The 125594-nt window shown below is 39.0% G+C and overlaps 1 protein-coding gene across 1 annotated transcript; it reads left to right on the top strand.

The window, feature by feature from the left end:
- The first annotated feature begins 26585 nt into the window (after positions 1 to 26585).
- On the top strand, positions 26586 to 67503 carry NAF1 (nuclear assembly factor 1 ribonucleoprotein). The gene is made up of 8 exons (XM_072773811.1): positions 26586 to 26900; positions 31069 to 31243; positions 47490 to 47583; positions 50852 to 50934; positions 56602 to 56762; positions 59798 to 59849; positions 62684 to 62786; positions 66636 to 67503. Exons 1-8 carry the CDS (start codon positions 26650 to 26652, stop codon positions 67097 to 67099), a joined length of 1383 nt encoding a protein of 460 aa, XP_072629912.1. The 5' UTR covers positions 26586 to 26649; the 3' UTR covers positions 67100 to 67503.
- Positions 67504 to 125594: the final 58091 nt, after the last annotated feature.

Raw genomic sequence — 125594 nt, 5'->3', positions numbered from 1 at the left:
TTTTCAGAACTATTAATATTTTAAATATATTCCAAGTATCATTTTCTAAGCAATATTGTCATTCAGAGTATAAATGCCATAAACAGATTTTCTTAGGAAAAACATCTGTTACTACAATGCCACGCAACTTTTATATTTCATGCATTCAGAAAGAAAATCCTATGTTTCTGAGGGTTCGAGAATGATCTTATAAATGTAATCACAAATCAAACAAAACCTGTGAAATATCCAAAAGTCTATCAAATAACATTTTAAATATCCAAAAGAGTTTAGACATCTTGAAAAATGTGGTTAGGATTCTTTAATCCTAGAAGGGAAAACTGTACATATCTAAAGAGTTAAAGAGATCCAAAATTCTGTGAAGCTTTAGCCTGGAAGACACTTTAAGACTTCTGTGAGTAAAAGAGAAATCAGCTAAGGTAAGCTGTGACCGATCTCTACATGAATTTTGCACCCAGTGACCCAGTGATCAAAAATGGAGGCTCAGATGACAATGAGACCAAAGTTCCTGAATATCTGTAGACCCAAATCTCTTGTCCTACTCACATCTCCGATATTAAGTAATTCAGTTCTCTGGCAATTCGATTTAAAATTGCTTCACCCCCTGTGTCACCTTTCCCCCCACCAACTTTCTTAGTGTGATGAAATACAAGACATAAAGTTTGCTACCTTAATCAGTTCTGAGTGTAGAGTTCCCTGGCATTAAGTACATTCATATTGTTGTGGAACCATCATTGCATCCATCTCTAGAACTCTTTTCATCTTTCCAGACTGAAATATACTCACTAAACAGTAGCTCCACTTTTCTCCCTCCTCCCAGACTCTGATGACCCCCATTCTACTTTCTGTCTCCATGATTTTGATTAAGTACCTCATTTAAGTGGAATCAAACAATGTGGGGTGTGTGTGTGTGACTAGTTTATTTCATTTAGCAAAATGTCCTCCAGCTTTACCCATATTATAGCATGTGTCAGAATTGCCTTCCTTTTTTAAGGCTGAGTAGTATTTCATTATGAATATATATCACATGCTACTTATCCATTCATCTGTCTGTGGACACTTGGGTTCCTTCCATGTCTTGCCTATGGTGAATAATGCTGCTATGAACATGGCCATGCAACTATCTCTTTAGGACCCCGCTTTCAATTCTTTTGAATACATACCTAGAAGTAGAATTGTTGCATGATACGGCAATTTTTAAAAATCTTTTGAAAAAACACCATACTATTTTCACAGAGGCTGTACCTTTTTACATTCCCATCCAAAAGTGCACAAAGGTTTCAATTTCTTCACATTTTCAATGATACTTGTTATTTTGTTGGTTTTTTTATGGCAATATTGTCATAAGTGCTGTTTCACTTCTTAACACACTATAAATCATAAGATAAATTTATATTATTTATTATTTTTCCTCTCCCTTAAGAAGTTAATCCTCATGAGTGCAGACTTGCTTTTTCTTGCCTTTTTACTGTGATATACTCAGTGCCTAGAGCAGAGCCTGCGACATGATAGGTGCGAAGGAAATAACTATGAATGAATGAATGAATGAATGAATGAGTTGGATTAGATTTTATTTTCTTATAGATATGCAATCTGTTAACCGTGGGAATATGATGGATTAAGAATTTAAAGATTCAGGAGAAACAGAATCCTGTAATTAATATTTTTATGTTTGGAAGTAAAGTAAACATTAAAGCTTTACATATTAACAGTTTTCACAAGAATTTGGGTATTAGCATGAAAGTCTTGTTACTTCAATTATATGTTTTATATATTGCATATTTCTTTCAAATAAATAAATAAATCTTTTGTAAAAAACCCGGTTGTTAAAATTTGCTAGTCTTAGAAGCAAATAACAAGATTAAGACATGAACTTAAATGCTTAAGAAAGTATCAGGGTTTTTAAATTGTAAGTTTAATAGATTGATTGCACACAAGGTAAATTTCTGAAGTTTTTTTTCTACATGTAAAACTGTCAGAGAGGATACCAAAATAACTCATGTCAACAATGCCAAATATAGTGCTTTTAATGATACTTTTTAAGCAAAAACTGTAAGTGTTTACATTAAACGCTGTATGTTCAGGGAATATTTAATTAGATGATTTCTTTTTTGGGATAGAACCACCATCTGTTGTAATAAAAAGAAAACTGTAATTCTTTCCATTTCTCTGGTCTGGTTCAACAGTTCATCGTATTGCTACTGGATATAATAAAACAAGAAAAACTGCTTTAAAAGAAAGTCTACTGAATTTAAATAAACAGAAACCATCAGCTACTCTAAATGTCATTAGTAAAGATGTACATTATTCAATTATCCATTATTATTTTATTACTTTTAAGAGAGTTTGGAACAGCAGATAGAGTGCAATAAATAAAACATACTGGTAAAGAAATAATACTGTGTGGATTAATGAATATCTTGATCATATTGAAGGAAGATGGTTGGAAGTCATCAAATGCTTCCCAAATTCCTATTTTTTTCCAATGTAGTCATATTTAGTGCATCCTTGCACTTTCCCATATTTATAGTACAGGGAGGTAATAACTGCAATAACTCGTCACAATTTCAGAGATAAATAAATTATTATGAAGCTATTATATACGTAATTTGGCATATTTTTAAGAAACACAAACCTTTGGAAACTATTTTAAGCCCTGAGGCAAATAATTACCTGAACCACAGTCAACCAAGTTCTTTTGTAACCTGTTACTGCATTACTTGTATTCTTAATATTGTTCTTTTTTCTATTTTCCTCCAATTAAAATTTTTCCTGAATTTCAGAGGTAATTTCTTGCCCTACATGATATTGATGAGAACATAGAACGCTGTGCCCAGTTTGGCATTTCTTATTTTCAGGAGAATACAGAAAATTTAGAGGATGCCTTCTGTTTTCATTCATTCATTCACTCATATGTTTGTTCCAGGAAGCATGAAAGGTACTAGATAAGGTGGGGAGAGATTCTGTATAGGAGTTTAAAATCTACTTAAGGCAACTTTGGGAAGCTTTTGATTCCACCCGTCCACCCTTGGTGACCTCCAAAATATGTAAAATCATTAAGGCTTTGTAATCATGAAATGGAACAAATTAGCTATAGAGTTTTCCAGAGAAAATTGTCACCTACAGAGCTTGCTTAACCACAGAATTTCCAGAGGGCTGAATTTAACCCACAGGCTGGTTTGTAGTTCCTATATGCTGTAAAATTTTGTTGTCTTAGCCAGAACTGGTGTTTAACAAGGAAAACTACAAAAGGAAGCTTTGTGCATACTACATTGACTAGGTGTTTCTGGTGAAACTTTAAAGAGTATATTATAAAAGCTAGCTGACTTATATCTAATATTCTGCTTAAGAAATGAACACATATACCATTCCTGGACCAGACTTTATTTGAAACTTTGTTATGGAACTGAAATTTCAGATCACCAAGATACAGAGGCAAAATAAATGTTCTTATTCTCTATGGTCCTATTGAGAAAAAAAAAAAAAAAAAAAGTATTTTCAGTCTGTCTCATCTTAACTGAGAACTAGAAGTTCTGGACAAAAATAAAGTAAAACAAAATAAAATCTATTTGAAGGCACAGGAAAGCTGCCAAATAGCAAAGATTTGTGAAAGCAAGATCCCAGAGAGAATGAAGTTCAGAGAAGTCCAAGAGCTTCTCAAATAACTGCTGAGTCTACAAAAAACTGAGCAGAGGTTTTGACAGACTCATAAAGTTCCAGTAAGAAAAAAACTGTGTTTGAAGGACTATAAGAAAAGAGAAAGACTAGTAAATGGTATAGGTTTTATGGTGGGATCTTCAAAGGCTAGGAATCAAGAGTAAACCAGAAATAAGGCTCAAATTAGAATAATTTCAATTTCTGATTAGATCAAGGTGACCTGAAATTTCTAACCCCTTAGCAAAAAAAAAAAAAAAAAAAAGTAAATTTTCTCTGTGGGAAAATATCAAGAAGAGATTAAAGTATCAGGGCACCTGGGTGGCTCAGTGATTGAGTGTCTGCCTTTGGCTCAGGTGGTGATCCCAGGGTCCTGGGATCCCAGGGGTCCTGTATCAGGCTCCCTGCATGGAGCCTGCTTCTCCCTCTGCCTATGTTTCTGCCTCTCTCTGTGTGTCTCTCACAAATAAATAGACAAAATATTTTTAAAAAAGAGAGAGATTGAAGTATCTATAATTTTTCATAAATAATATCTAACATTAAACAAAAAATCTCTAGATATAACAGAATGAAAAGAGAATAAATAAATTAGAATATAAGTCAAGAAAAAAATATTCAAACTCAAGTATGAAAGACAAAAAAGAAAACACATTTTAAAAAAGTACAAGAAACATGTGACATAGTAAAATGGTCTATCACATATAAAATTGGAGTCCCAGACAGGGAGGAAAGAGACAATGGGATAATAGCAATATTTGAAAAAATAATGCCTACAGTTTTTTCAAAATGGTTCTCACAAGGAAGAGCTGAGAAAAATCTCTTTGTGGCTCTGAAAGGGGAAGGAAAGACTATTCATTGTGAAAAACATTCAGAGTATTCTCTATAACAAGAGCTACTCTCTAAAGGAAAATATTTTTTTATTTTTAAAGATTTTATTTATTTGAAAGAGAGAGAGAGCACGCACATGCACAATCAGGGGGAGGGGCAGAGGGAGAAGCAGACTCCCTGCTGAGCAGGGATTTCCCTTTGCAGGGCTCAGTCCCAGGATCCCAGGATCCTGTTCTGAGTCCAAGGCAGATGCTTCACCCACTGAGCGACCCAGGTGCCCTTAAAGGAAAATCTTTAACAGAGCCTTTTCCTGAGTGGAAGAGCATTTCACTTCATCCCCTTTAGCCTTTCTGTCTCATATAAAAGGGGAAACACTGGAAAGGTAATAGTCTAAGGACTTAGGTCCACTAAAAACACTGTGATTTAGTCATAAGATTATAGGTTGCTTCCCCTCCCCCACAGTTTACTACATGCCAACAGTGCTCCACTATAGCAACAGTGGACTACAGCTGAAAGGTAGAGACTCTCTCTAAGGAGGAGTCCTTAAGGAAGCCTAAAGTCAACAGGGGAGGAAAAAAAAGAGGACATTTGAAGAATTGGAAGCTTCTAGTACTTACAGCTATGGAGATATTAAACACAACAATTCCTTTTTAGCTTTTGCCAAATGTGTGTGTTGCGAGATGAAAACAATGATAGTCTAATTAAATCTTATGAAAGTGGGCAAAAATGTTCAAAACTATCAAGGAGACTCTGAAATATGCTTTCACTTCTGATATCATTCATTATTTAATTGGCCCTAACTGTATAAGGTACATTGTTTATATTATGGTTTTGCAATGGCTCTTTATGTGTAGCACAGTAATTAAAATCAAGTGTCAATATAATTGTAATTGGCTGTAGAAATATAATGAAAAAAATGTGAATGGTGACTGGATATTTGATACCATTAAGGAATTTTTATTAGTTTTTCCTTGTCAATATTGTTGTGATTTATTTTAACAATGCATATCATCAAGAAATATGTATCGAAACATTTACAGATGAATTGTATAATATTTGGAATTTGTTTCAAAATAATCTAAGGTAGTAGTCATTGAGTGTATACATATACCAAGATTTCCATGAACCGATAATGATTGAAATGAAGAATATGGAGGGGTTCATTTTAGTATTAATGCTATTTTTGTATTAAAAATGTCCTTATTTAAAAGGTAAAAAAAAAAAAAACTTAATTTGGAACTTCTCCTTTAATTCGTCATATCACATAATATTGACACAATACTTTCAAATAATAAAGCATACTCAATAGCATTGCGCTGTTATTATTGAAACGGATATGTTTTTGGTAAAAGTAAAACTTTTTGTGCCATTAGTTTAAAAGTTTGCATTGCTTTTAAATTTGAATTATTTAATAGCATACTTTATTTTATCTAAGTTTTGTTTAAAATTCATCATTTTTTTTAAAGATTTTTTTAAATTTATTTTTCATAGAGACACACAGAGAGAGAGAGAGAGAGAGAGAGAGAGGCAGAGACACAGGCAGAGGGAGAAGCAGGCTCCATGCAGGGAGCCCTATGCTGGAGGCACGCTACAAGAAGACATGCCAACAGGCTAAGGAAACAGCAAAAATTATTATACTTGCAGACAGGAGGCACAGTGGGCCATGCAGACCACGTGGGAAAGCCACCGAGGTGTTCAGGAGGCAGAAGCAGGAGTGATGGGAGCCCTACGCGGGATTTAATCCCAGTTTTCCAGGATCAGGCCCCGGTCTCCAGGATCACGTCCGGACCGTAGGCGGCGCTAAACCGCTGCACCACTGGGGCTGCCCTAAAATTCATCATTTTCTAATTTCTATTTTAATGCACTCAATATTTAATGTAGTGTATGCATATGGTTTGTTTTGTAAGGAAATGCACATGCATATTTTGTGAGTGTATACTCCCAAACCATTTTCTGATGATGTGCTGTATTGTAAATATTTATAATTTTCTGTATATTAAAAAATTCAAAAAAAATTTTTCTGTATATTATGATGTTTTAACATCTTAAAAACAAAACAAAACAAAATCCTATTTGCCTGGCTGGGGAGAGTGCCCCTCCAGGAGCTAGCCAATTCTTAGAAAGAGCAAAGAACCCAGCCAGAAGCATGTCTTTGATATGGAAACCAACCAATCCAAAACCTTCTCTATCTGGTTCTTATACTGTGCAGGCAATATACTTTCCTACCTTAATCATCCCATGGCCAGGTTCCAGGCAACTAGGGACCCCTACTGTAGGCCCGAACCTGCCAAAAATATTCAAATTAACTAATTCTAAATTGCGCACACTGTCTTCCTTGCCTTCCCCATGGAAACCCCAATAAAGACTGGCCTAAACCTTCCCATCACTCCTGCTTCTGCCTCCTGAACACCTCGGTGGCTTTCCCACGTGGTCTGCATGGCCCGCTGTGCCTCCTGCCTGCAAGTATAATAATTTTTGCTGTTTCCTTAGCCTGTCGGCATGTCTTCTTGTAGCGTGCCTCAAGAACACCTCATAAAAAAGTACAAAACTGGTGCACATACAGATAAAACGTTTGAAGATCACTACCCTAGGAGTCATCACATTCAAGCATGATATAAGACTTTCTTTGAAATATTATACTATGGTTTTAAACTCACGACCGCCCAAAGAAGCTGACTACATTGTTGATTTACGTTGCTTGCCACAAACAAAGAATCTTTAAATTAGTACTTCATAGGTTGGAGAAGAATAGATAGAGATAGTAGGGTCATTGCTCTTACTATTGCAAGACGCAGAAGTGCTGAAAAGTGAGTTAATCACTCCTTGAGAAATATTGAAATGTTCTTGCCTGTCTCCATCAGCGCACCAAAGTTTCTTTGACAAAAAGATTCAGGGTCTTTTAGGCAAAAGCATCCCATCTTCACCCCATCATTCAAATTCACTTTTCCCATGGTATACGCAGTAAATAACCTAATGATAGCCATCGTTATTTAATTCAGAGAATTGAGCAAGAATGATTTTGACTTTTTAAAAATTTGGAATCTAGAGGAAAATAAAGTATTTCCTATAAGAATCTTTGTCAATCATTAGTAAACCTCAACAAAGCGGTATGAAAACAATTTTCTCTGATCTCACAAACAGACAAACCACAAAATAATCTGTTTGTATTGCTTCTTTCCCAAATTGGAAATGATGACATCTGCAACATTCTAACCGGCTGGTTCATGAAACAATTCAACTACTGACTGACCTCGGTTTAACTTTCACATTACTTTATGAAATTCTTGGAAGAGTAAAATCAATTTCAGTAACTTCAAGATTGAATTACAGGTAACAAACAGAAATGTTCAACATTGGCCTGTAAATTGAAATTCAGAAAAGGAGGAATGTAAGCCCTGGCTTCAGACAGAAGAGAAAATTTTTAAAAAATGAAATATAAGGAATTCATCCAGTGTGTTATCTTTATATCCACCCTAGGTTACAGCAGTTCCAAAAATACAGTTTTTCTTATTTTTTAAAATTTCAGCTTTATTTAGGTATAATTGGCAAATAAAATTGACTCAAGCTTATTGATGCCATCTTCTTGTCTTGTACCCCCATGCCTGCTATTTCTGCCTGACTTGATTTAGATCCTGTCCTTTGTTAACCAACAAAAATTCAACTGAATAAATTTGAAGATCTAATTGGCTTTATTCAATGATTCAAGAATCAAGCAGCATCCCCTCTAGCAAGTAGAAAGGAGTTACATAAAGCTGTACAAGATATAAGACTGTTACAGGTGGAAGGGGGAATGAGGAAGGAAAGAAGAGATTGCTTGTCATCCTTTTGGGGATGAAAATAGTCTATGTGGCAGATTACATTATTAGTACCGACCAGAATATTCCAGACTGACCAGTTAAGACTACAGTCCTGGAGAAAGCTGAAATTGCAATTAAGCTAGGTATTTAGTCAAGATTTGGTGGTAAGGGCTTAGAATGAGTGACTCTATTTTAGGCCAGTTTTTTCTTTTTAACAACCCCCCCCCCCCACCAGACTCTCAGTTTAACCGAGAGATGTGATCAAAATCTGAGGCATTAGCACCACCCTCAGCTATTACTTGAAGCTTTTGTTGGTTCTTTTTATGCTAACCATAGGTCATTATATTTTTGCTTAATCCGTGTAAAGTTCATAGTTCACAGAAGGTTCACAATCTTTAAGTCAATCATTCTTTTCTTTCCTTTTCTGATATTCCAGTCTTAAAGAGATCATTTGCTTTCTGGTTAGTGGCTGCAAACATGCCTTTTTTTTTTTTTTTTTTTTTTTTAGTATAAATAAGAGGTCCTGGGGGACAGGGAGGGCCCCGAGGGGCTTCCATAATTTAACACTCTTCAAAAGCACAAACAACAGCAGGGGCAGGGTGGGGGCCAGGGCAGGGGTGGGGCACCCCCACCCTGCCCACAGGATGAGGAGCACATTGCAGAGCTTGTGGGTGGGCAGCTTCTCCCCCAGGAGTGACCAGTCACATGCTGGGGACAGGGAGGAGGCGAACACTGATGTTTCAGAGGAAGGGTCATTGTACTTGGCAGTGGGTGGGGACAAGGCTGAGGCCACACGGGCCACTACATCCCCCCAAGTGTCTGGGCCAGTCTGGGGGGGCCCTCTGACCCCCATATTTGTGCAGGGCAAGGGACTGGAGCAGTCCATCCATCATGGTTAGTCTTGTTAATACATTGATCCGTGAGGTCAGCTTTTGAGAGGATACAACACACCAGAGACATTATGATTATTCTAAGCGGGATAATTCCCAATTATTTGAAGCGTACTCCAGGCCATGGTCCCCAAGACCCAAACCAATAAAAATCAAGTAAGTCAAAGAAAGACCTGTTGGAGGAGTTATCCTTTTAAGCCAAGACGCTTGGTCAGTGATATATGTAACTGAGTTTCGACTTCCCCGGAAGTATTAATCCAGATGTAGCAGGTGGAGTTGCCCACAGCACAGACACTTCTTTGCTCAGCTAAAAGATATCCAAGGGATATTCTGTTGTCAAGAACAACATTGGAAGCAGAATCAGGCCTATAAATACAGAGAGCAAACTAATAATTGCCAGTGGTGAGGGGGTGGGGTAACGAGTAAAATAGGTGAAGGGGAATGGGTGGTAAAAGCTTCCAGTTATGGAATGAAAAGTTATGGGAATAAAAGGTATAGTATAGGGAATATAGTCAGTGCCATTGTAATAGCATTATATGGCGATAGACGATAGCTACATTTGTGATGAGCATAGCATATCATATAGGGTTGTTGAATTCTAAAGTTGTACGCTTGAAACTAGAGTAACATTGTGCGTTAACTACACCCAAATAAAAATAAGATAAAATAAAATGTTAACATCTGCTTTAAAAAAACAGACAACAAACAAACTTTGGCCAGAGAATCTATTTGTTAGGCAGCTATCACCTTAGCAGTGGATCCCACAATACTTTTAAGAGTTAAGGAGAGGTTTCTTTCTCCCTTTTTAAAAAATATTTTATTTATTTGTTTGAGAGAGAGAGCAAGAGTGGTGAGGAGGAGCAGAGGGATAGGTAGGGTAAAGCAGACTCCCTGCTCAACAGGGAGCCCATATGGAGCTGGATCCCAGGACTCTAGGATCATGACCTGAGCTGAAGGCAGACGCTTAACCTACTGAGCCACCCAGGCACCCAAGAAGAGGTTTTTAATCATAAGGTCATTTACATTTATTTCTAAACAGGGAAGTAGAATCCTGCTCAAGGAAGTGAATCCTGAATCATGAATGCCTCCTGGTAATTCTTATCTGGATTTGTCTCAAGACTGGAGGTGATAGCCATGTAGGCCAATAAAAATTTCAAGGGTCTGTAGACCACACAAGCAGTTTCATTGTGGTTACCCTTGCCTGTGCCCTTTTTTTGCACAGAGCCTGGGGGCAAAGTTCCCCAACTTTGGGGTTGTTAAATGGACCAGGGACATCTCTGGCACCATGGACAGATCAGTATTTTTTAATGACAGTTCAGCAGTCTGAAAGATTATCCCCCTCAACAATAGCCTGGGAATTGTAGATTCCATTATCTACATTATCTTTCCAGGCCAGTGTAAAGGAAAGAAAGAGAAGAAGAAAGGGTTTCATGTTTAGTTGAATTTTGAAGTCTTGAACCAATGTCTTGGGAGGAAGCAGTCTCTACTCAGGTGGGTGACTTCTCTTCCTTGTCAATTTGGGCTGTAAATTGTGTAACGTTTGAGTTCCTAAAGTTTGGCTGTCATCTGGGTAGTAAGGAGGACCTGATATAGTCCTTTCCAGGGAGAATCAAGGGTGGTCCTGCTCTTAGTGATTCCAAATCAGAAGGGTGAGAGAAAATTGGAAATGTTAGTTTGGAGACTCATAACCAAGTATTTGAGGAAACTAGAAGTATTCAGGATCCAGTCCAATTTACAGATATACAGTAAATCACCAAAGACAATTAATAGGACTAGAATTTAATATCAAAAAAGGTTCAAACTTAATTTTTCTGTCTACAACTGCCCCCATTTTTTACCAAAGATGGTAACAGCACAACTAATTTGTTTGCATACAATTTGGCCTAATTATTTATTTGAGTGCAGCAAGAATACTGATTAACCACATAAGTTCTTCTAAAGACTGCTTTGCTGAAAACTAAAAAGCAAGGTACCAGGTCAATTTTTCCATGAGGCTTTATTGGCTTCATATAAAATCAACCTAGGGGCACTGGGGTGGCTCAGTCTATTAAGCGTCCAACTCTGGGTTTCAGCTCAGATCATGATCTCATGGGTCGTGGAAAATTTATCAGGGTCCCTTTCCATGAGTCTTCTTGAAGATGAAGCAATTGGTTGGAACGCTTCAAAAGCATCAAGGTAAAACAATAACTCTGTAAATGACAAAGACTTAAAAATAACTGTGGTTAAAAATCTGGTGAGAATTCATTGTAATGCAATTGACAAATTTGGTTATTTCTTTGACACATGACATGTCAAGATGACCACTAGAATTACAAGTGATAACATGCCAGGACATATTTGTTTCATACAATTTCTGCAATATTTAAGTAAATAACATGTATCCACACAAATATAATTAAAGAGGGTTTAGCACCACTTATTTGACAATGCTTCTCGTGTCATTTAAGATACCAAATAAATCTGATTAGTGTAATACTTGGTTTTTTATAAAGATAGAGAACAAATCTTTTGAGGTGTTCCAAGGACCCTTTGGAAAATCCCTAAAGTTGTTTGAGGTCAAAAAGACTTTAGAAGTGATTTGGGGGAGGCACGCCAGGGTGGCCCAGTGGTTGAGCATCTGCCTTCCGTTCAGGGTGTGATTCTGGAGTCTCAGGATCGAGTCCCACGTCGGGTTCCCTGTGGGGAATCTGCTTCTCCCTTGGCCGGTGTCTCTGCCTCTCTCTCTGTATCTCCCATGAATAAGAAAATAAAATCTTTTTTTTTTTTTTTAAAGTGATCTGGGGGAAGTTTGTAGAAAATAGGCAAATGTTTTAAAACACTTGGTCAAATAGGATTATAGATCATTGTGAGACAATATTTAGTTATCCATTTAATCATAGTGGCAATTCACAGGCAGGGACACCTAGGTGATTCAGTCAGTTAAGCATCTGCCTTTGGCTCAGGTAATGATCTCAGGGTCCTGGGAATGAGCCCTACGTGGAACCCCATGCAGAGCCGCACATCAGGCTCCCTACTCGATGAGGAGTCTGCTTCTCCCTCTGCCTCTCCCCCTACTCCCCTTCATGCCCACTGTCTCTCTCTCTGTCAAGTAAATAAACTTTTTAAAAAAATAAAATAAAAAATAAACACTTCACAGGCAAATACAGAAAATTGAAAACTTATAAAAAACAAAACAACCTTAGCTCTTTTAATAGAGAAGACTCTCAGCTTGGTTAAATAATCTAAGATTTGTAAAAAATAAAAAATAAATAAATAAAAATAAATAAATAAATAATCTAAGATTTGATAAAGACAGAGGAAATTATTTGGATAATACACAAAATCTTTCTTTGTTAAGCAGATTACTTAAATGGTAAAGAAAACTTTTGATAATCTCTTATCAAAGGCAGACCAATAGTCCAAGAAAACTTTGTCCTTTTAGAACAGAGGGAAAACCAAATTCTAATTTGTGTCAGCTTACTTTTGATATTAAAATTTATTTAACTTAATGAAATTCATTCCAGTCTTAGCCAGCCCTGACCACACTCATAATATCCCTTTTCGAAGATTCCAGTTCCCTAAACCTTCTACAACCTTTTTCTCTCAACATAAATTGCATTTCCATTTCTCATACCTTTTTTTTTCCCCAAAAAACATGCACCCTATTTTTCTTGGATATGGAGATGTTTCTAAAGATTATTACTTTTTAGTGGCTTTAGTTATATATTAGAATCTTTAACCTAAAATCCTTGGTTTCTAGTGACACTAAAGAGGTAAACAATTATGAACTGTTTTTTTTTTTTTTTTTTGCATTAGCATTCTGTAGCTTGGCTAATTCATAAATATTTTTATGATTTCCAGAAACCTTTTTTTATGTAAAATTTTTTAGTTTGGCACATTTTGATTAATGGCCCAAATATCTTTAGTTTCTCTGTAAAAGGAAGCTTATGTTTAGTAATTAATGTTCTAATGTTTTATCTTATTCGGAAATTATCTAGATGTTAAATGTCATCTATCATTTAATTTATCTTAGCAAAACTTAAAGGTTTCAGTTTATCAAAAATATTTGGGGAGTTCATCTAAAACATTTTTGTCATACTCACATCCATTTAATGTACTGCTTCTTAACAATGGTGTTTAGATCACGTACTGTCAAGAGCACGCTATGAAGGCACACACATGAGTTGTCTCTCTCTACAATGTCAGCTTTATTCAGTCATAGAGCAAAATGAAATTACATTTATAAAGCAGGTTCAGGATTCCAAACTCACTGACATCTCACCGTGTGATTAGACTTGGCTTCTTACGCGGCACACAGAGCAGGACACAAGACAAACCACACGACAAATAAGATAACAGAAAAGTATGGAAGTGAAGGAACCAAACGTGAAGTCAGCCTGTGGGTGCACAGTTGAGGTAAGGCCTCGGCCTGGTCCAGGTCGGCCCTTGGCACCGTTTACTATGTTCAAGCCCTGAAGGATCTCGCTTCTGTTCAGAGATCAGTTGGGCAGAGCCTTCAGCAGCAGTTGCCTTTCTTAAGGGGTCAGACGTAGAGGGGTCAGGTCGAGAGAGTCTGACGGTTTGCTGCCAAAATCCTCCTCTTTTTAAAGGGATTTAATCAGTTTGGGGCCCTCAGAGACCTCCTCTGGTCCCTCGTTATCCCCTCTGGGATGTCAGCTGATGCTGGTCCTGGTGCTCTATCCCCACCGCAGTACCTTCACTGCTTGACACAGGCTCCTGCTTGACAGCAGGGACTGCGTTACGCTCTTTACACTACAAAGTCTTTATGAGACATTAGACAAGGCCAACCATCATCTCAACCTATTCTTTTTTTTTTTTCTTTCTGACAAAATTTGTAACATATCTTCTTGAACTTACTGGACTAGCAAACCTACATTGAAGTTGTAGGTCTGCATTATGTTTAATGCTGGTAGCTTCGAAGACATGCTTATTTTATTTCAATCAAGCTTAAACTAGCTTTTATTTTGCTCAAGATTATTCCAGATCATGTGAACATGAGAAATAGTTGGATTCAGTTTTACTGTTTGTTTTTTTTTAAGATTTTATTTATTCATGAAAGACAGAGAGAGAGAGAGAGAGAGAGAGACAGGCAGAGGGAGAAGCAGGCTTCCCATAGGGAGCCCAATGTGGGACTCGATCCCGGATCCTGGGATCACACCCTGAGCCGAAGGCAGATGCTCAACCGCTGAGCCACCCAGGCATCCCAGCTTTTACTGTTTTTGAAGATTTTTATGAATACTTAATTTATATGAGGGTTTGATTTTCTTTAGACTAATTAAATAGAGGAGAGCCTGGGTGGCTCAGTGGGCTGAGTGTCCAACTCTTTGTTTTGGCTCAGGTCATGATCTCATGGGTTGGAGACTGAGCTGAGTATCTTCATCACAGAGTCGGCTGGAGGTTCTCTCCCTCTACAACCCCCCCCCCCCATTCACACTCTTTCTCTCTCTCTCAACTAAATAAATAAATCTTTAAGAAATACATATAAACTAATTAAATAGAGCTCTTTTATAAATTAATTTTGGCAATACCATTCAGAGGTAGGAAATACCACACATCTACAACACACACACGATACATACGAACATACATACATACCCAGAGACCTTAACCGCTTCCATACACTTAAGATTTCCCATTTGTCCAAATTCCAAGTGACTTTTCCCTTTTTTTTTTCTCTCTCTCTCTTTTTTTTTTGATAAGAATTATATCCCTGGAGTTTGTATTTTAGCATTTACATCTTAAAGGCATCAGGGAGAATAAGTCTTTTAAAATAACTAGGGCAAGTTTGGAGAATGATTTAAAAAAAAGAAAGAAACAAAAGATAAATTCCAAACTGCCTCTAGAGTTGCATGTCTAGTGTTATAAAGATCTGTAAGGTGAAGGCGATTGCTCTCATTTCCTCAAGGAATGGGGTTGCAACTTAAATGACCTCATAAGTTGATCCATCTACAAATCTTTTTACAAGGGCTTTAGAAAGTTTTTTTTTTTTTTTTTTTTCTCTGAGTATCTACTTTTATTTTAGCTTGGAAGGAAGGCCTCAAAAAGAAATTTTTCTATCAGGCTCTGTAATTTGACCAATTTTCTGAACACAGAGCTACTTTGTAGTTTTTAGCCAGAACAAATAATAAACATTTCTGACAGTATTGAAGAGGTGTTCTCAAAAAGGGTGCAGAAGATATTTTATTTTCCTCTTTCTACGGGGTACGCAGCAGAGATCCAGGAGAGGTGACTCGGTAAGGACTCTTACCCTTAATCCGCTTCTGCCAGTTTTCCTAGGATCCCATCTGTAGCTCCAGTATTTACCAGAATTTGGCAAGGTTTTTCATTATTTTTAGTTTTAGTTTTCCTTTTGCTGAGAGAATAACGCAGCAACTTATCAGAAAATCCCTGAGTCAGGTCAACTTTAGAAAGGACCCATATAGGGGCCCAGCTTTAAGGATATATTTGAAGGCATTGAGTTGATGTTGAAAAATCTGCATAGGTCTTTGGAGTACAATCTTTTTCCTAGTGTTCTAGCTAACCACAACTGAGATCTGGATCCCGGGCCAAAATTTTAACGATGGACCTCTAGGAGACTGTGATGTGAGGGGTGGAGGGGCAGATGTTATTTTATTTTAGGAGTCTGGCCTGGCACTGTTGTAGCTGTAAAGCTGATAATTTGACAGACTTTTGTTGATGATTTTGTGTCTTTAACTTTTCCTTAGTCTTTTGCGATGAATTTTTTTTTTTTTTTTGCAATGAATTTCTTAATTGGACTATTTTGGAATCTTGAAGTCTTTGGAAGCATCTATATATCAACAAAAATAGGTATCCCATTCCATTTGTTTGATATGGGAGCTCTTACTTTTAAGTGTACTTCTTAAGTAAACAATCTTATCTAATAGCAACATTCCCCATAATGGCCATTGTAATTCTAGATGGTCTTTAGTCTAAATTTTTATAGCTTCCAGGAACACGGTACTTAGACCTAAAAAAGCAGGTGTGCTAGAAGGTGGTGTGCTTAACTTGTTGAATTTTGATAATACTATTATTGTTGTTGTTATTTTAGCTAAGACTTTGGATGTCTCAAGCCAAACTATTACCTAAGAGGATATGCCATGTCATTGAGATTGTGTGGTGTTTCACAGTGCACCTCATCCCACACAAATCATCTTGAGGTTGGTGGGTGGCCCCTATCCATCTAACCCATTCTGTGTCCAACTAATCCCCACATGGGAGTCTGAGTTAGCTGGCAAGCATTCTAAGACAGGCTTTAAATATTCAACTTTTGCCTGCCGATTTTTGTGGCTTTTTTCCTCCCAAGATTCCCATTAGCAACTAGCCTTTATCTACACAAAACAAGGCAAACAAACTAATTAGACTAGCAGAAACCAAGAGATGTTACCATTTCCTGGCCAAGAGAATAGCCTGTGTATACCAACAGTAAATCCCAGCATGGATTAAACTAGCAGACTTCAGTAAATGGAGACTACGGACTAGAACTGGAAAAGGGATCCAAACAATTGGGGGATTTTGGACTGAACCAAGGGCTAGAGACTCAGGGTCCAGATGGAACCATCTGACCCCTCAAGTTGTCTGCTAAGCACTGAAGTGGAAAACCAATTAGACCAGGAGCTCAATGTAAGACAGTGGAGCTCAGAACCAAGTGGACTTGCCCATGGCCCTCAAATATAGCAAGGAAGATGTGAACTCAAATGGGTTCACAGAGTACTATGCCTATGTTTTTCATTGTCCCTGAATGCCAAATGAAGTTTGCTTCAGCTCCACCTGCCATCACCAAATCCATTAAATAACAAAAATTCAACCAAGTAGATTTGAAGATCTAACTGGCTTTATTTAATGATTCATAGATCATGCATCATCACATCTAGCAAGCAGAGCTCTGAGGAGCTGTACAAGATGGAAAGCTGTTATAGGCAGAGGGAGAAGGAATAAGGAGAAGGCAATTTCATTCACCTTCCTTTAGGGAATGGAAAGGGTTTATGTGGCAGATTATCTCATTAGCGCTGACCAGAAAATCCTGGACTAACCGATTAAGACTACATTTCTGGAGAAGGTTAAAAGTAAAATTATGTTAGATATTAAGCTTTGGTTTGGTGACATGGGCTTAACACAAGTGATGCCATTTTGGGCCTGTTATTTCTTTTTAACACCTTGAGCCAAATTGGTGGCAGCCCTGCTCACAGCAATGTGTCCCTGGGTTCTGAGTTATTTGAAGTTAAGTAGTGATTCTGAAGCAATATTAGCCCAAGTGGTTTTGAGCTGTGTTGGTGGAATAAAGACACAACATTTGAAAGGGTCAAAAGTGTAAATAGGTATATAATAATGAATGCTAAGTCTGATGAGATATGGCTACAAAAAATTATATAGAGTTCACCAGAAGAATAAAGAGTTAAATGAAGATTTAGAGTATAGGTTGAGTTTGAGTATACTCAACAGTGTACTCAACTATATTGAACTGTTTGAGCAGTTCAATGTGTCTCACACACCACTCCCTTTTTAGGAAAGCTTCTTTAAGGCTTATTTCTTATTTTTGTTTTTAATTATACTGATACATAGTTAGAGTTTTAATTTTTTTTAATAATCTCAGAATAGTTATAAGAATAATACAAAGAACTCGCATTGACTCTTCATCCAGCCTACCTAAAATAACATCACTATAATGGCACAATTCAAAATTGTGTCTTCTGATGTAAATTGCTGACAGAAACACAGCGTTGCCTTTGTGATATCCTTGCAAAATAAATATATCACATGAACCAAATAATGAGAAGACATCAGAGAAACCCTAGTTACAGGACATTCTTCAAAATAACTGCCCTGTTCTTTAAATAAACCGTTGATTATTGTGTACAATTGATAATTGTGTTTACACATTAAATGTCCTTTTTATAGGAAATATGTACGAAAATATTTAAGGGTAAAGAGGCATCAGAGCTGCCACTAACTTTCAAATGGGCTGTAATCTTAGAGACACATGCACAAACAGACACATATGTATATACATGAGGTGAAACTGATAATATATAGTGAGATGTTAACAATCTGAGACCCCTTTCAACCCGAAGCCCTGAACTTGCTGTGGAAATTGGCTTGCCAGGAGTGGTACAATCACTCCCTCTTCTCCTCTACCTTCTCCACCATAAAGAAGTGCCTGGTTTGGAGTGTGCTTGAGGCTAGGGGCTCTAGCTACGGCCCATAATCTAGCCATGGACCAAAGCTGACTGTCAGGACTGGTTTGAGACAAAGGAATAAGGCCATATGGAAATGGAAGGCATAATAAAGAATGAAGAAAAATGAAATTAATATACAAAGTGAGGAGTTTTATGCAAGAAAGTGATGAGATTAATAACACTGGTTCTCTGGTATGGGCCAAGAACTTGGTTATTCACTTCGAGGTAGTTTTGTGACTCTCTTTGAATTCCCTTCCACTCTCAGCAAAGCATGTTTTTTTCTGGGAGATTTTGAGGGGTGTTTGACCTTGGCTATACAAGAGTACGGTACAGTGTGGGGGAGCTCTTCTACACTTGGAAAGGCAAATGGTTAGGAAAGTCTGGGGCTAAGACTATATATCTGGTAGTTTGAACACAACAGACTCAGGCAATATAATCCCCCCCAAAAAAAACCAAAAAACAAAAAAACAAAAAAACCTTTACTTCTTCCACTATCCCATTAAATCTGCCCAATGAGAGCAATCCTTCTGTTTGGGTGAAAACTCAATCCCTCGGACTTTTCTGATCACTGTGCTGCAAGAGAAAGTCCTATGGTCTTTCAACATGGCAAACAGAAATAACAATGTCTTTTACATAATAATCAAAATTCTAAATTTGATTTCAACATCAAATCTTCACACTTCCCTCGAGCTGAAGCCTTTTTTGAGCTGATTGCTGACAGTAGGAAGGGGGACATGGTGTTCCTTTTCTCTTTTATCCTGTCATACTATTTCGCCCCTTTCCAGCTTGTTGTCATTATGTTTTGGTCCTTCCTGTGTTGACGGGAAATGGCAGAGAGAAGAGGGAAGGTGGATGGAGCATGGGGGTGGGAATCACAATAATCCATCAACAGTCTCCTTCAAAACCACTTGATAAAATTCTTTGTCCATCCTTCTACTTTTTCATATTTCTATTGTGAATAAGGAAAATTTAAGGTTGTTACAAATGAGTGTAGGCTGGTTCCTTTGAAATCCTGCCTTCAAGGAAGTCTAGCACTTGCTTGAATGCAGCACCACCTATATTCTGCTGCTTTATTCAAAAGTTCCAATTTAATATCCTGTTAGAACTGTGCCGTGGAGTATTGGTATCTTAGTTTGGACTGCTAAAAAGAAGTATTGTGGATTTATTAACAACAAAAAAATTCCTTTCTCACAGTTCTGGAGGCTTGAAGTGAGATCGGGGTGCCAGCATGCTCAGGTTCTAATGAGAGCTCCCTTCCTGTTTGCAGGATGCCCACTGCTTTTTTTTTTTTTTTTTTTTTTTTTTTTTGAAATCTCACGTGGCTAGAAAAGCAAAAGAATTCTTGCAGGTCTTTAATCCAGCTCGTGGGGGCTCTGACCTTATGACCTAATCACCTCCCAAAGTCTCCACCTCCTAATACTATCACATCAGGGATTAGGTTTCAACATAAGAATTTTGGGGGCACACAAACCTTTAGTCTATAGCAGCAGAAGGTTGACATGATTTCTGTCTCCAAGGAAAGAGGTAATCCTAGAATCACATCTAAAGGATTTGTTTCCCTGGAGACATTCTTCAAGGGCCTGATTTATATGGTCCATCTGGTTGTGCTGGTAGCAGTGAGCAATGGGAATGTATGTTTGTCTCAAGAGAGCTTTGAAGAGTATGAAAGACTGGCATCAACTGGCATTCTTAGATGCAGTGTGGTTTGGAGGACTTGAAAATAATAGCCATAAAAACAGGGTCAGCAGATGATCTAAAGCAATCAGCAGATGATCATTTTTAAGAGTCAAGAATAAGGTAAAAACAGGGGTGCCTGGGTGGCTCAGTTGGTTACGCATCTGCCTTTGGCTCAGGTCATGATCTCAGGGTCCTAGGATTGAGCGCCACACTGGGCTCCCCGCTCAGCAGGGAGTCTGCTTCTCCCTCTCCCTCTGCTGCTTCCCCTGCTTGTGTTCTCTCTCTCTCTGTCAAACAAATAAAATCTTTTTTAAAAAAGAACAAGATAAAAACAGAAGGGGAGGCAAACCATAATAGACTGTATAGTTAAGAGGAACAAACTGAGGGTTGCTGCAGGGGAGGTTGGTAGGGGGATACACTAAATGGGTGATGGGTATTAAAGAGTACACTGGTGATGAGCACTGGGTGTTACATGTGAGTGATGAATCACTAAATTCTACTCCTGAAATAAAACAAAACAAGTATATATGAATATATATATATATATATATATATATATATGAGAGAGAGTCTCTCCAAGGCAGTCTAAAATAAAGCCTATGGTTCCAAATCTCAAGGGCTCTCAAGCATTAGAAGATAAAATTCTGTATATTTTGACATCTCTGAGAGTAATATATTAAATGTAAAAATCACAAAATTTCCAGCCCAACATTTCCCTGTCTCCATGCTTTGCTTAAAATAGTCTCTGACAACACTGTCTTCATTCCCATCACCTCTTGGGTAGCTGATTTAAAAGTTTATATGTTCATGCCATATTTAGGAGCTTGCATTTATCTTAAAACAATGGTGAATTATTGAAAGATTTTAAACCAGAAAAATTATATGATCATACTTGCCTTTTAGACATCTTATTCTGGCAAGATTGTAGAGGATAGGTTAGAGACATGTGAGACTAACCAGTTCATCAACAGTTATGAGAAAATGGAGAAAAAGCCAACAGTAAAACTAAAAAAAATGAAAGTGGAAAGGGTATAAGAATGGTATCACAAAAAAAAAAAAAAAAAGAATGGTGTCACAAATGCCACAAGTGGAGGCAGTGATAAACAGTGCTTCTAATCAGTATATGACATATATTAGAAAGTGTTATTTCTCTTTTCTTAAGCTTTTATTTATTTATTCATGAGAGACACACACACACACACAGAGAGGCAGAGACACAGGCAGAGGGAGAAGCAGGCTCCTCATGGGGACCCTGATGCGGGACCCGATCCCAGGACCCTGGGATCACGCCTTGAGCCGAAGGCAGATGCTCAACCACTGAGCCACCCAGGTGCCCTAGAAAATCTTATTTCTATTTAACAAGGGCATTACACACTCCTAACTGTACACGTATCTATTCATGTCTTTTTAAACATAGGAGCACATGGGGGCACCTTGGTGGCTTGGTCAGTTAAGCGTCTACCTTGGGCTCAGGTCATGATCCCAGGGTCTTGGGATCCAGCAGGGAGCCTGCGTCTCCCACTTCCCCTGGCCTCCACTCATGCTTACTCTGTCTCTCTGGTGCTCTCTCTCAAATAAATAAATAAAATCTAAAATAAGAAAAAGAAAACCCATAGAAATTCCTGAATTAAAAAAAAAACTTGAAAATGAAAAGCAAGGACCATATGATATCATAATTCGAGAGAAGGTCTTGGGTTTCAATTTTTGGTGCTTATGTTTTTTCATTTGCCACTCAATCTTTTCTTCAAATGAAATCTTACCTGAAACCCAACACGCATATGTGATCTGGAATGCTTATCTTCCCATTCCCTAACTCTCACATTGACTCCTGGTGCATTCTGAAGGGTCTGTTGATCTCTGTTCTTGTGACCATTCATCATTTAAAACTGAAATGTTATATTGTGAGTTCCATAAGCTGTAGGGAGCTTTTTTGTTTTGTTTACCACTGTATTCCCAATACCCAGTGCAGCACCTGGCACAAAGTTGGTGTCTAGTGAATATTTATTGAACGAATGAGTGAATAAATATTAGACAGAGAAAATTAAGTGACTTGGATGAAATTACCCAGAAAATTGATGAGGGTGGGACTTCATACATGGGGAGTGACTGGGTAGATATCGGTGGCATTATCAGAATAGGAGATAAAATAGAAGAAATATAGGAAAAAGGATGTTGAGTTCAGTTTTAGATATTAGACTTTGAGGCGCTTCAGGGGCATCCAGGTAGAGGCATCCACAGACAACAACAAACTGCTCAGCTTCTTTCTTTCTTTCTTTCTTTCTTTCTTTCTTTCGGAGGTGGGGGGTTACACAGAGGGAAGAGGAGAAAGAGAATCCTAAGCAGGCTTCATGCCCAATGTGGCCATGGGGCTTGATCTCAGGAACCTGGGATCATGACCTGAGCCCAAATCAAGAGTTGGGTGCTTAATGGACTGAGCCGTCCAGGCGCCCCTGCTCTCAGTCTATTTAGCTTAGACTCAATGGTCTAGCACTTCAGCTCTTCTTGTAAAAGGCTTTCATTTTGCTTGTAAGCTCGACATTTGTCCAGGGATGTTTCCCGCCCTCACATAGCCACCAAGGCCGAGTTTCCTAAACTGTATTGTGCACGAAAATCACATGTGGAATCTAGTTAAAATGCAGATTCTGACTCAGAAGGTGGAGTCTGAGCTTTGGCAGTCTTTAACAAGCTTCCATGTAATGTCAAAGCTGCTTATCTACATTTTTGAGAAGCAAGACCCTGCAAATCAGCGAAAATGGCAGTGAGCTGGTTATCAGTTTTTTTGTTTTTGTGACATTCCACAATCTTTATAATAAGTAGAGATGGGTAGACTTGCAAAGTTTTGTTTGTCAAATGAATTTCTTCTCCTAAGCTTTGTTTTGGCTCTTCAAAGAATATGTTTAGGTGTTTTACAAGTTCACTTCGAAATATAATACGGCTTTTATTTCATAAATTAATTCAAGACAAACTTTCTTAATTTTAATGGCGATCCCATAAACCACTTATTCTTTCTAGGAGTTTTTTTTAGCTTTTAGCTTCAGGCTAAAGATTTTAGGCTAAGTTTAGCAGCTGTTGGAAGTAATGCAGCTAGAGAAGTAGGCTCTGTCAAGACATTTTGAAACATCAAGAGCTTAGAAAAAGTACCAATTGCAAAATAGTAACATGGGCTACATCTCCCAAGAGGTACAGCTATTCTTATCCTGAAACATGGAGACCATCCCACTGCAAAAACAAAAGGAGATTTTTATTCGCAACCAGTAGCCTGGTTTCTTAGATATCATTAGATTCATTTAAATTGAATGAATGACGTAGGTATCATCTGTACTTTTATCTAAGTCATTTCTCTTTTACTGTGAAGGTTTCATAAAATTTCATTATTTGTTTTCATTCTTCCATTCCAAAAGTCCTTTTAGGATATATTATGGTTCTGGACACTGAGAGACAGCTGTGAGTTAGACAAAGACCTCGAGGTCATCAGACTTGGTTTTGTAGGAAAACAGACAATCACGAAGTAAATAAATGTGATAGGTTTGGCGCAGCCGTTTAGCGCCTGCCTTTGGCCCAGGGCGCGATCCTGGAGACCCGGGATCGAATCCCACGTCGGGCTCCCGGTGCATGGAGCCTGCTTCTCCCTCTGCCTATGTCTCTGCCTCTCTCTCTCTCTCTCTCTGTGTGACTATCATAAATAAATGAAAAAAAAATAAATAAAAATAAAAGAGCAATGAACCGGAGTGATTAGGTATCAGGTGGTATTCTTAGACTGGATGACCCGGAAAGCCCTACTTAGGGAGTAATGTCTGAGCAGAGAGAGGAGTAAAATGAGGGCATGAACCATATTAATACGAAGAGAAATAAGAAGAGCAGAGTGAAAATGCCATATATTAAAGAATCAGCTTGGTGTGTGGAAGGGAGATTAAGACCAGTGAGATGAGGGACACAAGGGAGCGGAAAGCAGGAGATGGAAACAAGAGAGAGAGCAGCAGCCAGATCAAGTGGGGCTGGGAGTCTGGATTTTATTCTAGGGTGACTGCAAATATTTAGGGTCTTAAACCGAACATTGCATATGGTTTCTCTGTCTTCAGCATTGCCATTCGTACATTCCCCCACTTCAATACGTGCTTCTACTAGAATACATTTCCGAATGAATACCTGGGTATTTTAATTGTTCCCAAACCTATGTTTCTGTTGTAATCTTTCTCTTGGATTCCAGTCTGATACTTTCAAATGCCTACTGGTATTTTCAATGAACTCTCCAATTTTCCCCTCAAACTCAACACCACAAACTCATCATCTCATTCCAACGTCTCCACGTTTATTGGCCATACCAACTTCTCTCTAGTTTCCTAGGTCAGAAAGGATTCTTCTGACGTTGGGGATTTCCTTTACTCTATTACACTGACTCTAACCCTGGTTCGGCCTTTTCATCACTTAATTCCTGGAAGCACACAACAGATTTTTACCTGGCTGGAGAGACATTCTTTTTCTTTTCTTTCTTTTTTTCTTTTTTAATATTCTATGTCTTTATTTTCATGGGAGTTTAGCAGGCAGGGTCCATATTTTTTGGTCAGTTCTTCTTTCTGTCCTATCACATATATAGGAACGGTTCATTCATTTTTGTTTTTTAATTGGAGTTCAATTTGCCAACATATAGCGTAACACCCAGTGCTCATCCCGCCAAGTGCCCCCCTCAGTGTCCCTCACCCCAACCCCCCTGCCCACCTCCCCTTCCATTACCCCCTGTTGGTTTCCCAGAGTTAGGAGTCTCTCATGGTCTGTGTCCCTCACTGATATTTTCACTCATTTTCTCTCCTTTGCCCTTTATTCCCTTTCACTAATTTTTATATTCCCCAAATGAATGAGACCATATGATGTTTGTCCTTGGAGAGACATTCTGACTTGAATTTCTTCTTTCTTCACATTCATACTGCATAGCTCTCCAAGACCATTGCTGCTGAAGTTCATCATTTTGTTCATAAGTGTATTCCTTATTCTTTTTATTAATAATTTCTCACACTGTGTATGAAACATGCCATCTTCTTGTAGCAAACCTTAACTGGTGCTCATATGAACTAAGGGAGATAATATTTTTATCTCCATTTTATAGGTAAGGAAAAGGAGTGTTAGGTATGTTAGGCCATCTGCGGAAAATTACAAGGACACCAACAGGGAGACGGTAGGGCTTCGATTTGAACACAGGCCTATTCAGCTAGGAACACGGAGCTTTAGTTAATGATTGCATAAATAAATAAAAATCTTTTTTTTGAAAGATTTATTCATGAGAGAGACACAGAAAGAGAGAGGCAGAGACACAGGCAGAGGGAGAAGCAGGCTCCATGCAGGGAGCCTGACATGGGACTAGATCCCCGGGTCTCCGGGATCACACCCTGGGCTGAAAGCGGCGCTAAACCACTGAGCCACCTGGGCTGCCCTAAATAAATAAAAATCTTAAAAATAAATAAATAAATAAATAAATAAATAAATAAATAAATAAATAAATTCCTGCCTCTCTTTGGAGGCTTTCCAGGATGCAGGCCTGCATGTCTTACCGAACTTGCAGGCTGTATTCCACATTTCAAATTTCTTTTTTATTTATTTATCTTATTCATGAAAGACACAGAGAGAGAGAGAGAGAGAGACAGAGAGACAGAGGCAGAGACCCAGGCAGAGGGAGAAGCAGGCCCCACGCAGGGAGCCCCATGCGGGACTGGATCCCGGGACCCCGGGGTCACGCCCTGGGCTGAAGGCCGATGCTCTACCGCTGAGCCCCCCGGGGGTGAGGACCCCGTCACAGGTGTCTCTAGGTGTGTGCTGTGCATGACCTTTCTCCTGCAGCCGTGAGCTCCCTGCGATGCCATGCGTCACTCGGGGCTCCAGGAAGGGGGGCTGCTGGGGTGCGCGAGGCCTTCTCCCCGGGGGGGGGGGGGTGCTGGGGCCTTGGGCACGGCCCTTGGCGCACCGCGTGCCTCGTGAAAAGTAAGGACCCGGGGATCCCCGGGGGGCCCAGCGGTTCGGCGCCGCCTGCAGCCCAGGGCGCGATCCTGGGGAGGGGATCCAGTCCCACGTGGAGGGAAGGGGAGGGCAGGGCAGGGCAGGGCCCTTCTAGCTGTCCTGGCTGGAGGGGCGGGCGCACCGGCCTGAAGTCCTCAAGGGAGGCCCCGGGGTGCCGACCTCTGCCTGCAACGAGAACGGGTCACGTCCTTGACCCCGGGTCACGTCCCGGCTGAGCCTCCCGGACCCCGGGTCCCGCCCCCCGCGGGCAGCAGTAGCCCCGCTGGGTTCACGTGCCTGCCGCCCGGGGAGCCACCTTCACCGGCCCTGCGTGGGGCACCCGCAGCGTCTGCTGGAGCTCCCCGGGTCCGCGGGCCGCCCCCCGCCCCCCCCCCCCGCCCCCCGAGCTCCGGGGAGGATCCGCGCACACGCCGTGGGGGAGTCGGGGCCGCAGCGGCAGCTCCGAGGGCGCGGCGGACCCGGCGGCCTTAGGACCGCGCGGCGCCCGGCGCCCCGAGGCCCCGCCCTCCCCCCGCGAGCGCGTGCGCGGCCGCCCGGTAGCCCCGCCCCCCGGAAGTGCCGCGGGCGGGCGGCGGGGCCCGCGTGTGGCTGTCGGGGACGGCGGCGGAGCCCCGCGCGGGAGCCATGGAGGTGGTGGAGGCCGCCGCGCAGCTGGAAACGCTCAAGTTCAACGGCGCCGGCCTGGCGGACGGCCCGGCCCTGCAGTCGGACGCGGCGGCGGCGGGCGCTCGGCGGGAGGCGGACGCTCAGCCCGCCGCCGCGCAGCCGCCTCGCTCGGCCCCGAGGCCGGAGCCGGGAGCGGGACGGAGCTGCGTCACCGGCCCGGGCGCCGCGCTGGGGGCCTCGGGGTCGGACTCGGACTCGGACTCGGACAGGTAGGGGCGCGGGGGGCGGGGGAGCCTGGGGCGGGACCGGGGACCCGGGGGGGGGGGCTGGGGAGGTCGGGGCCGTGGGGGCGGGGAGGGCGGGAGGGAGCCGGCGGCCGAGCGCGCACGTGCGGGACCCCTGCGCCCCGCCCCGCCTGACCCCTGCGCCCCGCGCTGCCGTCGGCCTCTGCCGTCTTCAGCTTGGTCCTGGAGGATCCAACGTAGCATCGCAAAAAAAAAACAACAAAAAACAAAAAACAAAAACAAAACAAAACAAAAAAAAACCCCACCCCCCCAAACCCAAACAAACCCTGAGGATATTGGATTATTTCGACAACCACTCAGTATGGCGTGGCGTGGCCCTTTACGGTCCTAAACTTTGGAATTTTGTGTTAGATCTTTTTTTTTCTTTTTTTAATATTTATTTATTTATGATAGAGAGAGAGGCAGAGACACAGGCGGAGGGAGAAGCAGGCTCCATGCAGGGAGCCCGACGTGGGACTCGATCCCGTGCTCCAGGATCACTCCCTGGGCCAAAGGCAGGTGCCAAACCGCTGAGCCACCCGGGGATCCCCCAGATCATCTTTTTATTTAAAAAAAAAAAACAAAAAACAAAGGTCTAGAGCGTGGCCTTGGTGTTTGAACCAGTGAACTGGGGACCAGTTAGAGGATTCCGCACGCTTGTTCCCGCTTTGGCTAGAGGCGGTGAGGCTGGGGACGCCGCCTCCGCCTTGAGGTCTGGGGGAGGACCTGCCTGTAGGGTGTCCCTGGGTCACACGGACGGTGCCGCCCGGGATCCGAGTGTGTCACGTGGGCCGCTGAGCGGACGGACAGGTGTGCCCCTGCCCTCCATCCCAGGAGAAGGACGGAGGACGGAGGACGGAACTCCGAGCGTTGGTGTCGGAATGAGAGGCGGCGGGAACCACAAGGCCGACACCCGGAGAGGTCAAGGGAGAGCCCGGCTCTGGGGCCCCGGTAGCCCTGCGTCCCGGAGGATGCAGAGGAAGGGCGCGCCCCGGTTACCAGGGTGGTAAGCCTTGCTCTGTAGAGCCGGGCTGAGCTGGGTTCAAGGGTGAAAGCAGGGCCGCCTGCAGCCCAGGGCCTGACCCTGGAGACCCCGGATCGAGGCCCGCGTCGGGCTCCCTGCATGGAGCCTGCTTCTCCCTCGGCCTGGGTCTCTGCCTCTCTGTGTCTCTCATGAACGAATAAATAAAATCTTAAAAAAAAAAAAAAAAAGTGAAAGCAGAGAAGCATGAGTGGGACGGGGATTGGTGTGGAAAGAGTCGGAAAGACATTGCGTGAGTTCAAGATGTGACCGTGGGTCTCTGGGTCAAGTGTCTGGAAGTCGTCCTAACAGATGGGGCGGTGGGCTAGACAAGGAGGCATCAACCGGGTGGAGGTGCCGGTGGTTGGTAAGATGGGGAGTAACCCATCTGGGACGGGGGCTGGAGACCAGCAGAGTTTAACTTGGAAGGTGAAGTCGAGGTCTGTTGTGCAGCTGATGGGACATTGAAGCAGCGGGTAATGACCTGAGAGTTCAGAGGCCAGCTCTGGACTGGAGACGTAAATGGAGACCTCAGTTTATGGAGAGGATTTGCTTTTTTTTTTTTTTTTTTATTATAGATATTTTCAGATTTATTAAAGGTAGAGAGTAGTATAATGAACGTACATGTACTCATCACCACACTTACACGGTTTCCAGTATTTTGTTAATGTTGTATCTAGTATTTCTAAACATTTTTTTTTTAACCTCAGATTTTTAGAGCAAATATCAAACACTATGTCACCTTGTCCACGTCCTTTACTATACGTTTCTGACTGATAAAGTACTTGTCCTGTAACCACCATGTCGTGATCAAACAGGAAGAGTTAACCTTAATTCCTTAATACCACCTAATAGTATTCATATTTCTCTAGTTGTCTTTTGACAGTTGGTCTATTTGAATTGAAATTCAAACAAGATTCTCAGGGCATTTGGATGTGATGTCCGTTTAGTCTCTTTTAAGTGAAGGTCATGTTTAAAGCCACGAAGACGGGGATCCCTGGGTGGCTCAGCAGTTGAGCGTCTGCCTTCAGCCCAGGGCCTGATCCTGGAGTCCCAGGATTGAGCCCCAGGATCGAGTCCCACGGCGGGCTCCCTGCATGGAGCCTGCTTCTCCCTCTGCCTGTGTCTCTGCCTCTCTCTGTATCTCATGAATAAATAAAATCTTTTAAAAATAAAAAAAATAAATAAAGCCATGAAGACACAGGAAGGCACCTGAGGGTGGAATCCCACGGCAGCTTAGTGAATGCCAAAATGTGGAAGTTTTTTGAGGAAGTAAGTGGGAATCCTGTCAGATGTTGCTCAAAAGTTCAGGTGACAGATGTCTACTAGACGGAACACCTTGGATGTTGTCGATGACCTTGTAAAGGAGTGGTGACGGAAGCCACTTTGGGGTAAAGACGGAATGGGACGTGAGGGAAGAGATAGCACATGTTAATGACACTCAAGAAACTAAGGGGAAAATGAGGCCATAGCTGGAGGAATTGAACAAGTACTACAGGGTTTTGCTATGCTGATGAGAATGATCTGGGGTAGAATATAGTAGTAGCAGGAAAAAGTTCGCTTGTGAATGGGCTGCCCATTGCCCCTGTAACAAGGAAAGACTGTAGGTGCCAGAACTAATGCCTTTGTTTCAAAAACTTGATAACCCATCCGAGAAGACGTGTTTTTCATGTTTGCTGGAGAGTATGAGACAGGCTGTGCTCTAGGCATTGTTTAAAAAATTGCTGTGAGAGGAGATGGATTGTGGAGGTTAACTAGGAACCTGACTGTAAAGGGCTCTGAGATGGCCTTTGTCTTGTACACAATATAGGTTTATGAAGAAACTACTAAAGCTTTTCTCTATGTCTGATGTTTTCTTAATGAAAAATGGAAAGAATGGTACAAACAGAGCCATCAGCTTGATTTAATCCTTATTAACATTTCAGAACTTAGTTTCACACATGTATGCTATTACGACCTTCTAAAGTCGTTAAGTGTTTCAGCATGCATCTCTAGGGGACATTCTTTTACACAATCACAGTTGTTACACAACAGAATGGATAATTCCTACATATATAATGTCTAGCCATAGTTTTTTTTTTTTTTTTCCTTTTAAGCAAGTATGTGAACTGATTAAGATGGAAGGTCATGAGAGGGTGAAGATAATAGTAGGAGGAAGGGTTGATTTTTGTGGGAAGACTGATGTCAGTGATACTACAGGAAAATAGGTGAGAAATGAGGGGAATCCCTCTCTCCCCTTACCAAACAAGGTCATAGTAACAGTGGAAATGGGATTGAGAAATTGAATGAGAACGATGTTTGCCTTCTGAAGGTAGGATTTTATCATTGGCTGTGAGATGGCGTTCATAAGTGCCAGATGGCTTAAAATGATTCCAAGGTTTCTGCCTATAGTGACTGAATTGAAGACTAAACAATGAAAATAAGAGGTTCCAGGAGAGGAGCAGGTTCTGTAAGGAGAATGTTTTTTTTTTTTTTTTTTAAACTTGTTGCTAGAATGAAGTAAGTCTACGTTACTCATACAGAGGTAGCCAGTATGTAGCTAGGGATTAGGGGTGAAGCTTAGAGTTACCAGTATCAAGGCTGACGATTTAGGAGTTATCTATACATGAGTGATCATTGAAATCATTTGAGTGGATGACAGTACCCATGCGAAGAGGACAGAGAAGAGAAAATGAGCTTGAACTTTTAAAAACAGCACATAAAATGGGCTAAGGGAGTTTGTAGAGTAGAGTTGACATGGTTGAAAGCTTTCAGGAGTTTCCAAGTTGTATGAAGATTGAAAGCATTTTATTGGCTATTAAGTGATCTGGTCATTGATAACTAATAAAGGGTACCTTGTCCAGAGCTCTCTTTTGTCAGTTATTTATCACATGCTTGATTATATTAAGACAAATGTGTGATGTGTGAGTCTATAGTAATAATAGGATTTAGGTCACAGCAGGGATTTTGAAAATGTTATCAGTGGATTGAAGACTACTTTCCAAATACCATAGCCAATCTCGAAATGCTAGGTTTTGAATTATATCAGCACCAGTAACTGTGTAGTAGATATTTCCTAGTTGAAAAATTGTAATTTAATACCATTAAAATTATACTTTACGACTAGGTTTTTTTACTTTTTCTTCCCTACAGTGACACAGATTCAGATAGTTCAAGCTCCTCCTCTTCCTCTTCCTCCTCATCTTCCTCATCGTCTTCCTCTTGTATATCACTTCCTCCACTGGTGTCAGATGGAGAAGATGATTTACAAACTGAGAAGGAAAACAAGAATTTTCCTCTTAAAACAAAAGATGAGTTACTCCTTAATGTAAGTACTTAGATTTGTTATTAAACCTAATTTGAATGTTAAAAATACGTTATGATACTAATACTGATCTCATTTGGCCTATATCCAGCTCTGTAAATTTGAAGACTTCTCAACCTCTTACTGGGCATATACATTTGCTGTGCCTTTTTTTTTTTTTTTTTTTTTTTTTTTAAATAAAAGAGAAGATTGATCTGTTTGCTAAGGTTTTTTCTAAATCTAATGTTTGATTATTGTTCTTGATGGGCATCAACTTCAGTTTGCTATTTTTTGTTTTTTTATCTTTCCTACAAAGATTTCTTATATATATTTACCACTTTTGTTTTTTTGTTTTTGTCCACAAGTCAGAAAATTTTGCTCAGTAATAATTGAAATCTTTTTAATTGATTGCATTTAAGAGATGTAGAAAGTGAAATTAGATGGGTTGAGTTTCTTAGACTCCTCTTAGCTTGAAGTTTTGGGAGCATTTTTGTTACAGATGGAGGAAACTTACTTATGATAGGTTGGTATTTATTGGCACTTGACAGGTTTGGTTTGTACAGTTGATCCTTACATGGTTCTTTCCTCTTCTTTCCACCCTAGAAGGATGAAGGATAGTAGTTTGGTTGAAACCTCATGATCCAAAAGGAATGTCTCCTCAGAATTTCAAAATATAGGCTGTATTGCCACATTATTTATTCTCCCTACACCCACATGTACTTCAGGTACTACCGATGCTTTTTCAAAATTTAATGATCACTAATTACAATTATTATGTAATACTTAAATCTACGAAACAGTTTAATGCAGGGTTTGAAAACAGTTTGAGTCTCAAGGTAATTTTCTTTTCATGCCAATATTTTTCTTTTTCTCTACTTGTAATAAGAAATTTCCTACCTCACTCATGCTTTATGTATTGAAAACCCCTTGATTTTTATACAGTTTCATCGGTGGTTCTTGTTTTCATACTACAGACATTGCTATCCCTTCGTGGTCTTTTTACGCAAAGGCTCTCCCAACTTACAACTATTTTCTGAAAGCATTAGGAGACTTCTTTGGTCTTTCTCTTGTACCTTAATCACCTCTCTACTTAAGTTTTCTTAGAGTATAAAAATCAACAAATAAAGGACCCACAGTACTTGTTATATGTGTCATTTTCTTATGTCTCTTACTTGACCTGGAATTTTTACCTTGTGAATCTCTTGAAATTTAATTCAAAATCTTAGTCTATATATTTAAGTATTTTTCTTGGTTACAGTGCTCATATTTTCATTAGAAAACTAAAAACTAAAAAAGTTCCTCACACAGAGGCCAGGAACCACCTTCTGGAGGGCTGAAGGTGGTTCATATCTGCTCTTTTTAGCTCCCAGTGTCCAATAGGATGCTTGACAGATAGTGGGTTGTCAGTCAGCAGTAATGTATGATTATAGAATGAGTGAGGAAACGACAGGCATCTTACATTCATTCATTCTTAAACTGTTACAGCACACCATTCATATACAGGTGCTGTAAGCAAGACCCTCCAGTTCTGTTCTCATAGTGCCTGGTGGAAAGAGACAGTAAATAAAGCAGAGACAAATATAATTTTGGAAGTGCTGTTCAATTGTGAGAGTGTATGTTTGGCTCATAATCAGAAAATTAAATTTTTGCTGGAAAGGTATGTTAGCTTTTGAAAGTTGAACAGTGAGCCAATCTGTTCCTTTTTTGTGCCAGTTCCGAGGGATCTTTGGGAAGGATGGAAGAAGCAATTATAGTCTTTATTTTTCAACTTTGGATTCTTGAGTAGCTGTTCACTTTATTTTATATTGACATGATTAGGAAGTCAACTTACTGGAAGTTCCTAGTCCTTTAGACCACTGCTACTGGAGTTAGGTAGAGGAATGAGTTCCCTGGATTGCCACAGATCTTTGACTTAGGGCATATATGAGGACTCCTTCAGGACTTCAACTCTGAAGTTCACGGGAGGAGAATGACTTGGCCCTGCAGACCAAGAATGGTATGGCCGTGTATACTCAATGTCTTTAGGACTCTGCTGCTTTCTCCACGGGGCTGGCAGTTTGGTCATTGATGATAGTCCTATATGAAAGTCTTGGGGGATATGTGTACCGGTTTACCTGGGGCCTGGTACACAGCCCTGAACTCATCATTGAGGCTAGTGGGATTGTATTTAGGTTGCTTGGGCATGAGTCACATAATCACTCCTGTTTGCGTGGGAGGATATGTAGGAAAGTGAATGCTTTAGAGAACACACATGGGCAGGTGTGAGGGTGGGAACACGTAAAAGCCCGTTGACAGGAAGGGAGTCCAAATGTGTGTGTATTTTGAGGAAGGAGAGGGTTGGGTGGGTGGTACCAGCCCCTTGCAAACCACAAGGAATTGGTTCTCTGTCGCAGGAAAGAAGTCATCTTCTCTCCACTTCAGAAAGGGACGCTGTTCAGTCAGTAATAGTCATCCCATTTAGAGAGTAAAAGGGAAATACTTGGAAGAGTTTATCACATAAGAGTTTCCAACATGTGACTTGTGTTGGACTCTTGTGGTTGTCCAACCAAAAAAGACTCAACTTACCTCAAGAGAAGGGGGATGCATTGTAAACTGACTTGGATGGGGAAGCCAATGGGAACTAAGGCAGCTGTTGAGGAGGAGATAGCCAGGCTCTTTCTTTTACAAGTCTTTGGATATTCTCATAGTTATCTTGAGTGTCTTTTTCTTGCTTTACTGACTGATTTCTGTTTACCTATAGATTAATCTTTTTAGGGATCCCTGGGTGGCGCAGCGGTTTGGCACCTGCCTTTGGCCCAGGGCGCGATCCTGGAAACCCGGGATCGAATCCCACGTCGGGCTCCTGGTGCATGGAGCCTGCTTCTCCCTCTGCCTGTGTCTCTGCCCCCCCCCCTCTCTCTCTCTCTCTGTGACTATCATAAATAAATTAAAAAATTAAAAAAAAAGATTAATCTTTTTAAATTCTAGTTTGCATGTAGATTGCTGTGACCCTGGCTTCTACTTCGATTTTCCCCTTGAACCAACCAATTAATGCCAGATTTCTTTGCCGACTTTTGAGACAATCCTATTGGATTTGTTTTTTTTGTGTGTGTGTTTTGTTCCTTTCCTTTCCTTTCCTTTCCTTTCCTTTCCTTTCCTTTCCTTTCCTTTCCTTTCCTTTCCTTTCCTTTCCCTTCCCTTCCCTTCCCTTCCCTTCCCTTCCCTTCCCTTCCCTTCCCTTCCCTTCCCTTCCCTCCCTTTCCCTTCCCTCCCTTTCCCTTTCCCTTTCCCTTTCCCTTTCCCTTTCCCTTTCCCTTTCCCTTTCCCTTTCCCTTTCCCTTTCCCTTTCCCTTTCCCTTTCCCTTTCCCTTTCCCTTTCCCTTTCCCTTTCCCTTTCCCTTCCTTTCCTTTCCTTTCCGACAATCCACTTTTCCTGGGAACTGTCCCTTGTTAAAACCAGCTCTAGCCAATGTCAAATATACCATTTTGTTCGGGTCATACTGGTATACCCTCTTAGCAGGGATTGTGCATGGAGGTTTGATCTATGTATTTTATTTAGTTTCCTAATGAAATGCTGAAGAAAATTAAGGAAACATTGTAACCATGTTGGACTTGCTAAGAGGTATACATAAATTAAAATGGGCCAAACAGTTTTATCAATTTCAGAGTTTGTGCTGGATCTTTAGAAGATCTCTAGAATAGACCTGCCCAATTTAACCCAATTTTATGTTCATCTCTTTATAAAATGTCTCATATTCTAGGTTGTTTCCTATTGCCATTCAGGCATGCTGACCTTAATTTTTACCTCCAGTTAGTCTGTCAAGCAGGAATGTCACCTCCGTGGATCTAGCTTTTTAAATCTTTTCCATCCTTGGCAAGTTAGATCCTGGTGATCTAACTACTAACTATCGCCGATCTTTAATTGTAAGTATATAGGAGCCACAGTGAAATAATCTCAAGATTGTTCTTTTAGAATTAAACCTTAGAGAGTTGTAACAGTCCCTTGGGATGACAAGATATGGTTGTATCTTGATTTTAAAGAAAGGGAATGGTTAGGTACAGAGGCATAGAAAAGGAAAGTAGTCTTAGTTGGCTCTTTTTATAATGTCATAGTTATGTAATATATGCTGTTAAATTTAACCAAGTGGAATTATTCTTTTGATCATAAACTCCTCTTTAATGCTGAGAAGATTTATATAACACCTATACAGTAAATAGCAGCGTACCTATTACAGCTTTGAAACTGTTTTAAACCACATAGGGTTTATTCAGTGTTTCAGTAAACTGGAAAATTAGGTCCTTTTCAAAAAATTTTCTCAGCAATTGATGTCCTGAACTCTTTATTTAAATAAATCACGTGTAATTAAAATCAAAAAAACATTTATGGGATTGTGACATTTCAGAACCTTAATCAGAAATGAATTTTATGGGACACCTGGGTGGGTCAGTGGGTTGAGTGTCTGCCTTTGGCTCTGGTCATGATTCCAGGGTCTTGGGGTGGAGCCTGCGTCAAGCTCCCTGGGGCTCTCTGCTCAGCGGGGAGGCTGCTTCTCCCACTCCTCTGCCCCTCACCCCCCCCTCATATGTGCGCATGCACCTGCGTGCTCTCTCAAATAAATACAAATCTTAAAAAAAAGAAATTAAGTTTTTAAATTAATGCCTATTATTTTCTTTTCTGAAAACTTGGAAGGCTTTACATAACATTTCAAAGTTATGGTTACCGTGCTTATGGTGATAAAAAACTGACAATACTGCAGTAGGCATATTAATGCATATTTATACACATAATATAGCATTTCTTGGAACCTTCATAGTTTGGAGATTGCCTATGTTATATTGTAAAACGAAGGCATTTTGTAGTTAGGTTGAGTACATAGATTTTCTTTCTGATTTTGGCAGCGCAGACAGATACCCTTAAACATCCTTACAGGATATAGAAGTATCTGGGCCACCTCAGGTGGTCAGAAGTTACAGCAGATTATTTCTTAATTTTTGATCTCATCATCCATGTATTTGCAGTGTACCATAGTCTTCACTTAATAATGATTGAGTTGAGTATGTTGTTTTTAAGGGCTAGCTTACTTTGTAAGCTTTGCCCTAAATACAGGCCTCTTTCAACTTAGCATTTTATGACTCTAAATGTATTTGAAGTTATTATGTATCATAGAATACTGATAAAACTTAACATTCTTTTCCAAATGTCTGATATTTAAGAAATGGCTCATATACTTGAGGTGTTTTTAAATTAATGCTTGGTGCTTTTTAAAAATAGTGCTCAGATTTTTAAAAAAATTTAAATTTTGTGCTTCATTATACAAAATTATTTTAGTAGAGCTTATAGCAAACAGAAATGATCCCTTAAGCTAAAAGAATATTTTCAGATATTCTTATGAAGATAGTGTTTTATTCGGTAAAGTAACCATGTATGTTCTGTGTATATATGTATTTATGGCTATTATATAAAAGTATTCCATTTTATTAGATTTCCCTATTCCTCAGTAGATTTTAATAAGTTCTGATTGCTTTAGAGGATAAAGACAAATGTCTGTTAAAAGGGAATCTAGCTAGAGAGTGAGCATACATACTTTTGCTAAAAGCAAAGTGACACCAGAAAGTTAATGATTGAATGCGGGATGAATGGTACTGGACATACAAAGTAGTAGGATTGAGTGGAAGAGGAGATAACTGGCAGTGCAGGGGTCAAGGAAGTCATCCTGAATTGTAAGACAGATCAGATGGGTATGGAAAGGTGACAGGTGAAGAGAATTTGAACTATCTCACTCATTAGATAGAGTCTGTGGCATGGCACTTGTATTCCAGTGTTGCTTACATAGTAGGGGCTCAGGGAGTGTTTCCTTGTTCATTGATTTATTATCCATATGCCTAATGTTGTTAATTAATGGGCATTTCTTTCATTTTGAAATTTGGGACTAAAAGTTGATGACATTACAGTTATTTGGCAGTGCTTATATCTTCGTGATATATAAAGTCAATGCCTTAGATTTGATGAAACATGGACTCCTCAGTTAACATAAAAAAAGATATTGCTTAGGGACACCTGGGTAGCTCAGCGGTTAAGCATCTGCCTTAACTTGGTGGCTCAGGGCATGGTTCTGGAGACCCGGGATCAAATCCCACATCAGGCTCCCTGCATGGAGCCTGCTTCTCCCTCTGCCTGTGTCTCTGCCTCTATCTCTGTGTCTCTCTCATGAATAAATAAATAAATCTTTTTTTTTTTTTTTTTTTTATAAATAGTGCTTAGAGTTATATTGTTGAAGGTTGTTTCTTATTTAGATAGATTATATTTTTATGTGAGTCAGCTTTTGAAGATAATTTTTTTTTTAAGATTTTATTTATTTATTCATGAAAGACACAGGGAGAGAGAGAGAGTCAGAGACACGGGCAGAGGGGGAAGCAGGCTCCACTCAGGGAGCCCGACGCGGGACCCAATCCGGGGTCTCCAGGATCACACCCTGGGCTGAAGGCGGCACTAAACCGCTGAGCCACCCAGGCTGTCCTGAAGATAATCTTAGAAACTTTGTTTCTGGCAGTAATTTTAGAGAAAAACAGGGTAAGAACATTGTATTCATTTTAAAAGAAAAATACAAAGACACTGCAAAGAAGTGTTGAAAAGGTCAACCAGGAAATTAAGGAAGAATTAAAAAGATTCATGGAAACTAATGAGAATGAAGATACAACCATTCAAAATCTTTGGGATACAGCAAAAGCAGTCCTGAGGGGGAAATACATCGCAATACAAGCATCCCTCCAAAAACTGGAAAGAACTCAAATATAAAAGCTAACCTTAACAGCTAAAGGAGCTAGAGAAAAAACAGCAAATAGATCCTACACCCAGCAGAAGAAGAGAGTTAATGAAGATTCGAGCAGAACTCAATGAAATCGAGACCAAAGAACTGTGGAACAGAACAACAAAACCAGGAGTTGGTTCTTTGAAAGAATTAATAAGATAGATAAACCATTAGCCAGCCTTATTAAAAAGAAGAGAGAGAAGACTCAAATTAATAAAATCATGAAAAAAAAATAAAATCATGAATGAGAAAGGAGAGATCACTACCAACACCAAGGAAATACAAACGATTTAAAAAACCCATTATGAACAGCTATATGCCAATAAATTAGGCAATCTAGAAGAAATGGACTCATTTCTGGAAAGCCACAAACTACCAAAATTGGAACTGGAAGAAATAGAAAACCTGAACAGGCCAATAACCAGGGAGGAAATTGAAGCCTCCTGGTTCAAAAACCTCCCAAGACACAAAAGTCCAGGGCCAGATGGCTTCCCTGGGGAATTCTATCAAACGTTTAAAGAAACCATACCTATTCTACTAAAGCTGTTCGGAATGATAGAAAGAGATGGAGTCCTTCCAAACTTGTTCTATGAAGCCAGCATCACCTTAATTCCAAAACCAGAGAAAGACTCCACAAAAAAGGAGAATTATAGACCAATATCCCTGATGAACATGGATGCAAAAATTCTCAACAAGATACTAGCCAATAGGATACAACAATACATTAAGAAGATTATTCACCATGACCAAGTAGGATTTATCCCCAGGTTTCTTTTTTTTTTTTTAGGTTTCATTTTTTTAGGTGAAAATATTTAGGGAAGCCCGGGTGGCTCAGTGGTTTAGCGCCTGCCTTCAGCCCAGGGTGTGATCTGAGTCCCAAGATCAAGTCCCACGTCAGACTCCCTGCATAGAGCCTGCTTCTCCCTCTGCCTGTGTCTCTGCCTCTCTCTCTCTGTCTCTTTCTCTCTCTGTCTCATGAATAAATAAAACCTTTAAAAAAAGAAGAAAAAATTAGTGGGCTAGTCTGAATCTTAAGTTTAGTATACTCGATAGGGTAATTAATGAGGGCAATTAATGTGTATTGAGCTCTATGGAACATTATAAAAGGACTTTTGTAAAGTTGAAATATTGGACTAAACGTTATATGTGGTCTTAGCTACCACACAGTGTACAGATCTAATCCATTCTTTTTTCCAATATGTTTTACCAGCTATAGGGGAAAAAAAAAAAAAAAAAAAGTTTTCAATCATGGCTCTCAGTACTCCAGGGATTGGATCCTACTTTCCAACCATATCTGAAAAGTGAAGGCTCACCTAATAGCATCAGGTAATTGGCTGCCACATGCATGTCCTCTATTTTTGGGTAATATAAGGAAAGTGGTCAGATAATTTTATTCCACTTTCCGCACTTTTAAGAAAAGTCTCCCCAGTCTAGCCAATTGAATTAGTTGTCATTTGGAATCTTTAATTCTTTTTCCCATTACTGCCTGCTGCCCTTTTTCTAGATTTATAAGTAAAAACCCCAATCAAGGTTCTTCAGATAATTTTGCCTCAGAAAATTATAAATTACTGACTTTTTTTTCCTTACTGATTTTTTTTCTTGCCCAATAGTAAATCTTAAGAGCTGGAAAATGCAAGGTCATTGTAATGCACAAATGTCACCATTTCAGAGGGCCATTTTTGACCCATTAGCTCCTTCCATTTTTGCACTGGACGTCTCACATCCATTTTTTAACTAACGTGTCTACAGTTTGTTTTAATAGGTTACATTTGAATGTTTTGCTTAACTGAACAACCTTGTAGGCCATACAGATGTTCAGAAATCAGAATATAATAATATTCTTGTAACATAAACAATAATTGCTCTTTCATGGATATTTCAGAAGTGTGGGTAGGACCATGCATTTCTTTAATGCCATAGTTATGGGAACCTTTTATCCAGAATTACAGTAATTGTGTTTGAGGCTGGAATATAATTTGTATCTAAATGTGCTGTCTCTTTGATTACATGCAGTTAAACATTTTTTTAAATTGTATTATTGGCCATTTGCATGAAATATTCAGAACTTTGCTCAGTTTTCCCACTGTTCAGAGAGAAGAAAACTGATTCCCAGAAAGAAAGTGATTTGCCCAAGATAGTGGGAGAGCAGATTCACAACTAGTAACAGGTAGATTTCGGTGTGCTGTGTTTTTAGTACTTGTGTAGACCTGCGTAAAAAGCAACATTAGAATTTGATCATTTGAGCTACCTGGTTATTTGGTTTCTGAATAATGTAGGATATTTTGTCTTGGTGATAGATGATTGTATCATAATGTAAGCTTTCTTAAATTGCATGTGCTTGGACCATATTATCTTTTAATAGAGCCTTTGACTTGGAACTGTGTATTTAGTATGTTGAATTTTAGTAGTTCATTTACCAAATGGCACTATGTATCTGGGGATTTTAATTTCCTTTTTTTTTAATATTATATTTATTTATTCATGAGAGACACACAGAGAGAAGAGGCAGAGACACAGGCAGAGGGAGAAGCAGGCTCCATGCAAGGAGCCTGATGCAGGACTTGATCCCGGGTCTCCAGGATCACACCCTGGGCTGAAGGCGGCGCTAAACCGCTGAGCCACTAGGGCTGCCCGGGATTTTAATTTCCATGTGGCTTTTTCTTTTGCTAATAATGTGAATGAAGTCTTTTTCTTTGTTTCCTTGCCTATTTTTTGTTCTTACAAATAACATTTGTTTTGAGTCCTTATACATAATATTAACTTTATTTAAGTGATAGCATGGATATTTATCTCTAGTTGTAGATATTGTACACTTAAGACAGGTTTTAGTTTTTTTTTAATTTAGGGAAATGACAGTGGTAAAAATAGAGATTTATCACAGATCTTCATTTCCCAGGCAAAGTATTCAGGTTATCATTAAGACTACATAGCAATATGTTGTATGTTGTTAAAATGTGGCCTAAAGTTGTATCTGTATTAATGGCCAAAAATAGAGTGGTGCTATTAATCCCTAGGTGTATGTTTTGTAATGGTGGGCTTTTTGGGTGTATGACAATGTAAAGCAGTGCTGTTCAGTAGAGCTTCCTGCAGTGGTGGAGATGTTCTATGTCCATGCTGTGTTAATACTTTAACAGTTGCGCATTTGAAATGTGGCTAGTCCAACCAAATATTGAGTTTTAAATTTTATTTAATTTTAATTAAATTTAAATAACCAAATGTAGTTAGTGTCTGGTATAAGCAGAATAACAAGAGCCTTTCTTACCCACTTATCCATCTTTCCATGAGGGTTGTAGGGTAATCCAGGCTCATACTTTAATCTTCTTACCTGAAGTAAACAGCCTTCTTTTATTTTCAGTATACCTAGCTTTTACTTAAATGGTGGAGAAGGTCTTTCTATCCCAAGTTTCCCTCATCACCTCTACCTTTGTTTTTTTAGTTTTTTTTTTTTTTTTTTTTTTTTAAGATTTTACTTACTTATTCATGAGAGACGCAGGGAGAGAGGCAGAGACATAGGCAGAGGCAGAAGCAGGCTCCCTAAAGGGAGCCCGATTGGGGACTTGGGGACCCCGGGATCACGCCTTGAGCTGAAGACAGACGCTCAGCCACTGAGCCACCCAGGCGTCCCTGGTTTTTTAGTTTTATCACTATGCCTTTTACTTTTAATTCTTCATATCCTGTGTGTCCTATCAAGAGTGGTAGTGTCTGTCCAATGTGTGTTCTGGCTACTGTTTTTTTTTTTTTTTTTTCTTTATTGGAATTTGTGTGTTTTTCCTCTTTTCTGTGATACAAACACATTCTTCCCCTACTCATGGAAAAGTAAAGTGATGGATTTTTATTTCTTAAAAGGATATTATGCAACTGAGCAGATTTATTCATTATCTTACTGGGAACAGCTGCTGAACAGCTGCTATGTTAACAGGGAGCCAGATTTTAATCTAATGATTGTAATACTGTTTGCTGCTACAAACCGAGGTATCTATGGATCAGTTCTGGACAGTGAAGCTTCCTTAGAAACCTGCCTTTTTAATTTTCATTCCTTGGGGATTCTGTTGAATTCTGGGAATTATGTTTTCATTATCTGATTTTGCTCTGATTGAAAAAGACTGATTTCTTTTGAGAGTTTTGTTTAACTTAGACTGATGAGATCTAAGTCATTTCATTTAGTAAGTTTATGCTAAGCACCTACTGTATGCTGGTCATTGTCTTGGGTGTTACAGCAATGAACAAGGCTGGCCAAGTTCTGCTTATTGTTGGATTTATTACCTTGAAATGGCTTTAAGCAAGACAACACATAGGGTGTTAGACAGTAATGTGTTTACAAAAAAGAAAATTAACAGGATAATTTAATAAAGAGTAACTAGGCATGGTGGAGGTACAGTATTTCAGATTCCATGGTTAGGGCCGAGAAAGTAACATTTGACATACAGATATCAAGACAAGATCATGTACTGCCCATTCGGACACGTTAGTCCCAGGAACTTTCCTTTCGAACCTTCTAAAGTTCTGCCTCTTGAAGCCTGACAAAAATCTTTATGGAAAGCATGCTTGTTTAAAAGGAACAAATACACATACTCTTTGATCCAATTCCCCAAATATCTGCCATTTTCAAAGCAACTATATTGCTTGGCTTGACTGGACTTTCAAAGGTAAACTCGGTAATAGGCCTTTGGTCTGGAGTTGTACTAGGCTGATTTCATTTATTATAGGTTTTATGTGTAATATTTAGTTCTTTATATACCTTTTATGTTCTGCAGAGTATTTGGGATAGAGATTTCATGCACATCACTTTTTCAGGTAGGTCTGTTAACTATCAAGAGGCAATTTAATGCCTTCATTGGTCTTTTTTTAGTAATATTAGGAATCTAATTGTATATACATTCCTATGTCATAAGATAGTGGGATCACTGAATTGGAATGAAAGGTATGGTGGTGATCACAGATAACAGTATTTCTCTGTTTTTTTTTTCTCTAAGTTTGGTTCTATATGAGACAGATCCTTCCCATTTGTAGGCAATTTCATCCTGTTAATACATGGGTAAGAAACAGGATAACAGGAAGTAAGGAATCCTGGCAGACTCTGCCTTTGGCCACAGGAGTGGATCCCTGCCTCACAACAAATATTCTTTGTATATCTTCACCTGTCTTCCTCATTGCTAGATGTGTCTCATAGACATCCTTAGAGAACATCGAGATTTCATCAGACCCTGGAGCTGACCTGCTCTTCTCAACTTAGAGTAAATTTTGTTTTATAATGATCTCAAAAGATGATGAAAAGGAATTAAAGTTCAGCAGTCTGGTTTTAAAAACACACAAATAAGAACACAGTAGGAATAGATGGTCACTTTTTGTTCACATTTTTATAATTTTTTTTATTTATTTATGATAGTCACACAGGGAGAGAGAGAGGCAGAGACATAGGCAGAGGGAGAAGCAGGCTCCATGCACCGGGAGCCCGACGTGGGATTCGATCCCGGGTCTCCAGGATCGCGCCCTGGGCCAAAGGCAGGCGCCAAACCGCTGCGCCACCCAGGGATCCCTGTTCACATTTTTAAAAAGAAATTTCAGTCAAGATGCATTGTTATGCTCAACATTTGAAACATTCCTAATAAATAGTCATACATCATGTCCACTATCATTACACTTTCTTGATGCCTGATATTCTGGACATACCAATCAATATTTGAAAAATGAAAAATATGATGTAATAATTGAAAATGAGGAGGAGGACTTACTTTTTTTGGAAATACACAAGAAAGTCATTAGACAAAAATTTCAGCATGATGCTTTCTTATGTTCAAATGATACTCTATAAAGGATACATTTATAATGGCAATAAAAGCTATTAAATAAATATACAATAGCAAATAAGGTATAAGATGGGTTCAGATAAACCTATGGACTATTTAGGACTTGAGACAATCTAATTAAATGTGATTTTAATCAATACTATATGATATGACAAAATGGTTCTAAAGTTTGCTTAGTGAAATAAGCATGAGAATAGTTAGAAGAATTCCAAGGGGAAAAATATGGATGGAATGGATAGAGGACCTAGCCTTATTCCCAAATATTAAAGCATACAATGAAAGGTACAGTTGTTGAAATAGTTTATTACTGACACTGAAATAGATTAGTAGAACTGAATGGAGATTTCAGTAAAAAACCCAAATATATGAATACATTTAGTATGTATTAACATTTATTTTTCATATTAGTAGGGAAAAAGATGGATTATTCTATAATATATGGTAATAATTGGCTAGTAATATGGGTAAAGATAAAGCCAATCTGTGCCTTGCCTTTTTACAAGGATAAAATTACAAATGGACCAAATATACAAATATTAAAATTGAAATTGGAGAAGCAATGAAAATAGTGAATTTAAAAATGATTTTGGTATAGGGAAAGTCTCTCTGTGACATAAGTCTCAAAAGCCAATATATATAGATATATAGATATAGATGTATTTGACTATATAAAAATTAAAATGCTAAAGTTCATTAAGCAACTTAAATGCTAAAAACCATTCTGGGAGAAAAGGGAGTGGATGTTTTCATATTTGGTGAAGGGCAAATGTTCTTTAACCCAAAGTTCTCTTATAAGTTAATAAAAAAAGAACCTTCTGAAAGAAAAATGTGTAAAATATACAAACAATTCATAAACACAATTAGAAAGCCAGGAAACATGCAAGAATGCACAGTCTTTCTTTTTTTTTTTTTTTTCAGTCTTTCTGATTAATGAAGAAATTAAAATAAAAGCAAGATGCTGTTTTATATTGTCAACCTGTCACCCTAGCAGAGATTGAAAGTTTGCGTCTCAGTGATGGCAAGAGTGTGAGAAAATCTCTCATTGTTTGTGGAATTGTTAATTGACAACCTTTTTGAAAAGAAAGTTGGCAGTATCTGTCAAAACTATAAAGGCATTTGTACCTTTGGGTCTAGCATTTCGACTTATGGGGATTTATCACAGGAGTGACTTGAAGATGCATGTAAGGGATAGTTCACTGTATCATTGTGTGTAATGATAAAAGTTAAAAAGAGGCAGATGTTTTATCAGGTGATGTGTTAAGTTATAGTCTACAGAGATACACTGTAAGAATGTCTAAAAAATCAGATGTTTGGGCAGCCCCGGTGACTCAGCGGTTTAGCGCCGCCTTCAGCCCAGGGCCCGATCCTGGAGACCTGGGATTGAGTCCCACATGGAGTCCCACATGGAGTCCCACATCAGGCTCCTGCAGGGAGCCTGCTTCTCCCTCTGCCTGTGTCTCTGCCTCTCTCTCTCTCTCTCTCTCTCTCTCGTCTCTAATAAATACATTTTTAAAAAATCTAAAAAAAAATTAAATGTTTATGTTTTGGTGTAGAAAGATGTACAAAATATAGAAAAGATAGCTTGCAGTATAATGTGGATATAAGTAAAACATTTTACAATTAGAAATAAAGTTTATATCTGCATGGTAAATGTATTTGAAAGGTACTGTTAACAGAGCTCTATGGAGAGGAATTGGAAGGTTGAAAGTAGTAAAATAGGGAATTTTTGCTTTTTACTCTGAGTCCCTCTGTACTACTAATTTTTTCCTTTTTTAAAAAACAGGAGCATGTATTTTATATTTTAAAGTTAGAAGAAATCAACAGTATCAGAGTTATAATCTGTATGAAATCATAATATATTGCATGGCCTTTATTCCTCTTAATAGAAAATACAAAACAAGAACTTTTAATTCTGTGGCCAAATAGCATTTATTTATTTGAAAATAACATTATTTTGTGTTCTAAGCATTAATGACATACCTACCCTCCTCCTCCGTTCAGAGGTTTTCCGAAAATATCTAACAGCACTTCCTCTTTGAAGATTTCCTTATCCTTTGTTCTACCTACATGATCCTGACTTTATTTTAGTGGGCTTTATTGCAGTCCAGAAGTAGGGAAAGTTTTTGTTCTAGATTTAACTGTAATTTGCTTAGTCAGTGGGGCAGATTTCAGATTTCATCACTATACTTCGGCATTAGAAAATGCCATTCTCTACTTATTAGGGGTGCCACCCCTAGAAGCAGAAGTCAGTGTGATTTGCTCTCCACGTCTGCTATCTCCCAGCATCGTAGTTCTCCATTCTCGTTTTCAACTGGGTGTGGGATTTCTTTAGCTGAAAACTTCTTAACAAGGCTATTCCATGTCACATGTTCTTTCCCAGTTCTAACAACTGTACTCCCTTCTCTATTTTAATACACACATGGACCAATTTCAAACCATGGTCTTGCCAAGAAAAGACTATCCATATTTAATATGCAAAAATGACAGGTGGTTGTCCTCTCCCTAAAAGTACTCAGAAAAAATTCTGACGCATAAAACACAATCATTTCCTCCAGCACCATTCAGACTAACCATGTAGAAGTTAAGTCTTCTGAATGGAGTTTGTTGAGACCTTCAGTGTGGTTGTTCATGAGTAATTCTCAATCAGAAAATAGCATCTCCCAGAAGCGAATTATACTTTAACTCTGGTTATTTGATTTGTTAAAAACGTTGAATCCTTGAAGAGGAAAATGATTACCCATGATATAGTCCTCTGTAATACACTGTACTGTTTAGGGTTTTCCCATATTTTTCAGCATTTCTTCAAGTTACCTTTTCCTTCCAAACCAACTCCGAACATGCCAGTAATAGGATCTTTACACTTTCAAGCCTTCTAAAAGTTAGTTGTGGTCTTTTGGCAAAGGTCAAAAATAGAAAATTCTGTTTATTTCGCTTAAAGCCTAAGGTCAGTTTTATTCTTAGACTTCTCTTCAACTTCATCTCTACTTCAGCATCTAGTTTCTATAGCAACTGAGATTACTATAGTAGCTGGGTCAGAAAAGAATTTTTAAATGTAAAGATATTTAGTTTTTTACATAGAGAAAGAAGATACTAGGCAACATTTCACAGCTTTTCGAGGGAGCCTGTGTTCTGTTTCCCAAGAATTCTAGATTTTTTTCCTGAAGAGGCCAGACACTCTTTTTCAAACAGTCCCAGGAAAGATTGCTGTTGCTGTTTTCAACTACTTAATCTCTGTCAAAGTAACCAAATTAAGACAGCTAAGAGAGAGAACTCTTCTTCTGTGGAGAAATTGTAGTGGTCAGTAGAATTATTTCTCTGGGAATCACTATGTGAAATGTCCTTTTTTTTTTTTTTTAACATTGGATTCCTTAACAATAATAGCTTGTTTTGTTTTGTTTTTTGTCTCACTCAAGTATGATTGAAAAAATGTAGGTATTTTGTCCATGTTCTTAGTCTAGCTGGATTAAGGTATAGATGCTGTTGCGTCACTCATGTGGGGAGATACTGGAGGTGGAAGAAATACTGTCAGACACTAAAAACGATAACATCAGAGATGGAATAAGTGCTTAAGAGACCCCATCTTCAGGAATGTTTATAGTGCTTTAAATGGAAATGATGTCCCATTTTTTTTAGTCGTTGAAGCTGGAGGAAAATTAATGCTTTTTTATATTATAGGAACTACCTTCTGTTGAAGAACTCACTATTATTCTGCCTGAAGATATTGAATTAAAGCCTTTTGGGATGGTTTCAAGTATTATTGAGCAATTAGGTATGTAAATAATTTTACAAATAAAATTCTTTATATCCAAGTTTGTACTCATCAAATCAAAGGCTTATGACAAGTGCATTTTCTGTGACATATGTAATAATACTTCATTTTATAGTAATTAAGTTTGAATAAATTCCGTTTTATATATGTAACTCACAAATGCATTGTCTTTAAAAAATATAAAGTCTGCTTTTACTGACATTTCTCCAGAATTTTCTTTTATTTGGAGTATTTGTTTTTTATTGCTGTTAAGTTTCTTCAAACTTAGTGGCTTTAAACAACACAAATTTATGGTGTTATAGTTCTGTAGGCCAGAAGTCTGATGTGGGTCCCACTGGGCTAAAATCAAGGGGTCCATCAGGGCTGAGTTCCTTTCTAAAGGCTCTAGAAAGGAACTCATTTTCTCCTTTTCTGCTTTATTTTTTTTTTTTTTTTTTTTTTTAATTGGTGTTCAATGTACTAACATACAGAATAACACCCAGTGCCCGTCACCCATTCACTCCCACCCCCCGCCCTCCTCCCCTTCTACCACCCCTAGTTCGTTTCCCAGAGTTAGCAGTCTTTACGTTCTGTCTCCCTTTCTGATATTTCCCACACATTTCTTCCCCCTTCCCTTATTTTCCCTTTCACTATTATTTATATTCCCCAAATGAATGAGAACATTGTCCTTTTCTGCTTTAGAGGCTGCCTGTATTCCTTGGCTCATGGCCCCCTTCTTGCATCTTCAAAGTCAGTAATATACCTTCTCCCACCCTTCTCCCTTCATCACATCTCTCCCTGACCAAAGCCTGGAAAGATTATTTACTTTTAAGGACTCCTTAGGAGGGTTGTAATCTGGGATAATCTCCCCATCTCAAGGTCCTTATTCTTAATCATATCTGCAAAATGCCCCCCCCCCCTTTTAATGTAAGATAACATATTTATACGTTCAGGGTTTAGAGTTTTGGGTGTTTTGGGCAAGGGGGACATTGTTCTACCTACTGTCCTTGATTTTTATTTTAGAAACATGTAAATTAGAAAGTTCTGTCATTTAATGTCATGAAATATAAAGCTATTGGTTAGAAAAGAACTAGATATTATAGATTTCTTTTAGCCGCAGGATGTGAGGTAAGTATACTAAAGCCCTTGAAGTTAATGTAGTTACCATTAGCTCTCATACCAAGATCCATCTGAAAGTAGAACTCAGAGTTGACAAAGTCAAAGGATATTTGAACTGGATAAAAGACCTAGATTGTCCACCAGCCCCCTTAGTTTACAGGACTTAAGGGACCCAGAAAAGCCTAACTCATTTGCCCTTATGCTCAGTTGTATAATGGGTCAGTGGTAGTCCAGAAATTGACTTATGACCTTTTTCTAACATTGTCCATTCCAATATTTTAAAAGGTTTGTAATTACGTAATTTTGTACTTCTGCAATTCATTAATCAAAATTTTGATTAAAGTGAAACTTTCTTTTAATAAAAATCATGATTATTAAAACTAATTCTTGAGTCATTACATTTACTGGTTTTTGAGTTATCTTATGGCATTTAATAATATGCATAAGTAAGTCAAATAAGTAATAACTTGATTACATAGTGAGTTGAGCATTTATTAGACTTGATGCATATAGAAAAAGGTTGTAATGTTTCTCAAGAAAAAAATATGAAATATATGATGTGCAAGGAATAATGCTTTTTAAAGATACTGGTTTCACTAGCATGCCCTAATAGACTAACAAAATTCTCAAGCTGTTGGGAATAAAGATTGACTCAAAATCAGCACATGCTACCCTGTTTTGAGAGCGGAAAATATTGAACGTGATTTGGAGCAAATTACAAAAGAGAAAATATAATAAGTTTTAGTACATGAAGCAAAAAATATGTGAATTCAGATAAGAGCCTAAGGAGAAAAAGACAGGATTTGGCTTTGTACTCTGCAGTTATTCTACAATGCTGGCTTGTTTTTCTTTCTCTCCCTTTATTTACTTTGGAAAATGCAAGAGGCTATTTAGATCTTATCCACCTGGGTAGAAGTAGAGAGATTTCAGGAAATTAAGGATCTTATACTGGTACATATTTTGGCTATTGATAGCCTTGGAGATTTTTATCAGCGTACGGTACAAACTTTAGGTTTATTTGTACCCAACTACCTGCAACTGCCACCTAGAAGGAAACACGGTCAGAAGTCATGTTGTTAAAGGAAGAGGATTGGAACTAGGGATCCAGGTTACTCTAGGTTCTGGGGATGCCTTCGTCTGAAATTGGCCATGTGATAATATTAAACCCTTAAATCCTGTTTTTTTGTTTTATCTTTCTATGAAATGAGGGTATTGGATTAGGTGATCTTTTATTTTCATGTAATTTGATTCTTGGGGAGGGGATTAAGGTGGAGAAATGATTGAAAATGCTGTGAGTGCTCACTGTCACCATCAGTCCTTACTCATCATCTATTCAAGAAACAGACCTAATGCAAAAACTGTTGATCTGTGCTCTTTTACTCCATATATGTTTAGAACTTAGAAGCACTGTTATAAATAATTGAATACAGTTGGAATTTTGTAAATGAATTTTAATAACCTGAACGTATTTCATTTCTCAAGTGGACATGCCATTATCTGTATAATGTGGCAAAGTATGCTTACATGTTGCTCTAATTTTCTAAGAGCCTATTGTTTGCTTTTTTTCTCTTTGCTCTGGTAGCTTGGTTGTTTAACATTTGTGGCACTTACAGGAATTGGAGATTATGATAGACTAGTGGGATAATGCTTTTGCTTTTTGAGAAGGAGAATGATAAAAATTACTGTGAGTTCCATTATTCTGCATCTGTTCAGAGGAAGATGCTTTTGGGAAGTCTTTAGCTTTTTCATTGATCAGTGAGTACTCAGTGCTTTGTAGAAAGAATTTCTAGAGTGAGAAAGAAGACTAATTTTTCCTAAAACAGGAGTTTTGTGACTAAATGTGATTATACTTTGAGTAAAAATTGCTTGGGAAAATGTACATAACTTGTTTTATTGACTTCTTAGTGGATGATACCAATTTTCTGTGAGAATTTTTACTTTAGTTTTTTTTTTCTTAGAATTGTAGCTTTTTGTTTTAAATTAAAATATGTAGAATCTATTTCCGTGTGCCACTTGATAATAGACTGTTCTTTTAAGAGTAGTTATGAGGTATATTAGCTCACCTTAAATTTCATTTTGTTGAAGTTAAAGGCTAAATTAAATTCTCACTTAAATTTTACATTATCTTGTGATTAAATCTTGAAATAATCTCCTTTGTTTCATTTTTCAGTAATAATTGAATCTATGACTAACTTACCTCCAGTTAATGAGGAGACTGTAATTTTTAAAAGTGATCGGCAGGCAGCAGGAAAGGTTTGTAAAAAAAATTCAAATCTTACAATTATTTCTGTTTCTTTGTTGATTGGTTTTTCTGACTTTATCTGTCTTAAAAAGAATTTGTTAATTTTAGTAGATGAGCAGTATAGAGCTCTGAGTTTTATTTTTTTATTTTTATTTTTTGAGTTTTATTTTATTCTTGATTTTTTTCAATACTTCATGCCATTTTTTCCTGTTTGTCAGGTACTCTGTGAGGTGGTGGGTCTGCATATTGAATACCTCCAGGTACCCAAAGTTGAGTGCAGGAAACTTTCTACAGTAAGAGTTCTTACTGTAAGAGTTCTTAACTCTTTTGGTTTGTGAGTCCCTTTGAGTGGTGGCTCTTAAAACTTTTTAAACTTTGGCTTCCTCAGGTAGAATATTAAGAGTGGAAAGAAGAAACAGGGGAAAAAGATTTCAGCAATAGCTACAGTGTCTCTGTAAGCACATTCTAGGGAATTATGAGTCTGTGTACTTTAGCACTTGCCATAAAGTCAAATCCCTTATAACATTTTTCAAATGGAACACTCTGCATGTCCATCTTTAATATGGGAGACTATACATTTTACCCAGTAAATAGGCAATGCTGAGAGTCAGCAGAGAATGTAAAATCTCTAAGATCAAGAATATAAATACTAACCAAGTGTTCCTTTTTTTGGGTAGACGGGTAGTTTATTCACCTCAGCATTCTCCACTCTAGAAAGTACAGTGCTTTGTAAATTATAAATGCTAAGTAAATGTGTACTGTGTTGAAAACAAATAAAAATAAGAAAACAAGAAACCAGCTGTTATCTTTGGGGAAGTCCCTTTTGGGGTTTAGTTTTTTCCCAGATAATCTACCAACAGTTGGCTTCCTTTTTGTTCTAGGAGATACAATTAATTTACACCTGATCAGAAAAAAACATATCTTTTTAATTATATTATTGGGTCATTTATATATTTTCCGTTTTATCTGCTATTTCCTACTGTCCCATTCACACATATTAGAAAGAGATCAGGTTTTTATCAGGGTCCTGCCTACCTTGTACTACCTACGTATGTTTGGTTTTGTTTTTTTTTTTGTTTTTTTTTTGTTTTTTTTAGATCAACAAGCTAATTAAAGAGAAATGAGTGATTTAGGATTGCAAAGCAATCAGTGACAGAATTAGTTGGAGCCCAGAGCTGATACATCTTGGCAATTCTTGAGAAAGTTGGTGAGAGGAAAAAAAGACTTTAATGCCTAAAGGATGATGCTGTACTTTTTTCCCTTTCAAATACCAGGGCTCAGTCCTTTTGTTTCAAGTATCGGTTCTGCTGGTGCCTGTGTTAAGTGGTTAGAGATTCACTGGGGGCTTAACCTCAGAGAAGGTGGAGAGAGAAAAGGAATAGTAAACGAGTCAGTGACTGCCTTGAGTAGCTCTCCATGCCCATCGGTATGTGTACTTCTTTAGGAGAAACCAGTATTCTGCTGTGGTACAAAGACCAAGCATTTCTCACTGTCCTCCAGGAAGTAGTAGAAGAAGAGAAGGGAAAAGAGGGAATGGAAACTTCTTTCTTGATTTTCTGGATGAGTTGAAACTGATTATTTCCATGATTCCTTTTATTTATGATTTTCATGACAGTTGCCTTTTTCTTTAAGTAGCTAGCTTAGACGATTTTAATTTCAAAGTACCTAACACTTTGCTAATTAAAAACCTCTGAATTCACATTTCTTATATCTTGATCAGATACATTTGAATTTTTAGTTCTATAATTGTGGCTAATGTTAATATTCAGCTCTTTTGTCATTTGACATTGAAACTAGTCAGATAAAAATGTAACATTTATGCCTCTAACTTTAGTTATGTGACATAAGTCTAGAGAAAAAATTAAATCAATTTCTCCATTTTACATAGAGAGCTTTGTATATTCAAGAAGTGACAAGCCTTTAAAAAATGTTTGCTTATAAATCTAAATGCCTTGATGTGATTCCCCCAAAATAATGGTATAGGCTGGGGTGGGTAGAGTTGGGATTATTAGTTGAACCAGTGACCAGAAAATGAAATTGAATCTGTTTTAGATCTTATCTGTATACTAAATTAGTTTTATCTTCAATGTCAAACCTTTGCACATCCTTTTCTTTTCCCTCTACTCTTGAACATAAAGAGACACAGTGATAAATATTCTGTATGTCTTAATTCATTGATGCTTAAGCAAGTGGAATTTTCCGCATTTACTCAAAAATCATAAAATCTTAAAAGGGAATAAAATGGAGTTTCCCACCTAGTCTGTCTGCCTGATGCATTTTCCTTCCACCTTCCTCCCCCTTCCCCACTGATCTAAGGGAGGTGTCCTTGGATTTGTGTTCTACCCTTTGCCCTTTAATCCTAGGAATGATTAGTTACTCTTGGTAAATGATGAATGAAGTTTTATTTTTAATATTTAGGTCTTTATCAGGGGATTAAAAATTGACCAACCTGTGCAATTTATTATCCCTGTACAAGATGAATTACTTATTTGTTTTGCCTTTACTTTTCATTATTTGTTAGAGTTGGGAAGGAATTTTTACTGATTTTTTTAAAAGAATATATTACAATCTTGATTGGTAGTATGTGCTGAATTTATGAAAGTCTCTGTATTATTTTGATACAGTGTTTATTTTTCCTCCCTCAGCAACTTATGAAGTAGTAGTAACACAGTGATTAGTGTAAAGCGATTGATAAGAGAGAATTCTGGATGGCTGTGGGGGCTCATTTCCCCCTTTTCCCTTTTGGTACCTTAGCCAGAAGCTGGCCCAGCTGGAACCAGCTAAGGCCTTTGGCAGGTGGCATTCTTAGAAGGCTGTTCTCAGAGCAGCAGTATGCAGATCTCGGCTCTCCATTTGCAGTTTTCCAGCATTATCCCTGGGCCTGTTTGATCTGTTTCCTTTTACCTGTAGAAATGAGGATTACCTGATCCCTCTTAGGCTAAGCAAGAAATATGTAACGTGTGTGTGGCGAGGGGAGTGTGCAGCTTCTCTCTCTCGGAGTGCTTTGTGCAGGTGTAGCCCTCTGACTGTGGCAGGCCCCCAGCCACTACAAGTTGTGCCATGCAGCTTACGGAACATCTAAGCCTGGACTATGCTGTGGCATGAGAATTTGGGGGAATGAATTTACTGCTCTTCTTGTCAGGTTTTTTTTCCTAACAGTCCTTATGCTACATCTGTATGACATGGTAGTGGTATGGTAAGTATAAAACATAAGTTGGATTAAGTATTCATGATAATTTCTATGGAATATATACTTTTATTTAAAGTGTAAGGAAAGCTTCTCGCCTACCTTAAAGTAAATATCTTAGAGACATTATAATCCTAAGTTTTGTTTCTCACACTGCTGTCCTCAGCCACTCCTTCCTTTCCGTTTATCTGTTGTCAGGTAGTTTGGAACTTGCAGGATCCTCAGAGGCAGGCCTGAAGAGTGAGCTGGGATGCAGGGTTTGAGGAAACTAGGAGATGAAAGGGGCTGGCCTGAGCCCTACTTTGAGGTTGCTCTTTAGAGTTTATTTAACTCTCAGGTATTAGCCAGTCTAAAATCTATACTTCGTAATTGATAGTAGTTTAGAATATTGTTAAACCTTTTTTTCCTATATCTCTGGATTAGCTAAATTGCTTATGTCAACTCGGTCAAGTATTCCATGGCTCTTGGAGGTAGGAGCATAAATACCTCACCATTTTGATGTAAGCTACGTATGCATTCTTTAAAGTAGCTTCCTGTTACCTGGTGTTATTCTACTTAAAACCTTATAATGATTTTATCATAGGTATGGCTCATAAACACTTGAGATCTTAAGAATAGTTAACTAAGTACACTTTGATTTTATTCAAGCATTTTGTATGTCACTTAGCTTTTTTGTTCAAACCAGTCCCTGTGTAAACCTGAAGCTGTACAGGCATTTCTTTAGTGAAATCATTTCTCAGGAAATGGAATTCTTTTGTCCATGAAACCAATCCGAGGGAAAAACAGCTTTATGTATCAGGTTGCAAACAATGACTATTATAATACCTTTATGGGAAATTTTTCTAAACATATTTCCTATCCTCGTCCAAACTTGAAGAATCAGATCTGTCTATATTTATCAAAGGAGTTCAAAAAAAAAGAAAGGTTTTTAACACTTTTTAATAAATGACAAGACAGTCTATTACTGTATGTAATGTGAGCCAGTAAGAGTTGTGCTGCAGTATTTCCCTCTGTCCTTTGCTGTTCTGGTTGGAAGAGGTCTACTCTTTGTATCTAAATCCTTTCAAAGTAAATTTGCTATTTTCTTTAAAATTAAAAAAGAAGTTACATTTTTAATGCTATTAGTGTTACTTCAGAATATGTTGGCATTTTAATTGTATTGAATACCTCTAGTTATTTGGGGGTATTCATGTCTTCAGAATATTGGTACCCTGATGGGTGAGCTGTTTTATTGCCTCCCTGAAAATTGGTAAACTGTCAAATGGTATAAAAAATAAAATGAGAATATTTACTCTCAAAAATGAAGATCTGAGAACGTACTAAAACAGTGCTTTTGGTTTAAAACTTTCAGTGCAGTTGGTTTAAAGTGGTCCACGCGATTTGGAAAGTTATGTAGTAATTTATATCCAGTTTTAATAATCATACTCTTGGCTCCAATAATTCTGCCCCCTTACAAATGAATTTTTGAAAAACCTAAAGTACAGAAATTTACATTTAGAAGGATGTTCTTCATGGCACCATTTATCATGTTATACAAATTGTAAGCTCCCTAAGTGTCCTGTTAAGACTAGTTAAATCATGCCAGATCTATAAAGGAGTGTAATATAGCTACCGAAATTACACTGCAAATAATATTTATAATGTGGAAAAACTTAATGCAACTTTCGGTTTTAAAAGCGGACAGTATACAAAACTGCAGTGTGATCTCAAAAGAAAAAAATTATTAGTAGAAAAAGGACTAGAAAAGTTGACACTGACATTGGTGATGGTCTAGTTTCTATGACATACACCTATTATCAGAAACATTTTTTTTTTAAATTTGGGTATTTTGAGAACATTTTGAAAACAAGAGATTTCCTTTAATTATTCATAAAACATTTTCAGAAATAAAATACGTTTACACTAAAAGCAGTTCCTTTACATAAAAGTTAAAGGCTGTATAAGCTTCTTTGGTTTTGGAGAAATAAGCAACTTCAAGTTCAAATCTACTTTTTCTAGGTTTTGAATTAGAAACAGTTGTAGTTTAATTTTATCAAAATGTTAACCACTGTATGGAAACAGCAGAAATGATTGAATACCCATTAAAGCAGAAGCTTGCTTTTGAATTGTGTTATAAGATTCCAAGTGACAACATTTTATTTCTCACATTATAATTCTTTTCTTCATACTTGACAACTTAAATGAGGAATAATAAAAAAAAATTCATTATTTGTATCTAGTTGGTATACCACCAAGATGATTTGAATTTAGCAAGGAACAAACTTGTTAACTTGTTTTAAATTCATAAGGAAGGAAATCTGGAATGAGTTGGTATAATCAAGACATGAGGACTTTGTGAGTAGGCAAAAGTAACTTAAATATAAATACAGTTTTATTGCTATGACATGTCAAAATTACCTTGTAACAATTATTGGTTTTAAGAAATAATACTAATTTTTTGAGTTATTATTTTACATATTAAGGAGGTCTTTACGTTTCTTCTATTTTATAGATATTTGAGATATTTGGACCTGTTGCACATCCATTTTATGTGTTACGGTTTAATTCTTCAGAGCACATTGAGAGTAAAGGTATTAAAATAAAGGACACTATGTATTTTGCTCCATCAATGAAAGACTTCACCCAATACATATTCACAGAAAAACTTAAACAGTAAGTATATTACTGATAATGCTAGTTGTTGTCTGCTTATCTAATATTTATATTTTAGGAATAAATTTCAGTGAAGGTAGTTTCTTGTTAAATATCTGTGTTCCAAAGCGTTCATTCATTTTCCTAATAACCTCTCTGAAAGCAACAATCTGTTAGATTTTACACGTAGAGATGATTTATATCTTTTACCCAAAATGAAATAATCAACTACTAAGACTACATATGGGCCATATAAAGTTTCTGATTCTAGTTCATATTTTTTTCCATTACATACTTTTTTTTTTAATAGACATGCTACTTCAGCATTAGTATTACCACTTAAATAGAATTCTTTTCCATTTTAAATAAAACTATTCCTTAGAACATTATAGGCTTACCTATTTAATAAGACTTCATAATTCTCCAGAAAAAAAGAAAATGAGTAAATTTCAGGTGGCTTTTTTTTTTAAATATTTATTTATTCATGAGAGACACACAGAGAGAGGCAGAGAGAGAAGCAGGCTCCATGTGGGGAGCCTGATACGGGACTCAATCCTGGGACTCCAGGATCACTCCCTGGGGCGAAGGCAAGGGCTAAACCACTGAGCCACCCAGGGATCCCCTCAGGTTGCTTATCAATTGTAGATTTACAGAAGAGACAGCAAAAATGTGTCCCTAAAAAATTGTGTATTAGGTTGATAAACAGGGTTGATTTAACCAACAAACTACTGCTTTCCCTTTTGTGGATGCTAAATGATGCCTTTGGCATGTGGGTAGTAACATTCCTCCATGTTTACGCAACTCATTAATTGTGCATTTTCCATGTGTTATTTGTGTTGCCAAGTGTTAGCTGTAGAGCTGCTTATATAACAGTTGAACTTGTTATTATAATCATATAATTTATTTATAGTAAATGAGTAATATTTAGTTCAAGTAGAATAATTTTTTCAGGAAAGAAAAAACAGTTAAATGTTTTGGAAAGATGTAATGAGTATGAGCCACTAAAAATATTGTAAAATTAGGAGTGGAAGAAACACTGCAAAGGATTGGGGGTGGGGTGGGGATCTTAAATCCAAAAAGACTTTGTACTCAGTTTGGCACACAAGTCCCTTTTAGGTCTAAGCTCTCTTTGATGGGAAACTTGAAGTGTAGTTGAAGCGTTAGGAATGTGGTTTTTGCAGAACATAGAAGGGAACTTGAGTCCGTGAGTGGCCTTAGTGCTGCCTCAGTACTAGTCCCTGTTGCATGGCGTAAAGCCTCTAAAGCACATATTAAATCCAGTCTCTGAATGTCATTTATCATAATTCATCAAACCCATGTTTAAGAATCCACATACTCCTGAGGAACATTTTGCCTAAGTCGTTCTTTGTGTCGGTAAGGTTGATTTTTCCAAACAGCTGCTGAAAAGAAAGGTGGCTTATATAGAAAAGTCACGTTTTATCATCATGCCTTAGACAGCGTTTCCTTCTGCTTTTGACATTGATGTTGCTCTGGATGTCCCTTTTTTAGGCGTTTAACAAGTAAAATATTTTAGCTTTAAAAAGATAAACCTAAAAAAGCTTCTCTGAAGATATTTATTAAATAGATGTTAAACAAAAGAAGTCTTCTTGATTTGCAAGAATAAGAATTTTTTCCTAGACAGAAACAATAAACTGAAGAATTGGGAAATTAGGTCCACCTGGCAGACTCCCCACCCGACAAGATGATCAAGTTTACATCTGCATGGGAACTCGGGGAGGACCTTGCCTTTGAGGTAGAGAAGTTTTCCTCCTCTCTAGTTCAGCCACCCCAGTAAGCCTGTGTTAACTCTAGCTTCCCATGCACTTACTCTCTTGTTAAAAGTGCTTTTTGAGATGTGGCTTGATCTCTTCTTTAGTAGGTTTTGATTTTCTCTGGTAAATGCACTGATGGGGAACTTCCTCTTTTTACGTCCTTAAACCCCACCCCTGCTAAGGACACCATAGGCCAGAGGGTGGCACGTCTATGCACAAGGGAGTCCTGGGGCTATGTTACATGCACAGGCGTGAACTGATAATTAGTGAGTAAAAGCTTTTTCTTTTTAAGTGGTAGAAAAATCTTTGGTAATGCCTCATATGGTGTCAGAGTTCTGGATCAGACTTAATGATTTTCATATTTTGCCAGCCCACTGACATCTGTACACTGATTTTTATGGATTGTGGATTAGTGTATTAATGATTTTAATGAATTAGTTCCCGAGAATCTCATTTTTGAGATCTGTATTAAAGCAGAGAGGACAACGTCTAATATTTTGTAATATTTTAATTAATTGAATAAGAGGTATTGTCAAACTTATAAAATCAAAACGATTAAAGAGATCAAGATGAGCTTCAGAAATCCTAGTCATACTTGATAATACATGTACTTTTGTTGGTCATAGAGTATAAAACTTCCCACTAAAAGTAGTTAGTGCATGTGATTTTACTGCCCTCCAGACTCTTCAAAATTCTTTCTCATTAGCAAATGAGATAGCTGTTATTCCGCCCACTCTGCTCGGAGAACTACTGTTGGACTAAGCTCCGGTTACCCATGGAATATTGTTGATATCCCGCAGGCAAGTAGAGGAAGAAGAATTTCATGTTGTTACCTCTACCCTTAAATCTACAAAATCTTAAGGGAATGTCTCATGGTCATCTTGTACCCTTAGCACCTGGAACAGTGGCTGACGTATAATCAGTGTAGAATAAGCATTTGTTGGAGTGAGCTTTATACAGTCGAAGTCGTAGCACCTGGAGATACTTATGAACTGCAGAGCCCCTTTTCCTCTGCACACCATCGCCTCGGCTTCTCCTTCTGATTTCCCCCGGTGCTGATACTTATATGTGTCCAGATCTTGTGTTTTTCTTAGGAGCTTCCCACATCTTCTGAAACAAGGTGAAGAACATTATACGTGGTCCTTTATTTTTTGCTCTTACTTCCATGTGTATTACAAAATTAAAGGTTGAGCTCACGTCTTCTACTTCATTATTTTCTGTACTATTAAGTTATAAACACAGACTGTTCCGTACTTATTTTCTTCTCACTGTTTTCTCTTTTAGGGATAGGGGATCAGATGCATCATGGAAGAATGATCAAGAACCACCACCGGAAGTAAGTAAAAGTCTCTACACAGTATTTTAGGAAATAAAGCAGGACTTAATTTTTTTTTTTTAAGATGTTATTTATTTATTCATGAGGGACACAGAGAAAGAGGCAGAGACACAGGCAGAGGGAGAAGCAGGCTCCATGCAGGGAGCCCAATGTGGGACTCGATCCCAGGACAGGACTATGCCCTGAGCCAAAGGCAGACGTTCAACCGCTGAATCACCCAGTAGTCCCTTAATTTTTATTTTTAAGATTATTTATTTATTTTTTTTGAGAAAGAGCATGTGCCCAGAGGGGAGGGCCAGAGGGAAAGGGAGAAGCAGGCTCCCCACTGAGCAGGGAGCTGGGTACGGGGCTCCATCCCAGGATCCTGAGATGATGACCTGAGCTGAAGGCAAACACCAAACTGACTGATCCACTCAGGCACCCCAGGATTTAATTTTTTAAATTCATCTTGACCTTAGGGAGGTCCTTAATGCTACCTGGCAGTCATACTGCCATCTGTGGGAGCCTGTATTCTCCCCCTTTCCCAGTGACTGTTTTATACCCCTCACTAAGAGTTTTTGATTGATCATTTTAGGGGAAAAAATATTTTCAGTAATATTTCAGTTTATCATTTTCTTGTTTTTCCTTGTTCCTGTTTTTTTTTTTTTTTCCTCCTACTGGTAAAGGCAGGATTGTGATTATTTTTAAAAGTTTTATTCTATACTTAGGATATTAACCATATGGGACATGAATACATTTAATGGTGCTTAGAATAAGCTACCTTTCTTTTGGAGGTACAAAATCCTTAGAATGTACCCACTTCTTCTTTTTTTTTATAACGATAGTCCTAAAAAGAGAATTCTTGATTTTCTTTCTTGATTCCATGTCAGTGTTGGTTTTATGTCCCAAATAGCTTGATACACAGTTTTTCTAGAGATGTGGAATAGTCCAGAATAATCTGTAGGATTATTTAACTTTACATGGAGATGTTTAATTAAGCATATATTCTTTTTTTTTTGTTATTAAAATACAGAAAATGCAGCAATGAGTATATCTTTTGAAAATAGTATGAATTCATACAATTTAAAAGAAAAATATAATTACTATAAGTGAGAGTTTTTAAACATACTCAGTAATTCTGATTCCTGATGAATCAGTTTCTTAGTATTGATTGATGATATTTCTTAGTATTCTAAATCCTTCTTGGATTTCTAGAGTTAACTTTGTTCATTTTAAGTGTTCTTAGGCAGTTCTGAAGATTCATGTTAATTTCTAATTTTGCTGGGGCATGTCATGAATCATGTGATGGTAACTTAGAGGGTTACTTAACCAGTGAGTGGTCCTAGTTTAGTATCCACGTTGCCGTGGGATTATGCTTTTCAATTTATGTTATGTACAGCTGTGATTTCTGTTAAGGCTCTGAATCAGGCTCACTTACCATTGTTCATTATGTTCAGGTCATCTTACTCCTGAAGTGATATGTTTTTAAAATATTTGAGAAAATTCACCAAAGTCTTACACCATGTATCTTGTGAAATGAAAACATCCCTATTGTTTTAGTACTAAGCTTTGCAGTTGCAAATTATGGTAATGTTAATTGTTTGTAAAAATCCACGTGATTAGGTTAATTTCAAAATGAAATCCCGGCATGCTTCATGGTGTGTTTTGTTTTTGTATTGTTTTTTGTAGTTGACTGAATGCCCCTTATTTCTGTAGTAAGGGAAAACTCTCAAGATTTTAAATTTTAGTTTATCATGGTGAAATTTTGTAGTATATAATTATTGCCTGACGTTACTCATTGATTATGTATAAGGCATATGCCTTTTTCATTTTGGTATTCATTTCTAGTACATGAATATGTAATTTGTAGTTGAATAAATGTGTTTGAGTGCAAATTTAAATTAATATGTCTACAAGAAATAAGTGAATTTTTTTCTGACTTTACGAGGTGATAGCAAAATATTGCCAAACCAGTCTCTAAAATGAACCAATGCCAATTAAAATCCTTTAATATTTCCATCCTGCTCTTAGAACGTGCCTGATGACTTTCTTCTCCGATTCATCATCCCTGACTTTGCTATATAAGAAGCTTTTGCTTTGCCTTTCAGAACCAATTTCATGCCCCTTTTATACCATGCCTTTGCACATATTCTTGCTCCTTGAAATTTTCCTTTCCTTTATTTTTACTGCTAATTCATCATTCAAGATTTATCTCAAGTTTATCTTCTAAAGATATAAAGATGAAAATAATATCTAAGCCTTTCTCTGCAGTCCAATCTAAATAGCATCCATGGTGATTTTTTTCTTCCTTTACTTTGCTTTATTATTTATAGCTCTTACTATACTTGACGTTATATTATTAAAAGAATTAATACCTATAAAGTGTCTGGCATATAATGGGTACGTATAAGTTTTTGAATGAGTGAAAGATAAAACACTCTTCTATTTTATATTAGATCTAATAATTTGTTATTTGCCTATTCGCAACTATTCCTTTCCTTTACTGATAGCTGATGCTATGATGAATCTTGACCCTTAAGCTTAATTAAAGTCAGTCTTCTAGCTAGGGAAGGTTGTTAAAGATTGGCATTTTAAAGTTACTACCTATCTGGGCACAAAAAGAATTACCTGATACTTTTTAGGGGAAAAAAAAAGCCATGAATACTCTGGCATGTATTAATTCAGAGTCCCATGTGTAGTTAACTCAGATATTACTAAAAAATATTATGTATCAAAAAAAGTAATATTCTTTCAGGGTCAATGTTAAATAATAGGCTTATTCTTCTCACTTCCAAGAATGTACCAATGAATTGGTAAATCCATGTGACATAATTTATATATTTTTCTTCTGCAAGGCCTTAGATTTCAGTGATGATGAAAAGGAAAAAGAAGCCAAGCAGAGGAAAAAATCTCAGATTCAAGGCCGGAAAAAATTCAAGTCTGAATCTAATGAATCAAGTGAGTAAATACAATATATAGTAATTTTTTATCTTCATATACATTTATATAAGTCGATAACTAATAAAATTGAAGTAAACATCTAGGATCTCTTTTTACCTCCTGGCATCCACCTAACATTAGAGGCATTGCACACTGCAAGATGTGGCGGACGAGAATATGAGGAATAGCAACGTTTGTTTTTCAAGATAAGGATATAAAAATGGCTTCTGGGGTAAAACTAATAAGCCTTGTTAGTCATTTGTGCATATAGGAACTTTTTTCTTAAGAAACCTCTTTGCTTCCATGTTTAGAATTCAATGATACGGTATACTTAATACCTAAATCAAAGTATTTTATAACCTGCATTTCCTTTTATTATACTTTCCTATTTTTCCTTTTTTAAAACTAAACTTTTTGTAGAGTCACATGCAGTTGTAAGAACTAATTGAGATTTTCTTGCAGGTCCATTACCCAATTTCCAGAAATGGTAACATCTTGTAAAACTGTGCATTACAATACACAATCAGGATATTGACATTCAGACAATCAAGATCCAGAATATTTTCACCACAGAAAAAGATTCCTCATGTTCCTTTTTATAGTCACTCTCACTTCCCTCCCTCCCACCTCCTTAACTCTTGGCAATTACTAATCTGTTCTCAATTTCTGTAATATATTTTGTCATCTCAAGAATGATTACGTAAATAGAGCCATACAGTATGTTGTTACCTTTAGGGATTGGCTTTTGATGCTGAGCATAATTTCCCGGAAATTCATCCAGATTGTTTTATGTTTCAAGTTTGTTTCTTTTCATTTAGGAGTGTAGTTTCCCATGGTAAGTTGTTTACCAGTCATGCATTGAAGGACATCTGGGTCATTAACATTTTTTGATTATAGGAATAAAGTTTTTTATGTATTTGTGTACAGGTTTTTGTGTGAACACAACTTTTCATTTCTCTGGGATAAATGTCTACGAGTAATTGCTGGATTATACAGTAGTTAGATTCCCATCACTTAGTGTATGAGTGACTCAGTTTCTCTGTATTCTCCCCAACATTTGGTTTTGCCACTATTTTTTATTTTAGTCATTCTAATAGGTGTGTAATGAATGATATCTAATTGTAATTTTTTTAAAGTTTTTTTATTTATTTATTCATAAGAGATACAGAGGCAAAGACATGGGCAGAGGGAGAAGCAGGCTCCTGCAGGAAGCCCAATGTAGGACTCAGTCCCGGGATCATGACCTGCCTGAGCCACAGGCAGACACTCAAGCACTGAGCCACCCAGGCGTCCCTCTAATTGTGATTTTAACTTGCATTTTCCTAACGACTAAGGATTTTGAACATCTTTCCATGTCCTTATTTGCCATCTGTTTATTTTTCTTCAGTGGTATATTTGTTCATGCCTCTTGCCCATTTTCTAATTGTATTTCTGCTCTTTTTGCTCTTGAGTTATTAGAGTTTGTACATAATTTGTTACAGCCTGTAGCTTGTATTTTTATCCTCTCAAGAGAGCCATTTGCAGAAAAAAAGTTTTTAAACTCGATGAAGCCCAATTTATTGTTTTCCTTTTGTGGAGTCTGAGAATTTCTTGTCTAGACCTACATTCTAAAATTTTTCTTCTTTTTTTTCCTAAAAATTTTGAGTTGTTTTAGCTACTCTAGTTTCTTTGCTTTTCCATATGCATTTTATAGTAATAATCTCTATATTGGCAGCAAGTCTTGCTGAGATTTTGTTTTTTTTTAATTGCTGGGATTTTAATGGGAATTGTGTTAAATGAGAAAAACAGTTACCTCTTTACTGGTTTGGAAAGAATTGATATATTAACTCTTTTGAATCTTCCATTGCATAATAATGGTATACATCTCTACTAATTTAAATCTTTGGTTTTTTTTTCCAGCAACATGATGTTTAGAATACGAATCCTGTACTTTTTGTTGTTAGTATATACTTAAGTATTTCATTTTCAAATTGTTGTAAATGGTTTTGCATTTTTAATTCCTGTGTCCAAGTGTTTGTTGCCAGAATATAGAAATAAAAATTAATGTTTATTATGTTTAATTTCTATCTTGTGACCTTGCTGAACTCAATAGTTTTTCTACTTAGCCAATAACATCAATTGCAAGTAGAGATGGTATTCTTTTTTGTTGTTGTTCAAACTGTATTGTATTTTTTTTTTTTTTTTTTTTTTTGGTCTCCCTTTTTACTTTTACTAGCTCTAGCCCCTGGCACTATGTTGAATAAATGTTCTTTGTTCTTGATTACAGGAGGGAAACATTGTTCTTCATCATTAGGTATAATTTAGGTATAGGGTTTTTGTAGTTGTTCTTTATCCTGTTAAGGAAATTTCAGTCTATTCCTATTTCGGGGGGCTTTTAAGAAATTATGGCTGAGCATTAAATTTTGACAGTCTTTTTTCTTTTCTTTTTTAATAATTCATTTTTTATTGGTGTTCAATTTGCCAACATACAGAATAACACTCAGTGCTCATCCTGTCAAGTGCCCTCCTCAGTGCCCGTCACCCATTCACCCCCACCCCCCCGCCCTCCTCCCCTTCCACCACCCCTAGTTCATTTCCCAGAGTTAGGAGTCTTTATGTTCTGTCTCCCTTTCTGATATTTCATACCCATTTTTTTTTTCTGTACTGATAAGATGACATGATTTTTTTTGTCAGCCTGTTAATGAGGGAGATTACACTGTTTTTAGAATATTGAACCAGCCTTTGCATCCCTGGAATAAACCAGAAGTGGTCATAGGGTACAATTCTTTTTATGTATACTGTTGAATTCTCTTTTCTCTGTCTTTCTCTGATGATTTTCTCTGTTCTGAAACCTAATGTTTTACCGGATATTAATGTAGCTATCCCTTTCTTTTAATGTTTGCATGTTGTATCTTTTGCTATCCTTTTACTTTCTACCTGACTTTATCCTTTGAAATGAGCTTTTTGTCGACATACAGTTGTAGTGTGTTTTTTAATCCACTCTGCCAGTCATTCCCTGTTTTAATGGATATATTTAGACCATTCACATTTAATGTAATTATTGATATGTCAGGGCTTAAGTCTATCTTTTTCTGTTTGTTCTCTCTGGTTTTCATTTCTCTGCCTACTCGTGGGTACTGTAACATATTTTAGAATTCCATTTTGATTTGTCTATAGTGTTTTTGAATGTATCTCTTTGTATAATTTTTTCAGTGGTTGTTCTGGGTAGTATATGTACGTTACTTATCAAAATCTACTGATGTCATTGTTTTGCCAGTTTGTGGGCAGTGTAGAAACCTTACGTCTTAGAAACCTTACCTCTTTATGTTTCTTTCTCTAATTTCTAGTATAAATTGCTTTAAATAGTTCATATATACAATTAGAATCACTGTTACCTATTATAATATTTGCTTCAACCATCAAACGTAATTTAGAAAAATCAAATGACGTTTGATTATATTTACTCAAATTTTTGCTGTGTTTCAAATTTATTCTCTTGTTTCTTTAGAGAACTTGTAGTTCTATCAGTGTAGGTCTGTGGGAGATAAATTACTAGTTTTTCTTCATTGTAGAATGTCTTTAGTTTCCCTTTTTTCCTGAGGATATTTTTATTTAGTTTAGAAGTCTAGATTGAGTTTTCTTTCAGCACTTGAAAATGTTGTGCCACTACTTCTGTCTTTCGTCGTCTTTGATGAGACATCTGTGGTCCTTCCTGATCCTCTGGCCTTTTATAGTCATTTAAAATTGGTATTTGAAGCCTTATGCTCTCTTGGCTACCATAAGGTAATATTGGAAGTTAAAGAAAAGACATTGAAATTTTAGGCAGTGTTTTTTGATGTATTAAAACTAATTTTAATTTTGTTCTTATGCTTTTTTCCTCACTCAAAGGTGAAAATTTTTCAGAAGTACATCAGAATTGGAATGTTCATACTTCTGTTACAGAGCATTCAAAAGGATATCGTAACAGAGAATTCACACGAGGATTTTCCCGGGGTAGATATCCTCGACCTTGCCATGGCACACCTCCATCGCCACGGTTTTATAACTCAGAGCATATGGTGTTTCAGGAGCCTTCAGGATTTCTACCTCAGAGACAAGATAATCCTATCATGCCACAGTATCCCTTTCCTCCTCCAGTGTTTGATGTGCACAATTTTTCACTCCCTCCTCCTCTACCACCACTTCCTCCACCTCCACCACCTGCATCTGTAAACCTGGGTTGGGCTGCACCTAACATGGCACCTCATCCATTAATTCCCTTACCATACTCCATACCCCCACCCCCTCCACCACTGCCTCCACCCCCCTCTTCTGGAGATAACAGTTCTTCTCATTTTGGATCCTACTACTAGGTGAAAGTATGCTAATTTCTGGAGAAATCTGGACTTTTTATATGGAAGGGATTTTTTTTTAAAGAAAGTAATTATGGAACTAGATTTTTAACATTGTAAAATACTAAATGATCCTTCAGTTGTAAGTTGATATATATTTGTAACCTTTGTGAAATTGTATCCTTATGAAAATACCACTTTTGTGGAAGAGAGAATCCAACTATGTAATATTTAATTAAAACAATCCATGTTTACCCTATCCCTGCTCAATTAAACAGTGTATATAGGTCTAATAATAGCTCTGGAGCAACTTTTATCATGAGTCAAATATATTAAACACATTGATGTCTTCTTGGTATATCTGAAAACAAGAGGTAGAAGTCCTGTTGAGAGTCTTTAAAATAAACTATTTTTACAAATGTAAACTTGAAAAGTGGTTTTGATTATTAGTGAAATTTACCAGTAAATTCAAATATCCTATTTTTAAAAAATATTTATTTATTTTAGGGAAAATAAGAGTGAGTGAATGAGGTAGGGGAGGGGTGGGGAGGAAGAGGAAGTCCCACCCACACTGCACTGAGTGCACAGTCTGACACAGGGCTTGATCCCATGACCCTCAGGTCACAACCCAAGCTAAAACCAAGAGTCAGACATCTAACTGACTGTGCCACCAAGGTGCCCCCCTCCTTTTTTTTTTTAATAAATGAAGGGTACAGAGAAGAAAAGTCTTCAATATTGGTAGAAATTCTGGCTATAATTAAAGTTAACAGTGATTATGCATAAGCAAGCTTTTCATTATGCAGGTTCTAAAACTTAGTCATTGTTCAGCAGACTTTACTATTTAATTAAAGGGACATAGGAATTATTCATAATAAAATGTTATTTATTCACAATAAAGTGTATGTAACCCCATATTAGGACACTGTGTTTTCTATATCTATTTTCCAGATTCTCACATGCCTGGCACAGATTAGGTGCTTAATAAGTATTTATTGAATGACTGACTCAATTTAGAGCTTTTAATTACCACTAAATGTTATTTGACATCATGAAGTGTAAATGCAAAGAAAATAATGGAATTTTAGAAACAAGAGGCCTTAGACGTAGTTTAAATGAGTCCTCATTTAACAAATAATGAGGAACCTAAGGGTTCCAAGTTACATAATTAAGATTATTTAGTGGGATGACAAGGAGTTGAACCTAGTTTTCTTGATTCTCACATCAGCACTTTATGCCAAACTGTTGCTTCCCCATCTTTTATTCCTTGACATTTTTAGAAAATAATATTTGTAAGTACATCATTGGGGTAATCTGGAGATCATTCATCACAGCCCCATGGACTCTGCTTGCACCCAGAGGCCCTTCACGTCCCTGTAGGCTGGGGAGACTGCAAGATTCCTGGGGCCCAACTGAGAAGTTTTTGCTTGGGTATACATTGACTTTACCATATGTTTGTACTTTATTCTTTCTTGAAATGAGTTTGTAGCTTCTCTTTAGGAGTTAACCTTCATAGATTATGGCAGTCTTTTTTTTCTGGTTGATAGAGTATTCTTAAAATTGAGATTATATCTAGAAGCACCAAAAATTTTTTTTCTGTAAGAACAGAAAGATGTTAAAATTCAATTACAGTATATCAATAAGCCATTATAATTACCATGGCACTTAAAAAGCCTCTGAACCTCAGTACCTCAAGTATTGTTATCTGACTGTAGGTTTTTATTATCGGAAAAAACATAAGACTGAATGATGCCATTTGGTATCTGCCTTCAATTAAGTTGCTGCCTTAAACATTTCTATTCAATTTGCTTCCTCCTCATACATGATTGAGGGATTTTGAAACTTCAGGGTGCCCAGAAATCACCCACAGTGATCACCTAAGGTTTGGAAAGCTTTCTAAAAATGCACATTCTTGGACTTTATCCCCAGATTCCAATTCAGTAGATCTAAGATGAGACCTGGGAAACCTTTTTTTTGTCTTCTACTTTTCAAATGTTCTTTATTTTTTAAATTTTCTTAAGTTTTTAATTTCACTTCCAGGATAGGTAACATGTGGTGTTATATTCGTTCCAGGTGTACAATACAGTGATTCAACAATTCTCTACATGACTCAGTGCTCCTCATGATAAGTGTACTCTTTAATCCCCTGTCTTTAATATTCCCCCACCCATCTCCCCTCCGGTAATGATCAGTTTGTTCTCTGCAGTTAAGAGTCTGTTTCTTGGTCTCTCTTTCCCTTTGTTTTGTTTCTTAAATTCCATATATGAATGGAATCATGATCACTTGTCTCGCTCTAAATTATTTCACTTAGCATCACACTCTCTAGATCTAACCACTCTCTAGATCTAGATCTAATGGTTGCAAAATTAAAATGATTGCCTAAGCTAATATGTATGATTTATTAAGATGAATGATGAAGAACTCTCCTTCCTTGCCACCCCCCCCCCCCGCCAGAAAAGATAGTGAAGCTCGTGATAACTGGATGACTTGTCTACTTAATAGAAATAGGTTTTGAAAGAACTGGGTTGAGACTGTCTAGAGGAGACCTGGAATAGAACGTATAGTTTCAGGAACTACAGAAGAACATCTCTCAAAAGCTATGTAGTTAAGTTGTAAAGTTAAATACTAAAATGTACACATCTCTTCTGTGCAGCTAAATGATTACTAGATCTGATTGTCAATACTAATTGGAAGTAGGGGAGATGAATAAGCAATGGCCGGGGGTGGGGGGCTGTGTGCCTAGGTCTCCATTGTTTTGGGTCAATGAGGAATATAGAATGCTTTCTCTTCTTTTTCCTTCTTCCCACCTACATTCTGATGTATTCTTCCCTGCCCTCCACTTCGGCTACTGTTTGTGCTACATTATTTTGTTGCTGGCTTAGAGTTGGTGAACACTAAGTACATTAAAAAATTCATAACATTTGATGAATAAGGAATGAGTAGAACCTAAGTTCTAGTCTACTATAATTTTAAACTAATAAATAGAAGTGCTGTTTTAAATCCCCAGGTGCTGAAAATCTTTGTATTTTTGAAGGACAAGACTTCATGATTTAGGGAGACACAATCTCAGACATAATGCACTTTTTTTTTTTTTTTTTTTTTGAAAGAGCACAAGCGGTGCAGGAGGGGCAAAGGGAGAGAAAATCTTTTTTTTTTTTCCTAAAATATTTTAGAGAGAGGGCAGCCCAGGTGGCTCAGCAGTTCAGCGCCACCTTTGGCCCAGGGCCTGATCCTGGAGACCCCGGGATCGAGTCCCACGTCGGGCTCCCTGCATGGAGCCTGCTTCTCCCTCTGCCTGGGTCTCTGCCTCTCTCTGTGTCTCTAATGAGTAAATAAATAAAATCTTAAAAAAATAAAATAAAATAAAATATTTTATTTATTTATTTTTTTTTTTAAATAAAATATTTTAGAGAGCAAAGCAAGCATGGTGGGGGTGGGCAGACGGAGATAGAAAATCTCAAGCAGACTCCACTGAGTGCGGAGCTCAAGGCAGGGCTGGATCTGGCAACTCTCAGACCATGACCTGAGCCAATACCAAGACTCTGTTGTTTAACCAGCTGAACCATGCAGGCGCGCCTATATAATGAATCATTTTTATATGTTCTTTTTGGACAATAATGTTAGTGTTTGCCTTCAAGTGTATAAAATTTACATCTCAAATCTTAACTGGTTCCAGAGCTTTCTACTAGTACCTTATACAGTGTCCCATCACTGAGATTTTTTGTTGTTGCAGAAAAAGGCAATCCTGCCTCCCCTCTGGGTGACACAAGTCAGGGAGGTCAACCACTGGAAGAGCAATAATTCCTTATTTGTATAGTTCTCACCCATTCCCCGTCTCTTTCGCTAAGGTACCTGAAGTGGCTTGAGAAAATTTTTTGCTTAGGCTGCTACCTTCACATGTTCAGGGTATTCAGAATTTTTGAAAATAGTCATGTACTCCTATAATTAAGTGTTAGGGAAAATAAATCAGTCTATTGTTAAGTAGTAGATCCTTTTAAGAAAAATTTACAAATTTAAATTATTTTTATAGAATGTATGTTCACATTGTATATTCATAAAATCTTTGTTCTGGCGTTGCGTATTTGGAACCAATGATAATTTGGTACCAGTATAACTAAAAAGAAGATATTTTTAATAGAATGCAAGCTGGAAAAAAATTATGAGAATTCATTGCCAGGTAATGTTGCAGCCACACTATTTATGATTTAATACCTTTTATACTATTTATAATTTAATGCATTTAGAGTAAAAAAAAAAAAAAAACCCGCACATTTGTATCTTTCTCTGCAGATAAATTGCCAGAATTCCAAAAGCCTTTCTCTACTTCTCACTCTGAGACCTAGTCTGATCCTAGATTTATGTGGCAATTATGTTCCAGAAAACCAAGGAAACAATTACTGTAGTGTGCCTGAAATTAAACTTGAGAAATATCTTCTTAATATCTTCTATCAGACCAAAGTACTTGTTTTGAGCTGCTTGCAGCAATGAAACTGCATCTCATTTTTGACTGTGTGGGCTTTGTACCTAAGTTGTTATTTTTGGTGTATTAGACATGTACAGTTACTTAGTGCCCTGGAAACAAGGGACGGATTTGTACATCAAACTAAAATAATGAAAATAACCAGTGAAGAAATTCTTCTGCACATTCAATAAAAACATATATGTACTTACATGTATATATGTACATATACACGTGTGTATACACACACACATTTGAAGGCTAGCACAAAAAGCCTGATTATTATGCATATTTTAATACTTTTTGTTTCTACTTATAAGGTTGATAAAATGGGAATAAATATTCCGTTGGGTTTTTTTGGTAGTTGCATTACACCATCCCCAAACAGAACAAACTAACCTTACATGGTAAAAGCTTTTTATTTATATTGAGGATATATGGGCTAAACATTGTTTCCAATAAGAGATATGACCCAAATAGTGATGAAATACAGCAAATACAAATGAATGGAATCTATTAGGATAGAATCCCTGTTAAAATGTGATAAATAGATGATGGTGGTCTGTGGTGTTTGGATGATAAAGATGGACTTCCCAAATGTTCTCAGTATCAGTAGCTACTACACTGCAGAACCTGTTATTGCAGCTTTTTAAACTGTTTATTGTGTGCTCCCATGACATACAGGAGTGCTGGGAAAACATTTGCTCTCTCCCCCATCTCATCACTCTTGCAAATGTCTGTTTGTCTAGGCGTCATGCAGTGTTTCATCTTAAGCAGGATTTGAGACTGTCAGGCTCGTTTATGTAAGCTGTGTTAGTAGCTGATTCATTCAAAGCAAATAATTAATTTTCTTTGGTGTTAGTTTGGTTTCTGACCAAGTATAATTGCTAGTATATTTGTTGGCAACAACATACGCTCAAATGAATTGTTTGGCAAGATTATGAGCAGAAAGATATTTAAGGGCAGAAGAGAAACGAGGCTTTAACTTTATTAACACATTCAAATACAGTTAGTTTGAACCATATGAAATTCCCTACATAGTAGACATTTCAAATGGTTCAATGTCATATATGGACTATAAAATATATAATTTCTCATATTTATTTTTCTTCATAGAACATTTCTCTATGTCTTTACTTTCCAGAACACATTTTGGGAAATACTTGTCATGGATGACAACTGGCAGAAATCAAGGTGGTGCACATTTCTCAGAGATAGCTCTGGTCTTGCTAAGAAGACAATCTATGAGAAGGTCATGGGGCCCAGAAGAACTGTTAAAATATTTTATATTAGATTAGGAAAATACTGTTCTTTAGTATAGACTTCATGGTTCTTAACCTGGAGTTTGTCCCCCGGTCTTCTAGAATCCACTAAAAACCTGTGAGATGTACATTTTTCTAGGAGAGAGGATCCTTGACTTTCATCTTGTTTTTAAAGTAGTATCTGAAGAGAAAGAGAATGGAGAGTCTTTCAAAAGGTTTTCTCCTTTTGGAGCAGCATAAATGTTTCTCAGATTCGATGACACACACGTGTCATTTAATTAATGAGTGTTGTGGATCCCCAAGAACATATCCAAGGACCACAGTTTAGGAAACATTGAGTTATGAAACTAAATCTCATGCTATGCAAATCTCCTTTCAGTTTCTTACAGAATTTTTATACCTGCAAGAATATGTCTGTGGATCTCAACTTAATTCTCTTAGGTGATGTTGGGTTTCAAATGGCTGTATAGGAAAAACTTCGAAATGATCATAGCCAGAAATAGAGGAAACATTTAACAGTCTTAGATGTCTGGAAAATGTCTAGCTTCTATGTCTCTGCGCAATGGGGGGATTTCTTTATAATTTAGACTAGACAGGAAACCACTCTGACACTACTAGAAGGGGGTAGTATCTTCAGTTGGACGAATTTAGTAGTGTCTCCATTTTACAGGGCTCGTTCTAGCCATATTGTGATCAGAGGTGAAATTTGACCAAATTGACAAAGTCTAAGGACACTTCTACAAATACTGTAAATGTCCATACATAAGAACGACTGAAAAGGGAAGGACCCAAATGGAACACAAAAAATGGTCCAGAAAAATTTCTGGAGAGAGAAATGGAGACTAAGCCAAGATGAGGCCATCCAGGCATAATCAATTTCGACATCTCTCCATTTCCTCCGGACAGAGGATGTGGAAGATGAACTATCTCTTATAGTTGTATCATTTATGTTTGTAAAAAAAAAAAAAAAAATTATGTTTGTTACAGAAAAGGAAAATGTATAGATTGCTCATTGAAATGCAAGTTCGGTCATGCTAGTTGATAGACTTTTTTAGTTTTCGTAAATTTTTAGTCAAAATAGTACATCGAGATACTTTTACATATAACTCTCTGACCTAAGTGGGCATTTAGAGACGGTTCCCATTGTGGTCAAGCAGCATTATCCCTTTCAAAATGTTCATCTAAAAAGTTTCATTTTTGTGAACGCAACATGAAATATAGGCTTATTTCTCATAGAGTGTTTACATCGTCATAATATGCATGACCTTTTATTATAACTGATTGTACTGATCTCCCATATGGAGGGTAATTTCCTTGAGGACCAGCGCGATGTGATCACATCCGTCTGTACTCTGAACACGCAAAAGGTATTCAAGAGACAGGAATTGCAGCCTTGTTGCCAGATGCTTCTTGTTGATTCATAACCTGTGGGATTCTTCTTTGTGTTTCTAGAATACAGTGGTTTATGTGTGTTCATTCCAGTTGAATGCCACAGCATTAGTGATGATTCTTTTCATTTAATAACTTGAAAGTATTTCTTAGGATATCGAAAATCTATTTTGGCAAAGATTTTCACATCGGATGGGCCTCAAAAATGGCTCAGAAAGGTCAGTAGAAAATGGATTTACTTGTTTTCGGAACTGGTTCTTATAATACCCTATCAACACTAATGTGGAAATTGGAGCATTTTGACAAGCAAAATTAATGATCTTTTTTCTCGAGATACTAATGCTTAAAATTCATTCTTTAGATGATATCAAAATATGGCTCAAATTCTTTATTAAGAATGATAAGTTTGGGCAGCCCCGGTGGCTCAGTGGTTTAGCGCCGCCTGCAGCCCAGGGCGTGATCCTGGAGACCTGGGATTAGGTCCCATGTCAGGCTCCCTGCCTGGAGCCTGCTTCTCCCTCTGCCTCTGTCTCTGTGTGTGTGTGTGTGTCTCATGAATAAATAAATACAATTTTTTAAAAAATGATAAGTTTACTGTAGGGTTTTTGGGCTGATCTCTATTTTGGTCATCCAAGAAGGTTGTATACACATGCTGCTCTATCCAGGAAGATACCTTTCAGAGAGCTAACCTTATAGATAGGAAAGAATAATGAATGATATGCGTATGCATATATAATAAAGTTTCCAGAGAATTTAAAAATAAAGATTGAGAAGGCTAGTATTCTGGCAGTGATTTGCTTTCCCTTCCAAGTTTACTTTGTAAAATGGCTTCAGGATGAGAAAGCCACTTGAGATCATGCACTAGGTTCATTTGTAAATATGAAAGAAATCTGTGACTCTCTTGTAACAACTGATAGGGAAGTACATATAATTTGCCGTTAATATTTCTTTGGGTTAACCACCCAAGTGAAATTGGGGTTACAGAGCTATTGAGCTTTCAACTGCTCATTTATTTAATAGACATTTGTTTGGTGCTTACTATTTTTTTTTTTTTTTTTTTTTTTTTGGTGCTTACTATTGATCGTCCATTTGATGCTGGGTCACAACCCTTAGAGTGCAATTGTAGGAAATACACAAAGAAGGGTGCCAGGTGCTATCACACAAGTATATGTTTGTACAGAGTATGGTGGGAACATAGAGGTGAGAGAGGTCAATTGCACCTTGGGTAGGAAGGGGAAAGGGAGAAAATAGGAAACAATTTACAGAGGACATGATTCTGGAGCTGATTCTTAGAATATAAGGGATAAACCTGAGAAAAACTATGGAACTGTGAAACAGGTCAACATGTTTAGCATCCAGGCAGGCAGATAGGTATGACGGATGCAGAGGAATGGCTGGAATGGAGGAAACGAATCCCAGAAGCTGGGAAAGAACTAAAGGCCAGATGACTGAGAGCTTTGGGGGCCTTAACACTTAAGGGAGAGCCCTCACCCCATAGTTTCACCCTGGGTTAGTAACACTTTTTTTTTGTTCCCCCATAACTTGGAAATACCACTAACTGGGAGAACAAGTTGCAGGGATAAAATGGAAGGAGGCAGATCGGGAAATTATTGATGAAAGCAGTGTGGGAGAGTGATGATGAAGACTTGCTAGTGGTTGAAATAGGGATGTGATTTTGGATGATAGAAATATCAGTAATGTGAATCGATAGGACTTGGAATGGGGTTGAGAAGGGAAGTCCTCTGTAACAACTCTCAGGCTCCGGTTGGAGTGACTATGGTCAGTCTTTGAGAAAAGGGATATATTTTGCATGGTTTATATCTATTAATCTTTTTGTGAGATAGGAAATACTATTATAATTTTGTAAAGAAGGAAAAGGAGGCCTTGTAGAAAGCAAGGACTTTATCCAGTTTCTTACAGGTAGAAATAATGAAACCATATTGAACACACTGTCTGATGCTGGGATCTGAGCTTGTAACCACCATTCAAGGCTGCCTCATAAGGTAATGATAAACTGCAAGATTTTCAAAAGTTAAAATTAGAGGAACAGAAAAAAGAATGGTTACAACAAAACCAAGAAGATAAGACTATTAAATTTATGTTTAAGGGGACATTAGTGCTGAGAAATTCTGCTAGAAAATTATCAGTATATATATATATATATATATATATATATATATATATATATATACCCTTGATATAAGGTCAGACAGATGCACACACCTATGCACACAAAGTTGAACAAAAATAACTCGGGATTGATTCAATGATACAATTTTCTGTTCACCCACTTATAATTTTACTCCTCTCAAGATTCCATAACAAGAATATTATAGCATTTTTATAATTAAGTACGATATTTCCAAGAATTTCATTCATGTATACACGGTGGGCTGAAACTTCATAACATTCCTGTACCTATTAAAGTAATTAGTTGGAAATGTAAATTGCTTTTTAAATTAGTTGTAAATCAGTTGTTTTAAAAATTGATGTAATTAGTAGAAATACAGATTATTTTTAAAATTGGTATACGTTTTTCAGGTTACTAAGATCTGACTGTAAATGTCAATCAAAAACTGATGAGACCTGTTGCTGTATTATGTCAGTTTTAGGAATTTATTTTGAATATTTTTAGCAACAACTTAGACTCCTAAGATCTGTTGAATTCAGTGCATCCCTTGCACTTTCATTTTATTTGTTTACTATAGAAGCAATTTTGTGATTAGAGGCAATTTGGTATCATAATGATGATTTTAATTTACATGATAATTTGACAGACGTTTATATGTAGTTTTTTGGTTTACCTTAAAAATTATGCATAGAAATCAATCTCTATAAAGTTGGTAGAGAAAAGTTACATAAAATAGCTAACTGCAAAATTTTATCATACACATAAAAAATACACAACTTTCAATATTTTAAATAAGAAAATATCTTATTAGTAACATTCTTTGGTCAGTGCTTATATTGATGAGAGTTTGACACATTTTTTCTTATTCGTAGATTTTATTTATTTATTTATTTATTTATTTACTTATTTTTAAAGATTTATGTTTTTATTCATGAGAGACAGAGAGAAAGAGGCAGAGACACAGGCAGAGGGAGAAGCAGGCTCCTCGCAGGGAACCTGATGCAGGACTCCAGGCGCTCAACTGCTGAGCCACCCAGGCGTCCCAAGTCTTTTAAATCAAAATATAATTTATAGGATGTGGTCAGTCAATTCACAAAGAAATATATACAAAAATAAAAATTTGGAAAGAAAATACTCAGCCATTAAATAAACTTAAAAAAATCCAAATAAAATTAAGTAGATTCCTATTTATAGTATATCAAACTGGCAAAAAGTAGATAAAAAGAAACACGGTTATCATAAGTGTGGCTGAGGCTACAATTAATTATGCATTGTTCTATATACCAATAGTATTAAGCTTTATGAAAGGTAATTTAGTAAAATGTACAGTCTTTTACTAGCCCTTGGTCCTCATGATTCTGCTTTTTGAAATATATTATGTTATTATGAAGAAGTCTCCTTGAACATTATATTTACGTAGTTAAAATAACCATAATACTAATATTAGATAAACAAAAGGATATTGTGAATAACTTTATACTAATATACTTAAGTATATTTAAGTATCTATGAAATAGATACTTTTCTAGAAAAATAAACTTTTAAAAATGAACACAAAAAATATTAAGAATAATCCTTTGGTTATTAAGTAATATCAGTATGGAAAAAAAATCTTTCTACACAAAATACTCTGGGCTCTGATAGCCTTACTAGTGAATCCTATTAAATATTATAGGAAAAAAATATGCAATCTTACACAGATTTTACCAGAAAATAGAAGGAACAATGTGAGAATTTCTGCTTTTATGGGACCGACATAGAATCAATGCCAAAATCTCACAAGGACATTACAAAAAAGGGAAAATTATAAGTGAATCTCATTTATAAGTATAGATATAAAAATACTACTACTCCTCACAAAGTATATTGGCAACATGAATTCAGCAAATAAAAAGAAAAGGACACAACACTACCAAGCCGGGTTCCTTCCCGTGAATGTGAAGTTGGTTTTATATGTGAAAATCAATCAATATTGCTCATCACATAAACAGATTATTCCGAACTTGCCAACTTAGTACTATCACTCCTATTTAAGTCTAGGAAATACATTTTCCAGGATCTCCCTCCTGCAAGGTTCTGGATTAGAAGTGATCAAGGGGACATTTTTGCAAGACTAGATGAGGGAAAGTGAAGGAGAGGTAGATTCGAGTTACCCCTGGGCTCAGACATGGTTGACAGAGAGGTGGGTCCCAGCTCCTAGCTCTGTCCAGCTCCTGGCCCTGCTGACCACCAAGTGCTTTCCTGCGGTTTCCTCAGAAGTGGTAGCTCCCCACAAACCCCCAGATACCCCCGTTGTGGTTCCACTTCTGTGCTGGACGTACACAACTGGAGTTTTCCTGCATGCTCCTACCTGTCCCCCACCACTGTCCTGTTAGCGACCTGCTATTATTTCTCAACTCTCTTCTCCCTTTCTTCCCTTTTCCAGAGTCCTCCACATTTGTGTATCTTTTAATTTCTATAGTAAACTTCCGATGCTCATAATACTTTTAATGATTAATGATTCTATTTTCCGATTGAACCTTGAATGGAATTGAATTTGAATAGAAGCAATAGGATTTTACGGTTAAGAATCTGGTGGTGTTCTTCTGACTAGATTTAAAGATAGCATTGACCCCATTGTCATAGTCAATAAAACAGGAGTAGCCCTCGGCCTGCAGAACTAAATAGTTAGCTAGTTGTTTAGAGAAGACAACATTTTAAGTGATCAAGTAGTTGCTGCCATAAAACACTGTCCTGGGAATGAAGAATAAAGACTTTGCCTTGAGTTGATTGCTTCTAAGTGTCCCTGAGGGTATGGAGAGAGGAAGAGTTAAGCTCTGGACTTTAAATTCTAATCTCACAGGGAGTCACAGGCATCTGCCTTGGGCTCAGGTCATGATCCCAGGGTCCTAGGATCAAGCCCTGCATCAGGTGCCCTGCTCAGTGGAGGAGTCGGCTTCTCCCTCTCCTCTAACCCTACCCCTGCTCAGGCTCTCCCCCCACCCCCATAAATAAATGAAATCTTAAAAAAAATAAATAAATAAAGTATAGTTTCCAAATCTGGGTATATATTCAGAAAATTTCTATGTTGCTTAAAATAAAAACAAAACTCCATAAAACTATCTTCTATAGCCGCAGGCCTAAAATTTCCGAAAACCAAACCCAGGCCTGATCCTGTGGTTGGCTGAATTTACAAACGCAGCAGCATGAGTGAATCTCAGAAACACAGTAGGAGGCAAAAATATCAGACATAAGAGGTATATATTGTTTGATTCCATTTATGAGAAAATAAAAAAAAAGTAAAAACTAGCTAACCTAATCTTTAGTTTCTAGAGACACAAAGTTTGATAGCACAACCATTAAAAGAAAAAGCAAGAAAGCAATACCATAAATTTCAGAAGACTAAGTACCACTAACAATGCGGAAGGGGATAATAATTGGGAGAGGGCAAAAGTGGGCCTGTCCCGGGACTGGTCATGCTGTTTCCTGACCTAGTTAGGGTTATGTGGGTGATCACCTTGTGATGATTTAATGAGCTGTCCATTTACATGCTATGCAATTTCCTATGTATGTATTACTTTTCAAAATAAAAAGGATTAAAATAACCCTGAAATGGCTTCTCATCTCCCAAGAAGACTGGGTCCTTAAATGGCCTGCGAGTCCCTCAACGATCTGCCCTCCCCCATTAACTGTTTGACTTCTCAGTTCCTCCTCCCTCTCTCACTCTTTTCTACATATAGACTTGAACGTGATTAGAGAAGACTTAACTGCCGTGCTGTCTGATGTAGCTTGAAATTCTTGAAGTCCTAATGTAAAATGGACATTAAAGCTGCCTGGAAATGCGCTGTATTTCCCTAGTCCCTTCCCTGGTCTCTCACCTGGGTGACAGTGTCCTACCTCTTCTCTATCTTCAAGCCCTCCGTTTCCCCCACCCCCAATTTCACTGTCCTTCCTCACTCCCAAGGATCCATTTCCTTACCTCTTCATTCTGCAAAAATGCAATGGACATAGAGACTTCTTTCCACACCCCCCTTCAACGAGAGAGCCATTAGCACAGCCGCTGGGAGAACTATGAGCAGCGATGCCCCTGCAAGCAGCTGCTGTAGGATCCACCTCACCTAAGAAGATCCCAAGAGTGCACACCTCCAGAGGAAGCCCAGGTCCAATGTCTGCATGGGGCCAATGGAATGGGGGTGGCATACAGGCCCTGAGGACAAGTTCAGAGCTCTCTCTGGAGGAGGTTAAGGCTTTGTTCGGCGTGCATTGTTCTTCGAATTTTTCTTCCACCCAATCTTGTTTCTTCCCTCTCCCTTGCATAGGTCTTGATCCCTAATATATATTCAGTATTCCAGACTTCATGTCAGGTTTGCCACCAGAGAACCCAACCTGGGACACCTCACGAAGCAACGCATCGCCGTGACCATCTCAGACTCCCATTACCATGTTCACGAACCAACAGGCATCTGTTCCAGTCCTCTGTGACTGTCTTCTTTAGAGAGTGCTTGTATTTAAAGGCTCTCACGTCATTTGCGCACTGTATTGATTACTAAAGACATCTCTCTAACAGTTTTCCCTACCCCCCTCCTACATCACCAATCTTTCCTCATTAGAAATAACATAATATCACATATAATATATAAGAATATATAATAATAATAACATCTACTGGAATAACAATAGATTATTTCTATTATTGTTTCCATCCTAGAATTTAAAAGAAATCATTCTTTTTTGGTTCATTTCACTAGCTATTGCCCTATTCCACTGCTCTTTTGCAAAAAAAAAAAAAAAAAAAAAAATCAATCTGCTTAAAATGATCTATAATTCCTGTCTCCAATTCTTCTGTTTTCTCTGTAGTGTATTCTAATTAGGTTTTTGCCCACCGTTGATCAGTGGAAACTGCTCCTGTCAAAGGCATCGAGGACCTCTACAAAGCAAACTATGATGGTCTAATCTCTGCCTTCATCACACTTGATTTCTTTTCATGGTTGATCATTTTCTACTCTTTGAAGCTTTTTCCACTTCTAGAATTTCAGACTCTCCTGTTATTCTGCTCAGTGATCATGCTTTCTCAGATGGGCCCTCCATTGCACAATTCCAAGAGATGCTGGGTACCTAGACAGAAATACATATGGTCTCTCCTGGAGTTATGCAGTGAGGTGGCTCATCTTTTTTTCTGGTTTGTTCCCTTGCTCTGACTTTAAATGTACAGGTGCCACAGGGCTCTGTGCATTTCTGTTTGCTGAGTACTACTCATCTCATGTCCAGACTTTACTCAGACTCACATCCACAGACTGACTACCTGTCATCTTTACTTAAATGACTAATATCTAAACATGTCTGAAATGGAGTTCTAAACTTTCACCCCAGCTCGCTGCACTTGGAGTGTCTGCTATTTCAGTTGATGACGACTCCTTCCTTCTAGTTACTCAAGCCTCAGACACCTCGTTCAAAACAAAACAAATAGGAAAACAATAAAGATCGCACGTTGCTTTTACCTTGTGCTCGGAAATGAGGGAATAGTAGTGGTCAAAGTAGAGAATTAACCTACTTTCAATTTCCTAGGAGTTTGAATTTAAATCTTTTAAATGGATTGACAATGACCAAAGAAATGTTCCCTCTGCTTCCTCCTTTTCTGCTGGTCCTCATTCCTCCTCCCTTGATTCTGATATCTGTCAATTTGTTTAACATCAGATCAATCTGTCAGCTTTATATCTACAATATATTCAACACTTGTCACTTTGTGAAAAACAACAAAGGGCACACACGTGATAACCAGAGTCACATCTGGCTACTGCATCGCTAAGATCCACTTAGACAAGGAATTTCATAAGGAGCCTTTGGAAAGTAATTTCTGGGGTTTAACTCAGAAGATGTGAAAATTACGCAATTTCTAGTTATCGCAGAAAGGAGAAACAAACTCGGGCAGCTCCGTAGCTCCTTTGGGTAGAAAAACCAAAAGCAAAACTAAAAGTCACATTGAAATCTATAGAAATGCACCGAAATGCATATGAATCGCTTTTGCTTGACCTTCGATTTGCAGAACAGTGAGAAGATGAGTCCATTTACCATGCAAATTACTTTTGAAGTCAAGATGGTGGTGGGATTTGCAAACGAATCTTCCAGCCTGGTCAGACATTCTCTCCTATAGAATAGTTTCCATGGAAACCCTGTCTGCAGCCCACAGATTTCATGTGCTGTACGTTCTGGCTCAATAAATAATGAAAAGCTGTCCTCTTTCTTATTTAACGATCCGCAGATCTGCATACTCGATAGGCAGGGGGCCACCTCACCTGTCATTTGCAGGGAAGGAAGGCAAAATGACGACAGGACAAAGACTCCATCTCTGCATTTTCAAAGCACAGTTTGGGTTAAGAGATTATATTTTCATTTCACCTCCGATCAGAAGATCAGACCTGTATCACTGGCCATTCCCACCTCACCTGATCCTATTGACGAGGCGCTCTCAGGCTCGCTGAGGATGGCAGTCACCTGGAAACGTGTACAGGACCATAAGGTGTCTTGACAAACCTTTATCTGAGTGGACCGATGTTGGTTTTTAGCTCCCCACTGAAGAACACACCTCCTCCCAGGGGCGGATGTACAGAGCAAGTTGGGACCTGCTTTTCCGTCTCGTTGAAGTCGGTTATGTTGTCATCATCCCCTGGTACCATCTGTGTTCTTTCTATACATCCCCAAATGTTACTTTCTTAATGCACTCATTCATAGAAAACTATTTTAAACAAATAATAGCCTCATCATAAGAGGGTTGTTTTTTCTCCCTAGACAAACTGAAATGTGTTAGACGCTAGAAGATAAAGGAGTTTTAAAAAGTTCAGAGTCAGTACTTACAGCTTGTTTTTCTCTCTTCCCAAAATGAATAATAATTGTAGGCCGGTGTTGCAGTATCATCTAGCCAAGTGGTATTAGCTTTTTAGCTATGAAATAATCTTAAGCACTTCATTTTGAGGTAACTTATGGTATAAATTATGCATTTTATATTGATAGGGAAAATAAAGGTGGGAGGTAGTGGGGGGAAACAGAAGAATTCCTGAATTGTATATGAAAGGAGTAATTTCTGTAGTTAGATGCTCTCGGCCCTTGTGAGATTAAGTTTCTAGTTGGATAAAAAGAAGGAAAGGGAAGCATTAAACCCTATATGACTGGAATTGTTGTTGCAAAGCTCATTTCTTCTCCAAACAGAAATGTCCTGGATATGGTAAGTTCAGATGGAGAATTATTATTATTTTCAACTTATGGCAAAGACTTGGGGAGAGAAAAGAAAGAGCTATACCTTCCTGAGCATAATTTTGTTAAGGAACTATAACTCAAGGGAAAAGACATGATTAGGCCCTTTTCTAGTGAGGATCTAACCTGATAAGGGAGGAGCTCCACAGATGGGCAAGAATGGTCACCCAGCACCAGCTTTCTTCTGGCACATGATGTCAGGTGTGTGATGCCCACGGTGAATATCGAATGAGCGAATGAATGAAAGAGAAAATAAATCAAAGAACATACATTTTTGGGACATCTGAGTGGCTCAGTGGTTGAGCATCTGCCTTAGGTTCAGATTGTGACCCCAGGGTCCTGGGATCCGGTCCCGCATCAGGCTCCCCACAGGGAGCCAACTTCTCCCTCTGCCTGTGTTTCTGCCTCTCTCTCTCTCTGTGTCTCTCAGGCATAAATAAATAAAATCCTTAAAAAAACAAAAACAACAAAAAATCACATTTTTTGCCTGTTAATTTAATTGAATACAACTTGAGAACAATATTTCATTACACTTTAAAATGCCCATATTTCTTCTTTTTATTACTGCATGAAGCACAATTAAGGACTATATCAATGAAAAGAATGAAATTATTGTCTTAATTTTAAGAATCGTCAATTTCTGTCAAAAATTGATTTATCAAATAACACAGGAGGAAAGTTTTGATTAAATGAAATAAAGGTTGGTGTAAATCTTCAGCAATGATTCCTTTAAAGTATGACAGACTTCATATTGAACTCAGTGCTCAATGTTTGAATATTATTTTCTTTTTTAGGAAGTGATTTTAATAGCTGAGGATTGGAGGTGGCACCTGGGTGGCTCAGTCGATGGTGCATCAGACTCTTGATTTCAGCTCAGGGTGGTGAGATTGTGAGATCAGGTCCTGCGATGGGCTCCACACTCAGCAGGGAGTCGACTTGAGATTCTCTCCCTCTGTGCCTCCCCCATTTGCACTCTCCCTCTTTCTCTCTCTCTGAAATAACTAAATGCATCTTAAAAAAAAAATAGTTGAGGGTGGGGAGCAAAAGATGCTTTCTAAGTGCTAATCTCTCATACTCAGAGGTTTCAAGAGACATGAGTAAGCTATTGGCTAATGGGTTTGAATGACTGGTTGTGGGAAAATAAAAGAAATGCTATATGCTATTATGGAGGTATGTTCCTCGTCTCCTCCCTCCTTCCATGTCCTTTCTCTTACCCTTTCACATTTCCCTCCGAACGCTACCCCGTCCCTCTTCTGGCCTATAAGCAGTGACATTGAAAATGCTGGAGTACAATGACATAAGATCTTAAAGTTTGAGATCCAGTGACTTCAGATACTGTGATTTTTCAGAGAGCCCAAAGAGGTTATTTCCTTACTAAACTACTCATGTATGCAAATTACGATGTACGCAGGAGGAAAAAAATATTTTCCTAATCTCCATACTCAAGCAAGCTACAAGCTTTGAAATATTCATGATAGTGCATTGCAACATAAGTCAGGGATCTTGCAGGTAGTACCTATTTCTGATATTTTAATTTCTGTTTATTGGGCATTATCAAAAGGGGCAATATTGTTGCTAAGGAGATTAAACTTGATCCTTGGAAAGTGATAAGTTCTTACTCTTCTTATTTGTTTATTCATGAGAGACACAGAGAGAGAGAGAGGCAGAGGCACAGGCAGAGGGAGAAGCAGGCTCCATGCAGGGAGCCTGATGCAGGACTCGATCCCAGGACCCTGGGATCCTGACCTGAGCCAAAGGCAGACACTCAACCGCTGAGCCACCCGGGTGCCCCAAATTCTTTTCTTTTTATGTACAAAGCACAGGTCTACAGACAGCAGTTATACAGTATAATTGAGGTGTTAAAATGTCTGGATGGGGGATTAGGAAAGAATATCTAAAGAAGTTTCTAAGGGGGGGCAGTAATGAGGGGAAAAAAGATTAAGAAACACTATTACACATGGTGCTTTTAGTTTTCTTTTTATTTTATTTTATTTATTTATTCATGATAGACACAGAGAGAGACAGAGACACCGGCAGAGGGAGAAGTAGGCTTCCTGCAGGGAGTCTGATGTGGGACTCGATCCCGGGACTCCAGGATCATGCCCTGGGCTGAAGGCGGCGCTAAACCGCTGAACCACTAGGGCTGCCCTGCTATTATTAGTTTTCTAAAAATTTTTATCCTCTCCCAAGTTCTGGCTAATGGAACAAATGGTAAATAACCAAAATCCCCATGGGAACCAATTTTTTAAATAGTTGAACCAAAGCAGGACTTCCAGGTTAAAGCTTATTTATAAAATGTTCCTAGATCTGGGGGACTGAAGTGAGGTCAGTCATTCTTGTCTGAATTGAAGTCATCTCATTCCTGCAAGATGACCTAAACTTGAAAGAGAAAGGAAAAAAAAAAGGAAAAAAGCCTTATTCTGGAGAGAAGACAGCAAAGGGAGAGCGCTGTGCACCTCAGCAGGCAGTGTGAGAACAGGCCCCGGAGCCTGTGGGCCTGGGCGCTTGGCCGTCAGGGGTGGGAGCAGAGGGTCCTGCTGCGGGGGCCCAGTGGTCCCTACCACTAGCACAATGGCCCAAATGGTGTGGGATTGGTCAACATTCCCAGTAAAGGTGGGTGTACTCTGAGAAGAGGATGGAGAATTTTTTCTCACTTATTTTTTTTTAATTTTTTAAAAAATTTATTCATGAGAGACACAGAGATAGATAGAGAGAGAGAGAGAGACAGGCAGAGGGAGAAGCAGGCTCCATGCAGGGAGCCCGGCGTGGGACTCGATCCCGGGACCCAAGGGTCACACCCCGGGGCTGAAGGCGGGTGCTAAACCGCTGAGCCACCCAGGGACCCCCTTCTCTCTCAGTACTAAAACTCCAAATGAATTTTGACTACTAATCTTGCCTACTTGACTACTGATGAATAGATCTGCATGTTGGAATTACATTTGTAAGCAAATATTCATCTCTGCAGAGTGTTTCAAATACCCTTTTCTAGATATGCGTCTGCCCATATCCACTGATGTGTGAAGTATGGTAGCAGGATATGGGAACAACCCAAGTGTCCACCGATGGAGGAGTAGATAAAGAGGACGTGGTGTGTACGCGCGCACACACACACACGCACACACGCACCGGAGTACCAGTCAGCCGTAAAAATAAAGTGATACTTTGCCATTTGTAGCGACGTGGATGGACCTCAAGGGCATCACACTAAGTAAAACAAGTCAGATGGAGAAAGACAAAAACTCTAGGATTTGACTTACATACAGAATCTAAAAAAAAACAAAAAAAAAACAAAAAAAAAAAAACAAAAGAGAACTCAGACTCCCAGAGACAGAGAACAGGGTGTTGGAGGGTAGGGGAGCTGCAGGGGAAGTGAAATGGCTGAGGGAGATGAAGAAGCACGAACTTGCAGTTATAAATGAAATAAGTGACGAGGATGTAAAGGATAGCAGGGGCCTGGAGTCACTTTTGTTGACTTTGTAAGGTGACGCAATCATTGCGGCAACCACCCTGCCGTGTATACAAATGTCAGATCTCTATGTCCTGTACCCGAAACTCATATAATATTGTTTGTCAATTGTGCCTCAATCAAAATAACTAAAAAATAAAATAAAATAGCATTTTCTATATTGTTCTCTAAATTGCTCAGGAAACATAAGATTTACTTTAGGTCATTTTTCAAAATTAATTTTTAATTTTGAATTACTTTATTTCATTTTTTAAAATGATTTTGTTTATTCCCGAGAGAGAGAGAGAGAGAGAGAGAGAGAGAGAGAGGCAGAGACACAGGCAGAGGGAGAGGCGGGCTCCAGGCAGGTAGCCCGATGCGGGACTTGATCCCGGATCCTGGAATCACACCCTGGGCCGAAGGCAGACGCTCAACCACTGAGCCACCCGGGGGTCCTGAAAATGGAAACTTTAGACTAGTGCTGCCCAATGCAACTTTCTGCTGGGCTGGAAATGAGGACTATTGGCGCCTCCAATATGGTAGCCACTTGGGGCTCTTGAGCACTTGAAATGTGCCTAGTGGGACAGAAAAATTGCACTTAAATTTTAATTAATTTCAATTAATTTAAATTTACCTGCTTGGGGCTAGTGCCTTACATAAAATACCTAGTTTGAATACTACAGGAATACTGACAAATCACTCTGAATTTTCCTCATTACATAGATTTAGGATCGCAGGCTAATCCCATGTCTTCTGTTAGGATAACTGTCAATAGCAGGGCCCCAGTTCACAGTCCAAATAGACAGCCTTCCTACAGGTATAGTTAATGAAAATGCATTGATTGGGCATTTTTTAAATTAAAAAAAACCCTGAAATCCTATAAATGGTTAAAGTTACACTAGAGGGTATTAGTATTGGCATTATATTTAAATGAAACATGCAATTTAGAACAAAATGTTAACACATAAACATTTTAAAGCGTAATTTGGCAACTTATAGTTTTCCTTATTCTCGATTATTACTTAACTTACACTTAATCCTCAACAGGAACTGAATCAAAGCTTGGATTCAGTGACAAACCCTAGCAGCCAGTCACTGACCACGGAAAAAATAATGTGTGTTTTCCACACCTACTGAAAGATTGAAGATAAATTATAAATCAGACACGTACCCCAAAATGTACGCACACTGCATTTACAAGATAAAATAGACTTGCTTCGTTAAGGCAAGTGTATTTTGAGTTTTTATTTTTTCTTCCAGTTTTATTGAGCTAGAATTGACATACAAGGTTGTGCCAGCTTAAGGTGTACAACATGTTGATTTGAGACATTTGTATGTTGCAAAATGGTTACTATCTTCTCAGCAGCTAATACCTCCATCCTGTCATATCATTCCTATTTCTTTTTTGCTGTGGGAACACATAAGATCTACTCTTAGCAACATTCAGATATGTGATATGATATTATTAGATATAATCACTACGCTATACATTAGACCCCAGGGCTTGTTAATCCTATAACTGGAAGTGCGTGCCCTAGGCCAGTATCTCCCCATTCCCTGCACCCTCCGGGCCTCGGGAACCACCACGTAACTGTTCCTTTGCATCTGGCTTTTTTAGATTTCATATAGAAGTGGTATTATATAGTATTTACCTTTCTCTGATTTATTTCACTTAGCTTGATGCCCTCAAGATTTATCTGAATTACCTCAAATGGCAGGATTTCCATCATTCTCATGGCTGATTAGGAGTCCACTGTAAATACACCACATCTTCTTAATCCACTCATTCATTGATGGACACTTAGACTATTCTCATACCGTGGCTGTTGTGCATAATGCCGCAACGAACATGAGGGTGCAGATATCTCTACTAGATGCTGATTTCAACTCCTCTGAATATACATCCAGAAGGGAAATTGCTGTGTCATACAGTAATTCTATTTTTAATTTTTTTTTGAGAGACCTCCATACTGTTTTTTTTATGGTGGCTGCACCAATTTATATGCCCACAAACAGTGAACAAATGTTCCCTATTCTCTACACCCTCGCTAACACTTGTTATCTCTAAAAGCAAGTATATTTTTAGGTATTTTATTTTGTAGGGATGAAATTTCGCTTATAATAAGATGAAAATGCCATCCAGCAGGTTTACTGTCTCAAGAAATGATCATTTCCGACAGGATTTTTGCAGCGGCTATAAGAGACAGTCTTCTAGTCTATATATAGTACGGGAAAGAATATTTACATTAATTGGTCAAATATTAAATAGCTAACATACTTTTTTAAAAATCACAGATAAAAAAAATAATTAAAAAAAAAAGAATCATAGATAACAGATTCAAAAGTATAAGTTTCATCTTGTGATTATTCCCCGTGTTTTCCTCCGGTTTTTACTTTGTGGTCTAATTATAGGTAACATTTATTAAGCATCTAAAATTATATGCCAAGCACTCTGATTTTATAGATGTTATCTCCCTTAGTGCCGCTGATGGTACCATTATGGAAGAGCTATTATTATCTGAATTGTGCCCTGGAGTAAACTGCCCTGCACCGTGATTAGCTTACTGAGGCTCCTATAGGCAGCAATTCCAGAGCCAGGGTTCTCGTCAGGCCCTGCCCCAGGGCGGGCCTCAGGCCTTACATCACCAACTGCCCCCTAGGAATCTCCGGTATAGAACAGCATGTTCTGGTAGCAACAATGGGGACTCCACAGACCAGCAGTTTTAGAGGAGGGGGGGTCTGCTGATGTCTTGGTGTAACACTGTGAGGATAGGACTTTTGATAATATCAAGGATGAAGAATGATTTAAGTTGAGCCTAATAATTAAAATTTCAAGTGCTGGGTTTCTTGTTCTCTTTTGCTTTCCTCCTTTCCTTTTTCCTTCCCTTCCCTTCCCTTCCCTTCCCTTCCCTTCCCTTCCCTTCCCTTCCCTTCCCTTCCCTTCCCTTCCCTTCCCTTCCCTTCCCTTTCTTTTCCTTCCTTTCCTTCTATCTCCTTTTCTTTCCTTCCTTCCTTTCTTTTTTGAGACTTAAAATGTCCTAATACATGAAAAGGCCCTGATCAGATTATTGAGTTGTGGCTACTAAGTTGGATTTATCTTATGTGTAAGTCATAACTCTCCTAGTCATTTATACTGAACCACCAGGAATTGCACAAGACCCAAGTGATCACCCCTGAGGTTGGGAAGACCACTCTGCCAGTATTCTCATGGAACCATTTGCTCTGATATGATTCAGAAAGTGAAGCTTACTATTTCCATCACGTTGTAAATTGTTTCTTGGTGATCATACATTTTGACTCCAATTAATAAATTAATTAGTTAAGACTAGGGTCGTGTGTCTTCTTAAGTATAAATGCCCATTCTTGACACTTTAATAAAGACAAGTAATATCAGGAATAAAAATAGTGACATCTTGGGGCACCAGGCCGGCTTGGTAGAACATGCCACTCTTGATCTTGGGGTCATGAGTTCGAGCCCCAGGTTGGGCAAAGAGATTTTTTTTTTAATTTAATTTTTTTGAGATTTTTTTTTAATTAGCATCTTTGTGTGTCCATATTTTGTTATATAGGAGTAAAAATAAATCATATCTATGAAATATAACAGAAAACAATGTAACGTTATGTTTTGAAAACATTTCTACAATAGCATCTTTTTTTGTGCATTAAGTAAATAGATGCAATTTTATTAAAACTCCATTTTTATGAAAGGCTCAGTGCAGTGCACCACTTATGGCATCAGTAGACAATATGGCCTTCATTACGTGTTTGTGTTTATTTACACGCTTGTTAGCTATTGAAAATCCCCGTGTATACCCTGTCCTGTTGTACGCGGGGTAGTTTGGCCAAGCAAGTAGAGAATATATTCCTTTTCTGCAACAAGCTTACAATCTATTTATGAACAAATATCTAAGAAACCAGTCAAAGAAGAATTTCAAGTCAATGCATTAACAATTCAAAATTTCATAGTCTGCTGCTACTGTTTTAATAATAGAATACTCAGCAAACACTCAAATAAATTGGCATATTGGATAAAAGGGGAAAACGTAACTCCTTGGGAGCCTGTGGGTCTATCGATTGATTGACTGATTTGTGACTGACATGCCAAGAGTCATCTTAAATTGTGAGGGATTCGGTTTTAGAGGCTTTGACCTTTCAGCGTTGACATAGAGCCCTGGAGCTTCTTTTCTCTCTTTTCCTTCGCCCTTCTTTCTGACTCACAGGTGGAAAGTAAAAACAGGGAGAACCAATCAGAAAGAAGGGCTGCTTTTTTCCTCCCTTTCATGGTTTGTCCTCTGAGAGATGAAAGAGGAAAACACAGAGTTTGAAGTCACAGCCTGCGGCAGGAAATAAAGCTTGGAGGAGTTTCCCCTGAAAGAAATCTCAAACATTAGGAATGTTCACGTCTTGATGTCTCAGAACTGAAGCCTGTGAAAGGAGTCAGGAGTGTCTCTCTGAACTAGAAAGACAAGTGGTAAATAACAAGAACACTGAAGGCTCATGACCACAGCAACTATTTTTATTTAGGTTTTGAGTTAACTTAAAGGGTTTTTTCTCTAAGATGAGATACACCTGACTGTTGCATGTTTAAACTGATTTGATTTAGTAAAGACTCGCTTCTGAAAGATGGAAAAGACTTTTCTCTCTTGCACCGAGACCGACCATCACAGTAACATGGATAGGCTCTGCCCTTCCCCTGGGGCTAGGACCCATGTTGCCAGCTGATGGCTAGTGCACCTGATTGTACCAGGAGTTCCCCAAATTATAACGTCTTCCTTAGCAAAATGTCCTGAAGCCTGGTACTGGGTGACTTAAGAGAGCTGAGCTTCAGGTCCCTGTAGTAATTTGTGCAGCTGCCATAACCAAGTATCACACTGAGGGGCTAGAACCAAAACCTGTGTCTTCTCATTGCTCTGGAGGCTGGGAATCCCAGAGCAGAGGGCTGGCAAATCTGCCTTCCGGTGCACCCTCTCTTCCTGGCCTGCAGCCCACTACCTGCTTGCTGGCTCCTCGTCCGGCCTTTCTCCCTCCCGCGTGTGTGCCCAGCGCTGGTATCTCTCCCTCCTCTCACAAGGACGCCCATCCTGTTGGGCTAAGGCCCCACCCTGAAGACCTCATTTAATCTGATTATCTCCTTAAGATCCTATTCCCAAATACTGTCACCTTGGGGTTTGGGGCTTCACCATTGAATTTCGGGGGAGTCCACAACATCCTTCATCTACTCGATGACCTTGTGCTGCGACTTTACTTTGATGTGGCTGCGCCCAAGTCTGTCTGGGCAGCTGTGACGCTGCCTCCCCCAGGGGCCTCTCTCCGTGGCCTTCTCTCATAAACATATCTCCGTCCCTCTCTCTCTGTCTAGACAACCTAAAATTTGACACACCCGAGAGCATTTTCCTCTCGTCTCCTCTTCTCTCTGTCTCTCTGCACAATCCTCAGTAAAAGGATTTTCTGCACATCATTTCTTCCCACTTTCTCTCCTCCTCCTAAACTTTAATGACAGCAGTTCCTTCTGTTGTCTGTAAACACGTCCGCGAACTAAGTTCTTCAAAATTGGTGGTTGAGATGCGAGCGAGAAGAACAAGATTAATTTTTAAATTTTTTCTCTCAAGGCTGTTAGGGTGGCTGTGGTCTTGCTGCCCTATCCCACTTTGGAATAACACATTTAAGCCTTCTCGGGTCATATAGAATATGTTCGTGGGATTCATTTTATACGTGTGACTAAAAAAAGAAAGGCAATTACGAGAAGAAATAAAACATTTTCGATGCGTACGGGGTAAAGTGGAATTTAGAATTCCAGTCATTCTATTTTACTGTAAAACAAGAAAAGAAATGTTTTTCATTTAGGTTGTTGATCTATTACAAGGTAAGTGAGGGTACTTATCAGCATGCATTGAGGCCGGGAGTAGTTAAGCCAAAAAAAAAAAAAAAAAAAAAGCACATTGAATGAGCTATGGGAAAACTCTTAGGCAGAAGTGCTGATTTTCCTCTTATGTAATCATCTTTGATTAAAAGAAAAGAGGTAAGTGTCGTTAGCACACTTACGTACCGTGTTAGTGAGTTGTTGAAACTCACTAAGAGGCACTGCAACCAGTGCTCAGATGAATCCAGAAGAGGAAAATCATTCCTTTCCTCCCAACTCCTTCCCAAGGGTCCAGAAGCCACTAATATTTCAGCATTTTTAATTCAGGCATCAATTTTCACCGGTTTTGAGCTCTCTCTGTTACGGAACTTTCTAGTTATTGGAATCCTTCCCCTTCAAGTGACCCTTTATGGGAGAAGACACTCCTTAGAAGGTTTCCTTATCCTTTCTGGTTCTCCTTAGTGGGCGAGAAGAGGAACCTGAAGACTGACATTTTCATTTGTTTGTCCCACAAATGTTTGTTGAGTGCCCATGTTCTAGGCACTGCTTTCAGTTCTGGAAACACAAACACGACCAAATCACAAGCGCTATTGTTCGGGAACTCGCTGTCTAGTGGGGATGACAGAGAAAAGAATAAACGGTCCTCATTCAGCGAGCTTGGGCCCGAGCAGCAGTGGGTGCAGCGAGGTGCTAAAGGGAGAGCGGGGAGGGGACCCTGTGCCCTGTGTTTTGACGGGTGAGTAGGAGTTCTCCAGGCCGCAGGCGGGAGGGCCCAGCACAGGAAACACGTGCCGAGAGGGAGAGCAGTGACGCCTGCCTGTGAGTCAGGTCATTACTTTAGGTCCATTTTGCTGGGCTCCAGGCGAAGCCACGATATTCGTACCTTTGTATCTCTGGCAACCTCTGCCCCTTGTTCTTTTCAAAATTGGAACCAGCGGAACATTGACAGGCGTTCACGCAGTGAGTGCTCTACACCTTGGGGGTGAACCTCATTCTTCATGAAGTTGCTTCATCCAAATATGTGCAGTATGTGTTCCTCCTGCTTCTGCAAAAACGAAGGCAAGCTGCGTTCAGGTGGCCTCGTCGAGGCTTGGACCAGAGGCCCGAGGCCCTCTCGGGGAGGGTGTCCTGGGGGGCGCGGTGTGCTGTCCTCCTGGGGCGCCTGTGGCTGCTGCCGGAGGAGGCATTTCTGCTCTGCTGGGCCCACTGCCTTCCACACTCATCCGAAGTGGGGGAGATGCCTCTCGGAAGTGTAGATCCAGGGGTGAGATGGCTTTAAGTCAAAAATACATGGTGGTCCTCTCTCTCTTTTCTCTGTTTTATGTGATTGGTTAGAGAATTCACTGATACACTTGGCTCATCCCTTCCTAAGTTTCTTTCTGTTTTTCTCTTCTTTCTTTCTTTCTTTCTTTCTTTCTTTCTTTCTTTCTTTCTTTCTTTCTTCCTTCCTTCCTTCCTTCCTTCCTTCCTTCCTTCCTTCCTTCCTTTCTTTCTTTCTTTCTTTCTTTCTTTCTTTCTTTCTTTCTTTCTTTCTTTCTTTCTTTCTTTCTTTCTTCCTTTCTTCTTCTTCTTCTTCTTCTTCTTCTTCTTCTTCTTCTTCTTCTTTCTTTCTTTCTTTCTTTCTTTCTTTCTTTCTTTCTTCTTTCTTTTTTCTTTCTTTCTCTCTGTCACCTCATGGTCTTGTGCAATGGTCAGGTCCCCTCCACATACAGATTGGAGTGGGGCCCAGGGGAAGTGTGGGAAAAGGTCGAGCTTGGCCCAAGCCACAGAGCCCTTGCCAGAAATCTGCATTTGTTGTCATTGGTCAGCGACTCCACGGTTACTAAAGTGGTTCTCTATTTTCCATTGAGCTACATTTCCTTTTATAGAGCTATACCTTGGGCAGCTCTGGGAAAGTAGGGTGGGAGTGGAATGATTGACAGGTGGCGGCATTTTCCTATTTTTGGACATACTACCACCAAGTGCTATCAAAAGCATGCTCTTTGATTCCTAACTTCTGCGCACGGGCTCGGCGGGCTGGAAGGTCAGCCAAGGCCCTGAGTCTCTGGGAACCAAAACTAAGCCTAAAGAGGCGGGGGACATGCCAGGTCTGCATGTACTGGGCTATGCCGGAGGTGAGCAGGAGAAGAAATTCATTCGGAGGCAGGGAAGAACCTAGCTGGTATTTGCTGAGGTTTTGGGAAATAAGGACTCATATTGTCGTGGTCTGTTACTTCATGTAATCCTTTAAGTGAATTATTAACTATTAAAAGTTGGATACGCAACCCCATTGGACCAGAAATTCCAGTCTGAAATTTATCCTTCAAATGTTCTTGCACAAGCAGTTAAATATGTATGACGATCTTTCTTGCAAACCCGTTTGTAGAACTGGAAACACCCCCCCCACCCAGACGACCATAATGACCAAAGAGCTGGTGTAAAATGGCACAATTTATGGTAGGTACGTTGCACAGTAAGGTATCAAACTGTGATATGAAAAAATAATAATTCTGTGGTCATATTTATCATGCAGAACTTAATTTTTTAAATAAAACAGGGTACAAAGCGCCATCTACAATATAATCCTATCTGTAAAAATCGAAGCAGACGTGTGCATCTTCTTAAAAGTCCTGGGAAAATACTTTTTTTTTTTTTTTTCTGGGAAAAGACTTCTAAACAAGCGACACTGCTAATAGTAGTTACACTTGAGGAATGGATGAGGTGCGTTTGTGTGTATTTTTTAAAGATGCATGCATCACTTTTATGATAGAATAGTTTCAAGAGGTAAACAAGGTCTGATGCAAATAACAAGAACAGCCTAAGATGTCACATTATACAGGGGCGCCCGGGTGGCTCAGTAGGTTAAGCATCTGACTCCTGATTTCGGCTCAGGTCATGGTCTCGGGGCTTTGGGATCAAGCCCCACATCCAGCTCTGTGCTCCGCGGGAGTCTGCTCAAGCTTCTCCCACTCCCTCTGCCCTCCACCCCTGCTTGTGTTCTCTCTCTCTCAAATAGATAAAAAAAAAATTTAAAAAAGAAAGAACATTATAGAGATTTGGTTAACTACTTCCCTTGAAGCACTTCACTTGTCTTCCCTGGCATCCCTCCTACACCACGTATTTTTCTCCTGAGTCCCTGGTCCTTCCCGATTCTTCTCTGGTATTGCCTTCTCTCCCACTCTCTTCTGAAGATTTGCACTGGACCTCTTCTCTCACTGCGCCGATTTCCTCCAGGTAACCTTAGCCGCCCCGCTCCCCTGTTGCGCTTACTGTCTCTATGTTGATGCCTGTCAAACCCAGTTCTCAGCACCAACTCCTTTTCTGAGTCCCAGATCGATAAATACCTCCGCCAAATCTGTACCTCACACTCAACATGCACAAAACCATCCTCTCACCTTCAAACTGTCCTAGGCTTCTTCAGTCTTTCTCTTCTCAGTAAATGTCACCAGCCAAAAGCCATCAGGAGACACTGTAGTGTGATAGACGGGGATTGATCTCGAAGATGGGCTTGTGGTAGGTGATTTCGGAGAAGGTATATGGAAGATTAGGGTTGGCTCTGGGTGGGGTGTGTTCATGAGGGACGCTCCTATAATTGGACGTATTAACCCTTCGTATCTACCAGGCAGGAGGAACGGAGCAGGATGAGTTCTGGGGTTGGTAGACAAGCAGCAGTCACTCGTGTTTGCTGAGAGAGGGTAACGTCTGGTCATTTTTGTGGTTGCCATTGTCAAATGATAAAACTAGAACAATTCAGTAATGAGTCCCAGTGTCCTTTATTCAAAGGAAAATAATCCACGGGTTGGGAGGAGGCAGTAACTCACCAGCAGGGGAGCATTCTCCTGATGGATTTTGTGCAAGAGCAGGTTTTCTAGAGCATTAAAAGAGGCAACACAGAAACGAAGTGGCTGGCTAGGAGGTCAGGGATTGCCTCCTAGGGACAGCAGGTCCCCGTGTCTAGTCCTTTAGCCAGGGCTGAGTTGGAGGGTCATGAGTGGTCACGTTAGCGTCCCTTGACAGGTGTCTTGCAGAAGTGTAGGCTGAGTTAGCTTTAGATTTGCGACATGGGCTGGGCCACTGGGGTGCCAGCTACTTGGCAACAGTTTTGATGCAAAATTGAACAAACCTTTTTAAAAATGTTAAAGAAAAAGGAAAAGAAGCTTTATTTGAGCCCAACTTAGGACAGCTGCCCAGGATACACAAGCTGTATACGGAAGAGGGTGCTCCGGGGAAGGGACATTTGGCGCTGGGTTGTCTATGTTCTTCGCGTAAAGAAAAGAGTTACAAATCATCACGACAAGGGACATTCCAGAAAGTTACAGACTTTATCGAGGCTGTATGACTTTGATCTTATGGGAACCAGGGTTTTTTGTTTTTCTCATTTATGTGTGGAGTGCTCCTTTTTGTTTTTTGGTTTTCTTGTTTTTGTTTGTTAACAAAGAAGCGTACGGTGTGCGCTAGGCCAGAAATAGAGCTCATGCTTTGAGGTTTTGTGGAGTCCTTTTGACCTCGATGAATGTTACAGTAGAGCTTCCTTGGGATCCCAGGAGCAGGAACCACAAACATTAACAGTACAAGATTGTCTTTATCAACAGTAGCAGGGATGCTAGTTTTTCCCGTCACCCTAGATCTAGTTGCCCAAGCCAGAAACTTTGGCGTCGCCCTTGAATACTTTATCTCTACCCAGCACATTCCGCCGATGAGCAAGTTGCCCTGATTGTCCTACACAACTCTAAAGTCCATCAGCCTTCCCCTTCCCCACTCCACCACAATTGGCTCTCACCTTTTCTTCCGGGTTAGAATTCCAGCTTGACTCGGTGCCTCCATTTAGCTTCTTCCTTGCAGGTTTTGATGATTCCCTTCAGAATGTCTTCCCTTTGAAACACGTTGTTCCTTTAAAATAACACTTCTCATTCTTGGCTGCCGATTAGGATCCCCTCCAGAGGCTGAGACAATAGGGACACCATTCCCTTTCCAAAGTGGAAAGAATTGCACTAACGTTTAATCATTTGTATTTTGTGTCGCAGGATCTTCTCGGTAAGCAGGAGCCTCATCACATAGCTAAGGTTTGAAGGGAATGGCGAAGAGCTGAAAGGGGCAAGGGGGGCGGCAGAAAGATCTGGGAGGAAGACAGTTGAGGAGCAGAGGAAGACTGAGAAATCCTGCAGGCAGCTTATGGGGAGTGTGGCATTGTGGTTTATAATAACAAAGGAATATTTGGTCTTCAACCCCTGGCCCGAAGCTCCCAAACTCTTGGAATTTCCTGGGTAGTAAGAGCAATGAGACCATCGTTTCTTAGAATATTTGCTCTCGCCTCTTCAGTTCCTGAGATCACTTCAGAGCCATAAAGGTGAGGTGAGCATCTTGTTATTCATCACAGGCCCCTTTCTGCCAAAACTGGGTTTATGTTAATGGGGTGACTTTTGGAAATTCCCTAAGGATGGGACTGGTTAGCAGGGAGCCAACCATGAATAGAAGGTTCCTTTTGCTCTCTTTTAATGATTATCTTCTTCCAGTGACTCTCCTCAGCCCACTCTTTCTCGGTTCCAACCCTAGTCCTACTGATCTCATATACCGAACTATCTCGTTGTCCACTTCTTCCGGCCAATTCCCACTACCCCTGTTTCCATAACCCCTGTCTAGCACAGCTTCGTTACCTCAAATCCAGTGAATCCTGACTCAGCCTTCAAGACTCCATCACAGGGCCACCTCCTCCAGGAAGTCTTTCCCTCCTCTGTCGGTCTTGACCTCTCTCACTTCTGGACTCAATAGCACCGTACCTGACTTGCATCCTTGTCATTATGAAATTTATAGGGCCCCAGATATTTTCTTTTCTAATTCTTGAGCCTTGTTTTATTCGTGTATCTTCCGTATAGTATCTAATCCACAATAGAAGTACAGTCAATGTTGGGTCCTGATGCGCTCATTGTATTTTTATTCTGTATCTCATTCGTATTTTATGAACACAATTTTGTACATATTCAATATCTAATAAAAGCCATTTTAAATATATTTATAAATTAAAAAAGAAGCATAGTAAATGTTTTTTTTTTTTTTTTTTTTTTGACAATGGGAGAATGTAAGAGCATCGTTTCCCTCTCTTCATCTGGGTTACTAACCCTACCATGATGAAAGGATGGAGGGTGGGCGACAGAAACTGGTGCCAAGTATATTAATTGTTCTCAAGAAACTGCTTTAAATTTCATTTGGAAAAAAAAAAAAAACAAAAAAAAATAAATTTCATTTGGAAGATGATAGCCATGGTCTCGCACTCTAGGCTGATTTCTGCTTCTGACAAAAAGGGCAGAGCGATGTGCTTCTCGAATGGAATATGGAGTTATCATCTGTTATCAATTGTGTTGAAAATGGGGAGAAAACTAAGGGGGAAAATAATCTTAATTTTGTTAGAAATGAGGAAAATTACTCTTAATGATGATGAATATGCTTAGTCATTTGGTTACTTATTTAGCAGGTACTAGTAAGCCCTTCTTATGTGCTAAAACTGCCGTGAGAGTCTAGCACGTATGAGGACTGGGCAAAAATCTTTCTTTTTTGTGATACACCTGCTTCTCAGAATCAAAATATCAGGCTACTTTTTGGCCTTACAATTTGCAGGAGCACAAAGACAAACGAATATGTTTAAAGTAGGCTTGGAGTATTAAAACGCTTCCTAAATGGATCCTATTATCTCTCCTGCTAGCAGTGTCTTCTTTATGGCATAAAGGGTCTAAAAAGTAGGAGCAAAGTTTTATTAAGACGCCTCGATAGAAATGGACAGTGAAAAAAAGATTTCAGGTAGAAATTTTACTCAGAGATCTGTGCCCCTCTCATTGGGAAATTAGCTACCGAGAGCGTCTCCCTCCTGTGCCCTCGCCCAGATTATGCAGAAAGGATGGTAAAAATAACCCCTAACCTGTCTTTCTAAAACAACAACAACCATGGAGCATAACAGTGCCGTAGAACTGATTAGGATAAAAACAAAACGCATTTCTATATAATACTTTTTTGGCTTCTTACCTTACTAAGCTCATTCATTTCCTTCTCCGTCATCTACTGGATGGGCTCGCAAATCCAGGGAACCCCAGGCAAGCAGGCTGGTGGACTCTCTATGATCTCCCTACTAAGGCACGGCTGCGGGCACAGGTGAGGTTCCGCCGGAAGCCACCTGTGAGACAGCGACTGGCTTGTGCCAAGAGAGGAGATGCCCTCAAGATCCTAAGAGATGGGAAGAGAAGAAAGCAGGACCCAGCAGGGGAAATCACCTTGGAATCATCCGTCAATCCTACATGGAGCTCCGAGGGTCAGAGAACTTCTTGAAGTGACCCTGAGTTTGGACAGGAGACCTGGGTCTTTCTAGCTCCTTCTCATACCCAGAGGCCCATCCGAGGGCTGCCCTGGGAAGGGATGTAGCTGTGGGCAAGGCAGTTGCCTTTTGCTGAGGAGCTGGGACCTGACAGGTCAACCCTTCTAGAAACTGGAGGAAAAAGTGGTTTTGTCTTGAAAGTCAGACCTATGGGTGGTGCCCATATAGCACCCATGCTGCGCAGGAGGGGGTGATTGAGGACCCCAAGGGACCCCGGGTTTGCGCAGCTATCGCCATAGGCATTGAGGTTGGAAGAGGAGCGACATAAATATTCGTGTCACCAGGAGATTTCATAGAGGCACTGGTGAGCTGTTGTCTTTGTGCTTGTGCGTGTGTGTGTACGTTGTCTTGCGACGTCCCTCAGGCTCTCCCCAGCTAGCTGCGTTCATTCATTCACTCATTCCTCAAGCTATTTATTCCATGACGATCTCTGAGAACCAATTTTGGGGAATTCTTGCTGAGAGAACTTTCAAACTTTAAAGTTTAAGATTTTTAAATGGTTTCATTTATGTATTTACTTATTTATTTATAAACTTTATTTATTTATTCATGAGACAGAGAGAGAGAGAGAGAGAGAGAGAGAGAGAGGCAGAGACCCAGGCAGAGGGAGAAGCAGGCCCCATGCAGGGAGCCCGATGCAGGACTTGATCCCAGGACCCGGGGTCTCGTCCTGAGCTGAAGGCAGACACTCAACCACTGGGCCCCCCTAGGCTTAAAGGATCTTAAAAGATATTTAGACCTTACATAATTTCAGATCATATGTAGTTAATTTCTCCCTAAAAAGTGGATGGATAAACATGTGTTCATTGAATAACCTGGTAGAAGCACAGGGCTGGGATTTTCAAGCCACTGAGTCCTTCAGGATAAAGCGGAAAGTCGATTTCTGAGAATTCGTGAAGACGAAGTAAGAGGAAATTCTGTCCTCTGAACATAAAAGTGCTGTTTCCTTTTTCATTCTTCTGGAAGAAAGGGAGATTGAAGCCTGCGGGGGATCCTTCCCCGGTGAACTGTGCAGACTCACCCTCACCCACCACATCCTGCTGACATCACTGCCTCTGAAAGAAGCTTGCCTAAGCTGACCTGTTGTCAGGACCAAGATCAATGGGAAGAAACGTCCTGCTGGTGTAACTTTTAACGTGTGAAACTTCAGAGAAGTTCAAATTTAAATTTTATCTGAGCAACTCCTCTAGCTGGCAGAGGAAGCATTTGTCCTCCAAACATTTACTTGTTTTCATCTTACTGTGAATTTCTCTCCTTCCCTTTGAAGTCCCAACCCCGCCCTGCACCCCAATTCAGGATGACACTTGTACCCCCTTATGCCTGACTACGGTGTCTGTGTGCATTCCCCGCACATACGCTATTAAATTTGATTTCAACCTGTTAAAAAAAAAACAAAACTGACAAAGGTAAAAACAGGATCTTAACAATCTCAGACTTTTCTGAAGGTCTGGAAGCTACACACACACACACACACACACACACACTCACTCACTCTTGTGCACCAGGCTTTTGAGTTGCAAATGAACATTAATGAAATCCATGAAAATTAGGATTGGGATGAGTGGAGATCTGGTAACAAGTAATGAGAGCAGCAATTTTACCTGAGTGCTTTCCTTGGTGTGTTTTTCAAGGATGAGCTGCTTTATTATGTAACTGGTAACATAATCATAGGACTGATACCTCACTTGATTCATAGATGCCACCCACACTTAAAAGGGAGGGGCTCCATAAGGGAAAAGGTCATTGGAGGTCATCTTAGACTTCTACCCATTACAATGAATAAAAATTTCAAGCATCAATTCCCGGTAGTTCCCCAAATTCTTGTTTTTAGATTCAAATTCTTTTATTTTTATTATTATTTTTTAATTTTTATTTATTTATGATAGTCACACAGAGAGAGAAAGAGAGAGAGAGGCAGAGACACAGGCAGAGGGAGAAGCAGGCTCCAAGCACCGGGAGCCCGACGTGGGATTCGATCCCGGGTCTCCAGGATCGCGCCCTGGGCCAAAGGCAGGCGCCTAAACCGCTGTGCCACCCAGGGATCCCCAGATTCAAATTCTTTTAATTCCATTTTTTTCTTTAGGTAAATATACTAACTGAGTATTTGCTTCATCTTTGAATTTTCTCCCGTGTTGTGAAGATCATACAGCCTTAGAAAGAAAACTTGGGTACTGGCACAAAAACAGACACAGAGATCAATGGAACAGAATAGAGAACCTAGAAGTGGACCCTGAACTTTATGGTCAACTAATATTTGACAAAGCAGGAAAGACTATGCACTGGAAAAAAGACAGTCTCTTCAATGAATGGTGCTGGGAAAATTGGACATCCACGTGCAGAAGAATAATACTAGACCATTCTCTTACACCAGACACAAAGATAAACTCAAATGGATGAAAGATCTAAATGTGAGACAAGATTCCATCAAAATCCTAGAGGAGAACACAGGCAACACCCTTTTTGAACTTGGCCACAGCAACTTCTTGCAAGATACATCCACGAAGGCAAGAGAAACAAAAGCAAAAATGAACTATTGGGACTTCATCAGGATAAGAAGCTTTTGCACAGCAAAGGATACAGTCAACAAAACTCAAAGACAACCTACAGGATGGGAGAAGATATTTGCAAATGGCGTATCAGATAAAGGGCTAGTTTCCAAGATCTATAAAGAACTTAGTAAACTCAACAGCAAAGAAACAAACAATCCAATCATGAAATGGGCAAAAGACATGAACAGAAATCTCACAGAGGAAGACATAGACATGGCCAACATGCACATGAGAAAATGCTCTGCATCACTGGCCATCGGAGAAATACAAATCAAAACCACAATGAGATCCCACCTCACACCAGTGAGAATGGGGAAAATTAACAAGGCAGGAAACCACAAATGTTGGAGAGGATGTGGAGAAAGGGGAACCCTCTTACACTGTTGGTGGGAATGTGACCTGGTGCAGCCACTCTGGAAAACTGTGTGGAGGTTCCTCAAAGAGTTAAAAATAGATCTGCCCTAGACCCAGCAATTGCACTGTTGGGGATTTACCCCAAAGATACAGATGCAATGAAACGCCAGGACACCTGCACCCCGATGTTTCTAGCAGCAATGGCCACAATAGCCACACTGTGGAAGGAGCCTCGGTGTCCATCGAAAGATGAGTGGATAAAGAAGCTGTGGGCTATGTATACAATGGAATATCCCTCAGCCATTAGAAATGACAAATACCCACCATTTGCTTCGATGTGGATGGAACTGGAGGGTATTATGCTGAGGGAAGTAAGTCATTTGGAGAAGGACAAACATTATATGGTCTCATTCATTTGGGGAATATAAAAAATAGTAAAAGGGAATAAAGGGGAAAGGAGAAAAAAAGAGTGGGAAATATCCATGAGGGAGACAGAACATGAGAGACTCCTAACTCTGGGAAACGAACTAGGGGTGATGGAAGGGGAGGAGGGCGGGGGGGTGGGAGTGACTGGGTGATGGGCACTGAAGGGGGGCACTTGATGGGATGAGCACTGGGTGTTATTCTATATGTTGGCAAATTGAACACCAATAAAAAATAAATTTTCAAAAAAAAAAAAAAAAAAGAAGGAAAACTTGGATTTTTTTTTTGAAGTTCCAGAAATGTAACTAGTAGGGGGGTCATGGTGACATAACACTACTCTTAAACCGCAGGCCTATGCTTTTCCATTGTCTCTTCCTGTTGTGTACATGGTTGAGAAAGCGGTCAGACTTCTTCCTTTTTTTCTTTTTCTTTCATGGGATAACTAGGGTCAAGAATATTTACCCAATGGTCTACTTTTTCCTCGCTGACCTGCAATTCCTTCTCAGTCATACACTAAATTTCCACACCTGCTAGAGTCTGTTTGTAGGCTCTCTATTCTCTTTCATCAACACCACATTTTCTTAATTACTGTAGTTTTAGAAGAAATATTGATTTCTGGAAAGGTAACTACCTCCCACTCCACTTGCTTTTCATCTTCTTGAGTGTTTTAGCTACGTTTGGCCATTTGCGCTTTCGTATGTTTTGTTTTTTAAGTAGGTTCCACACTGGACCTTGAACTCATGACCCCAAGATCCAGACCTGAACTGAGATCAAGAGTTGGACATGTAAGCAGCTGAGCCACTCAGGTGCCACTGCACTTTCATTTAATCTTTTTTTTTTTTTTAAGATATTATTCATTTTTTTGAGAGAGAGAAAGCACAAGCAGTGGGGAGGAGCAGTGGGAGGGGGAGGAGCTTGGCAGGGAGCCCGACATAGGGCTCTGTCCCAGGACCCCGAGATCAGGACCTGAGCAGAAGGCAGACACTTAACCGACTGAGCCACCCAGGACCCCTTTCATCGAAGTTTTAAATCAGTTTGTGAAATTCCACAGAAATCCTTTGCAATTGCTTCGGTTCTCTATATTAATCTGGGAAAATAAAAACATTTATAGTATTAAGTCTTCTTAGCACCTGGGCAGCTCAGTGGTTGAGGGTCTGCCTTCAGCCCAGGGCGTGACCCTGGGGTCCTGGGATCGAGTCCCCCATCGGGCTCCCTGCATGGAGCCTGCTTCTCCCTCCGCCTGTGTCTCTGCCTCTCTCTCTCTGCATCTCTCATGAATAAATAAATAAAATCATTTTTAAAAAGTCTTCTTAGCTCTGAACACAATATAGTTTTTTTACATTTGATTTTCTATCGTGTTATTTATTATTTTTTTAAATTATTTTCTCATTACTGGTCTCAGATATTATTTTAAAAGATTTGTTCTGAGTGTCTTATTTTTTTATTCCATAAATGCTTATTAAAAGTTTTTCTCCTAATTATTTGTGGCTTGGGTTAAAAAGATCAAATTTTATATGCTGACTGTATTCTGGAATTCTCTAATTTTTCTTATAAATTTTTATAATTTAGTGGTATTAGATTCCTTTGGATGTTTATGCATACAATAATAAAACTTTCAAATAGTGACAGTTTTCTTGCTTTCTTATCCTTATATTTTATTATCTATGGATCTCTATCTGTCTATCGTATACCAATCATCCTTGTCCTGTTTAGGACCGTCAGTGCCGTGTAGACTAGATGTGGCGATATTAGTCAGTCTGCTAGGGCCACCGCAGACAAGGTGGCTTAAACAGTAAATATTTATTTTCTCCCAATTTTGAAGACTAGATATCTGAGAAAAAGGAGTTGGCAGGGTTGATTTCTTCTCAGGCTTCTCTTCTTGGCTTGTAGATGTCCATCTTCTTCTAGTATCTTCACATGATTTCCCCTCTGTGTATGTCCATGTCCTAATCTCCTCCTCTTAAAAGGACACTAGTTATAGTACATTAAGGTGCATCCAATAACCTCATTCGAACTTAATTATCTCTTTAAAGACCCTATCTCCAAATATAGTCACCTTCTGAGGTACTCGTGGTTAGGACTTCAACATGTAAATTTTGTAGGAACACAAGTCAGCCTGTAACAACAGGTATCCTTGTCTTATTCCTGATTTGAAGACAAGTGTTTTACTGCTTTACATTATGTATAATAGGTCAATTTCGGTGACTTTAGCTGAAAGGAAATTGGCTCTGGACACTTCTTATCCCCACAAATACACCGATTCAGTAATAATTCATTGACAGATTCCTCTTGTGAGAAATCAGAAACTAATTGAAGGGCTGTTGCAGCCTAGAAGAATGGGCTCTCCAAAGCTGCTAGGAAGGTCCCAGACATCCTCTTGTCAGAGACCTTGCACCCAACTTAGTGCCATGTGAACAGGAAGAGACCACCTAGCTTCCAGTTTCATGCAGAGGAGAGGAGTTGGTTTGATGTCCAGGGTCCCAACTTTCCTGAGGAGCTCCTCACCTCAGAGGACTGGCCATATCTTGTCTCGCCAAACTTGGAGCTCTGATGAATCTGGCACAGTCTAGCTGCCTGGGTGAGAACAGAGGTGGTGCCTTGGGCCGGTGGAGGCTATTGATCCTCCCCCAACTCAATACAGAGGGAGTGGATGAAAAACCACCAAGACTCAGCTTCCCTCTGGGGAGAGAGTATTGGTCTGTGCATCTAGTATCTTCACTTCTCCAAGGCTGCCCAAGGAATTGGCATCTGTCTTGCCAAGGTTGAAGCTCTGATGAATCCAGCACAATCAGGCTGTCAAAGGGGAGAATGGAAGCAGCCTCTTGAATCGGTGGATGCCACAGCTTCCCACTGTGTCTCAGTACCGAGTGAGCAGAGAAAATCACAGCTGCCTGCTTCTCCCTGCAGAGGGAAAGGGTTGGTGGAGGCCCCCAGAAAGCTCCGACTGGGTTGATTGAGGAGGGTCTTCTCCTCTACAGAGCTCATTCTTGAAGACTGAAACAGGTGCACAGACACCAACACAGAGAAACAAGAAAAATAAAGAACCACGCAAAGGTGTTTCAAACAAGAGAACCCGGTAAACTTCTGGAAACCAATTCCGACGAAATGGAGTTATGTGATTTATCTATCAGAGAATTAAATATAAGTCTTATTAAAATGCTCACCACAATAAACAGGACGATCCATAAACAAAGTGAGACTCTCAACAAAGAGGTGATACTAAACAATGTACAAAACAGAAGCCACGGGGCTTAAGAACGCAATAACGGAATTGAAAAATTCACTGGAGGAGGGAGCACGAGGACTGTTAGCACGGTTCAGTGCCATCGCTGTGATTCATGTAAGAAGTCGACATTTCGACTCACAATTTCTATCATCAATGTAAATGTCAGGAAAGTGAAAAAAAAAGTAAATCATGCATCAGGTAATGACTCATCATATGAGGTTCACATGGAATGGGCCTCTGTGAATTATACTTTGAAAACTATTGCTCTGCAGTGTACCAAGAAGGCTCTAGCATTTTAACTTCATCCGGTGTGGCCGCCACTGGGGCCAGGTTTCTGTCAATCGACCCAGGAAAATGTTAGGGCCACTTCCACTTACTCGTTGACACATTCAACCTGGAATCTCCCCTTTGGGAGCCCACGCCGATCATGTGAGCTTGGACCAGCATTGCATTTGTTCCCCAGCAGCAGCATCCTTGGGGCCCATTCTCCTGCATGCTCCCCAGTTTTCTGTTGACATAAAATGGCAAAATCCTGTAATTCCTGATACATTTTGTAGCTCCTCTATGGCCACACTTGTACTTTACCCTCCGGCGCCTTCCAAGACTTGTCTGGTTGTACCATGAAAAATGGTGAGAACAGGTCAAGGGTTAGTAATTCTTTGTAAGGCAGCTGCCTCGGGGGAGGCTGCAACAGTGTCCTCAGGCAACAGAAAACTGATCTCAGACAGGAATGGAAACTTCTCCTCTTGGCAGAGGAGACAGCAGAATTTCAGGTTTCAGGGGTTCTTTGCTTCAAAATCTTCCAAGAACCTGCTCTGATATGTGGGGTCCGAGTCCTTCCTAATCAGTGCCCTGGCTGTAGCATCAGAGACCTTGTGTGCTTGGAAATTCCATTGTGCTGTGATTCGACCACGTGCAGGTTCCGCTTTCAGAAATCCCAGCGCTTCAGCAACAGCAGCTAAGAGGGTTTGTTGTTTGCTTGTTTGGTGGAGGATAACCATAGAAAGCATCTGGTCGCTTAGACCTTCAGCTTGGAATTTAAAGACTCAAGTTTTAAGATCCATGACATCCCCCCTTTCCTTTCCCGATGCCCTTTGAACCAACCAGCCAACCTCAGTGAATTCCTTACTTTTTCTAACATGCTCAGTGATGGCAAATCTCGCTCATCCTAAGCCCTGCCCTCCTGAGATGCTAATCATAGAGGTTTCTGAAGGTGCTAATTTAAGTAACTGTTTTCCACTGCAGGCCATGGTCTGGTTTTAATTCCCTTATCCCTGGAAAAAGGATCATTAGGGCCTTTAATGACCCTTGGTCAGACCAGAGAGCCGATTCCAGAAACCCCAGGACCCTCCAGAGAACGTATCTTTACGGCTCTGTTTCCCTTCCGTTACCAATGTTTCCACGTCCAGGAAGATTGATTTGGGGAAGCAGAACCGCTGTGAGTGACACGGACAAAGGCGCTTGTGGAAGGTACCAGACCTCCTGTAGGTGAGACCCGACGGGGTCTGTGCAGGTCAGGGCCCCGGAGTGGGCTGGGGGGCAGAAGTTGCGGTGAATCAGCAGGGCCAACCATCAGGAAGACAGCCTGGGTAGGAAGAGAGGGGGAGCCAGGAGACAGCGGGGTTCAGGGGCACGAGCTAGGGACCGCGTCCGCCCCTCACAGTCACAGCAGAGGGGGCCGCAGAAGGAGCTGGAGGGCTTGGCCCTGGCCCTCACGTGCACCTGGCCCAGGACCTGGAGAAGCTGGGCCAGAGCCTCCTGTGGGGGCTGCAAGGCTGCAGGCCTGGTGGCAGCCCCTGTCCTCCAAAGCAAGTGGGGGAGCCGAGCCCCAGGCCCTAGGCCCAGCTCCCAGGGCGGTGGCTGCCGCCTTCCCTTCCACCACCAACCTTTTGGCCAACCTTCGCCTGGAGCTACACAGGGAAGGGCATCTGGTTCCCGGGAGTTAAAGGAGTCTGTATCCAGCTACTACAGACTTCCTCCCTCCAGAGTTTTAAATTTTATCATTAAAAATGATTTATTTGCTTATTTTTATATCTGGCACAATTTTTTATTAAGTTATTTTCACTGGTCAATATCTAATCTTGCCAGCATTTCCTATTTCCCATTCCCCTGATCTTATTGTTGATTTCTTGTTTATCATTCCACAATTAGAAAATATTTGGCTTCGTATGTTTATTCTTCTGGGTCCTCTGTGATTTTTTTTTTTTTTTTTTTTTTTGAGTCTGGGTTTAGTTCCTCAAGTAGTTACTTTGATTCCTATTACTTTATACATGATTTTAGTTCTTATTTCATCAGTAATGACTTACTGACTACTATGAACCATGATAAAATTAGCATAATTTGGTATCTTCATACCTCTGCTGCCTCCACTGTCTGACTTTTGTTTTTATTTTATTTACCTGGCTTATACCATTGATATTACTTCTTTTTGTACTTAGTCTTTATACTTTTGAGTGTGTCCCTATTACTTGATTTAGCAGCTATAACTTTTGGTCTCAAGTTATGTGTTCTCTGTACTTTTTCTTCCCAAATCTTATTAGCTACCTTGCTAGTTCTACTAGGCCTCAGTTGATCATGTTCAAATTCTCTGTAACTGTAGCTTCTCTAAGGGTTTTAATCGGTGTCTTCTATTCAAGTGGACTCAACACTCAAGGTCAGCAGGGTTTTGTTTGTTTGTTTAACCAGAGTCTCCATTCATTTATTTTTCCTTTTAAGTTCATTTTCCAATACGTTTTTCAAAAAGATCATGTGAATTGCATTTTCTGGGTTCTCCATATTAAAAATATTTTGCTGTGGTCTTTAAACCTAGAAGACAGCTTGGCCGGGTAAACTTTTCTTGTGTAATGATTTTTCTTTTGAGGAGGTTGTATGCATTGTTCTACTCTTTCCCAGAAATGACTACTACTATAAGAAAGCAGAAGCCACCCTGATTTTTGGAAGGGAAATGGTGCCTCTTTTTTTCCTGGATTTTCAAAACTTCATCTTTTCTTGGAAATCATAACTTTTCCAGGACATGTATTACAGCTGAAAATTCTGTACTTATATTTTCTGACCCACCCTTTTTATCCATAATTTTTTATGATCTATAATTTTAAGTCCATTTTTTATTTCAAGAAAGCATTTTTTAATTTAAGTTTTATGGACCTCATTTCCGTCATGGTCTATTTTATCTTCCCTTCTCCTTCTTTCATAAGCTCCACATGTCATTTTTCACTTCCTTGGTCAATGCTTGATCAAATTCTGTATCTTTATTGATCTCTTGCTTTTTAGGTACAATATTTTTGTTACTGTTTTTGAGTTATTAGAAATGTTTCTGTTCAATATTTTCATTTTTTAAGGGCACCATTTCTCTGTTTCTTTTTCACCCATTTTTCCTTCTGTTTTTTTCACATATATTTTATAAAACTTATATAATTGCAAAGATTACGTTCCAGCAGGTGATTTCTTCCCAGACCGGTAATTTTTGAGAGGATGGTTGGTGGAGAGCCAGCGCTGTTGTCTGGGCTCACAGAAACCTTCCCTGGCTCACTGTGAAGCCCTCCAGCTGCTCAGTTGAGGAAAAGGAGAAGCTTCCGAGTTACTGATCATTCACACATTTGTGCATCACAGCACATTTGCAGAGATGATGTTTTCTGTACATTTCCAAATTTAGCTGTTGCTTCTGCTACATCATGATGTCAGAAGGAATATAGGAAGCCATCTAGGATGGCATCTGTAGGCAGTCCATGTATCCCATTCTTGTAGTTCCAACTAATGGGTTACTGACTGTAGCCCCCCCGGTGTGCCTCAAATTTGGAGAACCCTGTGCTCTGTCTGACGTTTTAGCTGCTGGAATCCTCTCAACATGTTCTCTCAGCATGGTCAGTGTCCTCATAACCCAACTGGTATAGGTTTTGGCTATAGGTGTATCCTCATTCCATCAAAGATGGAGCTTCTTTTTCTATTTCATGGTCTCCCTATTGTCTTGGGGGGCAATTTCAAAAGGGAAGGAGGAGACAGCCTTCATCCTTCACTATCTTCTAGCCTAACTTTTTCCAAAAAATCTATAGAAAATTTCAATGCTTCCTGAAACATTTTCACAATATTAAAAAAAAAATCTATAGGAAATATAGGAAAAGGCAGCCTTATGCAGAGCTGGCTCATCCCGCTTGTAAGCTCGATAGAAAGAACATTTTTATTTTTCCTTATATGTTATGTGAATGCCAGACACAGAGGGAAAAGCAATGCAAAGATTTCCATCAGGAGAGCAGGCAAATGGCACCAATTTCCCCTAGATTCGACTCTTTCTTTGATGGAGTTTTATATTATTCATAGTAAGTTCTTTGTTTAAATAAGTTTTTGTGAAAAGTAAATATATCTAAGACTTCTGAGAGTCTTGTTCCTTATTGGGCTCTCAGCATGCAAAGGATATACAGAATATTGAGAGCATCTGGAATAAAAAGGATTACTCCTTTCCTTTTATCTCTCCACTTAAAAATGCCGTCCTGAAGACAGTGGATAGATATCAGAGGGCCCCAGGGTCCTTGGAGCTGGCAAGATGTTGGGAGTTTTAGAAAACTTGCTTGCAAAGGGGATAGAGCTGTGGTCAGAATCCTAGGGGTGCAGCAAGGCACTGGAGAGGAGGTTATATGTGGCAGGCTGATTCAAATACCTTGCTCAGTTTCTCTCAGACTAGAATGGTCCTGAAGCAGAATTTGGTCCTGGGGTCCTTAGTAAGACAGGGGTCATATGGAAATCCTCGGACTTAAGGGGTTTTGTGGATCAGACATGAAGAGGAAGGTCTTGACAAATGGCTGCTTGCACGGAGGACATTGCAATCTGAATGTCTGATTCCCTGGTATTTTGTACATCCCTAAGAATTTAGATAAAGTCCTGAAGGGAAACTACAAATGGAATGAAATTATTTCCAATCATCCTATAGAATGGGATATTAGAGAAAGCACCTTGAATAATATAGTACAATGAATTATGCTTCATTTTTAGCAGGCCAGGCTTTGTGGGTAGAGAGCTACTTTCACTCTAGATACAGCCAGGTGCTTTGGCTGGGCAACTACTTGTAGACCGAATCGTGGATGGGTGGCATTGTCATCCTTTAGTTGATATATCCATTTTCTTTTCAGTCTCTCCTGTGCCTGAGAGAAATATTTTGAGTTTTCCCCCACATGTAGTAATTTGAAGATAAAATGTTTACCTGAGTGACAAAGGAGTTTGGACCCTGGATTCCTCCTGCCGTAAAATTAAAAGACTTACCAATATAACTTCTAAGCTGAAATAGTCCCAATCAACGGTATGCTGTAGGAAAGGACCATGTGGGCTTCTAAAGGGGAATTCATTGAATTAAAGAGTTGAGTCTGGACATCTGACACGTACTTACCGCAAAGGCAGGTGTTATAGGAGGAGCACATATGTCCTGCGTGATCGAATGCCCAAGTTGTTTCTTACCTTCCTAGCATTCAGACTAATGCTGAGGTTCACATTCAGGAAAATGCCTGTGGTTATAGTACAAAAATTAAATTTTTCTTCTTCTGCAGGCGCCAAAGAGAATCTGAAAGTTGCCGTTGATAGTCACCTCTCTTTCTTCTTCTAATAGAGAAATAAGTCCTTCTTGCTGGGAAAGATACTGCTTTGATCTACATGAGAAAACACAGAGAGACCAAGTTTGGTGAAGAGAAAGAAAACAAGCTGTGTAATTCAGAGGTTGAATAAAGAATCTTTAAAGAGAGTTTGAGGAAGGGAATATTGGAACAGCTGTAGAGAGTGAGGGGAAGTGTCCAGAAGTAAAAAGGGTATTTTTCTAAATGACAACATGGATACTTTATTTACATGATCCTTATTATCCTGTGATTTAAACTACATTTTGGGGCACCGGGGTGGCTCAGTTGGTTAAGTGATCTCTTGATCTTAGCTCAGGTCTTGATCTCAGGGTCATGAGTTCAAGCCCCAGGTTGGACTCCATGCTGGACATAGAGTGTACTTAAAAACAAAAACAAACTACATTCTAGTATACAATGAGTTTATTGAATACAGTACAACCTTAAGACAAAAATGTGTGAATCTAAGCATATATAATGATTATAGCCACATGTGCATAAATTCAAAGAGCGATGACATTTTAGGCCAGAGATTTTGGCTCTAAGATTTCCCAGTTGAGTATTACATGAAGTTGCCTCCCTGTCCTCAGCAGACTGGCAGCACCAGCTGCAGTGTCAGTGGTGCCTCACTACCGAACATGGGGTGACGGTGGTAAAAGCAATGGAGTCCAGCAGAGGGGCTCTAAGTTGTGGGGTCTCAAATAGAGATGAGAGAGCCTTTGTTCCTCCATTACTTGGTAGGTGTTATCAGCTGATTCATGAACTTGTGCAAGCCCCTTGGGAAATCCTTGTAAGTGTTTGGAAGGAAACCTGGAAAGTTTAAAATTGTTCTAGTAATTTGAGAAGAATAACTTTTGAACTAGGCATAAATATAAATGGGACCTAACTTGTAGATAAAACCTGGTGCCATGACTTGTTAGTGATCTCTTCCATGCGCCAACTTTTTTTCAGGGATATTTCATTCAAGTTATGACATGTACCAAGAATATTTAGAAGACCTAGAACAGGAAATGCTCAATTTTATTAGCTTTAAGCTAATAAAATGGTGGAGGTTTGTTACTGAACATAATGATTTGAGATTTGGAATAGTTTATCTTGACCCATTTCTTATGGTGATAATTGATTATATAGCACAGCTGGGCGAATGACAATCTTACTTTATGACAATAAAATCATGTTTAGCTTTCTGTTTACTCCAGGAAAAAGAAATAGGACATTAATCCAATTCATAACCAAAAGGATAACAAAATATAAAGTAAAAAATGAAGTAAAAATCTAGCCCTGGGATCCCTGGGTGGCGCAACGGTTTGGTGCCTGCCTTTGGCCCAGGGCACGATCCTGGAGACCCGGGATCGAATCCCACGTCGGGCTCCTGGTGCATGGAGCCTGCTTCTCCCTCTGCCTGTGTCTCTGCCTCTCTCTCTCTCTCTCTGTGTGTGACTATCATAAATAAATTTAAAAAAAAATTAAAAAAAAAAAATCTAGCCCTACTTTATTCGTCTGGAAGCCACTATTGACCTTAGTAAATCCTGAACTTCTCTGAGGAGCCTACTGCATTGTTCACCTATTAGTAATGAGGGACATTTCATGGAATTAGAAAACTTTCTTAGTTAAAGATTACGGGAGTAAGTTAAAATACTGAGGCAAAAAATTGAGGGGACTTCTGGTATGAGGTCTTGCAGATCCAAAGGGGAATAGAGGCTGCCTTGACTTATCTTTCTGAGACTGAAAAAGCACGCAAATGTGATAATGGCAGCCAGCCTGCATAGCATCGGAAGCTTGACTCATCATCATCAGTTGGGATAAAATTATGTATGACTTCTTCCAAAGAAGGCATATTAAATCAGAATTCCAGCTGTGTCTTTCCCAACCTTATGCTTATGGCTCCAAACCAAGTATCCAAGAAATCTTGATATCTTGACCACCAACCCTGTCTTACTTCTACACTCCACAGACCCATCTGCATGACATGGAAACTACTATTACCCTCACTGTGGAAAGAAATGTAGGGTGATATTTATGACTCTGAATCATGAGGAAGATTATTTAGGGATGAATTGTACTTAGGATATAATATCCCTCTTCTAAATCTAGGATTTCCAAGTAAAGCAGTGAGTGAGTGGCTCACTGTGCTTTTAAAAGATTATAGACTTTTAAAGGAAGATAATAAAAGCGCTTGATCTGTCCCCAATCCAGCCCAGAAGAAAACACTTTTTTTTTTTGCATTAAATTTTGGGGAGTTCACGGATTCCCTAAAATACAGTTAAATATCTCAGGTTAACAAAAATCCAAGGTTTAGGGCTTAGTGGGAGAAGATTAGTCCATGACGATTGCAGAAAATAGAGAAAAAACCTTCTAAATGAACTTTCTTACATTAATACCTATTATGCACGTGTGTTGAGAGTATGTGCTATTTTAACTCAAAAATTGAATTCTTGTAGAGAGTGAAGAGAATATAATTTAATGCTTGCTTTCTGATGATTTGTCTAGATAAACTTATAGAATCTGGAAGAATGTATCATTGAGAGATTGTTTAGATTTTCTCTCAGTCATCGAATGTCCCAAGCCACCCTTTGGCAAATTAGATGACAACCAATTCATAGCCATGTAATGACCAAGGAGTGAGTCATAAACGTTGGTTAAAGGAGCAGTGGATCAATGTGAGGGAAAGAAGCCAACGATTGCTTATTCTCCTCTCTCCCCATGAAGATTAGTTCATATCAGACAAAGAGTCAACATTCATTCCACTTTCATTTCCTTATTGTTCTATTATATACTGAATGACGTGTACACTAAGTGTGGTATTTTAGAGCATTTATGGTGGTATATTTAGAACCTGGTCAATAATAAGCCAATAGGAATATCTAGGTTTAAATTGATAATCAATTACATAAGTGGTCCCCACTCTGATATCAGGGCACCTCTCTCTTTGTTTCGACTCTCAACTTTTCCTTTTGATACTTTCAGGATTTTCTAATTAACTACTGTATGTTGCAATATTAAGAAAATAAATAGATTTTCTCATAATTTGAGAGTGGGAAGACATTGTATCTAATTTTCTCTAATGTATACTGCTTAGGAGGAACTCCACAAATATTTGTTAAATAGCATGGAATTTTACGTAAGAAGATATTGGAACCAGAGATACCACGTGAGATCCTCAAGGTAATTTTTCTAGTTTGTCATGGATTAAGGATTATACATTTGTCTATTGATTTAAAAGTAATCCTTTTCCATTAGAGATGACATTCTAAGGTATTTTACATGATCTCCTGAAACCTATAGCATAATTAGATTCTAGGAAGCCTTCTCATAGGGAAATTCAAGGTCCTTGATTTTGCTGAAGGGTTTTTTTTTTTTTTTTTTAACTTGAATCTTTATAATAGAAGCAAGCACCACCAACAAAAATAATGCCAATATTCATGGACATTCCTGTGACTAAGTTCAGGTGCTAGCCTACTAAAATATCCCATTATTCCATTTTAGTTGTCATCAATATCCAGGGATTCATCAAGCTGTACAACTAGAAGCTGGTATATATTGATTTTGGGGGAAATTAGCTCTTTGTCTCTTTAAAAAAATGTGGTTATTTTGTTGTTTGATATGTTGAAATAAAACTGCTTCTTAGCTTCTTCGTAGTCACATTTTCCTTCTCAGTTTCATACAGTATATATACCAGGCACAGATTCTTCATGAATGAATCCAGTACATGACACCATGTCACCCTAGTTGGCATGAAATAAGAGTGCATGGAGAACTTGAGTACGAATTAACATATTCGTTTTACTGGGTTTCTTATTGTTTTCGCCAGAGATGAAATGCAAGAACTCACTTATTTTTGTTCCACAAAACTTTCTTATATACAAAATAAATTATTTCCTCCTTTTATGAAATGTTTTATTACCTACTGTCATGAATTCATTAATTCGTATTAATAATACTGGGCACTGTATGTATGGTGAGTCACATTATACACATTTTCTGTTGTGTTTCTTTTTTTGTTTTCCTCTTTAAAAGTCTTACCGCTGTCAATGTTGAGGAAAATTTGCTAATAATGAAACATGTAATGGAAACAGATGACTCCACTTATCTTTTCTGCTCAGCTATTGGAAGAAATATCACTCCTTATTGTGAGAACAATATGTAACTCTGCTTATTGAAAGGACCCTGGTGAATGGCTGTTAGGAAGCTAAGTAATGCCAGTCGCTTCATCAGAGGATACTTTGGTTATGGAATGGAGCAGATGTTCCGTCTACATTTGTGTACTTGAAACACACTGAAAGCGTAAAGCCAGGCTAAGAGCATTCGTTGGTGAGTGGAAGATGCAAGCAAACAGGAAAAGGCTACAGCGAGAGGAAGAATTACAGCGCAGCGGGTTGTAGAGACCATTTGGCTGGAATACACTTAAAGGAGCCGAATGGTGATGGTAACAATGTCTGGCACAATAGCCAGTCCTGGGGAAGTAAAGGACTTTAAAATATGCGATGTGGTTTCAACCGTGATAACAAAAAGTCGTTATGGGACTATTGAAGTCCTTAGAATAAAAGAAATGAAAGGTAAGTTCACTGTGGTTTTAATTCACGTTGCTTTGTGGTGTGGTTTGTCTTGCTTACAATAAGACATTTGTAGACATAATTTTCAGTGAAGCTCTGTTATCATTACTTCATCAATCTACCTTTACCTTCATGGGTATATGATAAACTGGTTTTAAGCTGATGCTGCAGTACTAGCTCTTATTCCCAGAGGAAAAAATGCACTTCCTTTTGTTTGGTACGTGGCTAAAATAACCTGAAAAAAACCACTTTGATCTAGATCAGGGTTTCTCTATCTCCGCTCTATGATATTAGATTGAATAGTTCCTTGCTGTGGGGGTGTCCTGTGTAGGGTATTTAGCAGCATCTCACCTTCTACTCAGTAGATACCAGTAGCACCTCCCCAACCCACGTGTAAGATGTTGTTAGACGTGGTCCAATGTGCTCTGGAAGCAAAATTGTCCCCAGTTGAGAGTCCCAGCTCTGGATTCGGGTCCCCTGACATTCCTCTTTAGGATGATGTGATCGGAAATCTTAGGAGCAGTAAGAGAAAGCTGTTGAATGGTAAAATATGGATTCTAATCAACCCAGTTGCTCCGATCCTTGAAAAATTTAGAAAAGAAAGTTTAAAAAATATATTAAAATTCACAACTTTATTGGCAATCAAGAACGGGAAAAATTCTTCCATCTGAATTACTTAATCCTGAGGCACTTTGGTACTCAACATGAATAATAGCTATAATCATAAAATCCATTAGCATGCTGCCTTAAGTGCTTGGTGTTCGTCTTTTATTCATTGGATAATTACTTACTGCTTGGCGCGTTTTACCTGGTTCCTCTAACTGGGAATGTGCTACAAAAGGCTTTCATAGCTATTATACATGTACCATGTTAGTTTTTACTTTATTTTTCACACAAAGAAGGACCTGCATGAGTCCCAAGATGTAAGAATGATTATCCTTTTCACATAGTAAATGCACCAACACCCCCTGTTGGTACAAATAGGCCTAGTGGTTATGAAATATAATTTGGCATCATGTTAAGGCTATAGTTTCTAGGGCAGGGCAAATCCTAAATTTAAGAGACACTAAATTGGGAGGGCTTCTTTCTTAATGAGAAAGTGGCACAGATGTTTCCCTGGTGGCAGGTGCTTTTCCACATTCATTCTTTTAAGATTTATTGAGACATCTAGGCATATGGTGGTTATCAAAGAATTTCTTGCCCTAAAATTATTTCCACTGTAGACAAGGAGAAAAGACTTAATTTTGTGAAAAAGTAAATTACAAAGCATAACTATAATATGAGAGTTGATGAGAGGTTACAGGGAAAGAATTTCTAATGGGATGCTCTATGAAGCAAGTGATAAAATCCAGAGTAGAGAGAGTTCACTGCGTGCCCTTATATTGCCACGTGAATTTTGATCTAGATCGTCTTGAAAGACCAGTAAGAGGAAGAAGGGCTTTTCAGACATGTAGAATGGTATGAGCAACACATGAAAGAGGCAGTTCAGATTGGGTGCGTAAGGGTGTGTGTGTGGGGGAAATACATAGACCATTCTGGTTTGAGTAGATGCTTTGTGCATGGCGCAGAGAGGCTGGTTGGGATTCAGTTAGACAAAGTTTAAAGATTGGGTCTTATTTATTTAGGAGAATGTGAGACCCTCTTGATGGAGGGGGATAATGTAAATATGACAGCGTCTGAGTAATGTGCATCTGGTACTAGTGCGTAGTAAGGAAAATAAAATGATGAAGCTGTGGAAAAGATGGCAGGAGAGAAAAGCAATGGCAAATATAAGAGAAATATGCAGGTATTAAATTTAATTATTTAATGTTTTACCCCAAATCATCTCCAGTGAGAAGAAACAGCAGGACTTGGTCCCGTAATTACTTTCCCTGCATTCAGTACTTTGGTGCTGGCTAAAGTAGATGCTCTGGTGTCCAGCCCAGGTTCCCCTCCAAGGTTGAAGGACCTTCCCCGCCTTTCCAGGGCTTACTGCCAAATGCCAGCCACCTCCAGCTGCCAGTTTTCTCTGGGAATTACCCTACTGTGACCCAGTGCCCTCAAACTTCTGGAAGCAAGTTGGTGTGGGGCATAAATACTGCACCCACTCCCCACAGCAGGCTCTCTTCTGAGGAGTCATCCCAGCGCCACCCTTCCTACACAGGTGGTGGAGGCCTGGTTGTGAGCATGCTGCTGTCCCCCTCCCTCTGCGGCCAAACCCTGCTCCCTGTCCCTTTGCCACAGCTGTTAGTACCAAGACTTAGTACCTAGGAGACTTCCTGCCCAGGATCTCCAGATCCCTCTATCAGAGTCGGCTTGCTGGGAAACTCAACCCACGACGGTGGGCGCCAGGAGTGGTCTGAGAAAGCAGGCCCTGCCATGAGACTGGGAAGCTGCAACACTCCTTGCCCTGCTGTCAGTGAGGACCCTGCCACGGCAGGAGGTGCAGGATCTGTGGGCCTCTCATCACTCTTGGCACTTGGTGGCGTTGGAATTGTTGCAACTTCCATTGGTGGCCGAGTGGGGACGACGTATCAGGGAAGGAAATGGGTCAGTGGGAGCAATGTACCAGACACATTCGAAGTACGGACGAAAGAGCAAATATAAGGAAAATGAAATTGGAGATTTGTCAGGGGCAATTGATTCTCAGGAAAGAGACTGCTTTCCAGAGGACAAAGAAAGCTGGAGACTAGTTACAGGACTTCATAAAAGTATATCATGTCTATACATAAGGTTAAATTACCAAATTAGGCAAGGTTTTGGTTTGGAAAGAGTGGGATTCTGGGGTCTGGGATGAGGATATCTGAGTGATGAAACATGCAGATCTCCAATCCCTGCTTCTTGAGAAACTTTGAACCTGACGACATAGCCCCTTCCTCTCCGTTTAGGACAACGGCTTCCTCCACGTTCCTTAAAGATGAGACAGATGGCAGTGCCCCGAAGTTATTTTGTGCCATTTTCCACATCTTCCCCATGTCTTCTCCTGGCCACCATGCCAATAACTATGGTTGAGTCACAGTGTCACCTGACTGGCAAAATGCTAGGTTTGGTCAGAGGGGAAGAGACTGTAGAGGAGATGCTGGACCTATAATCACGTATTATAGGAAATGGGAGAGGACATTGTGACTGGACTCAAGAGTCATGGATCAAGGTCAGTGGAATATAAAGTTATAAAAAGAAGAAATTTGGGGATCCCTGGGTGACTCAGCAGTTTAGCGCCTGCCATTGGCCCAGGGTGTGACCCTGGAGTCCTGGGATTGAGTCCCACTTTGGGCTCCTGGCATGGAGCCTGCTTCTCCCTCTGCCTGTGTCTCTGCCTCTCTCTCTCTCTCTGTGTCTGTCATGAAAAAAAAAAATTTAAATTTTTAAAAAAAGAAGAAATTTATGAATATGGAAACATTTTTTTCTGGGATATAGGACTTAAAAAACTGGGTAAGAGATGATGCTAACATGCTTCTGGAGTGAATCTCAGAAGCTTAATGAAAGTGTTAGTCTATGCTAAATAGAGTAAAAATGTGAGACTGGCCATGAAACACAGTAGAAAGAAGGTCAAAAAGCTTAGATAGGTGCACCTGCCAAAGTGGCTATCTTATACATGGTTGGAGACTCTCTGGGGGCTTCTAGGGACACTTTGCTTATCATATCAAAAGGAATGGGATGATGAGAAGGCATCACTGAGAATTCAGGTGTAGCCGCCACCTGTAAGCCCCGGCTGATGGTAAGAGATGCTATCACTGAAGCAGGTTCACCGGTAGCAAAGACAATGATAGGATCCTGACTTATTAAAGGCAGATAGAAGCCAGGCAGGTACAATGCTCATACGAATGGTGAGGCCTCCGTGGTAGCCAGGGAGGCCCGACCCACAGAGAATTCTGAAGGCAATTAATACTCCATGGTGGGCAGGGGGTGGGGGTGACTGGGTGGCGGGCACTGAGGGGGGCACTTGACGGGATGAACACTGGGTGTTATTCTGTATGTTGGCAAATTGAACACCAATAAACAATAAATTTGTTATTAAAAAAATAAAAAAAAATACTACATGGTATCTCTAGGGACTATGTAGATTGTCTGTCAACCAACAAGGGTCTTTCTTAATCTATTTAACCAGAAAAGGTCAATGAAGGGTGATTATGAGTTTTGAGTGCAAGCGTCCCCATTTAAGAAATCGTGACTCGTTGCTTAATTCTTATACCCAGCTCAGTCTTCATGCCATCTTCTCATTTTTCCCAAAGGGATGATTTCTATTTGCTCTTAAAGCTTTATACTGGAGCGAAGAGAATGCCTTAAAATGTTCAGTGTTATTGGTCTCAGGGTCTGAATTGCCACTGATACCAATTCAAGTGTCAATGATATACTTGAATCGTCTTAGGCTCTCTCCTATAGTGAAGTCCTAGGAGGGCCACTTCACTGTGATCTGCTGTCATTGGATCCATGGATACAACCACTGGTCATTTCGTCAGTCTCAAAACGTATAATTGGAATGGGTACTTCTTGTAGTTGGTGTAATGTCCCTACCATTGATTCCTTGGCTGGTTAATAGAATTGCTTTTGTGTTAAGATATCACATTGAAATTTTAAAAATTACCACCTCCTTCCCTCCCTTACACACACACAGCCAAGTTAGTGTATCGAGAACAGTATCACAACGATCACATTTACGATGGCAAAGGCAGAGATAAGTGCCTTAAAGACCCAAAAGATGCTGGGTTGGTAGCCCCATCATATCTTCAATTAATTCACCTTTCCAGTCCTGAAAAAACTGGAGGGATCCTGAGGATGACACTAACCTACTGCAAACCAGGGGTAGCCCCAATTTCAGCGGCTCTGCCTGATATGGTGGAATGGTAAACAGCATTGGACCGCCCGGGTGCCCCATCCGAGTCCCATCTCAGAACTGAAGAGCTCATTGTCTCAGCTACTAGGAATGACACCCACTAGCATCCTCAATTCTCTGCCCTCTCCTGCCAGTGTGCCACAACAATACCCCCTTCTCGGGGCAGCAAACATCCAACCTGTGGTTGGAGTGGAGGTGAGGGCTGGGGAGTGGGTTGTAGAAACTCAACATCTTCGTTTCAACTGAGGAAGCCTCTGAAGGCTATCCCAGCTTCCAACTCCAGGGTTTCCCTAGTTAGGACCGGGCCTCGGCAGAACTCCTCCCTCTGCAATACTACTTTCTTCCCACCCCAAGAGTTGGCCCTGAGATTGCATTGTACATGGTCATACACTTTGTGAACACGCTCTGCATCTCAAAGTTCGCTTCTCGCAAACCCACCTGTGACGATTGTGTATTATTTCTCTACCGCTGTTTGCCTTTCTGTATTGTAATTGGCATAACATTTCATAACATCCATTTTGATATCTTCCCCCAACCCCATTCAGGCTTTAAAATAGACCAAGTATTAAATAGTCACCCTGCTATCATGTGACGTTCCTCCAAAGATAGCCTTAGCACAGTCTCCCAGAAAACTGGTAAAGTTCACTTTTACACATTAAACTGTGAAATCAGGTGATGATTTACATCTTCCACTTTTAGAAGCTTGGAAACTGCTTAGATAGTAACTTTTCATTTAGGTTTTGTACCAAGTTGTTATTAGTGACCAATGAAATGAAAAATGTAGATCCTCACTATTTTCGTTTTCTTATAATATTCATCATGGGACTGACCACTCATTGACCCGGCCTCTTAATCTCTGTCACAAAGCAAATCTATCCCCCACAAACTGATAGACCTAAATATTTCTATTATTTATGTATATTTCTTCTGCTGAATCCCAGAGTATCTATATTTGAAAAAATATAAAATATCTTTAAAGTATTATATTTAGTATGTGTTAATGTGAACTCACTGTAATTGATGAAATACACAAAGAGAAAGGCAAAGAAATAGTTTCTTCCCATTAAAAGTAATAATGAGTTCTTACTGTTTTTGTCTCATAGTCTCACGGCTATAAAAATCACATTTTTTGGTAGATATTAGCATACTAAGTAAATATATTATCTTCATTACAAACTTTCAAAGCCCATTTTCTTGAAATTAGAATTTAAAAAGTAAGATTATGAAAGGGCATTAAGATGTCTTCAGCTTAGTTTTCTATTCTCAATTCATCTGAAGGCATCTTTCCACCCGTTAGTTTGAATTTCTTATTTTAAGCACTTAGAAATAAGCCGAAGCCAGTCTTCATCTCACAAAGTAGGGAGTCAAGACAAAAGTGTCTATGGCCAATAGAACAAGAAGTATAAAGTTGAATCGATTTTTAAATTTTTCAGTGTAATCAATTAAGAACTGAGAATTGCAATATTCTCATATTTGGAGGAGAATGGGCATGGAGGTGGGGTATCCTTACTAGTGGACAGAACTCATTTATCATATCAGGATACTAAGATATAAAGTTGAAAGTCTGTGAATCAAGAAACGGGAGAAGCTTAGAATGTTGGAGATGATCACTAGAAAAATTGAAACAGAAACGGATAGGTTATTACATGTGAGTGCAGGATGGCAGTGGGGGGGGGGAGGTGGGAAAGGTGATGCTCTCTTTGCGCTGTTTAGTGTGTTATAATATCTGCTTACATTGCTTTGATCTTAAAAACTGAATTAATGGAGAGCCTGGATGGCTCAGTTGGTTAAGCATCCAGCTCTTGATTTTGGCTCAGGTCATGATCTCAGGGTTGTGAGGTTGAGCCAAGCATTGGGCTGCTTGAGATTCTTTAACTCTGTTCCTCTCCTCACTCGCTGGCTCTCTCTCTCTCTCTCTCAAATAAATAAATTTAAAAAAATGAATTAAAGTTTATATGCAAGACTTTTAAAATCATTTGATATCTGTAAATCAGAAAGCAGTTTAACTACTTGTCCTGTTAAGGCAATTTGCAGAAATCTGAAAACACCAAAGGGTGATTTGTATGTTTGTATACTCTTACCCTGTTTCTTGCACAAATAATCTCCATTGTCACACCACCTGTCTTCTTTAGAACTGATTTAAGACACTGAAGATTTTTCCTTCAACATCTTAATTGCAGATTTAGTTCCAGTTTACAGGTTTCAGATCATCTCTTGTTCTTGGCCTACTGAATGTTTTCATGCTATGTTACAGTCTTCCAGACGGAGTGATGAGAATTTAGAATTTACAACTCAGAGGATAATGCTGGACTTCAACTGTTAAATGACAAGCAGAAAGATTACTTCATTCCTTTGGTCACCTGAAGAGATGTTCCTTTCTGAAACGTATTCACTATTTGTGGAAAGGCTATTATAGTCACAGGGCCAGACGAGGCATCCTTTGAGATCCTGAGTGGAGACCAACAGTTCTTGCCCCAAACTGCTGTGGTACCCACCACAGTAGCTAAGTGCGATGGCTAAAAGAGCAAAACTATTGATAACATCATTAAAATAGTGAAATAATGTGGTCAGGAGGGGCTTCCAGGAAGCAGAATATTCACAGAAAGACACCCTAGGGAAGTGACTCAAGAGGACAAAGATGCTCCTGAGGACGTCGGTGAGTGGCATAATCACAGAAAAAGCAGGGAGGTGAGATTCACTGTGATGCATTCCCATGAAACCAACGTGGTGGAGTAGATTGGGTGGGAGGTAGAAATAAAACAGAGTTTATAATCACTAAAACACTGAAAGGTGCTGGTAGTAGAAGTTAAGATTGTGTAGGATTTTACATGTTAGAATAAGATATATGGATTTTTGCCCTGTGGCAAGTAGGGAATTAATAAAGGTTTTTTAAGAAGAGGAATTACATATTAAAATCAAAGGTTTTGGAAACCTGGAAGTGGTTTACAAATGGATGAATTAGAACCCATAGGAGAAGAGAAGGTAGGATAACTTACTATTTTTTTCATATTCCTCAGGTAGTTGTTTTGTCCTTATAGATCTTTGAAGATTTTATTTTATTCTATTTCTTTTATATATAATAATACTGTATTGTTATGCTTAAAAACAACTATCTGCATTTCTAGACCCTCTTCTCTGCCCATATTCCATTTAAATAAACATGCAAGTCCATATTATCTTCTACAGTTTAAATTTTAATAACTTTTACAATATTGGCAAAGAATAATTTTATAGGTAGCCAATATCTCCTATAATATAAATAAAGTTTTATTAGTAGTGACATATTTGACAATAGTCTTACTTCTTTTATATCTTTTTTTTTATATCCTTATTTATGGAATTTTAATGATTTGCATTGTAAGATATCTTAAACATTTTAAGTTAATGTTTTTAGAATTTCCTAACAGTTTGAGAGAATGTAACTTACCCAGTATGCTGCAGAAGAATTTGTGGGAAATATTTATTATTGTAATACTTTTTCATTACTGTAAATAACTAATATTTATTTTGGATAAGTGTTAATTAAGCTAAATAAAGACATCTTTTAATGATTTTGGTTTACATCATAATTACTAGCTAAAGAAAATACTTTAAGCATACGGCTTATATATATTATTTAGTCTGCGATTAGTTAGTATACTCCAGTATAGAACATGTGACGTACCACAAAAAATAGAGAGCTGACACCCGGTTCCAAAGTTTATATTATGTAGTTTTTAGATGTGTAATTCAAGACACTACCTTCTGAGCGTTAGTTTATTTTTTTCCCTACAAAATGAGGTGATTGGCCTAAATGCTTGTAATGTCTGATTTGATTTAAAAAGAGCTTCCGGTGATATATTACAATTCTGTGCAATCAAAGGTCTACATTTGTAATACTATTATTTTGTCTTGATTT

This window comes from Canis lupus, chromosome 13, assembly GCF_048164855.1.
Source record: "Canis lupus baileyi chromosome 13, mCanLup2.hap1, whole genome shotgun sequence".
NCBI lineage: Eukaryota > Metazoa > Chordata > Mammalia > Carnivora > Canidae > Canis > Canis lupus.
This window is presented reverse-complemented; position numbering and strand designations above follow the sequence as displayed.

Excerpts from the sequence above, each read along its gene's own strand:
- NAF1 (XM_072773811.1), top strand. The coding sequence starts at position 26,650 with ATGGAGGTGGTGGAGGCCGCCGCGCAGCTGGAAACGCTCAAGTTCAAC. Across the intron at positions 50,935-56,601 it reads ATCGGCAGGCAGCAGGAAAG|ATATTTGAGATATTTGGACC; the intron begins GTTTGTAAAAAA and ends TCTATTTTATAG. Across the intron at positions 62,787-66,635 it reads GTCTGAATCTAATGAATCAA|GTGAAAATTTTTCAGAAGTA; the intron begins GTGAGTAAATAC and ends CCTCACTCAAAG.